This window comes from Monomorium pharaonis, chromosome 10, assembly GCF_013373865.1.
Source record: "Monomorium pharaonis isolate MP-MQ-018 chromosome 10, ASM1337386v2, whole genome shotgun sequence".
Classification (NCBI taxonomy): Eukaryota; Metazoa; Arthropoda; class Insecta; order Hymenoptera; family Formicidae; genus Monomorium; species Monomorium pharaonis.
The window spans coordinates 11,186,001-11,295,000 of record NC_050476.1 but is presented as its reverse complement, the minus strand read 5'-3'; the positions used below and the strand labels follow the sequence as shown (position 1 = coordinate 11,295,000).

The 109,000-nt window shown below is 34.8% G+C and overlaps 3 protein-coding genes and 2 long non-coding RNA genes across 8 annotated transcripts; 4 read left to right on the top strand and 1 right to left on the bottom strand.

The window, feature by feature from the left end:
* The first annotated feature begins 21,521 nt into the window (after nucleotides 1–21,521).
* On the top strand, nucleotides 21,522–28,633 carry LOC118647785. The gene is made up of 3 exons (XR_004964922.1): nucleotides 21,522–21,748; nucleotides 21,928–22,015; nucleotides 28,504–28,633. It is a non-coding gene; the product is annotated as an uncharacterized LOC118647785 (long non-coding RNA).
* Nucleotides 28,634–36,901: 8,268 nt separating this feature from the next.
* LOC105832125 (degenerin del-1) lies at nucleotides 36,902–97,419 on the top strand. 3 transcript variants are annotated; one of them, XM_036293018.1, is made up of 3 exons: nucleotides 37,110–37,341; nucleotides 72,186–72,289; nucleotides 96,508–97,419. In XM_036293018.1, the coding sequence occupies exons 1-3, from the start codon at nucleotides 37,310–37,312 to the stop codon at nucleotides 96,762–96,764; spliced, it is 393 nt and encodes a 130-aa protein (XP_036148911.1). In that variant the 5' UTR covers nucleotides 37,110–37,309; the 3' UTR covers nucleotides 96,765–97,419. The 3 variants fall into 3 exon arrangements, with proteins under 3 accessions (XP_036148912.1, XP_036148911.1, XP_036148910.1); XM_036293017.1 differs by having other exon boundaries at nucleotides 37,111–37,341; nucleotides 72,183–72,289; XM_036293019.1 differs by lacking the exon at nucleotides 72,186–72,289 and having other exon boundaries at nucleotides 36,902–37,341.
* Nucleotides 46,857–50,022, bottom strand: LOC114254198. Its single transcript, XM_036293016.1, has 3 exons — nucleotides 47,922–50,022; nucleotides 47,643–47,849; nucleotides 46,857–47,543 (listed from the first exon to the last, which is right to left on the bottom strand). Exons 1-3 carry the CDS (start codon nucleotides 47,984–47,986, stop codon nucleotides 47,402–47,404), a joined length of 414 nt encoding a protein of 137 aa, XP_036148909.1. The 5' UTR covers nucleotides 47,987–50,022; the 3' UTR covers nucleotides 46,857–47,401.
* LOC118647675 lies at nucleotides 62,028–63,441 on the top strand. Of its 2 annotated transcripts, none has more exons than XM_036293015.1 (2): nucleotides 62,028–62,487; nucleotides 63,371–63,441. In XM_036293015.1, exons 1-2 carry the CDS (start codon nucleotides 62,063–62,065, stop codon nucleotides 63,414–63,416), a joined length of 471 nt encoding a protein of 156 aa, XP_036148908.1. In that variant the 5' UTR covers nucleotides 62,028–62,062; the 3' UTR covers nucleotides 63,417–63,441. The 2 variants fall into 2 exon arrangements, with proteins under 2 accessions (XP_036148908.1, XP_036148907.1); XM_036293014.1 differs by having other exon boundaries at nucleotides 62,028–62,495; nucleotides 63,379–63,435.
* On the top strand, nucleotides 80,606–82,090 carry LOC118647676. Its single transcript, XR_004964838.1, has 2 exons — nucleotides 80,606–81,000; nucleotides 81,570–82,090. It is a non-coding gene; the product is annotated as an uncharacterized LOC118647676 (long non-coding RNA).
* Nucleotides 97,420–109,000: the final 11,581 nt, after the last annotated feature.

Genomic DNA, 109,000 nt, shown 5'->3' with positions numbered 1-109,000 from the left:
AGCTAACAATGAGATGGCAGCCGATGTAAACAAAGAATGGTTAAGTGGCCTTGAGTCACGCGTGCGATGCGTGACCACAATGAACACTGAGCCTCTTTGCACGTTCCACGATCCGGTTCGAAGGACCAAAAATGTTTGCGAATCTCGCGATGAGTTTGTTGGTGACCCTGAGGATGGAAAGCAGGATGAGAGGACGCCGTGGAACAGGTGTAAAGTAAGAAAATGCGTGCAGATATGTGTCACGTAGATTCAGCGTAATGTTCGAGTCGTGGTCTATATTTTATCACAAATACTTTTTGATAAGGATTACAAGATGCCTCTCCACTGAGCACAGTAATGAGTCTAACAATTTTGATAAAATCTTCAATCACTTATACAACTGAGATTATATTAATCTATTACTGGTTATGATAAGGATGTCCGTGAGCCGTTAGCACGTGACGCCAGCGTGCGCCGTTACGTGATGAGCTTGACCCTCTCAATAATGATATACCAGAGCAGTTGATGATGAGTCTCTCTTTACGACGGTGTGAGACTGTCCATTGAGTAGTTCTTGTTTTTGGATGCGAGGATCCCACAAATTAATTGAGCACAATTACTATGTGACTAAGATACGTGTAGAAGCATCCGTCGCCGTGAAGCACGAGTACCGAAGTGAAGTAAACAGCGCCGCGCACGCGATCTACGCGGACGGAGATCGATAGCTGTTGCCATCTAACGCGATGGAGCACACTCAATATCGACTGAATCCCAAACAATGGCAATAAACGTCAGTATTTTCAATAAGTTTTAGGTGGCTAAAATCAAATCTGATCACTCTTAGCCGGACCCGGAAACAATGAACAAGGGCGTGGTGATCGCTGTCTCCATTTTCCGTTTTTTTTAATACAGTTTTATTTTTTTATTTTTAATTAATTTTTATACATTTTTATTAATGTTTAAATTTTTTGTACTTTTTTTTAACTTTTAATTTGGTTTATCATAATGAAGTTCAAAATATTAATACCTCAAATGTAGTTAGACAGTATCGTTAAAAGTGCTACACTCAGATTGATAACTTATAATGAAAAAATAAATCATAAATATAAATACATTGTTTAATAAATTAAATACATTTAACAAAGATGTACCAGCTTACATGATGCATAGAAGAATTATTCAATTTAAGTTATATTTTTTACAAGGCAGTGATCTGTAGAACATCTCTTCACAAGAATCGAATCTGATACGTTTTATTGATTTTTAAATGAGGGTTAGAAAGGGCAATAAATGAAAAATTCATATATGATATCATAAAGATATTTTCCGCCATAGAAATCTCAGATTTTGATTTGTAAAGATCTCATTTGTCATTGTCATACAGGTTCTATGTTTTTTTTTTTATTATCTGTATTACTGGTTGTAAGATCGCGATCTCTATATTCGTATCTTCGTATCAATCATGTAATAATTTTTGGAAACGTGAAAAATGAAAAGTTTTACGTGAACTCAATGATTGTAACCAATAGAATTCTTGTGTTTTCGTGACACTTTTCATTTTTCACGAAAGTTTATTTTCCAAAAATTACATGGTCGAGGCCACGGTCTTTGTAATAATCACTAACTGACAATAGTATGAATTCTTTGAATGTGATGATCGAAATAAGTAAGTTAGCTAAAAGTGCTTTTGACAAACCTTTTAATAAACCAATTTATTATTCCTCCAAATATAAATTTAAAAAGATTTTAAGGTCTGTTCGGGATTTGATTTTCCCTTTCAAATTTACCGTCCCTTGAATTCGTTGCGCTTGCTGATGGCATGCTCACAGCATGTCAATAGATTTAGCAGCGGACGAGCGGGGACACAATAATATCACGCCGGCCGTCTCGAACCGCAGTTTCTGATCTTCATGTTCCTCGGTGGAGGACCGCGTGATCCTTTCGATGGAGGATCGCGTGGTCCTCCGCAGATCAGCTGCGTGGTGAGTGATCGCCACGCACTGTAAGCGTTTTGATCGGATGGTGTGGAGGCGCCCGACTTCCCGAAGCAATCCTCCGCAGCCAGTCTTGCGTCTGCTACCGCCCGCCAAGCTAAGTCTTCGCATTTCGCAGTTTTCAATTTACGTGCAGTAACGATCCCGCGCTTCTCTTTCTTTCGACCGGGATCGCGACTGACTGTGTTCTGCGCATCAAACTCATCGACGTTCGCGTCAACGCCAATCTCTCGCATTTGTTATGTTTTGCACTTTATCGCGGGCTGAGAAGAGGGTCGTGATACCTGCAATACGCCTCTCCCACTAACCGGCTGACGACTTCGCGCTCGCGATTGCACCTCTGCTGCGCGGCAAAATCTCCGTCGATCGTGAGTTCAAGATTTCCGTCGCGAAAGCGGGCATCTCACCGCTTAACAAGATTTCCGTTGCGCTTTATCCTTGGCAGACGATCCTGTATTTATATGTATGCGCGCGAAGAGCAATGATTCGTGTGTATCACTCTCGCTACGAAAGGAATCGCGAGGAAGATGTAACGGAGACTGAGAGAAAAGAGAAAGAGAGAAAGAGAGTGAGAGGGGCAGATACGCGAGGAAGGACGGAGAAAAAGGAGAAAAAAATGCAAGCCAGGAGAAAAAGATCCAAAGGGAGAAGGAGAGGACAACCGTTGGAGTATAACCGACGACGCGTAGCAACGATGTATCCGGGGCGGATATCCCCGGAATGTTGCTCCCGCAGCGACGTTAAGGGTGGTTGCGTGTGGGGGTGCCGGCGATATACGCTCGCTTCTGTCTATTCGTTTGTTTGTCCCTCTGTCCTTTCTATGCTCGATTTCCTTTTCTCTTTCTCGTATATGCGAACTACCGGCAAGCGATATCAAATGCACGAGGAGAGAGAGAGAAAGAGAGTATCACCGTGCAGCGGTGGTGGCGGCGACGACGACGGCGCTTCGCGACCGGTGCGTCGGCCCGCTGACCTTAACACTGACATTGAGGTGCATGGAGATTTCCGATCGGTCAAGTCTCATCGCCTCCGCGTAGAGCCCTATCAGGTTTTCTCTCTCTCTCAGTTCCGCGCGTGCGTATTGCATTGGTTTTGTGAAAGTGAGCAGCAATTTACTGAATAAAGGTTCCGTGAAATTGTGACATGAATGTGATTCTTTTCCTATTCATATAACCTAATCTTGTCGTTTCGTGAATCTTCGCATTCACTCTACACGCACTCCGCGCTCAGCGCTGGGCGGTTCCGGCACTCGCGCCGACACTCTCATAATCGGCGCAATTGCATTCAAAGTCAATTTTCTAAATTTTAAAATTATTAAAAAATCTGATCCATTAAAAAACATATAAAATGCGGTAATATTTTCGGAAATAATTAATCTCATTTTGCCCAATCCCGAGTGAAGTATTTAAATGTGTTAACTCAAAATGTTCAAATTCACTTGTAACGAACCACGTTACTAGCGGCTGACAGCAACTGCGCGGCCCGGCCGAACACCCGCCGGGCCGAATATCGGGCAAGCGTGCCCGCCATAGAGAACTCCACACCGCCGAGATGACGCGCGTCCCGGGGCATACATCCTCCCTTCTCTCGACTCAGCATCCCGATCTGCGTCGCCGAGAGGAGGCCGAGGACCGCCGAAGATGCCCGAGCAGCTGCCGGGGATCATATATAAGGCCGCCCGGCAGCTATAGTTGTCACTTCTCGTTATCCCGTCCGACTCGTTCCGACGAGAAGCTTAGACCCTACGAACCAGAAAACGGTGGAGTATTTTCCGTCATCGCAGAGAGTTCCCTGAAAAATCATCACGCTTCGCGGAATTGCCAAAATAATTCGGGAAAACATCGGAAACGCAAGTCATCCGCGCCCGCAATGCGCGCCCGCCGGTCACCGAACAACCGAGACCGAAGATAACATCTCCGCGCCGCGCGCCCGCCGATCACCAAACTCGGGGCACCGAGTTCGAGGCGCGTACCGCCCTCCGCCCCTCGCACATCGATCATCTCGTCGAGCCAAACAGCTGATCGGCTGGCTGTCACGCGCCCCGTCGCTGATCATTGTAAAATACCGTTGTACATAAACGCGCAACCAGATCTTTATATATATTTCACTCGCTGTAAATACTCGCGACCTAAATGTAATATAGGATAAGCAATAAATTGTACCGTTAACTGATAAACACGTTTTGCTGTCTCTGAGCCCTTTTTCGCCCTGGACCTTTTCCCGCCGAGCTAAACAGTTCGCGCGAAAAACGGTCGTTACAAACTCAGGAGCAGCTGTGTATAAGAAATAGTGCACCACAAAATTCATTAAAATTATTCTAATAAATTGTAAGTTGTGACGATAGGGTATCGTTACAACCGTAACGGTCTCGAGGCCGCTTCTAATTCGCGCCCTCGTCACCGCCGCCATCGCCATTCGCGCGACACCCTTATGGTTCTGTAGTCATCGCCTCCACCGCCGCCACTTGTCTCGGCACGCGGAGTGGGGATGTCCGAGCAGGTATTTAAGCCGGTCGTTCACCCGTGACTGTGCCTTTTGGCCGTCAGGCGTTCTCGACGAATGCTTCGGCCACCAGGAGACGGGGCGTGCCTCATCTCCGTCAGGAGTACCCGATCTAGGTCTGCCAGTACGGACAACCGCCGGGATGGACGTGCTCATCCCCTGCAGTGTCGCGTCGACCGCGTACGTTCCTGACCGCTTGACCGTGACCGTGGGGCATCCATCGGGATGCCTTCCGTACCCTCGCGACCCGTTCTTGACGCGTCATATCCGCTTTATTGCGTCCAGATCAGAATTAGTATTTTCTATACAGACCAGATCAGATCGCGATGCGTCTTTCTCGAATCGTTGCGACCAGACCGAGACGCGTAAATTACGTTTACCAGATATAAATTCCCGCCGTGGAATTCCGATCTGTGCCTGTCCGGAGCTCGACGCGATTTCCGCCTCCGACTCCTCGGATACCGCTAGATTAAGAAACTTTGATGGATTCGTAACCCGTATTACTGTTTCCGTTTTGTTCCATTCCATTTAGAATGAATAAAACCGTTCCGTTCCTGCCCGGATTCCGTCCAGATTCTGTTTCCTTTCGGATCCGTCGCGAGCGAGACATGGCGCTATTCACTCTTTCGAAATTATACTGAAGCGACTATTGTTTATTATTTTCGAGAATTATTTCTTGTACCCGCGTGCGAATAATTTTGTATCTATCTCTCGCGCCAGCAAGTAACTAATCTAATGTAAATTGTAAATCGTTTGTCTACCTAATTGTCTGTTACAATAAAGTTATATTATATTATCTATATATATAAGTCGCGATGTCTGTATGTCCGTAATTCCTCGGACTGCTTCATCATTTGTGATCCGATCTTAACGCCACTGGTGTCAAAATTTAGCAAATTTTCCGGAGACTGCTATCATGGGCTCGAATTTTTCAAAAACAGGTTGTTTCAAAAATGATGAGCAAAAATATACGTTTTTTTTTACTGAAGTTTGTATTGTCGCGAACTCCTCCGTCATTTATGGTCCGATCCTCTTGCAATTGGTCTCCAAATTTAGCATTGTTGTGAGCGTTTGCTCGTTTTGAGAATTCTTTCCCGTTAGTAGTTGGGATTTGTCCTGCCTGAAGGGTTAGGACCCAAAGGGGTGAAGGTTCGGCTCGGTGTATAAGAGAAAAGAAGACGCTTCTTACTTGCTCGTTCGTTGTCTTTATTTTTTTCTCTTGCGCTTACAGTCAGCTGTGATGGTGTCAGGTATCACTCGCGATAAGGTGTATAGTACGCGACGCGGCTCGGACGTTGTTATGTTTCTTTCCGCTCGGTCACAGCGTGGTCGCGTTTATATATTATGGTATCTGGCGCAATTTCGGGGGCCAGTGATCGGGCGTCGGTAGCTTCCGCGACGCTAAGCGTTTTGACATCGGAACGCGGTAGCCTTGCGGTTTGATTTTGCAGCGTAGAGCCTATTTCTAGGGCGATACGAACTGCTTCCGAGCGCGCTGTTGTAATCTCACGGAAGTTACTTGGGATTTCCGTGAGCGCGGCGGATTCTTGTGCGTCTTTCAAAAGAGGTGCTTCTTGCAATGTCTTTCGAAAGATGCGTGTCGCAATTATGATAGATATGGTTGTAATCGGCTTACAACAGCATTTTTCCGGGGATGGCGCCTATGGACTCGGATTTTTCAAAAACAGGATGTTTAAAAAATGATAGGCCTTAATATACGTATAAATGACTGAAGTCTGTTTGCCCGCGAACTACTCCGTTTTTTTTGGTTCGATCTTCTTGCAATTGGTCTCAAAATTTTGTATTTTTCCGGGGACGGCTACTATAGATTCGAATTTTTCAAATACAGGGTGTTTCAAAAATGATAGACCAAAATATATACGTATGAATGACTCAAGTCTGTTTGCCCGCGAACTACTCTGTTCTTTTTGGTCCGAACCTCTTGCAACTGGTCTCAAAATTTTGTATTTTTCCGGGGACGGCTACTATGGATTCGAATTTTTCAAATACAGGATGTTTCAAAAATGATAGACCAAAATATATACGTATAAATGACTCAAGTCTGTTTGCCCGCGAACTACTCCGACATTTGTGGATCGATCTTAATGCAAATGGTGTCAAAATTTAGCATTTTTTCCAGGGATGGCTACTATCTCGGATTTTTCAAAAACAAGGTGTTTAAAAAAATGATAGGCCAAAATATACGTATGAATGATTGAAGTCTGTATGCCCGCGAACTCCGTCATTTGTGGTCCGATTCTAATGCAAAAGATTTTATTTTATTCCAAATTTTACGAGGATTGCTGCTATGGGTTTGGTTCTTCGAAATACAGGGTTTTTCAAAAATTATCTATATATTAATTAGTAACGAATAAGTGTTTGTATGTATAACCTCGAACAACATCGTCATTTGTAGCCCGAATCTCTTGCAAATGGTCTCATTTTATTCCAAATTTAACGAGTAAAGCTGCCATGGGATTGGATTTTCCATATACAAAGTGTTTCATTTAAAGTCTTACATTTCTTAAAGTCTTACATTTCTTAAACGCCAAACATTTATAAAACAACCTGTATATGGAAATGAATAAATAAATAATCAATGTAAAAAAGTGTTATTTACATATACAAGGTTTTTCAAAAATTTATATATATAAGTTTAGTTATCTGTATGTCTGTATGTCCACAATAATTTTCGTCATTTGATGTCCGATCCTCATGCAATTGATCTCATTTTGTTTTAAATTTCTTCCGGACTAAAATTAGGGGTTTATTTTTAACATAAACAGGGTTGTCCAAAATTTTCTTTATATAGATTAGTAACGAATATGCGTTTATTTGTATGACCGCGAACTACACCGTCATTTGTGGCCCGAACCACTTGCAAATGGTCTCATTTATTCAACTATCAAACGGCACTACTAATGATTTTGTATTACATACACAAGCGCGATTTAATGGTGATTAGAGTTAAAAATTTAAATCTTCAGAGGGAGTCGTATTCTGTGACAATTACTTGAAAAATGAAATGAGTTATAAATACGTAAATAAATGAATAAATCAGTTTAAATATAAGTTGATAGTTTCATATATTGCATGTTATTTTAAAATAGATTAAAAATATCTTATTATAATAAATAAATTTAAGATTTAAAAGAAGGTTCAGAGGATTTAACTAGAATGGTAGAGAGTAATTGATGTAAAAAAAAAGGAAAAACATTTCGACGATGTATAAAGCGGTATTTCGAAATACAGGTTGTTTCAAAAAAGAAATTTTTTACAAAGTTACTGTCATTATTTCAGGAACACCCTGTATTTTCGAATTTTTGGGTCCGCGAACCCAACTACTCCGTCATTTGTGGTCCAATTCTTCTTCCGGGGATGGCTATCATGGGCTCGGAGTTTTCAAAAACAGGGTATTTCAAAAATGATAGGCCAAAATATACGTATAAATGACTAAAGTCTGTATGCCCGCGAACTTCTTCGTTATTTGTAGTCTAATCCTTTTGCAACTGTTGTCAAAATTTAGTATTTTTTCCAGGGATGGCTACTATGGGCTCCAATTTTTCAAATAAAGGGTGTTTAAAAAATGATAGGTCAAAATTTACGTATAAATGATTAAAGTTTGTATGCCCGCAAACTACTCCGTCATTTGTCGTCCGATTCTTTTGCAAATGGTTTCAAAATTTAACATTTTTACCGGGGATGGCTACTATGGGTTCGAATTTTTCAAAAACAGGGTGTTTCAAGAATGATAGCCCAAAATATACGTATGAATGTTTGAAGTGTGTATGCCCGCGAAATACTCCATCATTTGTGGTCCGATCCTCTTGCGACTGATGTCAAAATTTAACTTGTTTTTCAAGGAAAGCTACTATGGGCACGAATTTAAAAAAAAAAGGTGTTACAAATTAAGATTTAACTCATACACCAATATAGTTTTTAGGGAGTGTTGTTTTAGGAGGATGGATGCATACAAGAAAAAGCATACGCACACACAAACACAAATACACAAATAAACACACATAGACATAGTTTAATTGAATTTATCATTTTGGGAATAAAATGTGTGAGATAAAGGCTTAACTATTAAATATAGAGTAGTTATTTATATAACACCAACAAACAATCAAATACACATAGAAAAAATTTTATTGAATTTATGATTTTGGGAATTAGATGTGTGAGAAAAAGGCTCAATTATGGAATATAGTTATTAATAGACAAAAATAAAAGAAAAATAGAGTAAGTATATTAGTAGATAACAGAGTTTCATATGTTTAATGTCATTTGGGAAAGAATTGAATTTAATATTTAAGAAAATGAATTTTTAGAAATATTTAGAATGGAAGAGAGGAAATCAAGCACAGTTTTAGAAAGTGAGAAAGATTTAGGGAATCTTTTTAATAAACCTTTAAAAAAAAACATGAAGAAAAAAAGGTAAATTCGTACGCATATTTTTGCCTATCATTTTTGTAACACCCTGTTTTTAAAAAATTTAAGTAGCCATCCCCAGAAAAAATGCTTAATTTTGAGACCAATTGCAAAAGGATCGGACCACAAATGACGGAGTAGTTCGCGGACATACAGACTTCAGTCATTCATGAGAAATTTAAAAAAGGTAAAGTTATTTTTTATAAAATGTTTTTTTAAGGAAGATTTTTAAAAATATAAATAAATTGTGAAGATTTAAAAAAAAAGTAAATGTTAAAAAAATGAGATTATTTTTTAAATAACCAATTAAAAAAATTTTTTATTAAAAAAATGTTTAAAAATGAATAATATCTTAGTCCCACACAACCCAGTCGTACGGTAAACGAAACAGGTGTACGTAAATCTATTTCCCCCTACCCTTAAAAAAAGCCAGGAAAAGAAGTAAGAGCTTTTGAGCCCGCGCAAAGCGCGGGCGAAAAAGCTAGTTATACTTCATAATCGGTGTTTCACAAGCTTTCTCAAACCTGGCAATCCGGCGAGCAAATCCGGCATACGCGAGAAAGTCCGATCGTTACAAAGTCTTACAATATATAAAATTTTGTTTTCCTACCAAGCTACATATTATATTTCATTTTTAAGTGGATTAGGCCTACTGAGAAAATCACTTAAAAAAAAACACATTAACAATAGTACCTCACAGGTGATGTAGAAAACTATTGTCAAAATTCTAATTTATATATTACGTTTTTACATATTATTATACTACACAATATAAATTAGTAATAAAAATGTTGGTACTTTTTTGCTCGTAAAAACAAAAATTATTTACTTAGAGTAATTTTAATGAATTTTGTGGTGCAGGGCACTATTTCTTATACAAAGCTGCTCCTGAGACAAAGCGTCACGCGCGAGATAGGCGGCTTGGCCGTTAAAGCCGCGCACGGTAGTCAGGGCATAGAAGGCGTCGCTTCGGGAATCGGCTCGAAAATGGCAACTAGACTTAAGCACTATAAGTATAACCTTGTCGAGTTATAACATTCGAGTAATAAAAGAATTATTTTTCTAACAAATTATTATAAACAAATTATTAAAAGTCAACTGTAAAAGAAAAATAATTATTCTAATTTAATCTACAGAAAATGTTACAAAAGAAACATTTACAACTTTTTTATGTCGTTTTTTGTTTATGCAAAAAAATAAATATCTTATTTCCAATAGTTATTTTTTATTAACTTTACTGGTCTAGCATAGACCAAGTTTTAATGAGTTAAATTTACCGGGCTTTCTAATAAGAAATAGTTTCCTAAAATTGTATGTGTGCCCTTAAATTGAATTATTGCATAATTATATATTTAACAAAATATTCTTTATTCTAAATGTCCTTGGAAAAATTTTTATTTTATGAAAACAATATATCAATAAAAGTCGAGGAGACGAGCAAATTAAGATGTAGCGAGAGAATAAGTAATTTTATTCGAAATAACTTCATGTAAATTAGATTTAAATCGCGAAATGTTTCGACTTTACAAAGTCATCTTCAGTCGCTTATAAAACAATTTAAGTATAGTAAAAAACGAATCTTGAACAAAGTATATATGTATAAACCGCTGAATGATATAAAGTAAATAGTCAAGAATATTAAATAATGAGATTAACAAAGTAAATAATAAAGCAAAGTAAAAGTAATTAGGATTAACAATCGAAATTGAAGTCTAACAATAGCAATGTACATACATAGAGTCTTCTTTGTATCAGATGCTCATTTTACTTCTGACTTCTGCCTCATAGACATCTAGTACGTTTTAACTTTTTAAAATAAAAAATCTTTCCTCTTTTCAATTTTAAGTCCAAAGTATCAGCGGTTTATATATACTTTGTTCAAGATTCGTTTTTTACTATACTTAAATTGTTTTATAAGCAACTGAAGATGACTTTGTAAAGTCGAAACGTTTCGCGATTTAAATATAATTTACATGAAGTTATTTCGAATAAAATTACTTATTCTCTCGCTACATCTTAATTTGCTTGTCTCCTCGACCTTTATTGATATAGTGTTTTTATAAATTACCAGAGCGTTACATACTTATCTATTTTTATTTTACTTCTTTTTGATAACATTACATTTAGTTTTCTCTTTATTTTTTTATATTACAAAACATAAATAACATTTCTTACTTATTTATTTTAAGGTGAATTATATCTTATACTTTGTTACACATCCCTCCGTCCGGATGTATAATATATATATTTTTATGTATTTCAGATTCATGGCGTATTTGCAACAACCTGGATTTACATTGCCTGTCTACATACAAATGTAAATGTTGTTATTACAATGCTACTCTAAAGTTATTTTTTATAAATAATTAATTTTAATATTACTTTAATTTTTCTATTACTCTAATTTTTCCGGGATCTTTGTTTACACATACTACACATTGTAGATTGACATTAGATTATTTACTATGTTCTCTTCGACTTCTCGTCTTTCTATTGATTTATCAAAGACATATAAATAGTCTTTGAAACTAACGACTCAAGCTGTACTTTACTTGTCGATATACCAGAGTTGCTAAAATAATTGCCTACCCTTTGCCTACACATGGGGTTACGGTAACTCCAGTCGATTTTGAAATGTTCGCTACTTAAAAGTATTTAGCAAGGGGACGCTGGAACCACGGGGGGAAAAAAGTTTGAACTGTGCTCTACTCATTCCTCTTTGGGCGTTGTGAATTTTCTGAAAACAACAGAAGTAAGAGCATCAAAAGTGTGTGTTGGGGTTACAATTACCCCGTGTGTAGGGAACGTAACAAAAAGAAAATGGAAAAGTTCCAAATTTGAAGAGTAAGTAAAGTTATTTTTTTGTTCATTACGTATCATTTACGCATAAAGTACTTATATATATTACCAATGTCGCGATCACTTTGCAATAATATGCTGCAATTGTAGCATTACAAATAAAAAAATTTTTTTATAATAAATAAAATCTTTTGTAATAAATATTTTTTGTATTAATAATTATGTTTTTGGGTATTAATAATTGTGTTTTTTAAATAAATATTACTATTTTCTTTTACTATTGTGTTTAAACTGCATTCATTTTTTACTAAATTCACATTACAAAATAAATATATTTTTTTAACAGAATAAAAAAACTGACAATCGATTCTTAAAGTGCAACTCTTCTCCTTTCCATTGATCACCATTTTAATTACTTTATCTATTTTTTTCTAATAAATGCGGGCGTTTAAAAAAAAGGCAAATTTTTACAAAAATTTTTTGTTCCTTTCTCATTCTTTTCAAAAAATCTCTTTTCTTTTAATATCTTTGACTTTTCAGCCAAGACCATCATAATTCTGAGATTTTTTCCTTTCGATTAAAAAAAAAAGAAGTTAAAATTGATTAGATACATTTGGAAAAAAATAAGGTGTGTAGGCAGAAGGTTAAGGGTAATCAAGGTTGCTAATTACGAATCTGAATTGATAACGATTTAGAAGTGAGTATCCAATCATTCAAAATGGCTGTTCCAATATAATGTTGATGTGTTCTAGTAATCAATTTTAGGTTGACATTTTTTTTGATTAGTATATTTCTTAAGTAGCAAAAAAGTAAATTTTGCTGATTAAAAGGAAGTGCTAATCGAAAAAATTTCTATTAGTCGGTCACATTTTGAATGGTTAGATATTCATTTTTAAATTGTTACCAATGACTTTAAGGATACTTTAAGGTCGATTCGATCATTAGAATTAATTACGAGGGGTGATCAAGGAATTTATTCAATTTTTTACTAAGTATTTCAGATGCCATATTGAATCCGCCATTGTCAATTTCAATAATCTAACTTCAGATTTATTATCTCTGACACCAAAAGCTCCCAATGCGTCCCAGCACAGCCATACTTTCAGCCCGTTTTTTTTCCAATAAACAATTAGCGATAGATTCAAAACTTGCATATCCTATAAGCAACAAAATCGAGAAAAACTTTCACATCAAAATTAGTCGAGCAACAAATTTAAATCCTGCATATCCTTCGAGCAACAAAATCAAGAGAGACTTTAACATTGAAATTAGTCAAGTTGTTGAGTAACAAATTCTATAAGGGTACTTTATTCTTGTCTTGATAGTTATGTACTTGTACTTTTTATTAATTTTTTTGAAAGATTTAGGTATTGAATTGAATTAAAAATGGAGCAATTAATCAGCCACACTTTATAAAAATTACACAGTCACACCAAAAAAAAGTGGTTTGTCCGGTGGACCAGACTAGTCAATCCTTATGTATTTTGACCCGCTAAATCCAAATCCAAAGTCAGAATTGCAAAGTTAGCTCATATTTTCTAACCTCAAAAAAAAATTTTTTTTTAATGTTGGTCCGGCGGACCAGACAAGTCTATTGTTATGTTTATTTTGACCCGCTAAAACGAAATTTAAAGTCAGAATTGCTGAATTGACTCGATTTTTCCTAACCTCAAAAAAAGACCTTGTAAAAACAATTTGGGTCACAAGTGTATAATCAAGAGCGTGCAGGCTTGCGTAATCACATTACCCGGGAAAAATTCAATGCTGTTAAAAAGAAAAGCAATTTGTCCCCTTGTATAGTTCAGTTGATAGCAACTGCATGAATTATGTAAGGTTTTTCTTGTAGATAAGTTTTATAGTTTCGATTTTACTTGGCGTGCTTGCTGGCTTGCTTGCTGGCGCTAGCTATCTTGTCGTTGTCACTCTCTCATACCGTTCGCGCATCTCTTGCCTCTCGTATCACGTATCGCGATACAATAAAAAGTTGTGTTCTAAACTAAGGTGACACTCGTTCTTATTTTCAATTCACACTCCCAACAAATACGTATGACAAGTCTGAGCTTCTGTGAATGAATAGCGTAGAAAATTTACTCCCTTTTTTTATTATATTTAACTCTCTTATTCTCAAAGGTTCTGTGCAATGGCTTTCTCTTACGTTTCTTCCGTTTCGGAGACATCGCTTTGAGCGTCCCGCAGAAATCAGCCATCATGTTTACATCCCACTTGCCTTGATATCGATTACCATCTCCTTGATGTCCTGATGAAATCTTTCTCCTTGTTCTTCATTATAATCACCTAGATTGGGAAGTAGTCTATATGAGAATTCAAGAACTTAAGATTCATTAAACAACCTAGTTTTCTACCGTTCTCCGTCATTTCCGCCAGTTGTAATTTTGACTTTTCCTAGAAAATTTTCCGTGACACCTTTGAAACTTAGCCTCTTCGTTTTCATTAATTTTGGTGACAAAATTGTCGTCTCCCAACATTTTACGTATTTGAGGTCCACCGAAAATTTTTTTCCGCAATTTTGCATCAAAAATGTTGGAAAATTTTTCTTAATACTGGTAGCAGTCACTTTTTTTATTCAGAGCTTTCACCCATTGTTTCATGAGTCCTAATTTAATATGAAAAGGTGGAAGAAGAACTTTTGAAAGCTCAACTAATGGTTCATTTATGATGTTTTTAGATCCAGGTTGCAAAAACGTCCTTGTCAGCCATTCTTTTCTTATGTAATGGTTTATTCGATCTCTACTATCCCATTCACATAGAAAACACGAATTTTTTGTGTAATCTAATTGTTGATCCAATAATATGGTGAGAATTTCTAGATCCCTACAAATTTGCCATCTACATTCTGTGTATTTAATTTTTTCAAGAACTGTTTTCAGGTTTGTTTACTCTCCTTTTATTCGAGTGCGCTACAGTAATGGAAGCATATACATTAGTATTGTGCAGCAACACTGCTTTCAAGTTTTTTTTTAGAAGAATCGATGAATAGTCTCCACTCATCAGACTTGTAACATCTAGGTTTCAGTTTGTTCATTAATCTAAACCTTCAAAAATACAAGAGTTATATATAATAAAAAAAGGGAGTGAATTTTCTACGCTATTTATTCACAGAAGCTCAGACTTGTCATACCTGTTGAATTTTCCCCGGTTAATGTGATTATGCTTGAACGCTCGGGATTTTACATTTGTGACCCAAATTGCTTTTACAAGACGTTTATGTAAAATTAGGAAAGAATGAGTTAATTCAGCAATTCTGACTTTGGATTTAGATTCAACGGTTCAAAATACATGAGGATTGACTAGTCTAATTCGCCGGGCCAATCATTTTTTTGTGTGCCTGTTAATTGATCAATGTAGGTTCTAAAAAATTTGTATTATTTACAATATTTTATACATGCATACATATATGCGTGTGTGTGTGTGATATATGAGTGAGGCCCGATTGTGCACATAAGCGACACAGTAGTATTTCCCGATTGGACATAGTCCCGGTTGGACACGGACCCGATTGGACACAGACCCGATTGCACACAGCCCGATTGTACACTGGCTCGATTGCACACGGACTCGACTGGACACGGACTCGATTGGACACAGACTCGATTGGACACGGACTCCGATTGGACACAGTCTCGATTGCACACCATCTCGATCGGACACAGTCCCGATTGGACACAGACCCGATTGGACACGGACTCCGATTGGACACAGACCCGATTGCACACAGACCCGATTGCACACAGACCCGATTACACACTGGCTCGATTGCACACGGACCCGATTGCGCACCGAACCGTTTACACACGGAACCGATTGCGCACCGACCCGATTGCACACGACTCGTTTGCACACGGACCCGTTTGCACACGGACTCGTTTGCACACGGACCCGATTGCACACGGACCCGATTGCGCACCGACTCGTTTGCACACGGACTCGACTGGACACGGACTCGATTGGACACAGTCTCGATTGCACACCATCCAGATCGGACACAGTCCCGATTGGACACAGACTCGATTGGACACGGACTCCGATTGGACACAGTTTTGATTGCACACCATCCCGATCGGACACAGTCCCGATTGGACACGGACTCGATTGGACACAGACCTGATTGAACACGGACCTGATTGGACACGTATCCGATTGCACACGAACCCGATTGTACACCGATCCAATTGCATACGACCCGTTTGTACACGGACCCGATTGCACACGGACCCGATTACGCACCGACTCGATTGCACACGACCCGTTTGTACACGGACCCAATTGCACACAGACCCGATTGCGCATCAACACGTTTGCATACAGATCCGATTGCACACGATACGATCGCAGAATAATGCAAAAACAACCTAGATAACACAGAAAATTTAGTATAAATTTATATATATTTTTTACGAATTTATTTTTTAAAAACATTTTTTAAAAGTTATATAATCGTTTTTCATAAATTATTTAAAAATAATACAAAAATTATTATTAACAATATGTAAAATATATTTTTAAAATGTACTGAAAAATATTTATGGTATATAAACTCGAAATATTTTTTATATTTTTGGATTATAATAGCATAAATGTTTATTTCTAATATTTTCATAAATATTTATCATAATTTTTTTATACTTAGCAAACTCAGACATAAAAATGCGTACAAAATATTTATTATAATATTTTTCTTTCTTATACATATTTTATAGTCGCAAACCCATGTGGTGCAGAAAATGCTTTGTGCACGCACACACACACACACGCGCGCGCGCGCGCGCGTGCGCAGGGGGGTGCAAGGGGGGCTTCGCCCCTCTCCCGCACCCACCCCGTCCAAGTCGTTAACCTATGTACGATCTACAATGCGGAATCGTATCGTGTGCAATCGGGTCCGTGTGCAATCGGGTCCGTGCCCAATCGGATCTGTGTCCAATCGACTCCGTGTCCAATCGCGACTGTGCCCAATCGGGAAATACTACTGTGTCCAATCGCTTATGTGCGCAATCGGGACAGTCCCGTGATATATATTGTTACGACTTTTTTCTCCGCGCGGGGAAAACCGCGTTCAAAAAGACAACAACAAATAAATACCGAAGGCCGGAACGGCCCACGTGCCTAATATCTCACGCGCTAATTTTGGCTGCGCACGAATGACCGGGTTGGGCGTCAGACGTGCTCGACAGTACGTCAATTCGTAAGATTTGCAAGCCTTAATCCACGTACAAAACGGCCGGCTCATCTAACGGCAGAGGGGCGGGGTCTAGGATAGGAGTGCACACTATATGCGTAACGCGAAACGCAACAGAAGAAATTCAAATAATTACACGGTACATAAAATAACATATAATAACGTTTATTGCTTGGGAACAAATAAAAAGAAAATAAATAAGAAATCAAGAAGATTATGGGTCGTATTAAACGACTTTTGCACGCACGGATGCCGATTCGATAAGTACGATCGTCCCGCAGCGCGCGAACGCAACCCTTGCTATGCACCGTACAATTTGCTCCGGGTGAGTGCAACATGCCGACAATCCCGGCAACGATAGACCATAGACGCGAATTCACGAGAAGGGGAAGGGTGTTGGCCAGATTATGACCACGCGCTCCCCAATATTCGGCCCGCAACGTTCTTCCCGATACCGATATTAGCACGACGCGATACTCGCGAACGGTATTCGCGGGGACTACTTTTTCCACGCGGCGATACACGGCTCGCACAAACGAAGGTTTTGCGGCGCATGCGATTGCCAACTTTCCGGGGAAACCGCCAACGAGATCCACTGTCCTCCTGGGCCACGATACCCGACGCGATACAGCCCCTCTCGCTTGAATCCGACAATGCTCCAAAATCGCGAGGGTTCATGTTAGTGTTGCGTCAGCCGTAACGTCGGATGCAGGACGAGAACGGGGCTCGCCGGCCAGTGGCTTTACACTAAGAAACGCCGCGAATAATAGGCCACCTCACCGACAGGTCCTAAGACGTCGCTCCTTCGTCCACCAGGCACTCTCCAGGCTCTCTTTTCGTCCTCAAGAGGACTTGATCGCCGACATTGATAATGTTTCGCCCTGAGTATCGAGTACGTGACCGCAATTACGCACGCAAAAGCATGGGAAATCGCGGTCGATCGCGGTTAATTCGCGATCAACACCGTGAACCCCCACTAGGGGCTGCGCGTTGGCCCTCGCGCATCGCGTGGCTCTAATCACAGCAGGGCAAGCAGTCCTGCGTCTGCAGGATCGTAAGCGCTCTAATCTTTCCAGGGGCCCTATAGGTCCCCCACAAAGATAGAATTTTCCGCCGGCGTCTCTCGGCGGCCTTCGCCGTTCACCGCTTCTCATGAGAGGGTCCCGCATCCCGCGGGGGCGATTTCATGGCCTCGGACTCCATGCCGTCACCTCCAGTGTGCCCGCCGTTCTGTTATCAGTCGGGACGCTGATTTTCTATCCGCCTCGTCTTTCCCGGTTGCGTTGCGCTCGCTCGCGCTCCTCCCGCTCGCCTCGCCCCTCCGGCGGTCCTTAGTTCAAGCCGGCGAAATTCTTTCAGCTTGCCGCTCCTTCCGGACTCGTCTCTGGCTCGCCTCCGAACTCGTTGGTGATCACGCGGCGAGGAGTCCGTCGCGTTATCGGAAAGAAACAAAATACCTAATACTAATTAGTCTATGTTCGTCACGATTAACCCCGGGATATCTCTTTCTCGTCTCTCGCTTGTCCGCCCGGCGCGAATTCGCAGCCTGTGACGGAGAAGGGACGCTGCTCGTCGTGGCAGCGAAACTGCCACGTCACAATATATATATATATATATATATATATATATATATATATAATATGTACACTGGCTTAAAGAAAAAACGAAACAAAATTTTTGACTGATTTTTAGGCAATATTCAAAGTGATGCAACTTTGCGAAAAATCATCTAAATTACATGTACTTTTTTTTCAAATTAAAGGCCAAGGACTCTACTTTGAGAATCCCTATGCGAAAGATTGATTTTTTAAGTGCGAATCTTTTGTATCGCATGAAAACCAAACATGGTTTTTTAATTGAAAAAAGTAAAAGTTTGTTATCATTTTGCACAAGTTTCTCGTTAAAATCTGGCTAATATGAATCCAGATTCTTAAAGTTCATTCTTTTCTAAGCAATTAAAAAAAAATACATGTCGATACAATGTTTTTTGTTGATTGCACACGAGTTTGAAATTTGCATTGCATTTTAGGGTATTTTAGCGAATAAATACGGTATTCTTTGAATATCATAAATTTTAAGTATCAATATGATATTGAACATTGATTTTATTCGTGTTTAACTGAATTATACCGCCGTCATCAAAGTGACCCGATGTGCACCACGTAGAGAATGACGATCGGATTTTGAATATAATAATGAATAGAGGCGTGCTAGCAGGCATTTAGCCGTCGTGTACCGAGTGCTTTGTGAGTTTTGTGCGGCGCGGATTTCCGCGCCTGGCGCCCAACCGAGTAATTAGTGGGAATTAAGACACGACGAAGTTGTTAACGCGATCGAAAGACATGTCGCAAATTTCACGCGGCCAGTCGCGGCTTTTAATGGCGGTTCAGTAATGGTATGGGCAGGCGTATCCATGAATAGCAGAACTCCTTTGGTAATCATTCCTGGAACATTGACTGCCGAAACGTACGTCACTGAAATCCTGGAACCACACGTCCTGCCCATGCGTAGACGCATGGATAATCGTTTCATCCTTATGAAGAATAATGCTCGTCCTTATACCGCAAGGCGTACGAGAAATTTTCTTGACGCCAACAACGTGGTAACTCTCAACCACCCACCTATGAGTCCCGACTTGAACCCCATTGAGCATGTTTGGGACATGCTTGGGCGTCGATTGCGACGAGACTACCCGCGATTACAAAATTTCCGTCAATTGACCCAAGCGCTTTTGCAAACTTGGCGAGGAATTCCGCAACGAGGCATCCAGCGGTGCATAAATATGCGAGACCGCTTAGAATCGGTGATTAGCAACAGGTGGCAATACGCGATTTTAAATTGTGATCTGCAGCATACACACACACACACACACAATTTAAGGGTATTTAATGAGTTTGGATTCGTTTAAATACTGCGGAAGTGACGAGCCGTAGGGTCTCATTACCTTAAAACACACACACGTACACACGGGCACGTACACACACACACACACACACACACACACACAATTTAAGGGTATTTAATGAGTTTGGAGCCGTTTAAGTACTGCGGAAGTGACGAGCCGTAAGGTCTCATTACATTAAAACACACACACACACACACACACAATAGCGTAAATCCACCGTGCAACCTTCACGTGGTACGCTTTGGATAACGCTAATGCCGGTGGTATAAAAAACAGTGCCGGCAAAAAATCAAACGAATTTTTTTTTATTGTAGAGTGTGGATATGGTAAAAAAAAAATTGAGAAAAAAAATTTTTTTTAATAATTAACATTTTCTGATAAAGAAAATATGGATTATTGCTAAAAAAAACATTTTCAACATAAAAAAATGAATAAAAAGTGAAAAAGTCATCCTTAAATTGATTTGTAGCAAAAACGACAATTTCAATTATTCCGAGCACAATGAAAAAAAAATCGCAGCGCTTTGAAATTTTTAGGGTTTCTTTGGGATACTTTGAGGTTGAAAAGTTACAGTCAATATCTTTAGTCTATCCATTATTTGCAAAGTTATGCCAAATTAAGCGAATATCCCTAATTACGCAATTTTTACCTATTTTTCAATCAACTTTCTCGTACTAAAAAAAATTTTTTTAACACAAACCGGATACTACTTGGACTTGTAGAGAATACTTTGCAGTTTTTAAAACCCTCCTTTCTGTACGATCATTATTTCCCGAGTTATTGATTATCCAAGTCAAAAATGACTTTTTCGCTTTGAATGACGATAACTCAGCGAAAGATCATCGTACAGGGCTCAAAAAAAGGTCAAATTAAAGAGAATTAAATTATCTAGAAGAGCTTTATGATGGGATCACTGGAAAAAATTATGGAAATCCGTGGACCTTTTTAAAGCAAGAAAAAATTAAAATTTTTTCCAATGGTTTTCTTATTGATTACTCAAAAACTGTTGATGCTAAAAAGTTTCGAACTCAAGATCGAAAACTAGAAGCTTGAAGCTTTAATTTGCTTTTTTTATTTTTCTCTGCGACCATTTTTCTTCAAGTTACAGCCTTTTGAAAATCACCTAAAAATTTGGGATTTTTTAAATATCCCTTAATTTTTGTGACTAGTTTATATATATATATATATATATATATATATATATATATATATCTATGTACATCTATCTATGTATAAATATATCTATGTATATGTACATATATATATACAGGGTGATTCAAAATAACTATATGTCCTTGCATAGACGTATTCTTAGTAATATTCTGAGTCAATTTTTTCTTTCGCAAAAAATTATCCAGAGCTTAGATTTCTAGATATAATAAGAAATAGTTTACGTATCCTGAATCGGATACAAGAGGTAAACAGGGGTGGCACAACTCACCGCTGCTCGCGGGCATCACGAGCACTGCGAGGCGTCTGCTGCGCTCAATAATCGATAATCATCTCAATTATCTTTAACACAGATCTTTAATACAGATTTAAAATTAATTTTCTATCATCTAAATAATTACGTAGAATATTCAAATTGATTGCTAGAATGTCAAATTTTTTGCTCTCCGGGTCTCCGTGTATACATTTCCAACATATTCTTCAACAAATTATAATAGTAAATCATATTAATCAATATTTTTATTTTTAAGTTGCCGCGTTTCCAGTCACATATTCGACAGTGTTACCACACAATAACCAATAAAGTCAGTTGTCTGCTTGCTTAGCTGAGCTCGATGTCAGCTGACATCGAGTAACTAGTAAACACGCGTTGTGTGTTCGTCGAGTAAATACGCGTTTCTTTCTTCGAATAATTTTGACGCGCCGAGTGATTAGTAATGTTTAATAGTTAAATGTTTCGTACTATTTTTTTGATGTGTAAATAAATTCGGTCAAGTGAGTGAACAGAGTGTGTGTGTGTGAATGTGTGTGTGTGTGTGTGTGTAAATGAGTAAACCCAGCAAACACAGAACATTGCAGCAACATTGCGGCAATGTTGTAATATTGCTGTGATGTTGCTACAATGTTATAACATTGCCGCAATGTTGCTGCTATGTTCTGTGTTTGCTGGGAAGTGATAAAATGTAAGAAGAAAGAAAAAAAGACTTTTAATCCGATAAACTAAAAGATGGATCGTGAGAACAATCAATTGATTGCAGGATGGTACGTGCGTAAACAGGTTCAAACAGGTTCTCTCTCCTCTCTCTCTCTCTCTCTCTCTCTCTCTCTCTCTCTCTCTCTCTCTCTCTCTTTGTCACCTATTCATTTCTTCCTTTATTACATAATATTCGGGTGATTCAAAATACTAAATACCATCGTTAAAGATAATTGAGATGATTATCGATTATTGAGCGCAGCAGATGCCTCGCGGTGCTCGTGGTGCCTGCGAGCAGCGGTGAGTTGTGTCACCCCTGCTTACCTCTTGTATCCAATTCAGGATACGTAAACTATTTCTTATTATATCTAGAAATCTAAGCTTTGGATAATTTTTTGCGAAAGAAAAAGTTGACTCAGAATATTACTAAGAATACGTCTATGCAAGGACATATAGTTATTTTGAATCACCCTGTATATATATATGTAAATATATATATATATCTATGTACATCTAACTATGTATAAATATATCTATGTATATGTAAGTATGTATGGATATGTAATATTATATTAAGTAAGGTATGTGTACACCTTTTCGGTACACCTTTAGCACTAAAATTATTAAACAGTTATTTTTTGCCATTTTGTTTTCTTAATTTATAAGGCTATTTTTACTTAAAAAAGAGATAAGTATTAGATTTTTAATTACATTCCTTTCCTTTCTAAGAAAAGGTATGTTAAATCGATACTCGCATCTCTCGAAGTCTTCTCGAAAGTCTCGAATTATTGTTGACTTTTTTCCGCGATGATCTGATTGGTTCTCTCGCTTAGCTCACTTCGTGCTGCGAGAGCTGTCAGCGCGGGGATCATATGTTATGTACATGTGACGTGTGTGCCGCGCTAGGTTATTAACGAGATTTTCCAAAGGTAAGTAATCTTTTACTACTATAATAATAATCTGATTATTAAAGAAGTTGTGACGGAAGATTATTGATGGAGAATTGATGAGAACTTGGTCTGTCATGGAAAACGTGTCATCATCGAAAATAATTCCAAGATAGCCGTAGCTTTAGAAATTATTCTTTTTAATTACAGTTTATGTAGACTGCTATTTACGAAGGATGGTTCTGAAAAGTTTGCTATTTAAATTATACAAAAGAATAATTTTAGCACGGAGAATGGGAATGTTTTTAATAATCCAGCAAATGTCAAAAACAAAGTTGAAATATTAAGGAAGCTGAGTTCATGAGAAGCATGTAAGTTCAGGCGAGCATTGCGGTGTCTCTCTATTGTCGCTGTAGTTTGAACGTCAATGGAGTTTTGTATTTTTGTTTTAGCCCTGTATGATTTATTTGGTTGACATCTATGACATGACTAAAGCCATGAACATAATTTTCGAATTAATGGAAGGTGGTGAGCTCTTTGATGATAGAATAAAAAGCAGAGGTAAACTGTCTGAACCATGTGCAAAAATGATACTGACTCCCCAAAAAAGCGGTAATCTAAAAATGTGGGAAAAATTTTGCATATTTCAAATGATTATAACTTGCTCGTCTGAACGTACATGCCTCAGTTTCTTGAATATTTCAACTTTGTTCTTGACATTCGCTGGGTTATTGAAAACATTTCCCTTCTCTGTGCAAGTAAAATACATAAACTGTAATATAAAAGAATAATTTCTAAGGTTAAGGCTATCTTGGAATTATTTTCGATAATGACATGTTTTCCGTGACCGACCAAGTTCTCATCAACAAATCTTCCATCAATAATCTTCCATCATAACTTCTTCAATAATCAAATAATTATTATAGTAATAAAGGATTATTTACCTTTGGAAAATCTCGTTAAATCTCACTATCTTCTAATAAACTTTTTAAACACATTTTATAAGTTATTATGTCATTTTATGTATTATTTATAAGCATTATTTGAAAATTATTATCAACGTGCTGTATATCTCATACATAAATGGCCGTATATCCCACCCTTTTTTGATATATGGTAAAAATGCAAGGATTTTTTAAAGTTTTTTTTTCAAGTATTAGAAAATAAATATCTCGTATTTCTATTTTTTTGTAGTGGTAGATAGTATGAAGTTTGTATTGGTATAGTTAATTTCCCTTAAATAGTAAATAATACTTGATAAATTAAATTTTCGTTAGGTGCGGCGTATATACTGGAGTTATCCTAAAATAATATATAATAATAATAATAATAATATAATTATTATATATTATAATTATTAATAATATATATATAATATTAATAAAATATATTTTTTTATTATTTTTATTTAATGTAAAATATAAATATAAAGCAATTTTAATTTTAATGTAAATATTAAATTATTTAATTAACTTTTAATTAATAATTAATTAATATATACAGAAAATAGAAATAAAAAATGTACATAATATTAATGAGTCAGGTGTAGAAAATCAATATATCGTTTGGTATTGGTTGTAATTAACATTGACTTCAAACTGGTAGATATATTGATTTTCTTATAGCTGTTTCAAAATCAATTAATACAGCTGATAACCATACAGGACGTAAAACCATATACACTGCAAAAAAAGTAATGTATCCAATAAGATATTATGTAGTTGAGGACTACCTACTTAATACAATACTATATGTTATTGCAGTATCAACATTGTACTTGCGTTAACAGTAAATATTGTATTGAGTATTTTATGTAGTTGGCAGCCCACAATCACATATGTTATTGATTTTTTTTTTCTGTGTATTTTTTTATGTGTGCGGGCGCGCGTGTGTGTGTGTAAAATTATGTAAATTTATAAATAATTATTGCACATATTATATAAAAACATGTTTTTATATAATACATACATGTATGTATGTATGTATTTATTTACAAAAAGTTAAATAATTAAGTAAATAATAATTTTTAATAAAATATGTTTTTATATAATATTATGTAGTTATGTATAAAATTACACTTACACGTTTTTTATTCAAAATTGCAGAAGATAAAGGATAGATTAAAGAAAGAGAAAGAAATAAAGAAAAGAAAGAAGAATAGGAAAAGAGAGAGAAGATTCAAGAAAGCATAATTCTTTTAAATTAGTAAAGATTAAGACATTTTCTTATAAAAACGGAGGGAGAAAGAGAAAGAAAGACGAGAAAAAAAGAAAGAAATCACCCAATCTATATAATAATTATAGATTAGGTGATGGTTGTGCAGGAGAAGTTGCAATTTTTATAAGGATATAAAAGCCGATACATTACATATTACTAATGGAAAAACATTTTAAATAATCTGGATATTTTAGGTATTAAAATCAATTTAAAAAATAAAAATAAACTCCAATATAATGGGCATTTATAGAAGACATGGTAAAATAGAAGACAAAAGAACATAGAAACAAAAAATCATGGAGTACATTCCATCGGATTTTGAGACAGCTATAAGAAAATCAATATATCTATTCATTTGGAGTCAACGTTAATTACAACCGAACGATATATTAATTTTCTATACCTGACTCGATTTAATGATCATTAATATTATGTACCTTTTTATAATATTATATAAAAATAGATTTTATTAAAAAATATTATTTATTTAAATTTTTTTAAACTTTATTTTTTATAAATATCTCTATACAGGATGTTTGGTAAAGATTTATGCAATTTTTATAAACAGGTAGAGCGCATTGAACTGAACAGAAAACACTATAGTCAAAATTCTAATTTATATATTATGTTTTACATATTTTTATATACACTATGAAATAAATTAGTAATAAAAAAGTTAGTACTTTTTTGTTTATAAAAACAAAAATTTACTTAAGTAATTTAATGAATTTTTGTGGTGCAGGGCACCATTTTTTATACAGAGCTGCTCCTGAGACAAGCGAGATCGGCGGCTCGGCCGTCAAGGCCGCGCGCGGTAGTGGGGGTATAGAGGCGGCGCGTTCGGGAATCGGCTCGAAAAGGGCAACTAGACTCAAGCACTGCAATAAAAGAATTTGTATTGTATTAATATGTGCGAACAATTGCGTAAAATTATATAGAAAATTATTCTTTTTATATTCTGAGAGCCAGAATATAATTTACCTTTTAAATTTTTAATTACTTTAATATTACTAAATTAAAAATTTTAATATTGACAGTTCTGATTAAAAGTTTCAATAAGTTCTGATTAAAAGTTTCAATAAAAGTTTAAAATAATTGCAAAATCTGATTTATAAACAATTGCTTGTTTTCACATTGCACTAAATATTTATTTACTCAAATTGTTATTTCTGTATATACATTTTCAAGGAGTAGAATTATAATTTCTAAAACAATGTCCTTGGGTCACAATGAGTTATACCTAGCATATTTTTAGCCACACTTATTGTTAGTAGATTGATAATCCTACCACTTTCTTTACAATCAGTGGTTGTAGAATAGATAATTATTGCTTATCATTTTTTTAACTTTGACTGGAAATTTGCTCATTAGTGTTATTTTAAATTTCTTTTTTACATTTTTTTATATAAATAAATTGTAAGATATAATATGTCAAAACTTTTTTAGTTTAAATATAATGTTTTGTGGAAAGTGAGGTATTAAAATACACTTTTGTTTTCCACGTAATATCAAAAGTTTATTTGCCCTTTATTACAACCTTTAGTACAAGAATTATGTATAGCGTTTAATCTTAAAGCGGCGCGATTATTATCTATTTGTCCGACGGCAGCAAGAACACGTGGTGATCTGAAAAGACTCGGCTCTCAGTTACCTTCTTTGCTATGCGGTATCTTATTCGTTGTCGTGGTTTGGCGATAGCGAGAACATGTGGTGATCTAAGAAGACTCGGCTTCTAATTCACCTTCTTTCGCCCCGTATGATGTTTATCGTTAATATCGACGGTTAGTGAGAATACGCGGTAATCTGAGAGTGCTCGGCCTCTCATCCACCTTCTTTCACTGCACGGATACTTGTTCGTTGGAATGTACCCGAGCACATACGCGTCGTTCACGTTTTCGTCCCGACTTTTGTTACGTTATGACGTGACCGGCGCCTTGACAGAGAATGAGAGTAAGGACCGGGGGACCGGTCCTTATATACATTTGTGTTGTTTTTCCGGAATCTTCTCGTACTTTCGGAGATGTTACCTGAGTTTGATGACTCACAGGGGACCTTAAGGGTCATGGGTCATCGATTTTTTTCATATTTATAGGATTTGAAGATCAGAACCCGGACTTCAATTTCCTAAAGCAGTACGATGCGCTTCTCAAAAATACTTGAGAAAATCGATTTTGAAAATTCCGATATCTAAGTACAGAAAATTTTGACCTATCGTCAGAGCCGCTTGTAGCCGAGCGCACAGAGCTCTAGTTTCGTAAGCGCGGGAGTCATGGTTCGATTCTCGCTCTGGCCTCAATTTTTTTTAATAAGTCAATGGAGTTTTTTATTAATCCTAATCTTAACATTTATCAAATTGAAATGCTAATTAATATTAAATATTTATTCGTTATTTTTTAATGAAAATTAACATCTCTTTATTTTTATTTAACGGTTTAAAATATGAATAGCACAGCATCTGTCTCTCGGAACCCTTACTTCTTCCACTTTTTGCAAGGCTGTTCTTGTTCACGACTAGATGCGGAGAATGGTGATCGACCGGATCGACTTACAATAAACTTGACTTGTAAACTCCGACTAACGTGTTAAAGATATAGCGTAAAATGTAAGCGATAAAATAACTGAATATTATTTTTTCATATTATTTTTGCATTTAACAATAAGACCTTTTCCATTTTTGTACCAAAATTTTATTTATTAAATATTTGCATTTTCAAGCAAGTGGTAATTAAAAATAAAAAGATGTTATTTTTTAAAAATTAACGAATAATATTTAATAATTATTAGCATTTCAATTTGATAATGTTAGATATAGGATTTAAAAAAAACTCCATTGACTTATTAAAAAAAATTGGGGACAGAGCGAGAATCGAACCAGCGACTTCGCGATTACGAAATTAGAGCTCTGTGCGCTCGGCTATGAGCGGCTCTGACGATAGGTCAAAATTTTCAGTACTTAAAGATATCGGAAATCTTCAAAATCGATTTTCTCGAGTATTTTTGAGAAGCGCATCGTACTGCTTTAGGAAATGAAGTCCGGATACTGATCTTCAAATCCTATAAGTATGAAAAGAATCGATGACCCATGACCCGTAAGGTTCCCTTGTCGACTGGTCTTGCACGTGAACGAACGCGTCTATGCAGGCCAGGTCCAAATCCCGAACGTTTCTACCGTTCTCCCGTTAGATAGTTAGAGGCGTGCGATGTATGCGCAACATATAAAAAAGATCAATGTTTAATAAATACATTTGGCAAACAATTCAATTCACGTTTTTTTTAAAGAAAACAAGAATTATTGAATCTGTTAAACGGATTATTGTATATTATTTTATATTTTTTACATTCTGTGTGGTTTATATTATTTATATTATATTGTATAAATAACTTACTAATTATAATTTTTTTAGTTATTGATGTTTGCCATGTTAATTTTCTGTTTTCTGTTTATGGGATAGCTAAATGGTTGACGATTTTCCCTCACGAGGATAAAGATGATATTTTCTATAAAGATGAAAACGCCTTGCAATGTTATAAATTGTTATCCTGCTTGCAAGGATATTAGTTACGACGTGTACTTGGAGAAGTATAGTCTTCCGGTGGATACAATACCAACTTATTGTAAGTGTTTATATCGTTTCTTTAAAAATCCTTCTTGACTTAATTCTAAGACAATTTCTTCTTTACCAATTTTTGTTTAAAGAATATATTTTAATTAAAAGAAGAAAACAGGATTTAAATTAATGAGCAATCGTACAAATATCAGAATCACATTATATTATCATTAAAAAGAAGAGATGAAACGATTCATGAAACGATCCGTCTTTTTTCCTTGGGCCAGCGCGAATAAATCTCACAAGAAAAACCTTGTCAACCCGAAAATTTCAATTTTAATAAAACTTAACATAAATGTAAAAGGGGTAAAAATGAATTTAGAAATTTTCCGTTTGGGCTTAAAAGGTATAAGTTTAAGTGATGAAACCACCCTTCATAGTATTGAGACATTTTTGTCTTTTTTCGATATATCTCGTAAACTGAAGAAAATATAAAAAATGTTTTATATAAAGTTTTACAGCATAAATATTATTTAACCTATGTTATTATTAAAAAATTTTTTTTCAAAAAACAATTTTTCAAAAAATAAATGGCATATTCAAATAGATGCATTTATGTCATAAACTTTTATATAAAACATTTTTTTTTGTTTGGTTACGAGATATATCGAAAAAAAAACAAAACTGTCTCAACCTTAAAGAGTGGTTCACCCCTTCAAATTGTTTTTGAGCCCAAACGAAAAAATTTTTACATTCATCTATTCTCTTTTACATTTATGCCAAAGTTTTAATAAATTTAGAATTTTCGAGTTTGCGAAATTTTTTGTTAGTCGGAAACCAAGGAAGGAGACAAATCCGGAAACACAACGTTGGTTGTGATGAAATAAGAAAATGTATTTATCAGCGTGGGTTCTGTTACATTGATATGCAGTGCAGTATTTGATATTTCACCGTGATCGGAATTTGCGCGGGCAGTATTTACAATATCAGTTTTCGTTTGGTCTTCAGTCCATCAGTTTTTAATCCAAGACTGTGGGCTTTTCGAAAGCAGTCAGTGATTGGGCACGCGATTTGCGCGTAATGTGCGGAAGGGAAAAGCGTGGCCCTTCCTCGACACGGGGGCCGTTAGTGGTGAGAGAGGCCGGCGCGCGTGAATTTTGATATTCCCGTTTTTTTTGCCGATCGAGGAATTGGTGGTGTAGCCCGGCCGAGGCAGGAAATGTCCGGCTCCTATGGTCGCAAGAAGGAGGAAAGGGTGTGAGAATTTGTTCAAATTGTACGAGCCGTATAACCCAGGCCGAGGCGAGGAAAATCTCCTCATCAATACGTTGAGTGAGAAAGATAGATTGAATCGACCGAATGCGTGCGGCTAGCGGTAAGCCCAAGCGGGGGAATCTCGTTACCTCTTTAGTCGCGGCTGTGCAGGTGGATTTGGAGAGTTATTCAAGGACTGGCGGTCAAGAAGTGCCTGGCCGAGGTCGAGAACCCTACTGCCGGTCGTAGTCGAGTCAAGAGACAAGCTTTGTGTCGAAACTAACTCGGGGTACTGGCTTGCAGAAAACAAATGGCTTCTCCAACAACTGTCCTCCTTTATATCCATCACGAGCGGCGGCCTGAGTGATCCGTAGAGGGCGACGGAGCAGGAGAAAAGCTAATAATTTTAACAAATCAGGCATTGTTTTATGGCCGAAAAGTTCGACGTTTGCGTAGCTCGACGATTGGTTCGTGCATGATGCCTGGCATGCAATAATGCGCGTGCGCGGCCTATTAGCCGTTTGCGGGCTTGTCGTTCGCTTGCGCGAGCATTACATTCTTATCGTGTCACAGGGGCCAGGAGACATCCCAGCAAACACAAAGTTACACTGAACGTGCTTATAGTTGTAATTTCCCACTCAATAATAAATTGCAATATAAACACACGTTATATTACAATTACATTGTTGAGTGGGAAATTACAACTAACAGGTACGTTACATGTAACTTGGTGTTTGGTGGGATGGTTTGTAGCCAAAAGTCGACAAGCTCGTTAAAATGTACAAAAATAAATTGTAAATTATTCCTATATATCGTTTTTTGGGTTGTGATTCCAATTCCAAAGTCAAAAATTTCAAAAATCAAAATTGCAAATTTAATATCGCAGATGATTTTTAAAAATTATCAAGAGACACGGTAGAGTCTCGCGCCAAGTGAACGCGCAGCGCGGACCACCGTAGATTTACGCGAGTACGCGACTTGCGAGCCCCTGAGATTATCAGATCTCAAACGATTTAACCGATCGAGTTCTATAGGTTCAATCAAAAGCTTAGGTTGATTTTAAAAAAAAAAATGTTTTTATTTTTTTCTGCGTGCCTACGAGCGGAGATATAGCGACGCAAAGTCCAAAATGTATATTTTTTATTAAGATACGTCGTCGGTTTTGTCGAGTACACAAAATTAACACGAGGGGCTCTTCTAAGACTACCTGTGACGTCCTTATAAAATATATAACTGCCTATGGATGATGTAAATTGCTATCATTCGTGATATGATGTTTTGTGAGATAAAGGAATAAATATTAAGTGATATTATCCTATCCTATCCTCCTATCTAAAAAAAGAGAGATGTTAAATCGAATCGAATTTTATTGTGCCCCGCTTTTCCGAGATGCTGATGGCTGTCTCGCCTATCTGTTGTTAAGTGCGTTGTGACTTCTTCACTTCGTGTCATTTCCAGCTGTCAAACTGTCATTTGATAATTGATTGAATATTACAAAAATCAGGGAAAAAAGAAAAGAGCCACATAAAAAATTACGAGAGGAAGAGAAAGGAGAGAGAGAGAGAAGAGGGGGGAGGAGAAGTAAGAAAAAGTTTAATTTTTTATAACACATTAAGTATTTATTTCTGAAAACAATAATATTATAATATATGTATAATTTTTGAAAATAATTTTTTCTTTGAATGTTTTTTGCTTTTTTCCTTCCTTTTACAACATAAAGTTTGTTTGTCAAATTTCAGAATTTTTAATTGATTAGCTGCGTTTTTATTATTATATATTTAAATGTTTTTTATTTAAGGTTAAAGAAAATAAGCATTATATTAAAAAAAGAAGAAAGAATAGAAGGAGACGAGAGTAAGAAAGAAACATTAAAAAGGTTATCTAATATGATAAAGTGTGTGAGAGTAATATTACAGAAGAAGAATAAGTGCAATGTTCAATATAAAAATGCTAAGTGGCGCGCGCGAAGAACTTGTGTTCTAGTATAATTAAAAGACGCAACAGTGTTTTGTGTCTGATACAGAAAGACAAGATCCATTTAGACGAGTTAAGTTATTATTTTGTAAAACAAATAAATATATAATTTACAATTAATATACAATAAAGTGTAACATATAATTTAATAAATTACATAAATTTCTAATTGTCGGTCTTTAAAATGTGATCAAACTCTTACGCGATATCATTTTAACGTGATCGGAAATTGCAATATTTTAATATTTATTGCATTCATACAAACAAAAAATCTTTTCTAATATTTATATAAGCCATTAACAGAAGATTTTAAATAATTTTACAAATGCTTTGTTATTTTATTTTCATATTTAAACATGTCCAGATATACATTCTGTATTGAGAGTAATGTCCATTACTGGGACAAGGTGGCGCGCGGTGTCCTTGGTTCAGAACGCCATCGTAGCACGTTAAATGTATACCTGTACAGTTTAATCTGAGAAATAGAACGATGCAAAAATTATTCTTTTGGTAAAAATGATTAATTTATTTTGTTGAAAAATAAGTAGAACCTTTTGTGGATTTCAATTTCTCTCAATTATTTGATATTATTAGAATGTTATATTGAGTGATTAATTTGTAAAAAAGTTTGTTATTCTCTTTGCAACAGCAACTAGTTTCTAACCTCAACAGTAAGTCTCTGTAAGTAGATTTCATAATTATTTTTCTAAGCATTTTTAAATAAACTTTATTTTAAATATTTGTCAATCATTGAATACTTAGTAAGTACTTGAAATTTATTTCAGTTCCAACAAAATTATGAAAAAAAAGTAAAGGAAAATCTAACTTAAAATCCAAACAAAAAATAAAAACGGTCCAAGAACAGAAGAGAATTGAACAAAAGCACTCTGCTGGGACAATTCAAAAGGCTTTAAATTATATTGATAAAGAATATACTATAAAACAAACAGCAGCTAAATATGGCATTGCCAAGAGTACGTTGCATGCAAAATTGACAAATAGGTACCCCATCTATAGTAAAAAAGGTCCATTCATCGTACTTCCTCCAGATAAAGAGAACGATATAGTTGAATGGATAATATATATTGCTTCTCGAGGTTTTCCTATTATTAAACGTACTCTTGAAGACAACGTACAGAAATATTTTAACAGGCAAAAAAGAAAATCTGTATTCAAGAATAATCGTCCTGATCCAGGATGGTATTCAGCATTTTTGAAAAAGCACCAACAATTAACATGAATATACCGCGTATTAGAGCTATCTTTATTGTGCTGACAGATGAAGGTCAGTCACACACCTTTTGGCTCAGAAGTGGGGGGGTCGCCATTCCTCAGATAGGCTTTTCAAAGAAGACAAAACCTATCCTCCTGCACATAGGTTATCATATTGACGTCTCGTTCGCTCTTATTACCTTCTCACTTACTCTCATATAGCTGTCGTTTCGTGCATATAACATGGAACGCAACCTAAAAATTATGCACATGAGTTATCCTTCAGACTGAACGTGGACTCTGATTATGGTTCATGTGCACGTCGTTAATGTCCTGAGGGCGCTCGCATCGTCTAAAACTGACTCGCGACGTCCCTCTATCTTTTTGCTGATATGTGCTACCCCTTCCCCTGCCACATTTATGTGGCAAAACTCTGAAATGTATAACATTGGGATAGCTCGAGCAGTTCAGCATACTTCTCTCGGCATACTTTCATTCATACAATTTGAATCAATTAATATCTCGGTTATCGTTGGAGAAATCCAAAAATTATGGTGAACTTTTACGTTCATCTCGTTAATTTTTCTGTTAAGATTTGCACGATGCTTGCCTTTCTCCCTGTATACAATAAAACAGTGCTTGAACCTAGTTACCCTTTTCGAGCCGATTCCCGAACGCGCCGCCTCCTATGCCCCCACTACCGCGCGCGGCCTTGACGGCCGAGCCGCCGATCTCGCCCGTACGCTTTGTCTTAGGAGCAGCTCTGTATAAGAAATAGTGCCCTGCATCACAAAATTCATTAAAATTACTTTAAGTAAATAATTTTTGTTTTTATAAACAAAAAAGTACTAACTTTTTTATTACTAATTTATTTTATGTAGTATGACAATATGTAAAAACATAATATGTAAATTAGAATTTTGACAATAGTTTTCCACATCACCCGTGAGGTGGAAAACTATTATTGATGCGTTTTTTTTTAAGTGGTTTCCCCAGTGGGTGTAATCCACTAAAAGATGAAATATAATATACAGCTTAGCAGGAAAACAAAATTTTATATATTGTAAGATATATAAAAACGACAGGAAAATTAGAAGAATGCCAAGCTATATATTATATTTCATCTTTTAGTGGATTAGACCTACTGAGAAAACCACTTTAAAAAAAGCATTAATAATAATACCTCGGGTGATGTGGAAATTAAACTATAGTCAAAATTCTAATTTATATATTATGTTTTACATATTTTTATACTACATATGAAATAAATTAGTAATAAAAAAGTTAGTACTTTTTTGTTTATAAAAACAAAAATTATTTACTTAAAGTAATTTTAATGAATTTTGTGGTGCAGGGCACCATTTTTTATACAGAGCTGCTCCTGAGACAAAGCGAGATCGGCGGCTCGGCCGTCAAGGCCGCGCGCGGTAGTGGGGGTATAGGAGGCGGCGCGTTCGGGAATCGGCTCGAAAAGGGCAACTAGACTCAAGCACTGCAATAAAAGAATTTGTATTGTTATTAATATGTGCGAACAATTGCGTAAAATTATATAGAAAATTATTCTTTTTATATTCTGAGAGCCAGAATATAATTTACCTTTTAAATATTTTAATTAATTTTAATATTACTAAATCATTAATATTACTAAATTAAAAATTTTAATATTGACAGTTCTGATTAAAAGTTTCAATAAGTTCTGATTAAAAGTTTCAATAAAAGTTTAAATAAATTGCAAAATCTGATTTATAAACAAATTGCTTGTTTTCACATTGCACATTAAATATTTATTTACTCAAATTGTTATTTTCTGTATATACATTTTCAAGGAGTAGAATTATAATTTTCTAAAACAATGTCCTTGTGTCACAATGAGTTATACCTAGCATATTTTTTTAGCCACACTTATTGTTAGTAGATTGATAATTCCTACCACTTTTCTTTACAATCAGTGGTTGTAGAATAGAATACATTATTTGCTTATCATTTTTTATTAACTTTGACTGAACATTTGCTCATTAGTGTTTATTTTAAATTTCCTTTTTTTACATTTTTTTATAATAAATAAAATTGTAAGATATAATATGTCAACATTTTTTTAGTTTAAATATAATGTTTTGTGGAAAGTGAGGTATTAAACTACACTTCTTGTTTTCACGTAATATCAAAGTTTATTTGCACCTTTATTACAACCTTTAGTACAACGAATTATTGTATAGCGTTTAATCTTAAACGGCGCGATTATTATCTATTTGTCCGACGGCAGCAAGAACACGTGGTGATCTGAAAAGACTCGGCTTCTCAGTTACCTTCTTTCGCTATGCGGTTATCTTATTCGTTCGTGTTTGGCGATAGCGAGAACATGTGGTGATCTAAGAAGACTCGGCTTCTAATTCACCTTCTTTCGCCCCGTATGATGTTTTATCGTTAATATCGACGGTTAGTGAGAATACGCGGTAATCTGAGAGTGCTCGGCCTCTCATCCACCTTCTTTCACTGCACGGATACTTGTTCGTTGGAATGTACCCGAGCACATACGCGTCGTTCACGTTTTCGTCCCGACTTTTGTTACGTTATGACGTGACCGGCGCCTTGACAGAGAATGAGAGTAAGGACCGGGGGACCGGTCCTTATATACATTTGTGTTGTTTTTCCGGAATCTTCTCGTACTTTCGGAGATGTTACCTGAGTTTGATGACTCACAAGGGGACCTTACGGGTCATGGGTCATCGATTTTTTTCATATTTATAGGATTTGAAGATCAGAACCCGGACTTCAATTTCCTAAAGCAGTACGATGCGCTTCTCAAAAATACTTGAGAAAATCGATTTTGAAAATTTCCGATATCTTTAAGTACAGAAAATTTTGACCTATCGTCAGAGCCGCTTGTAGCCGAGCGCACAGAGCTCTAGTTTCGTAAGCGCGGAGTCACTGGTTCGATTCTCGCTCTGGCCTCAATTTTTTTTTAATAAGTCAATGGAGTTTTTTATTAATCCTATATCTTAACATTTATCAAATTGAAATGCTAATTAATTATTAAATATTTATTCGTTATTTTTTAAATGAAAATTAACATCTCTTTATTTTTATTTAACGGTAAAATATGAATAGCACAGCATCTGCTCTCTCGGAACCCTTACTTCTCCCACTTTTTGCAAGGCTGTTCTTTGTTCACGACTAGATGCGAGAGAATGGTGATCGACCAGGATCGACTTACAATAAACTTGACTTGTAAACTCCGACTAACGTGTTAAAGATATAGCGTAAAATGTAAGCGATAAAATAACTGAATATTATTTATTCATATTATTTTTGCATTTAACAATAAGACCTTTTCCATTTTTGTACCAAATTTTAATTTATTATAAATATTTGCATTTTCAAGCAAGTGGTAATTAAAAATAAAAAGATGTTAATTTTTATTTAAAAATTAACGAATAAATATTTAATAATTAATTAGCATTTCAATTTGATAAATGTTAAGATATAGGATTTAAAAAAAACTCCATTGACTTATTAAAAAAAAATTGGGGACAGAGCGAGAATCGAACCAGCGACTTCGCGATTACGAAATTAGAGCTCTGTGCGCTCGGCTATGAGCGGCTCTGACGATAGGTCAAAATTTTCAGTACTTAAAGATATCGGAAATCTTCAAAATCGATTTTCTCGAGTATTTTTGAGAAGCGCATCGTACTGCTTTAGGAAATTGAAGTCCGGATACTGATCTTCAAATCCTATAAGTATGAAAAGAATCGATGACCCATGACCCGTAAGGTCCCCTTGTCAGACTGCGTCTTGCACGTGAACGAACGCGTCTATGCAGGCCAGGTCCAAATCCCGAACGTTCTACCGTTCTACCGTTAGATATTGTTAGAGGCGTGCGATTGTATGCGCAACATATAAAAAAGATCAATGTTTAATAAATACATTTGGCAAACAATTCAATTCACGTTTTTTTTTAAAGAAAACAAGAATTATTGAATCTGTTAAACGGTATTATTGTATATTATTTTATATTTTTTACATTCTGTTGGTTTATATTATTTATAATTTATATTGTATAAATAACTTACTAATTATAATTTTTTTAGTTATTGATGTTTGCCATGTTAATTTTCTGTTTTCTGTTTATGGGATAGCTAAATGGTTGACGATTTTCCCTCACGAGGATAAAGATGATATTTTCTATAAAGATGAAAACGCCTTGCAATGTTATAATTGTTATCCTGCTTGCAAGGATATTAGTTACGACGTGCTTACTTGGAGAAGTTATATGTCTTCCGGTGGATACAATACCAACTTATTGTAAGTGTTTATATAGTCTTCTTTAAAATATCATTCTTGACTTAATTCTAAGACAATTTCTTCTTTACCAAATTTTTGTTTAAAGAATATATTTTTAATTAAAAGAAAACAGGATTTAAATTAATGAGCAATCGTACAAATATCAGAATCACATTATATTATCATTAAAAAAGAAGATGAAACGATTCATGAAACGATCCGTCTTTTTTCCTTGGGCCAGCGCGAATAAATCTCACAAGAAAACCTTGTCAACCCGAAAATTTCAATTTTAATAAAACTTAACATAAATGTAAAAGGGGTAAATAAATGAATTTAGAAATTTTCCGTTTGGGCTTAAAAACGGTTTAAAGTGATGAAACCACCCTTCAAAGATTGAGACATTTTTGTCTTTTTTCGATATATCTCGTAAACTGAAGAAAATATAAAAAAATGTTTTATATAAAAGTTTTACAGCATAAATACTTTTATTTAACTATGTTATTTATTAAAAAAATTTTTTTTTCAAAAAACAATTTTTTCAAAAAATAAATGGCATATTCAAATAGATGCATTTATGTCATAAAACTTTTATATAAAACATTTTTTTTTTGTTTGGTTTACGAGATATATCGAAAAAAAACAAAACTGTCTCAACCTTTAAAGAGTGGTTTCACCCCTTCAAATTGTTTTTGAGCCCAAACGAAAAATTTTTACATTCATCTATTTACTCTTTCTACATTTATGCCAAGTTTTAATAAATTTAGAATTTTCGAGTTTGCGAAATTTTTTTGTTAGTCGGAAACCAAGGAAGGAGACAAATCCGGAAACACAACGTTGGTTGTGATGAAATAAAGAAATGTATTTTATTCAGCGTGGTTTCTGTTACATTGATTACTGCAGTGCAGTATTTGATATTTCACCGTGATCGGAATTTGCGCGGGCAGTATTTACAATATCAGTTTTCGTTTGGTCTTCAGTCCATCAGTTTTTAAATCCAAGACTGTGCGGCTTTTCGAACGCAGCTCAGCTGATTGGGCACGCGATTTGCGCGTAATGTGCGGAAGGGAAAAGCGTGGCCCTTCCTCGACACGGGGCCGTTAGTGGTGAGAAGTCCGGCGCGCGTGAATTTGATATTCCCGTTTTTTTTTGCCGATCGAGGAATTGGTGGTGTAGCCCGGCCGAGGCAGGAAATGTCTGCGCTCCTATGGTCGCAAGAAGGAGGAAAGGGTAGAATTTGTTCAAATTGTACGAGCCGGTATAACCCAGGCCGAGGCGGAAAATCTCCTCTATCAATACGTTTGAGTGAGAAAGATAGATTGAATCCGAATGCGTGCGGCTAGCCGGTAAGCCCAAGCGGGGAATCTCGTTACCTCTTTAGTCGCGGTGTGCAGGTGGATTTGGAGAGTATTCAAGGACTGGCGGTCAAGAAGTGCCTGGCCGAGGTCGAGAACCCTACTGCCGGTCGTAGTCGAGCTCAAGAGACAAGCTTTGTGTCGAAACTAACTCGGTACTGGCTTGCAGAAAACAAATGGCTTTCCTCCACAACTGTCCTCCTTTTATATCCATCACGAGCGGCGGCCTGAGCTGATCCGAGTAGAGGGGCGACGGAGCAGGAGAAAGCTTAATAATTTTAACAAATCAGGCATTGTTTTATGGCCGAAAATGTTCGACGTTTGCGTAGCTCGACGATTGGTTCGTGCATGATGCCTGGCATGCAATAATGCGCGTGCGCGGCCTATTAGCCGTTGCGTGGCTTGTCGTTCGCTTGCGCGAGCATTTACATTCTTATCGTGTCACAGTGGGCCAGGAGACATCCCAGCAAACACAAAGTTACATGTAACGTGCTTATTAGTTGTAATTTCCCACTCAATAATATAATTGCAATATAACACACGTGTTATATTACAATTACATTGTTGAGTGGGAAATTACAACTAACAGGTACGTTACATGTAACTTGGTGTTTGGTGGGATGGTTCTGTAGCCAAAAGTCGACAAGCTCGTTAAAATGTACAAAAATAAATTGTAATTATTCCTATATATCGTTTTTTGGGTTGCTGATTCCAATTCCAAAGTAAAAATTTCAAAAATCAAAATTGCAAATTTAATATCGCAGATGATTTTTAAAAATTATCAAGAGACACGGTAGTGTCTCGCGCCAAGTGAACGCGCAGCGCGAGACCACCGTAGATTTACGCGAGTACGCGACTTGCGAGCACCTGAGATTATCAGATCTCAATAACGATTTAACCGATCGAGTTCTAACTAGGTTCAATCAAAAGCTTAGGTTTGATTTAAAAAAAAAAAATGTTTTTATTTTTTTTCTGCGTGCTCTACGAGCGGAGATATAGCGACGCAAAGTCCAAAATGTATATTTTTTATTTAAGATACGTCGTCGGTCTTTGTCGAGTACACAAATTCAACACGAGAGGGCTCTTCTAAGACTTACCTGTGACAGTTCCTTATAAAATATATACTGCATATGGATATGATGATAAATTGCTATCATTCGTGATATGATTGTTTTGTGAGAGTAAAGAATAAATATTAAGTGATATCCTATCCTATCCTATCCTCCTATCTAAAAAAGGAGATGTTAAATCGAATCGAATTTATTGTTGCCGCTTTTCCGAGATGCTGATTGGCTGTCTCGCTATCTCGTTGTTAAGTGCGTTGTGACTTTCTTCACTTCGTGTCATTTCCAGCTGTCAAACTGTCACTTTTGATAATTGATTGAAATAATTACAAAAAATCAGGGAAAAAGAAAAGAGCCACATAAAAAATATACGAGAGGAAGAGAAAGAGAGAGAGAGAGAAGAGGGGGGAGAAGTAAGAAAAAGTTTAATTTTTTATAACACATTAAGTATTTTATTTCTGAAAACAATAATATTTATATATATATGTATAATTTTTGAAAATAATTTTTTCCTTTGAATGTTTTTTGCTTTTCTTCCTTCCTTTTACAACATAAAGTTTGTTTTGTCAAAATTAGAATTTTTAATTTGATTTAGCTGCGTTTTTATTATTAATATATTTAAATGTTTTTTATTTAAGGTTAAAGAAAATAAGCATTATATTAAAAAAAGAAAGAAAGAAATAGAAGGAGCAGAGAGTAAGAAAAGAAACATTAAAAAGGTATAAACAGAGAACAGAAATAAAAAAGATACATAATATTAATGAGTCAGGTGTAGAAAATCAATATATTATTCGATTTGTAGTTAATATTGACGCCAAACTGGTAGATATATTAATTTTTTTATAGCTGTTTCAAAATCAATTAATATAGCTGATACGGATCTAAAATTATATGTATATACACTGCAAAAAACTGCCTACTCAATGCAATACCATATGTTATTGCAGTATTGTACTTGCGTTAACGGTAAATATTGTATTAAGTATTTTATGTAGTTGGCAGCCCGCAATTACAAATGTTATTGGTTATATTTTTTTTCTGTGTGTGTATTTTTTTATGTGTGCATGCGCACGCGCTTGTGTGTGTATGTGTGTAAAATTATGTAAATTTATAAATAATTATTGTACATAATATTATATTAAAACATGTTTTTATATAATACACACACATATATGTGTGTATGTATTTATTCATAAAAAGTTAAATAATTAAGTAAATAATAATTTTTAATAAAATATGTTTTTATATAATATTATGTAGTTATTTATAAAATTACACTTATACTTTTTTATTCAAAATTGCAGAAAATAAAGGATAGATTAAAGAAAGGGAAAGAGATAAAGAAAAGAAAGAAGAATAGGAAAAAAAAGAGAAGATTCAAGAAAGCATAATTCTTTTAAATTATCAAAGATTAAGACATTTTCTTATAAAAACGGAGGGAGAAAAAAAAGACAAGAAAGGTATATAATAATTATAGATTAGGTGATGGTTGTGCAGGAGGAGTTACAATTTTTTATGAGAAGGATACATTACATATTACTAATGAAAAAAACATTTTAAATAATCTGGATATTTTAGGTATTAAAATCAATTTAAAAAAGAAAAATAAAGTCCAATATATTATTATTTATAGAAGACATGGTAAAATAGAAGACAAAAGAACATAGAAACAAAAAATCATGGAGTACATTCCATCGGATTTTGAGACAGCTATAAAAAAATCGATATATCTATCCGTTTGGAGTCAACGTTAATTACAACCGAACGATATATTGATTTTTTATACCTGACTCAACTTAATGATTATTAATATTATGTACCTTTTTATAATATTATATAAGAATAGATTTTATTAGAAAATAAATATTATTTATTTAAATGTTTTTAAATTTTTATTTTTTATAAATATCTATATACAGGATGTTTGGTAAAGATTTATGCAATCTTTATAAACAGGTAGAGCGCATTAAACTGAACAGAAAAGTCCTTTACCGTTTTTCCATTTTCGCAACAGTTAACGAGTTATTGATTACACAGGTACACAAAAAAATGGCGTTTCCTATTGAAATTAAAAAAAAATAGGCAAATTCAGCAATTCTGATCTTGGATTTGAATTCAGCGAGTCAAAATACATAAGGATTAATTAATTTGGTCCGCCGAACCAACCACTTTTTTGTGTGCCTGTGTAATCAACAACTATTAACTATTGCGAAAAACGCAAAATGTTAAAGAACTTTTCTGTTCAATTTAATGCGCTCTACCTGTTTATAAAAATTGCATAAATTTTTACCAAATACCAAATATATATATATAAATGTACATATCCATATGCATGTATATATATTTATGTTTATCTTTAAAATATCGAATTTTTACAATACACAGAGCATTGTAAAAAATAATTTCTGCATTAAGCTGACAATTGCAGAAAATATCGAATTTTTACAATACACAGAGCATTGTAAAAATTAATTTCTGCATTAGGCTGACAATTGCAGAAAATATCGAATTTTTACAATACACAGAGCATTGTAAAAAGTAATTTCTGCATTAGGCTGACAATTGCAGAAAATATCGAGTTTTTACAATACACAGAGCATTGTAAAAAATAATTTCTGCATTAGGCTGACAATTGCAGAAAATATCGAGTTTTTACAATACACAGAGCATTGTAAAAAATAATTTCTGCATTAGGCTGACAATTGCAGAAAATATCGAGTTTTTACAATACACAGAGCATTGTAAAAAATAATTTCTGCATTAGGCTGACAATTGCAGAAAATATCGAGTTTTTACAATACACAGAGCATTGTAAAAACTAAGTTTCTGCAATAGGCTGACAATTGCAGAAACTATCGGGTTTTTACAATACACAGAGCATTGTAAAAACTAAGTTTCTGCAATAGGCTGACAATTGCAGAAAATATCGAGTTTTTTCAATACACAGAGCATTGTAAAAAATAATTTCTGCATTAGGCTGACAATTGCAGAAACTATCGAGTTTTTACAATACACAGAGCATTGTAAATACTAATTTCTACAATAGGCTGACAATTGCAGAAAATATCGAATTTTTACAATACACAGAGCATTGTAAAAACTAATTTCAGCAAAAGGCTGACAATTGCAGAAAATATCGAATTTTTACAATACACAGAGCATTGTATTCGCACTTAACAGATCAAACTTTCGCCTAGGGATTCTCAAAGTAGAGTCTTTGCCCTTTAATTTAAAAAAAAGTACATGTAATTTAGATGATTTTTCGCAAAGTTGCATCACTTTGAAGATTGCCTAAAATTCGGTCAAAATTTTTGGCTCGTTTTATTTTGCGCCAGTGCATATATACATAAATATCTATAAAAAATAAAAAGTTTAAAAAATTACAAGAATTAAGTGATAGGTAGAAGGAAATAGAGAGAGAGAGAGAGAGAGAGAGAGAGAAGGAAAGAGAGAGAGAGAGAGAGAGAGAGAGAGAGAGAGAGAGAGAGAGAGAGAGAGAGAGAGAGAGAGAGAGAGAGAGAAAGAGAGATTTCGGGAAGGTAACATTTGCGTTTTAAATATTTTGAAAAAAAGGAATCTTAAACTCTTAATTCTCATTTCTTATTAATTATCATTCTTAATAATTATTATTTTTTATTAATTATTATTTTCATTAAGTATCATTTGCGTTTTAATTATTTTGACATTTTGTGTATTTTAATAGAAGAAAAGGAATGAGATTAGAGAGAAAGAATTGAGATCCAGAGAGTTTAAAAGAAATCTAGAAAGTGAAAGTGTTGAAATTTGATTGAAAATTATCAGGTAACAATACATGTAATATTATAAATTTTAATTTATTAAAAAATTTAATTTTAATGATGTATTATTAAGGCATAAGATTAAAAAAATTTAATTTTAAAGTTGTTGAATGCTTATTATTAGAAGTTGTTGAAATGGTCAGAGAGAGACAGTGAGTTTTGTCGAAAGAGATTAGAAAAGGAAAGAGATTAGATAAAAGGAAATTGTTATTGAGAGAGATTAAACAAGAAAGCCAGAAAGTGAAAGTTTTGAAAATTGATTGAAAATTAACAGGTAACATTACATATAATATATTATAATTTTTAATTTATTTAAAGAGGATTAAGTATGGAGATAAAGTATGTAAGAGTGATATTAAGAAACATGAAAATATAATTACTAATTTGTGTTTAGAGAGAGACAGAGGGGGGGAGGTGGGAGAGTGGGAGAGCGTGAGAGATAAAGAAGAGGATTAAATAAGAAAGTAAAGTGTAAGAGTAATATTGAACAATATGAAAATAATATAATTAATATCATTAATAATATAATTAATAATTTAGAGAGGGGGAGAAGGAGCGTGAGATAGAGAAGGGCATTAAATATGATAAAGTGTGTGAGAGTAATATTACAGAAGAAAAAAAAGTGCAATGTTCAATATAAAAATGCTAAGTGGCGCGCGCGAAGCGCGCGCAATGTTGTGTTCTAGTATCTGTAAATCGTACGGTTAATAATTTCTTATAAGAAAAGTCTCGTAGATCCGATGAGAAGTGCGCGTTCGTAGTCGAATCATAGACGTAGGATATCTAGACCTCGCGTGTTCTAGATTTCCTTTGTTGTGCATGGTCAAACTTTAGAAAGAGTGAGCTTCTGTTTATGGTAGTCACCTCTCTGTCTAACAACACATGTTGGGGGAATAAAGCCTTCGTTGATTCGTAGAATAGAAAAGTAGTGGGAATGAAAGTGAATGAAGAAGATTAAGGAGTGATAGATACTACGATTAAGAAAAACGCAAAGAAGTAAACAATATTTTTTATATCCAAAACTTTGTAATGTTTTTAACATGTTTATAATTTGTTTACATCTATCTACTTATAAATTATTAATTATTTTTATACATTAATATAACTTTTATAAATTATAAATATTAATATAAATTATAAATTAAATAACTTTAATAAAAATAAAATTACTTATAAGTTATTGATTTTTAAATAGAATTAACTTTGTAAATTTTGTTCGTATTCGATTGATTTTATTATTTTTGGAAGCTGCATAGTGGCGAAGACGAAGAACAAAAAATTTTTTTAGCAGAATTCGAATTAATTGATTTCTGTGATCCATCAATGGAATTTGATTAAAAGTGTGTTCTACTTCAGTAAATAAATCATTTACAGGTAATTCTCTTATTGTAAACAAAATTAGTTTTTGTATAACGTTTTTAGAAGTTAATATATTTTCGTTAGTTCTAAAAATATGTTCTGCTAGTTTGCAAATTTTGATCACATCGTCTGATGCATTAAATAATTTACCAAATTGTTTTCTTTTTTGCAGCAGAGACGATGGTGCAGATTGTGTTAAACTTTCAATGCACAAGTTACATTTTATAATTTTTTGTGTTTGTTTGACAATAAAACCTGCAATATATGCTAAAATATCTTTCTGATATTCGCTCAATGTTATCATTGATTGCACACTATAATCATGTTTTATGTCCCAAATAAAATTGTCTATCTCACTGTCTTTCTGATTGTCTGTTTCATTATTTAATTTTAATATAAGTGTATCGTCTTTGGGTATGCAATTGGCATTAAATACTATATTTAAATTAACATGTGTATGCAGTTTCTTTAATGCTGATTTAAATTGTCGTGCCGTTGGATTATTGTTGCATCCACCAAATCGTCGAATAGAAGCAAAAAACGTTTCTACATGGTCCTGTGACATTTTGTATGTTAATAAGAATGTCATATACTTTTCGGCAAACAATTTTTCAGCTAATAGCATAGTACTTTTTAGACATATGATTAATCCTATAAAATCTGTTTTACTTTTTGTTTCTAGTATAGGTTGATTATTTATTTTTATTGGTTTAATATATTTAATAAATTTTTCTACATTTATCTTTACATTCTCAAAATTTTCCACACAAATTGCTCGTTGTGTAATTTTTTTTGTTAAAATGTTTCTTGAATTTAATAAATCAAAAATGTCATTTATTGTTTGACGAAATTCTGCCGTCGCTGTTGCACCTTGGAATTGTGGAAGCTTTAAATCTTCTTCACAATATTTTAGAGCGATAGCAACGCTAGAACTAAAGATCTGAACAGCGAGTTTTACTTTCATCTTCTCATTTTTAAAATCAATATGTCTACGTCTAATTTTGGTTGCCAGATGAAGTATTTCCTCTTCTTGTTTTTGTACAAGCAAAGTTAAATAATTCCAATTAATCATTTTTCCGTTAATATCTGTAAAGCATCCTTTTGCAGCTAACATATTCCTCACTAACTTAACCATGTGGCAAGCATCTAGCATTACAGTGATAGGTTCTTGGGTAACAGGATGTTCAAAGTAAGTTTTTAAATTATCTAGAGTTGAGATTTTGGCTCCCAGCTCTTGAACCATCGAAATATTTGTAGAAGCACCATCAAAAGTTATATTATAAATTAAAATTTTATGATTATGTGCAACATGTAATATATCACTTAATATATGACTTTTTTCTTTGCCTGTTAATGTGTGAATAAGATAATAAGCAATAACGATTTTGAAATACATATTGATGCCTACTAGCATAAAAACAAAAAACATTTGTTGCTTCAGTACTATTTTTACAGTCATTAGAATTGTTTCCAACATCAACAAATCCGTGCCACTGTTTTCCATCAAATTCTATATGTTTCTTAATTGCCATTTCATCACAAGTTAGCGAGAAATATAATTTTTTATCAGCAGCTTGAGCTTTTTGACATAGTTGTGACACATACTCCAACGCAGAAATTGAAATTCCTGGCTCATTATTAACAGAACTTAACCATTTTCTTATTGTGCTTTGATGAGGTAAAATATTCATAAATGTTTTCCTTACATATTCATATGCCGCAGGAGAATAAAAATGTAAAGTACAAGCAAACTTTTTCAATTCTATAGGAAATGACTTTTGCTTTTTGAGTAAAAGTTTATTAATAAATTCTTGGATTACTGGCGAACACATTTTCTGGGGAAATAAATAAAAAATACATTTACATTTTTATAATTTTTTATGTATATATATTGATATAGTATATATATATTGATTTCATAAAGTGTAAAAAAGTTACATAATTATTTTGTATATAATAATTGTATTATTGTATATAAAATCATTTTAAGTATTATTTTAAAATGTTATAAACCACATAAATATATGTTAGATGATTACGATGATTTAAGAATATTTTAAATGTATATACAATTATGGACACTACATTAAATACCGGCTAAATTATTTTATCAAAAGTGAACAGTACAATTCTACAGCATTTAAACTAGTCAGTTTTTAAACTTACATTCAATATATTTGTAACTGACTCCGTCAATAATTCTTTTTCCTTTAAGTCTTGAATTATATCTTGAAACGTTTGAATTTTTGTAAGCAAGCGTTTGTTCTTGCGTTGCAGTAATAGTTTATCTTTTTTCATTTTATTGAATGCTATTAAAAATCGATTCCATACGATTGTGTTCTTAAAATCTTCTACTCTAAAAGTACCGAAAACCTTTATATAACAGCTTTTTTTGCTTTTTTTACTTTTTTGGAAATCATTAGAATCATTTTTCCTGCAAAAGAATATTACAATAATATTATAATTAAATTAAAAGAGATATTATTAAAAAAGCTAATATATTACCTTTTCAAACATTCCATTTATCTGTTGTTCCTAAAAGACATTTGGTGGTTGCAGTTTCTACTATTGATACACTTGCGACATTTTGATTATCATTAATAATTTTTATTGTGTAACAATCTACTTCAGCTATAGGATCTTCAAAATTTCTAAACAAGAAATCAATAACATTAAAAAAGAAAATTGATATATATTAATTAATATATATTGATTTATATTTTATTATAATGTTTAAACTGAATACTTACATCAGATTATTTTCAGAGGATTGTATAGATGTGTTTAATATTTCAAGATGTAATTGCGGAATTGCACCTTTTTTTAAAATTGATCTGTCACATAATTTCCGATAATCTTCAGATTTGAAATGTTTATTACATACATAAAGATATTTAATATCATCTTTTTTCAATATTTTTAACCACTGTTGTCTTATATTTGGATCTTTTGGCAAACTAAAAACGTTAATATTGAATAAAAATCAAAGACATAAATTTAACCTAAACACTTTATTTATAATTTTGTACCAATGTAAAATAATATTTGACTCTGGCGAGTGTTCCGCTTTGCACACGCAACAAATGTTCACCATTTTGTTTTTTAATTAAAATTTTTTAATTGTAAAAAATAATATATAGATAAATTCTTTTTATCAGTTATAATTTCTGACAGATATAAGAATATATCTGTCAAATCAAGCGTGACTATGTGACAAGCGTGACCAAAAGCTGTTACCATAGTAAATTTTTGCCCCCTACCCTAAGTATCGATAGACAGAGAAAGATACACCATGAAAGCATGCTGTCTTCTTCTAAAGTTTGTACAGCTTTTTAGCCAAACGCGAGGTCTAGATATCCTACGTCTATGAGTCGAATATACTTTGACGTTAGCAGACGAATCCGCGGCGAGTTTCACGGCGATAATGTGACAGTTTAGGATTAATGATGTGACGTGCGCGAGGTTAATGGCTTTTTATTTAGTTTCTGTACGCATATTACATTGCGGAAGATTATAGTATAACGTACTATCCGTTATACAATCAGATAAGTATATTATATAAAATTTTTATTTTTTTTAATGGAAATGATTATTTTGAGATAAGTCAATATACTTTGTGCCATGTTTTATTTTTAGTTATATATTAAAAGAAAGAGAGGAAGAAACACTGTATTTGAAGGTAAAGGAGAATAGAAGAAGAACAGATAAAAAAAAGAAAGAGTCGGTAAGGAGAGAGAAAAAAAAAATTTTAATAGTTAGAAAAAATTAAGAAAAAAAAGTAAGAAGAATAAAATAAAGTAAGTCACATATATACACATATAAATAAATTATAATTAATGTATGTTGAAAAGAGTGTTATTCTCAAATTGAAAGAAAGGGAGAGAAAGAGAGAGAGAGAGAGAGAGAGAGAGAGAGAGAGAGAGAGAGAGAGAGAGAGAAAAGAATAGCATTGTGATAATATTTACATACATATGTATGTATGTATGTATGTATGTGTATAAATTTAAGTAATGGATATACACATTATGTACCGTAATGTATATTCGAATCATATATATGAGGTGTGTGTACATTTAACATTGTACGCTGTATATACATTTCAAGCATATAAATGGATATACATGTTACATATCATAATGTATATTCGAATCATGTATATGAGATGTATATACATTTAACATACAAGATATTTTTTCACATTATGGAAAAAAAATGTATATAAATAGAAGGTCTGATGTTATGTGGGTATGTATACGTTCAACAAAAGAAATTATAACTGAAACAATACAATACACATGATAAACATTGATATACAACACATATTTTGGGGACGTAATTATTATACATTTTGCTTTAGTATTGTTAATATAAAGTTCTTTAGTTTATAAACAATTTGTGTTATACCATTTCACATACAACATAAAATTGGAAATTTTGTTTATAAAACAATAAACAAATAGAAGTGGCAATTTTAAACTTGTAAAGTTTCGGACAAAGTTTTTTGTCCGAAGGCATTAATTGGAGATTGTCTTTAAGTTATATAGTACGATAGATATCTTATAATGTGATGAAAATGTTTTCAAATTAAATATTCTATCAAATCATTTTTAAGACATATCTCATGTCTCGTCTCATTCAGATACACTTTAAGCACGTTTTATATAGTTCAAGGAATTATGTAGTTATTTTTTTTTTAATACATTGTTAAATTCGTTGACACTTTTTTATATGATTATATCCCACACAGCATACATCTTTCAGAAAGCTTTCGGAAAGATATCTGGCAGAAGATGTTGTGCAGTATGGGATGTGAAGATGTATTCGACGCTCATGAGCAAGTTGAATGCATTAAACAAAAAAGTGTTTTAACATTTTGTAATTTTTGCAATATTTAACAAAATATTAATGTCGACATATAATCGAATGCTCAACCTACCGCCAAATAGAAACGCGCGGCAAGACAATATTGTCGCAAGGCGTGAGGTTGCTATCACTAAGCACGCAGCAAGTTGCTTATGAACGATAATGTTTACACCCATTTTTCCGCGACGTTTAGAAGACTTTTTGTTCAATTTAATAATCTGTACTGCATTACGAGAATCGTGTCCCTGTTTTCATCTGTCTTTATTTGACCATAATTAATGAAAAATTTCTTTTGAATGTCTACTCACTCTCAGTTTTGTGTTCACCCATTCTCTATCTCTCTCTCTCCCTCCCCCCATCTCCCCCCTCCCCCTCCCCCCCTCCCTCCCTACCTCCCTCCCACCCGTGTGTGTGTGTATTGTTTCATTCTACATAGATATTTTTCAAACTTCTTTTGTTAATAACTCTTTAACGAACAATGACCGATGCTTAAGTTATAAGGAAAAGTTACTCAGGATCATGTCCCTGATAACATATGTGAAGGACATTGAAATCGGGGGTGGCTCCGTATAGATGAATAATTACCTGTCTGCACCAAAACAGGACAGATCTATATTAACTATTAATGAATTATTAATCAGTCTAATTAATCGCAAAAGTAATGAAAAACTTATATATGTATATTTTAAATCGTTCCATGTACATAACTACTGTTTCAGCCTCTATGAAAATTTCTATGCATAAGTTTTTATTGTACAGAATGAGAAAAATCACATCTAAGCAATATTCTTTAGTTTATTTTTCAACAAAAAAAACAAAATTTAACTGAACATTAGTTGAACGTTAATAATATAACATACATACCAGATATAGGAATAAGCGAAAAGAGAACAAGAAGAGCAACAGCGAAATAGATAGAGAGAGAGAGAGGGGGGGGGGAGATAGAGAATGGGTGAACACAAAACTGAGAGTGAGTGGATATTCAAAATTTTTCATTAATTATGGATGAATGAAGACAGATAAAAACAGAGACAATTCTCGTAATACAGTACAAATTATTAAATTGAACAAGAAAGTCTTCTAAACGTCGCGGAAATTTGGGTGTAAACATTGCCATTCGTAAACAAGTCGCCGCGTGTTTACCGATAGCAGTCGCTCGCCTCGCTTGGCAATAATATTGTCTTGCCGCGCGTCTGTTTTTGGCAGTAGGCTGAGCAAATTCGGTTATTTCCCAAAATTAATATTTCGTTAAATATCGCACAAATTACGAAATGTTAAAATACTTTTTATTTAATGCACTAATTTAGTGCATTAAATAAATGTTTTAACATTTTATGCACCCACATAGAAATAAAACCTCCAGTAGACGTCTAATGGACGTCTGCCATGGAAGTTTAAACTTCCAGTGGACGTCCATTGACGTCCAATATAGAGCCATTAGAAATCCACAGTTCCGCATTGCGGACGTCTATTAGACCTCCATTAGAGGTCGTCAAAGAGGTCTATTAAACGTTGTATGGATCATTAATAGAGGCTTCACGGAGCCTTGACGGATGACTAACGGATGTTTCATGGATCATTAATAGAGGCTTTATGGAGCCTCGATAGATGATTGACAAAATAAAAATTTAAAATAAAAATTTTATTTCTTTTAAATTATTTTTATCAACAGTACATACTAAATTTAGGACAAATTTTTATTAATTAATTAAATTTAAATTATATTATTTTATTTTTTTCTTACTTGCCTCTGGTAGGTTTTGAACCCGGGACCTTAGGATTACAAACCTTGTACTCCATCTGCTATGGCAATTTGACTCATCGATATGGGTACTTGTTATTGTCTACATATACCTATATGTTATAAACTGACGCCATTATATTATTTTTTATAAAAGCAATTAAATTTTGCAAAACATATTAAAAACAAATAGCATTAATTTATTTACTTATTAATTTCATTATTAAATTAATTTTTTTCCATAACCTTAATAATTTGATGGAAATTGCGATCTATTTAGCATTAATACTTTGAAGCGTTTAAATGGTTAATTAGATGGTTTTAACTACATAGATCATATATTCTAAGAAAAATTGAATAGTACATTTATTATTCTGTTTTTGTTCAGTACATGATAAATTTAGATTTTGTGCATTTTTTTGTGCGCAGTAATTGTAGACAAACCGTTATTTTTGGAAACATTATCTTTATGATAATTTTTTTAAATATCTCTCATTCAGGATGTTATCAGTGTTGTCTGATTTCTGAGTCAACTACAACGCGCATGGACGGCTCAAAGATCGGACAGCATTGTGATATCTTTTATGAGACATTAAGCTGATATCATTTAGTTGTGATATCATAAGGATAACATTTTCAAGAAACTTAAGTGAAACTCTTCCATAAGATATCTCAAAGACCTCTTTTAGTAGACGTCTCTGATAAATGTTACCATTTGGACATTATTTCCACGATATTTAAATGTTTTCTTAAAAAAGTTCTCTTAAAGTTTTCATTCTGACAAGCGTGTTGTCTGGGTAACTTCTACCATGAAAATAAATGTTCCATACAGCTATGGAAGTTTAATGGATACCTAATAGACGTCTATCTAACTTCCATCATGGAAGTAAATGTTCCATAGAGCTATAGAAGTTTAATGGATCCTTAATGGACGTCTGTCTAACTTCCATCATGGAAATAATGTTCCATAGAGCTATGGAAGTTTAGTGGATCCTTAATAGACGTCCATCTAACTTCCACCATGGAAGAAAACGTCCAATGGAGCTATGGATGTTTAATAGATCCCTAATGGATGTCTATCTAACTTCCGCCATGGAGGTAAACTTTCAATGGAGCCATGGAAGTTTACTGGATCCCTAATGGACGTCTATCTAACTTCCGCCATAGAGATAAACCTCCAAGGAGCTAAGGAAGTTTACTAGACCTCTAATGGACGTCCATCTGACTTCCACCATGGACATAGACGTCCCATGGATCTATGGAGGTTTAATGGACGTCCATTGGACATCCACTGAATGCCAATTTATATGTGGGGCAATATTTAATAAAGTATTAATTTTGAGAAATAACCGAATTTGCTCAGCCTACTGCCAAAAACAGACGCGCGGCAAGACAATATTACCGCCAAGCGAGGCAAGCGACTGCTATCGGTAGACACGCGGCGACTTGTTTACGAATGGGAATGTTTACACCCAATTTTCCGCGACGTTTAGAAGACTTTTTTGTTCAATTTAATAATTGTACTGCGTTACGAGAATCGTATCTGTTTTTATTTGTTTTCAATTGTCCATAATTAATGAAAAATTTCTTTTGAATAATCACTCTAGTGATCACTTTTGTGTTCACCCATTCTCTCCCCCCCCCTCTCTCTCTCTCTCTCTCTCTCTCTCTCTACTCGCGCACTCTCTCTCCTCCCCTACCACTCCAGAGCGCTCTCTCACGCTCGCTCATCCGATTCCCGCTGCCCTCACGCCCCCCTCCCTCCCCTCTCCTCTCTCTCCCCCTCTCCCTGCCGCTCTGCCCGCTCCCTCTCCCTCTCCTCTCCCTCTCCCTCCTCTCCTCTCCCTCTCCCTCTCCCCTCCCTCTCCCTCTCCCTCTCCCTCTCCCTCTTCCCTCCCCTCTCCTCTCCCTCTCCCTCTTCCCTCTCCCTCTCACCTCTCCTGCTCCTCTCCCTCTCCCTCTCCCTCTCCCTCTCCCTCTCTCTCTCTCTCTCTCTCTCTCTCTCTATTTCGCTGTCGCTCTTCTTATTCTCTTTTCGCTTATTTCTACATCTGGTATGTATATTATATCATTCACGTTTAACTAATGTTTAGTTAAATTGTGATTTTTTTTGTTGAAAAATAAACTATATAAAGAGAATTGTTTACATGCAATTTTTCTCATTCTGTATAATAAAAACTCATGCATAGAAATTTTCATAGAGACTGAAACAGTAGTTATGTATATGGAAGGAGTTAAAATATATTATAGTTTTTCATTGCTTTTGTAATTAGTTAGACTGAGAGTGCGAGAGAGAGAGAGACAGGGAGAGAGAGAGAGAGAGAGAGAGAGGTGTCACTTTTTTAAAAATAAATCACATTTAATAAATCTATTACATAAGTAAAAAAATGCCAATGTATTGTTTGAAGATATGAGTTTTTGAATAGTTCTAGTACAAATCCATTATATTTGAAATGTACTCAACATATAGTTTTGGAACGTTTTCATTATATAAATGAGAGGTAATCAGTGTATAGTTTGGGGATACTTTCATTATATAAATAGAAGATAATCAACGTATAATTTGAGGACATACTCTAGGTGGCACCAGTACAGTCAGAATCATATAAACTTTTTGCCCCAAAATATATGAAGGATATAAGATCATATAAGTCCCCAAAGTATTCAATCTCAGAAAACTTTGAGACCAGTCCCCAAAGTATCGAAATGTCCTCAAAGTATGCGTGCGCCGTAAACAATGTCTTCAATAAATGCTCAGAACATAAATATAAATATGAATATAAATATAAATAAATAAATATATATATATATATATATATATATATATATATATATTGTCACGACTTTTCCTGACCGGAAAAACCGCGGGCAAAAGCCATAAGACCGACAGGGTAACCGATACCCCCGATGCCGTGTTTGTCGCGCTCGAATCTCGGCCACACGCTATCGCGAGGAATTGTTGGGCGCCAGACGCGCTCGACGACGCGTCAATTCGCGAAAGTCGCTACGCCAAGTTGTCCTTGATCCTCGCGCGACAATCTCGACCAGCTCTGCCTAACGGTAGAGGGGCGGGGCGAATTGTAAGGGAGCAGGCGACGGCTGAAACACGAAGGGGCGGACGACACACCAGAGAAATCGACTCCGTACTTAACAAGGAACAGACTTTATTAAGAATAAATGTAAGGCGTAGACAAAGATATCACGGGACGCGACACTCGCCGTTCCGACAAGACGGCATCACGGCGCGAATCAGGCAAAAATAAACGCGAACGATACGTAGGGAGCTCCCGCGGCATGCGCGTGGCCAACAAGGACGGACGATGGGATCTTCCACACACAATGAATTTCGGGCGTTCGAGCGTGCCGACACTCCCGGCAACGATAAAACACGACCGCGTGGTTCACGAGAGTCACAAAGCGATCGCCGGCCGCCGCTGCATCCTACCCCGTCGCGAAGCCGGAAGTCCCGTCCACCCGCTACTCGCAACGCGATACTCGCTCGCGCGAGGGCTTTGCGGCGCACACGATCGAGGGGAATCTCCGACGGAACCCGAGCGTCTTCACAACCGTCTTCCCCGTGGCTCGGCGCATTGGCGTCCCGCCTGCTTGCATCCGATAAATCCCCAACTAATCACGCGAACGTATGACCGCTCCGCGACCCACGCGAATCACGCACCAATACGAAAACGAATGCAGAACGGACCCTGGGACCCCCGCTAGCCGGCAACCGCTTACACGACATTATACTTGCGGGCCACCTCACCGATAAAGTCCAGGGCGACGTCACCTCCCTCGTCTCTAGGCTCGTCCCGGTCGCTCTCGCCGTGGCCTCGCACCAGCCACACCGATAATCAACCTTTCGAGGCATGATGTACAAAATCCGATCGTCATTCTCCACGTAGTGCAGATCGGGTCACTTTGATGACAGCGGTATGATTGAGTTCAACACGAATAAAATCAATGTGCAATATCATATTGATACTCAAAATTCATGATATTAAAAAAATACCGTATTTATTCGCTAAAATACCTTAAAATGCAATGCAAATTTTAAACTCGCGTGCAATTAACAAAAAACATCGTATCGACATGTATTTTTTTTTTTAAATTGCTTAGAAAAGAATGAACTTTAATAATCTGAATTAATATTAGCAAGATTTTAACGAAAAATTTGTGCAAAATGATAACAAACTTTTACTTTTTTTATTTAAAAAACACATGTTTGGTTTTCATGCGATACAAAAGGTTCCCACTTAACAAATCAAACTTTCGCGTAGGGATTCTCAAAGTAGAGTCTTTGTCCTTTAATTTAAAAAAAGTACATGTAAGTTGGATGATTTTTCGTAAAGTTGCATCACTTTGAAGATTGCCTAAAAATCGGTCAAAAATTTTGTTTCGTTTTTTTTGCGCCAGTGTATATTAGTTACCTTTTTCTGGAAGATTTTCTTTTTCGTTTTGTACATTGATGTTATTTTCTGTTTCATTTAAGTGCGATCCTGCTGTTGCTAAAGGTTTCCCCATGGTTTATCACCAAACAATTCTTGCATTATCTATATGTGACGATAATACCGAAATGTTAAAATTTCATTAAACATATTACATTAAATATATAACACAAACGAATCATTTTCTTCGACCTGACTGGCCAATGATCTTTTTAGATGTTGCATTAAATTCAGATATATATAAAAAATTTTTAATGTAACTTGTAAAAATTCCCTGCACTCTGGCTCTATATATACGATAGTCTCCCTCAATGTATTTTATTACTCTTGCTCTATTTCTCTGCACTCACAATTTCTACACATACTTACTTCTCTATTGATTATTTACCTGCATTTCACCACGTTGCGATACGTTAACTCAAGTATTATTTACTTATTATTTTTGTATATTATTACTGTTTATATATACAATATATATATATATATATATATATATATATATATATATATATATATATATTGTATTACTGTTAATGCTTATACTGTACTTTTCGCCCAAAGTTGCATTGCATATATTGGGCTCTAGCTTTACATACTATAGTCTATGTCTCTCGACTACTTTATACAATTCTTTCTTACTTTGTACGTTCTTAGAGGGCTTGTTCTAAAATGTTAATAAACGCTTCTCTCTCTCTCTCTCTCTCTCTCTCTCTCTCTCTCTCTCTCTCTCTCTCTCTCTCTCTCTCTCTCTCTCTCTCTCTCTCTCTCGGCTGCGAGATGGACGTGTCGAAGATCGCTCCGCAAATGCAGTTAATTTAAAGTAATCAAGAAGTAAAAGAAAATTATAAAAAGGTGTCGTGGCTGTAAGAATACGCGTAAGGACCAAATAGGACCAAAGTTTTCTAGCGAGAGTGCGTGGATCTATGCGGAAAATCACATTTTCCATGCGGGTCATACATGTCGCGACAAGTAGACATTTATAGTGACGTGTATATTAATTAAAGTTACATACGTGAGTGGGCGCCCGTATTGATAGGATCGGCATCAGCCGATACCTACTAATATGGTTGATGAATATGCAGAATATTGATGTACCGCATGTAAGAAGGAGATAAAAAAGTCAGGTCGTGACATGTAAGTCATGTGTTAAACTTTTTTTTCATCCAGGCCCACACAGCACACTTTATCCTAGGGATGTCCCTGGGATGTCATTTTGGGATATCGCAATATCGTTGGATATCCATGGACCGTCTGCGATATCCAAGGGATATCCAAGGGATGCACAAATGTCCACTGATTTGACATCCTGTAGATATCTCAAACGATATCCAAAGGATGTCCAAGGGATTTCCTGAGATATCGTAATATACCCTAGTGAAAAAATTTGTTTCAGGATTTCTAATAAATATTCCGATTTTTTATAAGAATTGAAACGTTTCTCGAAAAAACTTTAAAAATGAAGAATTTTGATTAATTTAGAAAATTTTTAAATATTTCTAAGTATTTTTGAGAATTTCTAAAAATTGAAAAAAACTTGAACAAAAAATAAAAAATTCTAATTATTTTTACGGTAATCTTGTAAGAGGAAGAAGACTATAACAACATGTTTCAGCCAAGCCACAGTCGTACCCGTTAAAGCATGTTTAATCTCTATATCTGAAAAAACGGTCACCCATCCAAGTATCAACTATCGCCGACGTTGCTTGACTTCGAAGACCGTACGCATCCTAACGCCACGTGATAATCCATGAACACTTCGTCTATGCATACATATTTGTTATAGATCATTACAATATATGTTATCAGAAGGATGAAATATGTATAGTTAACTTATATTTTTATGAATAAATATGAAGTTTTAGTTTTTTATTCATTTTATGTTCATATGCGTGCAAAATAGCATGTGGAATAACTTATTAAAAAGTTTGTTTTTGCTCTGTTTGTATAAAATCAAAAAAAATTTTTAATGTCATTTTTTATAATTTTTTTAGTATTATTAATATATACCACATTGTTTCAATAAGCGTACTTTCTTTATGTTCTGTTTTAATTCACGTTTCTTAGGGATTTAATTAACGCTTTTGTCACTCTTTTATTACATTATAATTCACTTTTCCTTTACACTTGATTTACGCTCTGTTAATTGTAGAGATAAAAGATATGATGGGATATTATCTGGATGTAATAGGATATCGTAAGATATAATAGAATATCTTACAATATCTTATAATATTTTAAGATATTTTTTGAGGATATCGAAATATATTAATGGGACATCATATGATATCTTAAGATATTTTACGATATTTTAAGATATTTTTGTAGGATATCCCGGGAGCTACTCATTGAGATATCCGTGGGATCGCCTTCGTCTGTCTGGGATAATTTGGGATATCCTCAGGATAAAGTGTGCTGTGTGGGGGATGTGCAAGTAAACATAAGGTGTATGACAGAAATCGAGAATATGTGTCTTGTCCTGGTCTATATGAGAAGTTCACAGTAGACAGTGAAAAAGATATAGATGTGAAAAAAACACCAATGCAGACGGGAAGCGGAAGAGAAAGACTAAGTTCTACAGGATCGACAGGAAGTGGCGGAAGCAGAGCGATAAAAGTCAACGTAGGCATGGATACAAAAATTGATTGGCTAGTAAGAACTATAAGAGAGAGAGATGAAAGATGAAATGGCATGCAAACGAGAAATAAGAATGCTGATTAAGAAAACAGTGCAAGAGGAAATAAAAGCTATTAAACAAGAAATGGAAGACCTACGAAAAATAATACGAGGAGGAATGCAGACATCAGCAGAAAATGTGCGCGGCAGTTACAGTGAGGCAACGAAGAAAAAGAAGGAAAACATCATAATCATCAAACCGAAGACTCAGCAAGAAAGTGAGACCACTAAAAAAATAATAAAAGAAAAGATTGATATTAAGAATATGCCAATGGGTATAACAAAGGTACGAAAAGGAAGAGAAGGAACAGTAATTCTAGGATGTGAGACCGGAGGAGAAATAGATAAATTAAAAGATGTAGTACAGTCTAAACTAGGTGACAATTATAATGTTACAGAATCATTACAAAAGAAGCCGAAAATAAAAATTGTTAATATTAGCGAGGAAGAAATAGAGTTGGATGATGATGAGCTAATAGATACAATAAAGAAACAGAATAGTATTGGTGAATCTCGTATAAGCATAGTTAAGAAAATCCCGAAAAGAAAAAATATAGATGATAGTCAGTCTAGAAGAAAAGGAAAAGAAGGTAGATCTTTAATAATTAAAGATGAAGTAACACATGAATTGATGTTAAAAAAACAAAAAGTTAAATATAGGCTGGAGAAAATGTCCTGTGTTCAATCACTTCAGCATAAAGAGATGTTTCAAGTGCTGGGAATTCTACCACATTGCAAAAAACTGTACGAGGGATGAAACGTGTCATAAATGTACAGGAAAGCATAAAGCAAGTAAATGTAGAGAGAAGCAGAACAAATGTGTAAATTGTATGTTTAAAATAAAAACATATAATTTAAAAATAAAAGACGATCATGATGCTCTGGATCCGGAATGTCCAACATATAAGAGGGCTATCGAAGAGGAGAAGAGGAGAGATAGATGGGAAACCAAAAAATAGCAATTACAGAAAGAAGAGGATCAGGTAATATATACAAACGCGCAAAGTTTAATGGCACATAAGGACGAGATACAGCATTAGATTATGAAGAAATTAAATCCGGCAGTTATTGCATTGTCGGAGTCGAGACTGATTGCGGAAATTGAAGACAGTGAAATAAGTGTACCGGGATACAGTGTGGTTAGATGCGACGCGGAAAATAAAAATACAGGGGGGGGGGTGCTCTGTATGTAAGAGACGATATCAAGTATGAAATAGTAGTATTGAAAAAATTAGAAAGAATTGTGTGGTGCGTTGCAATAGAAGTAAAAGAGAAATTGTTTAAAGGAGTGTTAATGGTAATATATCATTCACCGAGTGCGTCACATGGAGCGTTTATAGGATTCTTAGAGGAGATAGTAGAAGAATTAACGATAAAAGAAGAGTGTATAATATTAGGAGACTTTAATATAGATTGTATGACAGACTCTTATTATACAAATAAACTACTAACGACTATGCAAAGTCTAGGTATGAAGCAATATGTGGCTAAACCAACGAGAGTTACCGAAAATAGTAAAACAATTATAGATCTAGTTTTTGCGAATAAAGATATAAATGTAGAAGTCAAGTACAAACCTAAGATAACGGATCATGCGTGGATAAAAGTCGTCATAAATACGAACAAGATTGTAAATAAAAATAAAGAATTCAGTGGCAGGGATTATAGTAGATTTAATGCGGATGAGTTTATTAAGCTAGTAGAGAATAATTTAGAAAAAGGATATGATTTAGATATTAATGAGTTAGATATTAATGTAAGAGCAAAGAATTTAATTAATAGTATTGTAGATGCGCTAGACATCTCAGCACCTAAGAAAATTTTTAGAATACCGAAAATATGGAAAAGGAAAAAATGGTATTCAAAGGAAATAGAAGAGCTAGCGACTACAAGAGATGAGGCTTATAGAAAAGCATTGTACGATAGCACGGAACAAAACTGGCAACAATTTAATATAAAAAGAAATGCAGCAGTTAATTTAATTAGAACAAAGAAAAAAGAATATTATGAAAACATGATTGATCATAATAGTAACATTCCCACAACTATGTGGAAATCATTAAAAGAAATTATTAGAAGAGGACCAATAGGCGCAAAAGTTGTAGAAAAAATAGATTTTGAAATATTAGACCAGAGGTCGGCAAGAAATGCTTCTCGGCCGATTTCAGCAAGCGCCGCCTCCCACTATTCCTCTTGCCCCGCGTGCCGCTGACGCGGCATACGAACCGCGCGATTATATTATAGAGTGTGATATAGCTGATAAATTTAATTTATATTATATACAAAGTATTAAAGACATAATAAAATAGATAAGAATTATACAACGAGCACAAATAAAAAAACTATTTATTGTATTGAAAAGAAGGGAGAGCTAGAAAAATTTGAGTCAATTACGACAGAACAAGTAAGAATAATCATTAAGGAATTACCAAAAAAAGAAAGGTACAAAAGGAGGAATAACTAGCGATATAATAAAAACGGTGTTTTGTGTCATAGGAGAGGAATATTGTGATATAATAAATAAGTCATTGAGTGAGGGTTGTTTTTTGAAAGAGTGGAAAACATCCATGATAATTCCAATACCAAAAGTAGAGAAACCTAAGAGGGCAAGTGATTATAGGCCTATTAATATATTACCAATATATGAAAAAGTATTAGAGATAATAGTTAAAAAGCAAATTGAGGTCTACCTAGAAAGTAATAATATTATAACGGAACCTCAGTCGGGCTTCAGGAAAAATTATTCGTGTGAAACAGCAATTCAAACAGTTATAGATGAATGGAAATTGATTATTAGTGAGAGACAAATAGTAGCAGTTATTTTTGTAAATTTTAAACGGGCTTTCGGGACAATTGATAGAGGAAGATTATTAGAGAAATTATACCAGTATGGTATTACAGGAACAGTTCTAGAATGGTTTAGGTCGTACTTAAAAGATAGAATGCAACAAGTTCAATTTAATGATAGATGGTCTAAGATACTGACTACGGAATACGGAGTGCCACAGTGTTCGGTATTAGGCCCATTGTTGTTTATAATATATATGAATGATATTGTTAACGTTTGCTCGGATATGTGTAATATAAAAATGTTTGCGGACGATACCTTAATACATGTAACAGGTGAGAGTAGTGCGGAGGTAGAGAGGAAATTGAATTTTGCATTTAACGTAGTGGAGGAATGGATGAATATTAATAAACTGAAGATGAATGCGGGGAAAACAAAATATATGTTAGTTAGAGGTATAAGAAAAAAATTGAGAAGCAATACTATTGTGAGATGTTTGGATGGAAATGAGATTGAGCGCGTAGAAATAATAAAGTACTTGGGTATAATTATTGATGATAGACTTAGATTCAGCGGTCACTGTGATTACATGCTAAAGAAAATAGGGAAGAAAATAAGTTTTTTAAATAGAATAGGGAACTTTATCTCGGCTTACACTAGATGTACGATATACAAGACAATATAGCACCTCACTTTGAGTATTGTGCGACGCTATTAATAGATATGGGAGATACACAGTTAAGTAGGCTCCAAATAGCGCAAAATAGAGCTATGAGAGTCATATTGCAATGTGACAGACGTACCAAAGTTAAATGTATGCACCAAGCGTTGCAATTTCTGACCATAAGACAAAGGCTGTATTACAATATGTGCATATTTATTTTTAAGATCTTAAATAATATGATGCCGGAGCACTTTAGTAATAGACTTAGAATAGTAGAGGGAGAACGCAAAACTAGGCAGACAAGGGATATTGTTATTGAATTTCAAAAAACAAGAAGCGCGCAAAAAAGTTTATTTTATGAGGGTGTGTTAATGTATAACGCATTACCACCCGAAGTTAAACATTGTAATCGTTTAGAAATGTTTAAACCAGTGCTTGAGCTTAGTTGCCCTTTTCGAGCCGATTCCCGAACGCGCCGCCTCCTATGCCCCCACTACCGCGCGCGGCCTTGATGGCCGAGCCGCCGATCTCGCCCGTACGCTTTGTCTCAGGAGCAGCTCTGTATAAGAAATGGTGCCCTGCACCACAAAATTCATTAAAATTACTTTAAGTAAATAATTTTTGTTTTTATAAACAAAAAAGTACTAACTTTTTTATTACTAATTTATTTCATATGTAGTATAACAATATGTAAAAACATAATATATAAATTAGAATTTTGACAATAGTTTAATTTCCACATCACTCGTGAGGTATTATTATTGATGCTTTTTTTTAAGTGGTTTTCTCAGTAGGCCTAATCCACTAAAAGATGAAATATAATATATAGCTTGGCATTCTTCTAATCTTTTCCTGTCGTTTTTATATATCTTACAATATATAAAATTTTGTTTTCCTGCCAAGCTGTATATTATATTTTATCTTTTAGTGGATTAGGCCCACTGAGGAAACCACTTTAAAAAAAATGCATGAATAATAGTTTTCCACCTCACGGGTGATGTGGAAAACTATTGTCAAAATTCTAATTTACATATTACGTTTTTACATATTGTTATACTACATAAAATAAATTAGTAATAAAAAAGTTAGTACTTTTTTGTTTATAAAAACAAAAATTATTTACTTAGAGTAATTTTAATGAATTTTGTGGTGCAGGGCACCATTTCTTATACAGAGCTGCTCCTGAGACAAAGCGTACGGGCGAGATCGGCGGCTCGGCCGTCAAGGCCGCGCGCGGTAGTGGGGGCATAGGAGGCGGCGCGTTCGGGAATCGACTCGAAAAGGGCAACTAGGCTCAAGCACTGGTTTAAACGAATGCTAAAAGAGTTTGTTTTTAATGATGTAGCATAAAATTGTATATATATGTATTGAAAATAACTGAGAAAGCTAATAAAAGATCAATCAATCAATCTCTCTCTCTCTCTCTCTCTCTCTCTCTCTCTCTCTCTCTCTTCCATTTACGCACACACTAATAGCATACACACATTTCATATAGCAATTAGCTGGTTGCAGCGTCCGATGTACAAACACTCATACACTCTCTCATTTGCTCACTCACTTACCTGCTTACTCACCTTGTAGCAGCGTAGCCAATCTTCATACTATGTATTGTTCTGTTAACTACTGCACGGTTATGGTTAGACATGGTTGTTAGAGATACGCAGCACATCCAAACTTTTTCATTTTTGCAAATTACTCACACTCGATCGACACAATACAGATTACGCATTTACTGTTTATTCATTCACTTTTAATTCACCGATACCAAAAATTACTCTAAAAGAAATGCGAATGCAAATGAGATGACTCGATGCGAAGCGACGGACAGCAGAGACTACACTCTGATCACAACATCACAAGGATTGTTAACTAGCGCTGCGAGGATCGACCTGTAAATGTGCAAGTTATGACGTGCTACGACTGGGATAAAAAATGCAGACGAAGCAGCGAGCGCGCCGGCGGCGCGGTAGGGGTCGCTGCTGCAACTGTTGTCTGCGGCGGGGTATCTTCGACTGCGTGACGCGTGATTGACACGAAATAAGACGAACGATTGGCTAAAATCTTCGTATTGCAAATGCGGTAAAAAAAATAAAACGTATAATGACGTACTTAAAAAAATTACATACTTGTTATAATTAATAACTATGTCTAATTATTATTTTAAAAAGCATGTGTTATACGTTATTACATTTTCGAAACTATTCCATTCACGATACAAAGGTTTCAGTCAATCGCAAGAATAATGTAATTAATAAATTACATTTGAGAAAATTTATTTTTATTCTGCTCATAAAAGATGTTCTATCGTGAAAATATATTTATCACTCTGAAGAGAGCGGATCAACTAAAAAAAAAAATTTTAGAGCTGATGCTTGAAATGCCCGCTATATATCTTAACGCAAGCTCTCACGTGTTTTAATAAATTTCTTTCGACGTTTTTCATTATTTCTTTGTCGATATCCCAAATAGTAAATCGTAATCTTGTCTCTTAATCTTCAATATTTTCGAGAAGCGTTTTATAAATTACTTATTTACAATATCCCCATAAAAAGAAATTCAGAGGGTTGAGATCCGGAAATTTTGCGGCTTAAGGGGGCCGTCTACATTAGGAGGTCAAAATTAAGCACTTATTTATGATTTTTTTCTAATGAAAAAACTAAGCAATGGATCTTTTTGCGATTTTTTTGATTTATTGTGCATGTCTTTAGGTACTCAAAACAATTTTTATTATAAAATTTTATTTATTTAATTAAAAGTTGTAAGCAAAAATGCACAACTGCCTTAAAAAATTCCTTCCACACTGCGTACACGATAACATCCAGTAGAATCGACTGAAAGGAAAAAACCAAAGTTTTTTGAGTATAGCTTCTAAGTGAACCTAAGAAAGCCATACATTTATTACAAAAAATTTATAAAAATTGCATTTTGAAAAAAAAATTGATTTTTTGCGAAAAATTTTTGACTTATTTTTAAATGACTTTTTTTTTACATGACTTTCAATTTATATTTTAGGTTCACACAGAAGATAATTTAATAACCTTTAATTTAAAAAAAATAGAAGTGGATCCGTCGATTAGTTTTTTTTAAATAGTGTACGCAGTTTCGAAAAAAGTGATTTCGAGAAAAACGCGTTTAAAGTTTTCCAATCAAAGAAAAAGGTTGATAAAAGCTTGCTAATGATTATTTATCCGTACTTTTCGATTAACTTACTATCCCTGCTCCATATAAATGTCCTCAGTGTCCTCATACAATTCATTCTTCTCCAACAGCCATTGTTTGTCGTAAGTACGCGTTTCCTGCGCAACAGATCTGCTACGACGATTTTGGCTAATCGTGCGATTTTCGTTTATTCTATCCGCAACATCTCTGCATACTGGTCCAATAATTATTTCCATGCATGACATGATTCTTAGAACTGACAAATAGCCTTCATTAAAAATTCCAGCAGCTATGTAGGCAGCAATTTCAATGATTTTGCGGCTGCAATGGAAGTGTTTTGGGCCAGTTACCAAATCGTCGCATTAAAACTTTCATTGGCATTTTGTGTATACCCACCTAAACACCTCTCAAGTAATTCTATCCGAGCAGGCAATGTACCTTTTCAAAGACCGTTAGGGATTTTTATTTGCCGTCCCGTTCGGAGCGCTCGGGACGTGCGCACTACACGTGCTCATTTCGGCCTGATACAATTTGAATCTATACTTGGGACTTCAGGAGCATGTTCTACGGATGAAATACTATCGATTTAAGCAAGAAAAAAAATCGATTTTTTTTTACCCTCTAATGTAGACGGTCCCCTTAATGTATCGGACCGTATCGATCTATCCAGCGTCCGGAAAAATGCTCGTTTAAGTAATTCGTAACAATTCTGGCGTTGTGTGACCCAGCACCGTCTTGTAGAAAGATAATCTTGTTTTTTTTTTTTTTCAAATAATAATTTTTCCAAAAACATTTTCTAGAAAATCTGGTATATTTTTTGTACCATCGAAGTAGGTTCTTTTAGTTAAAATATCTGAGAGAATAACTGGACCAAATATTTCAGTGCCCATTATTCCAGCTCACACATTAATTTTCCAACGAGTTCGAAAATTTCGGAGTCGCGTGACTCTGGGATTTTTTCGCTTCAAAAGTGCATATTATGCACATTAAAAATTCCTTCTTGTGTGAATAGCGATTCATCACTGAATATCACACGAGAGGAATATCTGGAATCTCGATCAATGTTTCGCAGAAAATTTTCGTAAAACATTCGTTTTATAGGGTAATCTGCTGGTCGTAAATATTGCATGCGTGTATAATAAAGCGCGTGCAACTTTTCTTTTATACAGGGTGATTCAAAATAACTATATGTCCTTGCATAGACGTATTCTTAGTAATATTCTGAGTCAATTTTTTCTTTCGCAAAAAATTATCCAGAGCTTAGATTTCTAGATATAATAAGAAATAGTTTACGTTCCTGAATCGGATACAAGAGGTAAACAGGGGTGGCACAACTCACCGCTGCTCGCGGGCATCACGAGCACTGCGAGGCGTCTGCTGCGCTCAATAATCGATAATCATCTCAATTATCTTTAACACAGATCTTTAATACAGATTTAAAATTAATTTTCTATCATCTAAATAATTACGTAGAATATTCAAATTGATTGCTAGAATGTCAAATTTTTTGCTCTCCGGGTCTCCGTGTATGCATTTCCAACATATTCTTCAACAAATTATAATAGTAAATCATATTAATCAATATTTTTATTTTTAAGTTGCCGCGTTTCCAGACACATATTCGACAGTGTTACCACATAATAACCAATAAAGTCAGTTGTCTGCTTGCTTAGCTGAGCTCGATGTCAGCTGACATCGAGTAACTAGTAAACACGCGTTGTGTGTTCGTCGAGTAAATACGCGTTTCTTTCTTCGAATAATTTTGACGCGCCGAGTGATTAGTAATGTTTAATAGTTAAATGTTTCGTAATATTTTTTTGATGTGTAAATAAATTCGGTCAAGTGAGTGAACAGAGTGTGTGTGTGTGAATGTGTGTGTGTGTGTGTGTAAATGAGTAAACCCAGCAAACACAGAACATTGCAGCAACATTGCGGCAATGTTGTAATATTGCTGTGATGTTGCTACAATGTTATAACATTGCCGCAATGTTGCTGCTATGTTCTGTGTTTGCTGGGAAGTGATAAAATGTAAGAAGAAAGAAAAAAAGACTTTTAATCCGATAAACTAAAGGATAGATCGTGAGAACAATCAATTGATTGCAGGATGGTACGTGCGTAAACAGGTTCAAACAGGTTCTCTCTCCTCTCTCTCTCTCTCTCTCTCTCTCTCTCTCTCTCTCTCTCTCTCTCTCTCTCTCTCTCTCTCTCTCTCTCTCTCTCTCTCTCTTTGTTACCTATTCATTTCTTCCTTTATTACATAATATTCGGGTGATTCAAAATAATAAATACCATCGTTAAAGATAATTGAGATGATTATCGATTATTGAGCGCAGCAGATGCCTCGCGGTGCTCGTGGTGCCTGCGAGCAGCGGTGAGTTGTGCCACCCCTGCTTACCTCTTGTATCCGATTCAGGATACGTAAACTATTTCTTATTATATCTAGAAATCTAAGCTTTGGATAATTTTTTGCGAAAGAAAAAGTTGACTCAGAATATTACTAAGAATACATCTATGCAAGGACATATAGTTATTTTGAATCACCCTGTATATAAATCTTTATTTACTTCAGCAATGCAAATCGCCAAGAAGACTTGGTTCACAAAGAGATTTACACAGTCATCCTTACATCCGTCCACACCTCTTTCTCTGTTTTCTATTATGTCAACACTATACAAAATCAATTATCGCATACGCTCCTTAGCTCTTCTTATTAATATATCTGTATCCGACTAGTTTATGGTCTATAATCTCATTATACTATTTTGCTCTAATACTAAATGTCCCTAATACAGATAACATAAATAAAATGACCGAAGGTGAAACAAATATGTAGTTCTATAAAAATATATAAAATATGAGTAACAAATACAAATATAAAGACTAACGGGCGTCACTGCTTATAATAATCTTATTATAGCTTTTTCTTCTTTTTTACTTTCCTACATACATTATTACAGTCTTCTTTCGTATCATACAAAGTCTGAGATCTATACCTATTATACTATCTTTCTATCTTATCCAGGTCATTCTTTCTTAATTCCTTAGACACCGTATATAATAATTTTTCTATTTTCTAATTTTATTTCTATTACACTATACCTACTTCCTTACTCCATTTCTTTTGTAATCTTATCTTTTTTCTCCAAATTTTTTTTAAAACCTTATTTTTTGTGTTGTCTAACTCGTCGTTTTCAAGTCTTTCTAATCTGTCTATCCTATTTTTGCCTAATACCTTAAACCATGTTTTCACTATCTCGCAATTTTCTATAAAATGTACTAATTTATCTTTTCCTTTCCTACAAAATACACATAACCTTTCTTTTTTATTCAACCAATATTTATTATTCCCTTCCATATTTCTTCATCTTAATCTAACTAACGCTCTTACTCTTACACTATCACTTCTACTTGCTATGTTTTTCCTACTTAAATATCTAGGTTTTAGACTTATCCTGTCCATACTTTCCTTGTATTTCGTGTTATACCTTGGATTTTTTATTATTCTTTCCTCCTGTCTTTGTACGTCTTTATCCCTATACTCCAGTCTGTTTACAATTTTCTTAGCCACCTCACTTCCTAACATCTCTATTGCCCTCGAGCTCCAACCGTTTCTATTATAATAACTATCCCTTTCCTTTCCGTATTGGTCCTTCCAGCTTTCAATTGCTTCTTCGTTCTAACATAACTTTACCCACCTATTGTCGTCCATAACTTTAACTCTTTAACGCTCAAATACACAAGATTTTTTGTAAACTTTGACGACGTAGACTCTGTATAAAACGAACAAACTTTTTATTAAAAAGTACTTTTCCATGGAGTTTCAAATATGTTCTTTCGAATCCCGCCGAGAAAAATTGAAAAAAAATCAATAATATCAAGTTTTAGAGAATTTACACAAAAAAATCGGTAACTTTTTTCTTAAAAAAAGTTACGATTTTTTAGTGTAAAATTTTTAAATAATTTTCTTTATTATAACTAGTTTGTTTGGAATCGGAACTGCATAAAGCATGTACTTTTTAATTGTAATTGAAGACTATGTAGCGCAAAATTTTTTTAACATGGCGGATCTAATATGGCTGACTAAATGTCAGAAGTTTTGGAAATCCCCATTTTTTTATGACTTTTTCTATTCAAACAATCGTAATTTGATTTACTAATGCACATAAATTACTTAGTCCGGTATTCATAGCCGAATCTTATCTTAAGATTGTCTCAAGTAATGTCTTAAGATGATAATATGGCTTTGTGATTGGTTGAAGACATTTTAAGGCAGTGCTTAAGACGATCTTAAATATAAGACTTGACAATGAATACTAATCTTAGAAACGTTTAACCATATTAGTTTATACCTTAAAAAGTGGAATCCAATATGGGACTTTCAATATGGCGGCTAGGATTGGCGGAAATACCGAAAAAACTAGTGTAATTAGTAGTTTTTTCTATATTTTCGTGTACTAATGTGACTGAAGAGTATAAAAGCAGCTATGTACGCTGTGTGCGTACGTAGATATAATTTAGGAATTAATTATAAGTGAAAAGTGATGACATTACTGACTTTTAAATCGTCTTTCGACTTCTAATTCGTGACACAAGCGCCTATTTCAAATAAAGCTGAACTATTACAACAAGTTTTCAATTATGTGAGTCAAGTGAAATTAGAGATAGGCTTGCTAGAAACAGCAAACGTTTACAATTCAGATCAAGCAGAATTCAATTTGGAAACATATGCTTGTCGTACATTAACATCAAAGAATTCTTTAAAAGTAGAGTGTCTTGCTCAATCTCTGAATTCCTTGACATACAATACAGCCTTTAATTAATATCTGCTGACGATATCTCGAAATCCTCTTTATTAGTTTTACAAATGGCTATTTTGGACCAATAGTACAGAAGTCAATGTACAAAGCGGATAATGTCCTCGCTTTCGCCATAAAATCTGGAAAGTTGACTTTGCTATTAAATGGTTTGAATGAGTCTTTTTGCCTAATACTTGCGAGAAATCTGTTTTGTGTTTGGACTCTTGGTCCAAGTCTCCGGTAATGGTTAAGACAAACAAAAAACAAATTTGAAAATACAGATAAGGGTGATAAGGAAGTAAACATACTATAACAATTCCTATCAGAATAACTAGCTCCATTCAACCATTAGATGTCTACGTATTCAGACTGTAAAAACACTATATGAAACAATCTTCAGACTTAATTCACTTACACAATTATGATATTAACCTATATTTGAGGAATAGCATTCTCAAAATTCAATCATTAATCCACAATCAATTCTCATCACCCCGATTCAAAAACATGATTAAATACGCCTGGTGGAAAAATAGATATATCGAAGAAAAACCAGATAGATGTCAAACACCTGTTAATTTCTATTTAAAGAACTGCAGTACAGTCTGCAAAATCTACAATAACATCACAGTAATAAAATGTGCGTGTTGTAACTCCAACTAACTCTCAGTATATGGAACATTTTTTTGCGATAGAAGATGAAGCTTTTCCTCACTATTGTTATAAATATAAAGGATCAATTAAGGTTAATTATTGTGGAATTTATATCATAGATTACAAAAAGAAATTATGAAATCTTGTCTTTACTAGCTGGATCTTAATCAAATCTTGCCTTCACTGGTTAGATCTCAATCACATTTTGCTTTATTTGAACAGGTAATTAACTTCCAATTTCTTCACTGGTCAAATCATTGACTGATCTTACCTTAATTGATTAGATCAATGAACACTTTCAAATTCTAAAGGTTTATTTTATCTAAAAACGTCAAAAAACATTCATTTTGCATATTTTTACTTTGAAAATTGATCTTAAGGCCGAAGTCATTATCAAGTACCTCACTTTGAACTTTACAACTTTGGTTATACCATTTTCTTCAAAATATGCATCCTTTTAAATAAATACAAGATTCTACAAAAAACTGATCATCAAATGATCCTTTCGGATCAATCGGCCCATCCGTTCTGAACATAAAATTTTACGCTCTATCAATTCTTGAGGTTAAAAATAGGCTATTCCCTTTGAAAACATAAAGTAATCTTCAACTGACCTTGCAAATCAACTCAAGGTCAACTCAAGGTTATTATCAAGTGCATCATATTAAAATCTACAAGTGAGCAGAAAATGTATTATTTTGGAAATAATTAGCCGTAGCTGTTCCCACCCTTAGAGATTGGGGGACAAATTCTACCCTTAAAATGCGTATTTAGCAGAAACAAAAAAACACATGTACAATATTTTCGATATTGAATAAGCATGTTAAATTTCATTCAAATCCGTGAGTGTCAATTGGGTTGTGTTACTTGTGAGAACGCTATCCGCGCATATCCCCGCAGGGAAAAGACGGGTCATTTCAAACAAATGCTTACTATAGTTATATACTAGTCATGATTACTTAAACAGTCTAAGAAATGAATTTTATGAAAGGAGTTAACTTCACTTGGCTGTCTTTTTTTGTATTATTTTCACACAATTTTGACAATTATTTATTATTTATCCATCCAGCATAGACTACCAAACGTCACGGGACGACCATCACACAAATACTTATAGTTATTATTATTTATACAGTCTCGTAAGCTAAATTTTATTAAAACAGGGGTCAACTTTATTTTTTCATATCATTCATTAGAGTTTGGGGTACCAAACGTCAAGTTAAGGGACTACCAAATACCATCTAATGATCACCAATCGGCTGATTATCGTTATTGGATTTTTAATTGTGAGAGAGCTAATAGTTATGTTTGCACTATTTTTTTAGAAATGGAAGGAACAAACTTAAAATAAAATTTTAATTAAAAAATGTCTTAGAATTAAGTTTGGAATACAACGATAAGAACAAAAAATTTTTCTAAATTATTTTTTTTTATCTTTTTAAATATAATATAATCTTTTGAACATTAGTAAAAAAGGCGACAAGATACTTTTGTAGTGTAATTTCAGATGGGATTACAATATTACTGATCAAGGTGTGCTACATGTATACTTCTCAAAATACGACACAACTATGTTGAAACAAGACGTGTCCTTTTACTGGTATGAACTTATGAGTAAGTACAGATTATCAAGGAATTATATTTAAATAAAAATTTTACTTGTTATTTGTTTATAATGTTAATGCGAATGTTTCGATTTACTTGGTCTTCCTCAGCGGTTTAATTGACATTAAATAAAATAAATTAGAACGTACACTTTTCAAAATAATTATAAATAAATATAAATAAATAGTTAAAACAACAGATATTAAATTACATAAAAAGCTAAATAAAGTTAACATCAAAACTTGACATGTCGACATAATTAACTCTCTGCCTAAACACTATATTTTTCTCCCGATTTCTACATACATGAATTACGTTACCCACAAATTTGGTTGTCTCATATCTCCAAATGTATTTAATCAATTTTAACTTTTTTTTTTAATCAAAAGTAAAAAAATCTTAGAATTATGATGGTCTTAGTTAAAAAATCGAAGACATTAAAAAAAAATATTTTTTTAAAAAAATGAGAAAGGAACGAAAAATTTTTTTTAAAATTTGCCTTTTTTTCAAACACCCGTATTTATTTTAAAAAAGATAAAAATAGTTATTTTTTGATGGTCAATGAAAAAGGGAAGCGTTGATGATTTTATGAATATATGGTCAGTTTTTCGATTCTGTTAAAAAAATACATTTATTTTGTGATGTAAATTTGGTAAAAATGAATGTAGTCCAACACATGTAATAATAAAAGAAAATAGTAATATTTATTAGAAAAATACAATTATTATGAAATTGTTTAATATAAAATATATTTATTACAACAAATTCATTAGAAAATAATTTTTTAATCCATTAAAGCCCATGTCTAACACAATCGTGATAACACAAAACTAATTACGAGATTTATAGCATGGGTAAAAAGAAATTATCTGTGTTTTTTCTTATTGCAAAATTTAATTGTTCAAACAATAATTGTTTAAACAAATTGTTAAAAAACGTTATATTTGAAAAATTAAAATATAGAAACTTTTTAACAATTTGTTTATAACAATTTTACGCGTAAACATAGCATCGAATCAAAAAATTACAAATACAAATACAAAATTCTTATTTTTTAACGTAGAATAGAATAGCACTTTCAATTTTTCAAAAATTATATTTTTTAAACATTTGCTTAAATAATTAAATTTTGCAAAAAGAAAACCACGGGTAACTTTTTTCACCCATGCTATAAATCCCTAGTTAATTTATTGTTATTATGAATGTGTTAGGCATAAGTCTTAATGGGTTAATTTGTAATGCTGCGATGAAGCGTTGGTGAAGCGTCACGTCGCCTACGTGCTCTCCTGTGCATAGTTGATTTATATTTTTATATATAAATTGTAATACATATAAATATTGTATGCGTAAATGATACTTAAAAAACAAAAAAATAATTTTTACTTACACATCAAATTTAGAACTTTTTCACTTTTTGTTACGTTCCCTATACGCTGGATAACTCTAACCCACACATACACTTTTGAAGCTCCTACTTCTGATGTTTTATTTTAATTTGTATTATTAGTACGAACACTTAGCATGGCTTTTTAGTTTTCTGGTATAATTTTAAATCTTAGAGCCTAGTATATATTTAATTTTTTATTGCATTTTTTTATCAATTAAGAATTAACATTTTAAGAGGATGCTAAAGCTGAAGCCAAACTCTGATAGTCCGAGAGCTAACGACAAAAATTTTCGGCCAATTTCATCACCTTTTATTTTAAGTCATATTGTGTCCGTTTCACTCAGCCTGCTGTGTCCGTTTATTACTGTGTGCATCTGGGATTCACTTTTTTTAGTACCAGTTTGCTTTGCAGTCTCTACCTCCTCCTTTCCTGAATCTTATTATCTTCGATTTCTCTGCATTTAATTCTAATTAATCCTTTTTTTCTCTAAGTATCCCTTTAATCTACCTATCATATTTCTCATGCTCCCTTCATCCTCTGCTAACATTACTATGTCATCTGCATACATCAGTGCGTGTATCTTCTCTTCCCCCAGCCTTACTCCTCCCTACCTGACTTTTCCTAGTTTTTTCTCTAAACTAAATCTGCTATTAACATGTTAAACAACGTGGGGCTTAGTGGGCACCCTTGTCTCAGTCCTCTCGCCGTCCAGAAACTATCACTAAGTTCACTTCCTATTCTCACCCTAATTTTCGTTTCTCTTAGTACCTCCTCTGTCCTTTCCACTAGTCCTTCTCTTATCCCCCTTTCCCTCATTGCCTTATCACTTCCCACCTATCTACCGAATCGAATGCTGCTTTCAGATTTACAAAAAATGCTATTAGCTTTCCTCCTTTTCTACTAATTTCCCTGTTTACCAAATAAATTAGCACGTAAATGTTGTCTATTGTTTCTATTCCCTTCCTAAAACCTATCTGATTTAGCGGTATCATCCCTCTTCCTTCAATTTCCTTTCTTATCTTATCTGCTAATATCGTCGCGTATATTTTGTACAAAGAAGGCATTATCGTTATACCCCTATAATCTCCCACTCTATCTCTTTATCCCTTTTTAAATATTTGTACTACCACCTCCTTCAGAATGTAGCAGGATTAAAAAATAAAAATTATTTTTTAATCCTGCTACATTCCAAAACGCCACGTTTATATCATTCCTAGTTTCACATTCCTTCTTCTCTTTCCTTTCCCCACCTCTCCATCCCCTTCTGCTCTCCCTTCCTTCCCTCCACTATTCCCCCCTTTCCGCCCAACTTCCTCTACCTTCACTCCTCCTCTTATTCCCCTCGTCCTACTTCTACCTCCATTTCCCCGATTTCTATTCTCTTTTCTTTCTCTCCCTCCCTATTCCGTCTCCTCCCTTCTCCATCCTCCAATTCTCCACTTCTCTCGTCCCATACCCACCATATCCCATTCTATCCATAGCTTTCTCTGTCCTACTCTCACTTTTTTACCTGTAATTTCTAATTCTCTCGCTATTCTCCTTATCTTCCACCTAATTCTTCTCTCCTCCTACGTAAGATTATCTAACCATATTTCCCCTCCCTTCAATTTTCACTTATTCTCCATTACTTTCCTTTTCTCCTCTTCGCTACCTACTTTAATTACTACCATTCCTCCTTTACCTGCCCTTCCTGCCTCTACCTGTCTTACTTCTTCTACTTTAACTTCTACACCTATCTTCTTCATTACTCCCTCTATCTCTTCTTTTCTATTTTCTTCCCTCTCCCTTAATCCTTAATCACTAGGTTCCTCCTTTTTTCTCCTCTCTCCCTCATCTCATATCTTCTTTCTAAATTCCATACCCTTTCTTTCCATTCTCCCCTCTCTTCTACACCTCTGTCCATTATCTCTCTCTCCTCCTCCTACCCTCCTACCGTCTTCATTCCACTCCTCCTTAATCCCTCTATTTCTCGTTCCAGCCTTTTTTCCTAACTCCCATTTTCTCCCTTTCTTTCCTCCATTCTACTTCTTTTTTCCTAAACTCCTCTTCCATTTTTTCTAACTCTACTCTAACCATCTCTTTCTGCTCTCCTGCTACCTCTAATTTCTTTGCTTACATTTTTTAATCCCTCTCCTAATTCTCTCATTTCATTCATCATCATCTTCCTTCCCCTCCGGCGATCTAGCCATTTTCCTACTCCTTTTAAAAATTCGCAAGCTCCTCTATACTATCTCCTATGCTGTCGCACCTTACTCTACTCGGGTTCCCCTCACCGTCGCTCATCTCAATCTTGCCTACTTTATGCCTGTTTTCTACCCCTTCCCGCTTGCCGCCTTTATATCTCACTATACACTCCTTGCCCCTTCTCGATTCCCGCTCGCCTAAATGTCTCTCTCTCCCCTCCCGACAATCTAACCTCTATTTCTGCCTACACTATTCTCACTTCCCTTCTCCTTAATCCTAAATTCTTTTCACTCCCTTCAATCACAGCCCTTCACTAGCTATCCCTACTTATTCTCCCGTACTTACTTTCCCTTCTTTCACTCAAAATCTCGTTTACAGAGTATTTCTTATTTATCTCCTGTCCGACCGAAAACGGAAGTCCCATATTGATACTCAAAATTCATGATATTAAAAAGATACCGTATTTATTCGCTAAAATACCATAAAATGCAGTGCAAATTTCAAGCTCGTATGCAATTAACAAAAAACATTGTATCGACATGTATTTTTTTAATTGCTTAGAAAAGAATGAACTTTAAAAGTTTGGATTAATATTACCCAGATTTTAACAAGAAATTTGTGAAAAATGATAACAAACTTTTACTTTTTTCAATTAAAAAGAACATGTTTGGTTTTCATGCGATACAAAAGGTTTGCCCTTAACAAATCAAATTTTCGCCTAGGGATTCTCGAAGTTGAGTCTTTGCGCTTTAATTTAAAAAAAAAAGTACATGTAATTTGGTTAATTTTTCGCAAAGTTGCATCACTTTGAAAATTGCCTAAAAATTGGTCAAAATTTTTGTCTCGTTTTTTTTGCGCCAGTGTATATAATGTATATATATATATATATATATATATATATAGTGGTGTGTTGTGTGGTGTGTGTGGTGTGTGTGCGTGCGTGCGTGCGTGCGTGCGTGCGTTGCGTGCGTTCGTGCGTGCGTGCTATTGCGTGCGTGGCGTGCGTGCGTGCGTGCGTGCGTGCTTGCGTGCGTGCGTTGCGTGCGGGCGGGGGTGCGTTCTGTGCGTGCGTGCGTGCGTGCGTGCGTGTTGCGTGCGTGCGATGCGTGCGTGCGTGCGTGCGTGCGTGCGGTGCGTGCGTGCGTGCGTGCGTGCGTGCGTGCGTGCGTGCGTGCGTGCGTGCGTGCGTGCGTGCGTGCGTGCGTGCGTGCGTGCGTCGTGCGTGCGTGCGTGGTGCGTGCGTGCGTTGCGTGCGTGCAGTTGCGCGTGCGTGCGTGCGTGCGTGCGTGCGTGCGTGCGTGCGTGCGTGCGTCGCGTGCGGTGCGTGCGTGCGTGTGCGTGCGTGCGTGCGTGCGTGCGTGCGTGCGTGGCGTGCGTGCGTGCGTGGCGTGCGTGCGTGCGTGCGTGCGTGCGTGCGTGCGTGCGTGCGTGCGTGCGTGCGTGCGTGCGTGCGTGCGTGTGTGTGTGTGTGTGTGTGGAAAGCATTCACTGCACCACATGGGTTTGCGACTTAAATAGTGTGCAAATAAACGGTGTCCAAAAGCACCGTGTCCAAATGAACGGTGTGCATATGATCGGTGTGCATCTTTCCGTGTGCAAATGATCAGTGCGCATCTTTCCGTGTGCAAATAATCAGTGTACATCTTTCCGTGTGGAAATAATTGGTGTGCATCTTTCCATGTGCAAATGATCGGTGCACATTTCTTGGTGCGCAAATGAGTGGTGGGCAAGTAAACGGTGTGCAAGTGAATTGTGTGCAAGTGAGCGGTGTGCAAATGAATGGTGTGCAACTTTTACGTGTCCAAGTAAATGGTGGTTATTTTTTCGTGTGTAAATTTTACGTGTGCATATAACTGGTGTACATTTTTAATAAAATTTCTTTTGTGTGCAAATGCACCGTGGTCATTTGAACCGTGCGCAAGATATCGTGTCCAAAAGCACCGTGTCCAAATGCACTGTGTCCATTTTAACCATGTCAAGTGAGTGCCACCCAAAAATTTTTACTTCGGTAACAAATTTTTTTTGTGTGAGTAGTGATGATAATCACGTATTCGGTCACGAGATTCTGTCTGATTGTCTCCTTGGAAAAGAAACATGCTCAAATAATATTTCATCGTTTAATAATGTTATAAATCGAATCAAAGAAAATTAAATTTTTTCAAAAAATGTTTTATTTAAAAGAAACAATTAATTTGTTTCAAAATCCAAACAATTGTATTTGTTAGTTCAAACATCAGTTTTTTTAAGTCAAACAAATTTATTAAATTCAAAGAAACTTTTCTCTGTGTATATATAATGCATTCACACATACACACGCGTGCGCGCGCGCGCGTGAATGCATTATTTTATTAAATAAATTTTTTACGGATAAAGGAAAAAAACGAATTTTAAACGTTTCTTAAACGTATTTTTTCTATTCAAAAAAACATTTCCTTAAACGTTTTTGAAATGGACATTTTTACCAATCTGATCTACTTCAGAATTTACAACGTATGAAATATAATCGATATACAGGACAAATACACGCGATTGGATTAGATCCATTTTATGTGCACCAGAGCAAACTGCTATTTTCATAGAAAATTCAAAGTGTATTTGCATAGACAGGAACAGGATTTTTGGTTAAAAAATTTAAAAAGCCTTCAGGCGAATTATCATCCCACATTTATCTATATCAAATTGTTACAAAAACGAATGCATCTTATATGCCTGTGTTTCAATTGTCGAGCGAATCCCAAAATACAAACACTATACATTTTTGTTTGCTTGAAATCATACGAATTGGCATGAAACACAAAGCAGTTTTTCCATTACCGAAACAAGTTTGTGATTTTGACAAAGCTTTGATAGGAGCTATTGTCAGAGCATTTCAATGCAGAAATTTACAAGATTACTTGTTTCAGTGCTTCATATGCTTGAATAAAGAATCGAATAATGTGCCACCTACATTTTTACGTTTAGACATATCGCATTTTATTCATATGGTTTTAAGATGAAAAGAATTAAAACTTATTCGTCCTTAAGCACATTTATTTTACATAAAAATTATGGCATTCTTTACAAAAATTTCAGATTTTGTAGAATTTCAGGGTGTAGTAAAATGTGCCATTGTTCTTGCAAACAGTGAAATGTTTGGAAATACAAAAGATAGTAGTCTTATGCAAAACACTGTTTTAAAAAATTACACACAGTTGTTACACAAAATAATATTCTATATGAAATTATTGACGACAAAAATAATAAGGCAAAACATATAATTGACTTTGATACATCTTTGGATAATATGACAGAAATGAAAGAAACAAATCAAAACAAATCTGATATTACGACATGGTTAACAACATTCTCTGCTGAATGTTTAGCGATAGCTAAAAATGATGTTATAAAAAATCCATAATACAATGTGTATCCATACTATTCAATAGGAATAGGAAAACAGGTAATATCTTTGTTAAAATATTTTTCATTATATTCGAACGTGATGGTGCTCATTTTCACTTATGGATCTTAAACTGCTTCTGCAATGGAGGCTGAGTTTAATGACTGCAAACACAGACTTTTGAAAAATGTTTCGCGTCCAATGCGTGTTTCTAAATTTGTAAATTTATACCTGCAATCTTTTCCTGGCCATGCAAAACTCGCAGTAGTACAAATACCTGATATTAAAACCACATTCAAAAATATGGAGAATAAACCAGAGAACAAGACTGAAGAGAAAGAAGTCGATTCAGATATTATTCCATGTATTCTACATCCATAACAAAATCTAACTGTCCAACTCTCTCTCATAACATGTAAAAAAAAATCAATGATGAATAATAACGTAACGCAGTTTGAAACTCCAGTAGAAATTTTAAGCGTTCAGGAAAAAGAAAGTAACAAATTCGATAGCATATCGAGTGAAAAATCAGAAAATAAACTCCGATTTAAATAATAAGCATAATTGACGAAACAAAAATGAAAAAAGTCACTCAAAAGAACATATGTTCAAGCACGACCCGATTTCACAGAACTTTGTAAGAAAAAAAACATTGATATTACTATGTTACAAAAGGGAAATCTTTGCGAATCTTTGAAAAAATGAAAAGGATAGACTAATAGTTATAAACACATGTGGTTTCGACAGTATTGTCCAATTATTTGTAGCATACTTACATACAGGATTTAACGATTTTTTAGTAAACGCTACATCAGACATATTTCAATTTACTTAAAATTTTATAGATAAAGGTCCAATTAAATCCATTTATAAACAACAATATTACATAAAATCGAACATTTTGGCAGTAAAAATGCATATAATGTAATAACCATAAACGCATTTTCGAATGCGTTTATGGTTATTACATTATATGCATTTTTACTGCCAAAATGTTCGATTTTATGTAATATTGTTGTTTATAAATGGATTTAATTGGACCTTTATCTATAAAATTTTAAGTAAATTGAAATATGTCTGATGTAGCGTTTACTAAAAAATCGTTAAATCCTGTATGTAAGTATGCTACAAATAATTGGTTTGTAATTTATGCCTCTTAAATAAAGATCCAAGTTGTACTTTAGAAAGGAATGTGACAGTTGTAAAAAATCAACAACTAAAAATTATCTTGATTTTCAAACTGATATCTTTACGGATACAATAGCTATACAATAGCATTGTATCTATCTGAATCGGATAGATACAATGCTATTGCCAGTGGCGTATCCAGAGAGGGGGGGCTATAGGTTGTCCCCCCCCCCCTAAAGATTTCAAGTCTCATTGTCAGTGACTTTTCTTGAGAAAAAGTCCCAAGACAAAATACCTGCTAGAAGTCTCTAAATTTAAATTTTCTACCTAAGATGGCTTTTTGCCAGCGTCAACACTTACATACTGTAGCCGTAAAGATATCAGTTTTAAAATAACAAAGCTATCATAGTAGTAATGATATGTGGACAGAACAATGCAACAAGCGCGCATCGCGTACATGTGCCTACACGTATGCGATTCGCACTTGTTTCTTATCTTCGTGCCTCGTGCCACTCCATTACCACAGTAATCTCTCATTCGTTGTCTTACGTTGATCGCATAATTATAACGTACATGAACAACGTTTTAATATAATAGTTTAAAAACATTTCGCTATATTTATTTCACTTTATATATAAAAGGTATGTATTATGTAAAAAAATATATGAAACTTGTATTAATGAGTTATTTATTTATATTTATAGTAAAAAGTGATCTTTTTTATAAATAATGGTAATGGCATTATTCTCATATTTAGTTTTTATGTATTTTATTAAGGAAAATTAAAAAAGCAAGTAAAATTCCGATAGGTATATATGATTACAAATCCGCTGCGACAGATGAATAACAGTATAATAATTCGATTATCGCGGCTATTATTTTTGTTTAAGCAAAAATTTTTATTAAAAATAAAATTTTTCTGAAATTTTGAGGAATCAAAAAGTTTTCCCATTGTTAGAATTCTCTGAGACATGCTACATATAAATTAAGAAATTCGTCATTAATGTTTGCTAATTAATTAGTTTGACTGATTCATCTCTTTTCTGAATAGATTAAATAATAGTTATTGTCAGTTTATAGAAAAAATAAGTACTGAAGTAATAGCTATCGTTAGTTTATAGAAGAAATAAGTACTGAAAAATTTATATTAATTCTATATTAATTAATATGCAGAATATGTAGTTTGAAAATTAGGTATCTATTTTTACAGGATTTTGATAAAGAATTTGCGAAATGGACATCAAAAAATTTCTTAAACGGACTACATGTCCAAATGAAAATCAAATCTCAACTTTAGATGATGCCGATAATAATAAAATTCCTTCACATTCACAAAGCCTTCCTGATGTGAGCATGTCAAAGAGAAGTAAACTAGACAATGTGTTTTTAGATAATGATTTTGGTGTTGTATTATAGACCAATACATGTCAAATTTGACAAATGAAGAAAAATTTTACGGTTTTAAATAACAATTTTAAAGTTCCTCAAAATTATATCTTTCCTAAAAGGACAGAAGGAGATTTGCTACGATTTTCTCAATATAAATGACTTGAACAGTTTTCTCCATGGTTAATGTATTGTCCGAAATATAATGGAGCATTTTGTAAGTTTTTAATAGTAAATTTGGGTTTTTGGTAACAGAACCTTTAATTAAGTGGAAAAAAGCTCTCGAGTATATTCGAAGTCATGAAAAGACTTCCTATCATCAAGAATTGTTTGCAATCTGCTGAAGAATACATAAAAATTTATAAAAATGAAAAACTGGACGTTGTTACACAAATTAACACTGCAGAAAAGATTCAAGAAAATCCGGAAAAGCTAACATCTATTCTAAAAATTTTGATATTTTGTGGTCGGCAGAATCTCTGATTGCGAGGACACGAAGAAAAAAAGCAATCAGAAATTTTAATTTGCCGAACTGAGCCGATCAATCCTCTCAGCGGAGTGAGCTGGGACTACTGAGTGCCACATAACCTCAACCCGACTTCCTCTGACAGCGCGCACTGAGCGCTTCCTCACGTCGCGCACTGACAAGGGAACCTCGCGAACTCGAAAATTCTGATTTTAATGAAACTTGGCATAAATGTAGAGGGGGTAAATATATGAATTTAGAAATTTATTGTAGCTGCCCATAAACGGTTTAAAGGGGTGAAACCACTCTTCAAAGATTGAGACATTTTTCGTTTTCTTGATATATCTCGTAAACTAAACAAAATATTAAAAAATGTTTTATACAAAAGTTTTACAATAAAAGTACTTCTATCTAACTACAGTAATTAAATTTAAAAAAAATTTTTTTTTAAACAATTGTTTTTTAATTTTTGAAAAAAAAATTTTTTCAAAATTTTATTAATGTAGTTAGATAGAGATATTGTTACCATAAAACTTTTGTATAAAACATTTTTTGATATCTCCAATACTTTTCGAGATATATCGGAAAAAGCAAAAATCTGCTCTACACTATGCACTGAAAAAAGCATGAGAGAATGCGATAGCACCGCGACGGAGAGCGTTAAAAAATATTTTAAAGAAATTTTTTATTAAGGTTTATTTATGATATTGAATATAATATAAGATACTAAAAATATAATAAAATAAAGTAATATAAAATAATAATATTTTGTATAATATAATAATATGTAATAATATAATATAATAATGTCGCACGTGAATGCATGCTGATGTGAGTGAGAGAGAAAGAGTAAATAATATTAATATAATATAGTAATATAATAATATAATATAATATAAAATATTTATATCCAGTCTTCTTGGTCCGGATCCATTAGCGGTGACATGCCAAAGAGTCGACGCAGATCGACGACATCTGCCAATCCAAATCGGCTATATGATTTGTCAATTAAGTCATTATTTCGCTCTCTGTCGATCTTGCAAAAGTATCGCATCCAAAATCTTTTCTTATATTGATAAATCCATGTATGTGGATGTTATAGAGATATATCCATGTCTAGATACAAAATTAACATATTTTAGTGTGGCATTATACATTGAACAACAATATACTTTGAATCAGGGTAATGAAAATGCAAATTAAAAAATAATGCATTACTTATTAATTTTTTAATATTTTTTTATTACATTTTTAGTATCTTATATTATATTCAATATCATAAATAAACCTTAATAAAAAATTCGCGGTGGTATCGCATTCTCTCATGCTTTTTTCAGTGCATAGTGTAGAGCAGATTTTTGCTTTTTCCGATATATCTCGAAAATTATTGGAGATATCAAAAAATGTTTTATACAAAAGTTTTATGGTAACAATATCTCTATCTAACTACATTAATAAAATTTAAAAAAAAAATTTTTTTTTTAAATTAAAGAACAATTGTTTAAAAAAAAATTTTTTTTAAATTTAATTACTGTAGTTAGATAGAAGTACTTTTATTGTAAAACTTTTGTATAAAACATTTTTTAATATTTTGTTTAGTTTACGAGATATATCGAGAAAACGAAAAATGTCTCAATCTTTGAAGGGTGGTTTCACCCCTTTAAACCGTTTATGGGCAACTACGATAAATTTCTAAATTCATGTATTTACCCCCTCTACATTTATGCCAAGTTTCATTAAAATCAGAATTTTCGAGTTCGCGAGGTTTCCTTGTTAATTGACAAATCCCGATATAGCCGATTTGGATTGGCAGATGTCGTCGATCTGCGTCGACTCTTTGGCATGTCACCGCTAATGGATCCGGACCAAGAAGTCTGGATATAAATATTTTATATTATATTATATTATTATATTACTATATTATATTAATATTATTTACTCTTTCTCTCTCACTCACATCAGCATGCATTCACGTGCGACATTATTATATTATATTATTACATATTATTATATTATACAAAATATTATTATTTTATATTACTTTATTTTATTATATTTTTAGTATCTTATATTATATTCAATATCATAAATAAACTTTAATAAAAAATTTCTTTAAAATATTTTTTAACGCTCTCCGTCGCGGTGCTATCGCATTCTCTCATGCTTTTTTCAGTGCATAGTGTAGAGCAGATTTTTGCTTTTTCCGATATATCTCGAAAAGTATTGGAGATATCAAAAAATGTTTTATACAAAAGTTTTATGGTAACAATATCTCTATCTAACTACATTAATAAAATTTTAAAAAAATTTTTTTTCAAAAATTATAAAACAATTGTTTAAAAAAAATTTTTTTTTAAATTTAATTACTGTAGTTAGATAGAAGTACTTTTATTGTAAAACTTTTGTATAAAACATTTTTTAATATTTTGTTTAGTTTACAAGATATATCGAGAAAACGAAAAATGTCTCAATCTTTGAAGGGTGGTTTCACCCCTTTAAACCGTTTATGGGCAGCTACGATAAATTTCTAAATTCATATATTTACCCCCTCTACATTTATGCCAAGTTTCATTAAAATCAGAATTTTCGAGTTCGCGAGGTTCCCTTGTGAGTGGCAATTCACCGCCCCGCTCGTCACCCGGATCCCTGTTCGTGCACTGAGCGACCACTCCTGACACTGTTCTCGGGGACCCCGTATTCCCGAGGGGAAACCGACGCTGCGAAGGATCATTCACATACACAGTGGGCCAGGAGACCCCAAAAAGTGGACAAAATTCAAAAAGTGCTCTGATTACTGTCAATTTGAAACTCAGTAGTTTTTGGGGTCGCTAATTTTTACTTAAAATTCAAAATTTAAGAATTCAAAATGGCAGATTTAAAATGGCGGATAAAAATGTTAAAATTACTCCGATTGTGCTGAAATTTGGTTTTCGTAGCTTTTCGGAGCTGCTAATTTCGAATCAAAACTCAAAACTTAGAAATTAAAAATGGCGGATTCAAAATGGCGGATAAAAATGTTAAAATTTCTCTGATTGTGCTGAAATTTGGTTTTCGTAGCTTTTCAGAGCTGTTGATTTCGAATTAAAACTCAAAACTTAGAAATTCAAAATGGCGAATTCAAAATGGCGGATAAAAATGCTAAAATTTTTCTGATTGTGCTAAAATTTAGTTTTCGTAGCTTTTCAGAGCTGCTGATTTTGAATCAATACTCAAAATTTAGAAATTTCAAATGGCGGATTTAAAATGGTGAGCATAAATGTTAAAGTACTCTAATCTTAAAGTTCGATAATGGTAGATATTTAGAATTGCTGAATCCAATTGATTTGAATCTAAAGTTAAAATTTAAAAACAAAATTAAAATAGTAATTAAAATTAAAAACAAATTATAAATTTTTGAACTATAATGATAGCAATTAGTCCACAAAATAATAATCTAATAATAATAATCTACAAAAATTATAATTTCCTAAGGTGGAGGTCTAAGGTGGAAGTTGCAGTATGATTTGAAACCCTTTATAGAATATTTTGTATGAGTCTCCTTGCCTCTCACTATGCACAGTAAGCCAGGAGACCAGAAAAAGTGCCAAAAGTCAAGATTTTGTTGTATCCCTGGTCTCGGGATACAGTGCGGGACTGCTGCCGATGACTTCTCGGGATCAGGTTTCCAAAAGATAACGCCGAGAGTTGATAACAAGAGATATATATTTGTTTTTCTTTTACAGTTTCTTTAGCGAACCCGAAAGATGTGTTACAAGTATAGGTTAGACGAGCGACATATACTCGCCGCTATTATTATTAATTATGAGCCCGCTCGTTCTCTTTCTGCGGGCCTTTATATACTCAGCTTTTCGTCTTGTTACCAAGGGATGTCACTCGCGGTCACGGGCCTTTGTCCCGTGCGCTAGCTTAGCCAGCAATTGTTAGCTAGGCGCATTCCACTGGAAATCAGGAGATTTCGGGTGGCAAAATGAGTAGTAACCGGATATGTTGCCCGGTGCGATGTCCGGTGTGAAGGCCGGTGCGATGCCCGGTAGCAAGGCCGGACGGTGATATCACGCGAGGTGTCACTCGACACCCTTATCGTTATTGCAAGTAAAGTTTGTGTGAGTGTCGCGCACTCACAACAATTTTGTCGGATTTTAATAAAACTTTATATATAGAGATTTTTGAGGTCGCTAATAACAAATATAATGTCAAAATTTAAAAATTTAAAATGGCGGATCCAATAAGGCGGACACAACATCTTCATCAAGAAATGTAAAAACATGGCAATTTTAATGCAAATTTTTTATCAGAAATTTTTGAGGACGCTGATTACAAATACGCTTTTTAATTTTTTAAATAAAACAAATAAAAAACAAATGGAGTCCAATAATATCCTGCAACCTTCTCGCAGTAGATAGAAACTATAGTTATGTAGGCTAATCGCGGGAAAATTTGATAAAATATTTGATTCAAATTTTTAATATTCTATTTTCATAGACGTTCGACCACTTATATTTATTTACATTACAATAGACTTTTTTTGCCACTTTGATTTCGTCATTTTGAATTTATTTGAATAGCATAATTTGAATAGCAAATTTGTAATTAAAAACCTCAAAAACACTTGAAAAAAAATTTTTATCAAAAAACGACAAGTTTTGCATTTTTTTATCTGCCATTTTGAATTCGCCATTTTAAATTAAAAAAATTGAATAGCATGTTCGTAATCAGCGTCCTTGAAAATCTCCGATGAAAATTTGCATTAAAATTGCCATGTTTTTGCATTTCTTATCCGCCATATTGGATCCGCCATTTTAAATTTTTAGATTTTGACATTAATCTACAAAATATATTACATATTATTCAACAATTCTGAATTAAACTTAATTTTTAACATTAATATTCATATAGTATACAATGTGCAAAAATCAATTCTTTACATCTTACATGCGCGTACAGTCTCGAATTATTATAAAATTCTTCGAGTTATGCAAAAACGAGCAAAAGTAGGCGCCATATTCTTAAAATACATACTTAAAAGAATTCAATACTACTCGATTAATGTCAATAACTGGCGGAGTTTAGGGGAGCCATAATTTGAAAATATGCGGAACCTACCAAATTTCAATAATAAATGAGTATAAAGATATACTATTTTTTTAATTCTTGCACTATTTACTTTGAACTTCATTATAATGATTTGTCTTTATATAATAATGGATGAAAAATAATAAAAGATTTTTTGTTTACGGAAATACAGCAATGCTAATAAAATATTTGAAAAGTAAAATTTTCGATTGCATCCATGATTTTAAAAGTTTATATTGTTGTCAAATATAAAGCAACCAATCAAATCAAATAAAATTTTCAAAATAACTACTTTTGACTATCAAGATTAAGACAGGACATTTGTCTGATCTTATTTCTGAAATTGACTTTTGTCCACTTTTTGGGATCTCTTGGCCCATTGTGACGTGGGATGATTCCTACCAGTAACTAATCGCCGTGGCTACCGACAGCTCCGCGTCGTACCGCGCAGCCGCGCACCGCCGCGACCAATCCGAGCGCCGCGACCGACCGGATGCAATCACTGCGAACGCTGCGCCGCACCGCGCAGCCGCGACTGTAACGTCGCGACCAATCTGGACACTGCAGTCGCAACCGCATCATCACGAGCGCCGTATACATCGAGACCGACTGCTACCGCCAATCGGCGTGCCGACCGACCAGCGCACGAGCCGTGCACTCCGCCGCAACCAATCTGAACGCCGAGATATTACGCGCGCACGCGCGCCGCGACACACGTCGCCAGCACAGCGTTTCACGCACCTCGCACAGCGAAATAATACTGTCTGTACATATTAGGAACTGATGTAAATATTAGCTTGCTACATAATAAATCACCGTTAGTATTTAAGTATAATTTACTGCCGTCATTCACTCAACCAGTCCGCCGCCCGAATCCTGAATCCCAGGCTATCCGCCCTTATGGAAAAAACATTCTAATTTTAAGAGTTTACACTCAAAATTGAGTGCTAATACTCGATTTTAAGAGTTTACTCCCAAATTCAGGTATATACGCTCAAATTTTGAGTATTTACACTAAAGATTGAGTGTTTATACTCGAACATTGAGTGTGTATACCCAATGATTGAGTGTTCATACTAAAGTTTGGGTTTAAATACTGAATATTTAAAAATATACTTTCAACACTTGGGTATGACATTCAATAATGAGTGTATACTTATAATATAAAATGTGATAATTGAAACGTTGGGGATGTACACTCAATATCTATCGGTTGAAGGTATACATTTAATATTGAGTGCACTCTCAAACATTGGATTAGGAAACATTAAATAAAAACAAAAGCAAAAAAAAGCAAGTTTAACCGAGATTAAAGTTAATCTACATTGGTAAAAATGGGCATAAGACGAATATCTAAAATAAACATTCAATTAGAGTGTTCAGCTGACTTTGAGTATTATTATAATTTGAGTATTACTTTCAACTTGGATGATTGCCATCTAATTGAGTGTTAATTTTAGTGTTATTCTTAAATTTAGGATTAACACTGCAATTAAGACTTAATGGCGACCATCCAAGTTGAAAGTAACACTCTAATTAAAAGTAAATTAAAGAGCGAACACTCAAGATGAGCGTTTACACTGAATCGAGTGTTTACCCCTTGTCCCAAATTATACTTAACTTGAGTATCTTTTTAAATGTCATTTTTAGTGTTTTTTCCGTAAGGGCGTGGCCAATCAAATCAAAATTCACAGTTACAAATTAATGATAGTAACATTAATAAAGGTAATTTTCGGACGCTTTTAAACTTCAGGATAGATGCTGGTGATATCATTAAAAAATCATTTTGAAACTGCTGCAAAAAACGTAACTTACATAAGTTCTGGTATACAAAATGATTGGAATCATAAGCGAAGAAATTTCAAAGCAAATCGTTGAAGAAGTAAGCGAATCACCATACTACTCTATTTTAGTTGACGAAACAACTGATATTGCTGGAATATAACAGATGTCATTGTATGTGAGCTATCTAAAAAAGTTATGAGATAGTTTTCGAGAAATTTTTGAAATTTACTCCTGTTGATAACACATCTAGTGAAAATATAACGAATACAATCATTTCAGTTATGGAAGCCCTCAAATTAAATTTAACTAAATTAAGAGAACAAGGATACGACGGAGCTTCAAACATGACAGGAAAAATTAAAGATGTAAAAACAAGAATTTTACAAAAATTTTCTTTAGCTCAATATATTCATTGTTCAAGTCATGCTCTAAATTTAGTAATTATATCTAGTCGTAAAAACCTGCAAATTCAGAATATGATTGATACAGTAAAAATCGTAACTAGTTTTATAAGAAACAGCCATAAGACGAAATTTTAAATCAAACTTACCAGATAATACAAATATTAAAATGATGAAATCTTTATGTGAAGCAACAAGCAAGATGGGTTGAACGTCATAAAGGGTGCGTTCCGAAGCTTTCGCTAATTATTTTTTTAATTACAAAGTTGGTAACCCTTTAACTTTGTTTTGTTCCGTTATAAATTCGCTAATTCAGTTGAATTCATCGTATTTATTAATATTATTTATTAATAAGAAAAAATGAATATTGCTGTATTAAACGCCTTATCAAAGTAGTTACCTATATGAATCTGATGTGCCTATACATATAGGGCTATGTACAATTGCTTTTTTGCAGAAATGGGCATTCTGCCACAATTTTTTTCACTCTTTAAATCATCTCTTAATAACAATAATAGGTAATTAAAAGTCAAGTGTCTCATTTTAATAATAAAAATTACAAATTTTATTATTTATTAATTTTCAATTTTTTGTAAAAATATTTTATATTCTATTACATATAATTATATACCTAAAAGATTCTCAAAATTCTTCATTGTTGTACATATAATAAACAACAGTTTCAATAAAATTTGCAACTCTTGATTTTTTATGTGTGCAGCGGTTTTTATTTTCAACCATATTAATAAAATTCATTAATTCTTTATCACTTTCATCACTTGAACTTGAACTTGAAAAGGCTTTGTTTAATACAGCAATATTCATTTTTGCTTATTAATAAATACGATGAATTCAACTGAATCAGCTAATTTATAACGGAACAAAACAAAGTTAGTTAACCCTCTGCCTACACATGGGGTTACGGTAACCCCAGTCGATTTTGAAATGCCCGTTACTTAAAAGTATTTAGCAAAGGGACGCTGGGACTGGAAAGGGAAAAAAGTTTGAACTGTGCTCTACTTATTCCTCTTTGGGCGTTGTCAATGTTCTGAAAACAACAGAAGTAGGAGCATTGAAAGTGTGTGTTGGGGTTACAGTTACCCCGTGTGTAGGGAACGTAACAAAAAATGGAAAAGTTCCAAATTTGAAGGGTAAGTAAAAGTTATTTTTTTGTTCATTACGTATCATTTACGCATACAGTACTTATATATGTATATTACCAATGTCGCGATCACTTTGCAAAAATATGCCGCAATTGTAGCATTACAAATTAAAAATTTTTTCTATAACAAATAAAATCTTTTGTAATCAATATTTTTTGTATTAATAATTATGTTTTTGTGTATTAATAATTATGTTTTTTTAATAAATATTACTATTTTCTTTTACTATTATGTTTAAACTTCATTCATTTTTTACTAAATTCATATTACGAAATAAATATATTTTTTTAACAGAATCAAAAAACTGACTAGATTCTTAAAGTACAACTCTTCCCCTTTCCATTGATCACCATTTTAATTACTTATCTATTTTTTTCTAATAAATACGGGTGTTTAAAAAAAAGGCAAATTTTTACAAAAATTTTTTGTTTCTTTCTTATTCTTTTCAAAAAATCTCTTTTCTTTTAATATCTTCGACTTTTCAGCCAAGACCATCATAATACTGAGATTTTTTTCTTTCGATTAAAAAAAAAGAAGTTAAAATTAATTAAATACATTTGGAGATATAAGTCAACGAAATTTGGGGGTTAGCGTAACCCCTGTGTGTAGGAATCGGGGGAAAAATAAGGTGTGCAGGCAGAGGGTTAAGGGGTTACCAACTTTGTAACTAAAAAAATAGTTAGCGAAAGCTTATTCGGAACGTACCCAAAGTAATAAATGAATCTGTAGAGTTGTTTCCAACAATAATACATACTCTGCAATCTCTAAGAGTGAAGGACAACGATTCTATAGTTTATTTAAATTCGGTACTGAATTTTGAGTTTGTTGTGTCTGAAAATAATGGAAGTTTTCAGTTCCTTACTTATGCTGATTAGCTTTGCAACGTCCCGGTTGTGACCTTCTGGAAGCATTTAAAGAAATAAAGAATTTAGAAAAATTAGTACAAAATTATAGGTACGATGTCGACAGCCATTCCCATATAGCACAGAAACCTTTCAGAGATATTTCAGAAAAGTTTCAAGTGAAAAATGAAACATTTCAGAAACATTTCCAAATGTTACTGAGACAGCTCTGAGACAGCTCTAAGATAGTTAAATATCCGCGATGCTTGCACTTGAAACATTTCTGAAAGTGTATTGAAAGATTGCTGAAACATATCTGCAACCTTTCTGAAAACATTCAGAAATGTTTCAAGTGCAAGCACCGCGGACATTTTGCTATCTCAGAGCTGTCTCAGAAATATTTTGAAACGTTTCTGAAATGGTTCGGGACTGTCCCAATTGCGCATATAAGCGGTTAGACACAGTAGTATTTCCCGATTGGACACAGTCGCGATTAGACACGGACTCGATTGGACATAGACCCGATTGGACACGGACTCGATTGGACACAGACCCAATTGGACACGGACCTGATTGCACACGGACCCGATTGCGCACCGACCCGTTTACACACAGACCCGATTGCGCAACGACCCGTTTGTACGAGGGTTGCCTTTTAAGTTTTTACAATCGAACAATAAATGGCGTTAGTGAGTTGTGGCATCACTGTATTTGTGAACATTGACGTTTGTTATTGCGAAGCCAGTGGCAATTTAAAAATTGACCGAGTAGGTTGTTGATAGTGAACGTTTAAAAGAAGCAAGTTTGTGCAAAAATGGAAATCACCCGTGAAGGTTTGCGTTGGATGATTTTTTATGATTTCAAAAAAGGCCTTACTCAACAACAATGCATAAAATTACTTTGTGCAACTTTTGGTAATGAAGCACCATCAGAGAAGACTGTTTACAATTGGTTTGCAGAATTTCGTCGTGGTCGTGCGTCCGTCAGTGATGAATGTCGAGAAGGTCGGCCAAAATCGGTTGTTATTCCGAGAAACATCGATGCTGTGCGCAACATGATTAAAGAAGACGGGCATGTGACTTATAGACAGATAGAGACGTCTCTTAGTATATCGCAGACTGCGATACGATCGATTTTGCATGAACATTTAGGTGTGAGAAAGATTTGTTCCAGATGGATTCCGCATAATTTGACTAAAGCGCAAAAAAAGGCTCGTGTTGATTGGTGTCAGAAAATGTTCAAAAAATTCGACCGAGGACGTTCAAAATCCGTATACAACATTGTTACAGGAGACGAAACTTGGATATATTCGTATGAACCTGAAAGCAAACAGTTTACTGTTTGGGTGTTTGAAGACTTTCAAAACCATGTTTCTATCAGCTTCAGAGTGGAGAAAATGTTTCCAGAATTGGTTTGAGCGTATGCAAAAATGTATAGACCTTAAAGGCAAATATTTCGAAAAGCAATAAAACACTTTGTTTCGAACTTGTTCGTTTCTGTTTCACTTTTTGTAAAAACTTAAAAGGCAACCCTTGACCCGATTGCACACGACCCGTTTGCACACGGACTCGATTGGACACGGACTCGATTAGATATAGACCCCATTGGACACGAACTCGATTGGACACAGTCTCGATTGCACACCGTCCAGATAGGACACAGTCCCGATTGGACACGGACTCGATTTAACACAGACTTAATTGGACATGGACACGATTGAACACGGACCCGATTGCGCACCAACCCGTTTGCACACAGACTTGATTGCGCACCGACCCGATTGCACACGACCCGTTTGCACAAGAACCCGATTGCACACGGACCCGACTGCACACCGACCCGATTGCGCACCGACCCGTTCGCACACAGATTCGATTGCACAGTCCCATATGGGTGCACTACACGCAGAAAAAGGATTCGTTAGCAAAGCTAAAATTTTTAGCCATGACAAATGTGTCTTTAAGACACAATAATAAATACCACGTAAGCCCCGAGAGCTCACTACGATGGCATAGGTTAATTCGTTTTCTGTCAACGTGGTCTGCTTTATCTGCTTGTAGCTTTTAGAGTGTGAATTGCATTACAAGGTAGGTGCCGCGTGCATCTCCTAGTAACGGTCCGCGAACTATATATGTGTTGGATTATTTTATAAGAAAGTTTTCAAAGATAACTTAACTGAAAAATTTATTAAATTATTTTATGTAAAGGGTTTCAGAAATAACTTTCTTGAAAGTTTTCAAAATCTCTCATGTGAAAGGTTTTGGAAATAACTCAATTAAAAAGTCTGTAAAAATATGTCAAATGAAATGTTTTAGGGATAACTCAACTAATAGTTCCAAATTTATTGCATGTGAAAGATTTCAGAAAAAACTTTTTTGAAAGTTTGTTAAATTGTTTCATGTGATAGGTTTCAGAAATAATTAAACGGAAAGATCTGTAAAAATATTTCATACGAAAGGTTTCAGGGACAACTTGTACTGAAAGTTTTGACAAATTCTTTTCATAGGAAGGTTTCAGAAATATTTTTGTTGAAACATTTCAAATGACATATTACAGAATTTTTTCAGAATTGTTGCACATTAACTGTGAAAGGTTGAAACCTTTCTGAAACAATCTGTGCTATTGATGGGTTTTGATCTAATTTACAAACAAATTTTAAAAATCGCAGAAGAAAACGACATAGAGCAATCTATTCCAAGAATTTGCGGACGGCAGCAAAATAAATTTAATGTACAGACAAAAAACGCACAACAATATTATAAAACAACAGTATTTATATATTTTATAGATTATTTACTAACAAGGGAACCTCGCGAACCCGAAAATTCTGATTTTAATGAAACTTGGCATAAATGTAGAGGGGGTGAATACATGAATTTAGAAATTAAAAGTTGGTGCTTATAAACGGTTTAAAGGGTTGAAATCACTCTTCAAAAATTTTGAGTTTTTGTCTTTTCTTGATATATCTCGTAAACTAAACAAAATATTAAAAAATGTTTCATACAAAAGTTTTACAGTATAAATACTTCTATTTAACTATATTATTTATTTTTTTTTTAAATTTTTTTTCAAAAACAAATTTTTTTTCTTTGAAAAAAAAATTTTTTTTGAAAAAATAAATATGTTGAATAGAGGTATTCATGCCGTAAAACTTTTGTATGAAACATTTTTTTATATTTTGTTTAGTTTACGAAATATATCGAGAAAATGCAAAAATGTCTCAACTTTGAAGCGTGCTTTCACCCCTTCAAGCCGTTTTTGAACCAAAATAAAACATTTCTAAATTAATGTATTTACTCCCTCTACATTTATGCTAAGTTTCATTAAAATCAGAAAATTTTCTGTTTGGTCTTATAAACGGTTTGAAAGAGTGAAACCACACTTCAAAGTTGAGACATTTTTGCATTTTCTCGATATATCTCATAAACTAAACAAAATATTAAAAAATGTTTCATATAAAAGTTTTACGGCATAAATACCTCTATTTAACTATGCTATTTATTTTTTTCAAAAAAAATTTTTTTTTAAAGAAAAAAATTTGTTTTTGAAAAAAAATTTTTTTGAAAAAATAAATAGCATAGTTAAATAGAGGCATTTATACTGTAAAACTTTTGTATGAAACATTTTTTAATACTTTGTTTAGTTTACGAGATATATCGAGAAAAGACAAAAACTCAACATTTTTAAAGGGTGGTTTCAACCCTTTAAACCGTTTATAAGCACCAACTTTTAATTTCTAAATTCATGTATTTACCCCTTCTACATTTATGCCAAGTTTCATTAAAATCAGAATTTTCGGGTTCGCGAGGTTCTCTTGTAAGTTAAATTTCAGAAAGATTCGATCCACTTTTCTAAAAAATATCTTTTATGCAAATGTTATCACGGCATATGAAACAAATTTAATATTAGTGACGTATAAAGAAAATGGAGAAAATGCTGGCAGTGAGGGTTTTCGAAAAAGCGAGATGATGGACTTTTCGCCATCAAAAGAGAACGAAAAATATACTATATTGTTTATTTATTAAATTTTTTGTTATCAGTGCATCGAAAGTAATCCCTTTCATTTTTTTGTGCGCAGTCCCCAATTTCAACACTTTAATATTATAAAAAATTCTTTTTTACTTTGCTTTTTTATGATAGCTTGTTTTGAAATATTCCGTAAAAGACCCTGCACAAAATACGTGGAAAAGTGGCCCCGGACAGAATTGGTTGAAATTTTAGTATGCTGAAATCTTGACTGTCCTGTTCGAAAGTCTCAATAGCCGAAATTCAGAAAATGCCTAGTTTTCAAAATATTTGGTGTCAAAGTTGAAATCGATGATAATGACTCATGAATGATAAAACCCTATTTTCAAAGCTTTATAACACGTTTGAAGGTATTTTTATATGTATTTGACAGTTTTAAAATCGTCAGCATGTTTGAAGATGTACATGCCTAAAATTGTCCGATACATATAAAAAAAACCTTCAAAAGTGTTACAAGGCTCTGAAAATATTCTTTCGAACGCAGTCCTAACCCATGTTATAAAACAAACCGTATCTATCTCTGCTCCTTTATCATTACATCGAAGCAATACGCTCGGATCAAAATTCAAAATCGACATCTATCATTTTGCCCGTTCCTTTATTATCTCATAATTTTGTTAGGAATTTTAGCTTTTAAAATCCCTGCTTAATTTAAAATGCGGTTACAATAACAGCAAATCAGAGCCCTTAGCAGCCATGAAGGTAACCAATCAAAATTCTCCATTTAATTACTCTACTCCCACATCATCCGATTAGACTAGAGTACACTATTTCCTCTCAGTCATGACGTCATATCATTTGGCCACATCCACTTAGCATTAGAAAGACGAGAAGTAGAAGGTTTGTTACTACCCCCTGACTATCTATAAGTTATTTGTATGCAAATAATATTCTTTTAATCAACACTAAAAACATGCAATCTATTTACTAAAGAATGTTATTACTTTGCTATAATCATATATACTATGCTATAAAAACATCATATCATAAAGATATTGTTTTACAGGTGACGTTGGCGGTATATGTGGCGTCTTCATCGGCTTCAGTTTTATCAGTGTAGTAGAGTTTCTGTACTTTTTTGCATTTGTGCTTCGCGATTTGATATCTAAAAAATCAGCCTTACAGAAAGATGATATTTGTAAGGATAAAATCACATCAGTACAAAATAAAACTAAACAGACAATTTATTGGAACGAATTGGTACCACGATCCTGGCATTCAGCAAAATACGGCAAATTCTTTACTAACAAAGCCAGATATTAACCGACAAATTCTTACCGAACTATAAATATTCTCAATTGAATTGATTCCATTTTCACCAATTATGTTATTGTAAATATTCAGATAATATTTAAAATAATAAAAAAAACCTTGCGAGCATAGGAAGCTGATTCGAGGACAAACTCTTAGACATATACAAAGTGATTAAAGACATTATTATACTTTTTATTACATTACATAATAATGATAATAATGAATAATAATGAAAATTGATCTCTTCAAAAAGACTCATGATTGTCAAAAAACGGAATTACAATAAAAAGTTTATTAATCGGATATTCGTTTCTTTTATTGGAATTCCAAAATGACTTTAACTAGTCTTATATTTTATATACATAAGAGAAAAAGAGAAGGAAAGAGAAACATCTGAACGTTATATGCACGCATAAAAGATTAAGATATTAAAAATTCATATATACTAAGTTATATACTAAACACACACACACACACACACACACACACACACACACACACACACACACACACAGATTTACGCACAAAAGAAAAAGAAAAAGAGCTGGCAATTTATTCGATTTAGTGGCGCCAAGTTTTTGTAGTAAAATATTTATTTGTATTAAAATATTTATTTATAATATTTGTAATTTATTTGTATTAAAATACTTATTTACCAGTTCAATATTATGTCCTTTATTTCTTGCTAAGATGCTTCCTAACAATTCAATTCCAATTCAATCCCAATATTTCAATTCCATCCCAATATCAATCTCTAGTCTAATACAAGCTTAATAAAAAATCAAACTATAAATGCCAGCTAAAGAATAAACATTTTTGTAGATTGGCGCATATTTCTTCATATCATTATTTTTGTAAAAAAAAACTTAACATTCATTTTGTAGTGTTTATTCTTAATTGGCGCAAAATATTTACATATCATTATTTTTATAGAGAAATTAATTTGTGTGTGTGTTGCGACGTTGCTTTCCCCCGGGAACCGCCAGGTCCGAGGGGGTTACGCCCAATTAAACGAGAATCTTTATAGACGGTAATGCGTAACGCTTTCTTAGTTGGATGCGATAGTTTACGAGAACGGTATCCTCACTATTCCTCGAGAATGCTCTCGGTATCGGTAACTTACATACGGTATCCCCCAATATCGATCGAGATTGCTCTCAAAGCGATAACGGTAACTTGCATACGGTATCCTCCAATATATCGACCGAGATTGCTCTCGACACGATAGCGGTAACGTGCAGAAACGGTAACTCCCCAATGCTCTAAATGTTTGGGCGCCAGGCGCGACTTCTCGCGCCACACAATAATTAGCGATAATGCGGTAACCAACTAGAAAGCGTCACAAGTGCCGGTAGCTCTTTACTCTAGACGGTAGAGTGGCGTGGTTCTTTTAAAACGGAAAGTGTGGAGATGTCGGATCGAGGCAGGTCGTAGAAAGATTCGGTACTCAACTTGTTAAACAATTAAAGAATTATGTTGTATTTCTGTAGTGATAGCGGAAACGGTAACAATGCAACAATGAGCTTTACTAAAAGTGTCTTCACAATTCCCGAATATAACTTTGATAGAGACGGAAACGAATTATAGACACAAAAATGCGGAAACTATAGAATTGATAATACGAGGCGGAGGCCGACGAGGCTCTCCGCTCGAACAGAGACAAAATTACTAATTGCGGAAACAATTCGCGGTAACAATGATTCTAATATAACTATGACTGTCGGCACCGGCGTAGTCTGAGAGGGACGTACTCACGTTATCAAATATTCGGGGCCGGTCGGTCCGAGCCCTCGTGCGGCCACAAAACTCTACTCTTTGCTTCGAGTTATTTTACACTAAAAACAATAGCACCAACGGTATCGGACTTCGGATGACCGATATCACAATTAAAACGGTATCCGGGATCCGGTCCCGCACGAGGGTTGACCGCCTTATCCGAACCTTACGTATCGATGGCTGCCGAGTGATGGCCTTACAGAGTGAACGGTGTCCCGGTCTTCGAAGTCCGTAGCGGTAACTATGGCGGTATCTTGGGGCTCGTCCTAGTCGAAACACTCGCTGATACGGTTCGCCGAACAGTGAGGAGCCCCGGTCCCGCGCCGGCCGGCTCGAACCCCCGCGCATGCGCGTGCTTCGATTTTCGGTCGATCCGCACGCCTCGATCCTATGCTGCGCCGCATCGCCTCTCCAAATGCCTCGTGGTCCACGCGTGACGATTTCCGCCGATGAGAGCGCTCTGGCTCTGCCGTTTTCGGTTGGTCCGGCTGGCCATGCCGTGACCGAACCGATCTGGGTTGCAGGCGGTTGACAGTTTGACTGTCGCTTCTCCGGTCTGCAGCCCGGTGGCATGCCCTCGGCGTGATTCCTCCCAAGAATCTTTTATGTCGCCATGCGGTATCCTGGCTGCCACGGTTTACTTGCGGCTCAGGGCGGTAACAAGCAGCGGGGCTCGACGCACGGCTCGGCGGGGAAACTCTTGGCGGGGCACCTCGTCTATTGTCGCTTGCTCGCGATACTATTCCCCCGATGGCTGCTCCTCCTCCGTTCTTTGTACAATAAAAAATGAGCCCTCACTCGGCGCCTTAAATCCTAAATATCCTAACACGGTACCACGAAAACAAAAAAAAGAAAATAAGTAAAACAAAGTCGCGTCCCCCTCGGCTCGGCGAGGAGGAGCCCCAGACCGACCCCCTCGGTCGGACTCACGCCCTTGTGACGAGCGCGACCGGACGCGCCACGTCACAGTGTGTGTGTGTGTGTGTGTGTGTGTGTGTGTGTGTGTGTGTGTGTGTGTGTGTGTGTGTGTGTGTGTGTGTGAATACAATAATTTTTTATTTTTAAAAACATCTCGAATAATTTATGATTTCACTGGCCAGATTTATTTCAAAATTATAGCACTACGTTTTGACCATAGATTTTGGTTTTTTTCAAGTGCAGAATGGCTTACATTTCCTTTAACTTTCACAATCGATCTATGACATATGTTCAGATAAATCATCTACGAAAACGAGATCACCGCATTATATAAATGAGTGAGTCCCAGATGCGCACAGTAATAAACGAACACAGACCAAATGCGCACGGACCAAATGCGCACGGACCAAATGCGCACAGTCGCAAACCCATGTGGTGCAGAGAATGCTTTGCACACACACACACACACACACACGGGGGGGGTGCAAGGGGGGCCCCCCTCCCGCACCCGCCCCGTCCAAGTCGCTAACCTATGTGGACTTTACTCTGCTTGCAATGTACATGGATTGCATTTGGTCCGTGCGCATGTGCAGTGTGCGCATTTGGTCCGTGTCCGTTTGTTACTGTGTCCGTTTGTTACTGTGTCCGTTTATTACTGTGTCCGTTTATTACTGTGTCCGTTTGTTACTGTGTCCGTTTGTTACTGTGTCCGTTTTGCACTGTGTCCGTTTGTCACTGTGTCCGTTTGTTACTGTGTCCGTTTCACTCAGCCTGCTGTGTCCGTTTATTATTGTGCGCATCTAGGACGCTCCCTTTTTTTCTTTTTCTCTTTTGAGTTATCAATTCTTTTCTCTACAAATTAAAAATTAAGAAAAATGTTTTAACATTTCTTTATTAAATTTAATTAAAAAAGGATTAAAAAATGAAAACTAAATTAATATGAAGTAAAAAAAATATTATCTTTTATGTAGAAATGTTTTTTTTTTAATATTTTTTTGCACAGATAATTTGCACTTTTTAATTTAGAAAAACAGTAAGAGAGAAAGAGAAAAAAAGAGAGTACGCACGTACATGTGTACGAGCAAACGCGCGCGTGTGAAATTTTCAGACACATTTTCAGACACAAAAAACATATTAATTAGAACGCCTACGCTCAATCTGAAAACATAATATTGTTCCTAAATGTTCACTTAACAACGCTTTAGGCTTGATTTATGCGTGCAAGGTCTAAAATTTGTACATCAAGCACATTTTGTTAAGAAACACCAGAAATTTTTAGAATGTTTTTGCGCATTTATATATCGGGTCCGTAACACTGATCTGCAAGAAGGCTGCATGGCGACGGACAGCGGGCGTGTGCCTACCAATCTGTCGACCAGGGTTTGATTCCCGGTGTACTTTTTTTCTATTTTATTTTTTACTATAATTTGCGAAAAATTTAATTAACGTAAGACGAGATTTATTAATTGTTTAAAATTTTTTTTGTATAAAATAATTTTTTTTATACCAATAAACCATAATTCTTATTTATTTTAGAGTTATTTTTTTATACGTATCCGAAATGAAAAGGAAAAATTGAACACTATTTCAATGACAATTTTATTTTATAGTTTATATAATGTTATAAATCAAAATTATTAAAAAATAAAAAAATTAAAGTCAAAACATTAAATATCATTTATTCATCATTGTAAATTTTTTGTTCTGACCGTACGAACGGTTGGTCCTTTTCATATTTTTTACACAACATAAAAAAAATTGTGTTATTGAAGTTATATTTGTTCCTTTTATTTGGAATACAATACGTATAAAAAAATAATCGTAAAATTAATAATAATTGTGGTTTATTGGTATAGAAAAAAAATTATTTTATACATAAAAAATTTAAAACAATTAATAAATCTCGTCTTACGTTAATAAACATTTTTTGCAGATTGTATTAAAAATATAAAAAAGGAAAAAAATACGCCAGGAATTAAACCCTGGTCGACAGTTTGGTAGGCACTCGCCCGCTGCCCGTCGCCACGCAGCCTTCTTGTTGTAGATAAATGTTACGGACCCGATATATAATGCGCAAAAACTTTCTAAAAATTTCTGATGTCGATTCGTAACAAAATGTGCATGACGTACAAATTTTAGACCTTGCACGCATAATTCAAGCCTAGAACGTTGTTAAGTAAACGTTTAAGAACAATACTAGGCTTTCAGATTGAGCGTAGGCGTTCTAATAAAAAAGTTTTTCGTGTCTGAAAATTTCGCACGAGCGCGTTTGCACGGATGCATGCACGTACCCGTGAGTGCTCTCTCTCTCTCTCTCTCTCTCTTTCTCTCTCTTCCTCTTTCTCTTTCTTTCTCTCTCCCTTTCTTTCTCTCATTTTTCCTCTATATCTACATTATTCTTGCTGGTGCATATATGCCTGCTTTGTGTGTGTATGTGTATGTGTGAAAGAGAGAAGTTGCATGCATGCGTGCAACGTGCGCGTGCGAAATTTTCAGACACGACATTTTCGGACACAAAAAACTTTTTTATTAGAACGCCTACACTCAATCTGAAAGCGTAGTATTGTTCTTAAATGTTCACTCAATAACGCTGTAGGCTTGATCTATGCAAGGTCTAAAATTTGTACATCAAGCACATTTTGTTACAAAACGACATCAGAAATTTTTAGACCGTTCTTGCGCATTATATACCGGGTCTGTAACACTGAGCACGTTTACACCGTACATTTAGTCCGCGACCTATACACTATATTCGACCCAACCCGATAGTTCACAACGGTGTAAACGCTCGTAGACTTGTTTGGGTCAGGCCACTTTTTGACGATCCCTGACCCATCTTAGGCAACATAACATAACGCGTGTAAACAGTTTATTAGTAGCTTACTTTAGGTCGGGGTATAGGTTAAGGCATGGGTCAGGTCGCGCGGTGTAAACTATGCCATTGACCCGCAAGAAGGCTGCGTGGCAACGGGCAGCGGGCGAGTGCCTACCAATCGATCGAGCAGGGTTCGATTCCCGGCGTACTTTTTTTCTTTTTTATTTTTTAATACAATTTGCAAAAAATTTTTATTAACGTAAGACAAGATTTATTAATTGTTTTACATTTTTTCTGTACAAAATAATTTTTTTTTTTATACCAATAAACCACAATTATTATTAATTTTACAATATTTGTGTTTATACGTATTGTATCCCAAATAAAAGGAACAAATATAACGCTTCAATGACAATTTTTTTGTGTTGTACAAAAAGTATGAAAGGGATCAACCGTTCCTACGGTCAGAACAAAAAATTTGCAATGATGAATTAATGAAAATTAATGTTTTGACTTTAAATTTTTCATTTTTCAATAATTTTGACTTATAACATTATATAAACTATAAAATAAAATTGTCATTGAAATAGCGTTCTATTTTTCCTTTTCATTTCGTATAAAAAAATAACTGTAAAATAAAATAATAATTATGGTTTATTGGTATAAAAAAATTACTTTATACAGAAAAAATTTAAAACAATTAATAAATCTCGTCTTACGTTAATAAAAATTTTTCACAGATTGTATTAAGAAATAATAAAAAGTACGCCAGGAATCGAATCCTGGTCGACAGATTGGTAGGCACTTGCCTGTTGCCCGTCGCTACGCAGCCTTCTTGCAGATCAGTTATATGATTACGGATTCGGTATATAATGTGCAAGAACGTTCTAAAAATTTCTGGTGTCGTTTCGTAACAAAATGTGCTTGATGTACAAATTTTAGACCTTGCACGCATAAATCAAGCCTAGAGCGTTGTTGACTCGAATGAGTCGTCGCTAGTTCTGTCGATCCATGGTTTCATAAAATCAGCCGATGTTGACGTTCGCACAGGTCCTTCATGCTCACCGATCTTTTGAACCAAATAGCGTTGATTTCGCATGGCTCTGATAATTTCATACGGCCCTAAGTATCTGTCAGCCAGCTTCATTTCTGGGCCTTGCTGAGTGCGTCTGATGGCCACTAAGTCGCCCTCGCGATAATCTTTTTTTTTTCTTCCTTTTCTTATTAAAAGTGCGTCTGTTTTCTTCTTGCAATTTTGCTATATTTTTGCTGGCATCAGCTCTTAGTTCGTCTCGAGAATCTTGGAAGGACTGAATCCATTCTGCCTCTAAAATTTCCTTGATCTCCAGGACAGTCTTTTAATCGCGGATGCGTTCCGAAAAGAATGTAAAATGGAGATGTTCCGATACTTCGGCTCGTCGTGGTATTCAAGCATTGCTGCGCTATATCGATATATCTATGCCATTCTTTCGGTTTTGGTGCTGCCAGCTTAGTCAGCAGTGGTATAAGCACTCTATTAATTTGCTCGACTTGGCCATTTCCTCGTGGTACTCCAGTTGTAATCAGGATATGTTCTATATTTTCTTCATGACAATATTTGTCAAATTCTCCCGACGTGAAGGCCGTTCCTCTATCCGAGATGATTCGTCGTGGATTGCAGAAGATGATTGCTTGCTTTTTGAGACGCATTAATACCTGTTGCGTACTTGTAGATTTAGTAGCATATAGTCACGTAAATTTCGAAAAAGCGTCGACGATCACTAGTATGTGCTTATAGGACTTCTTCGTGGAAGGCAATGGTCCGAGATGATCCACATGCAATGTGTCCAAGGTCACATTTCCCTTGTCAATCGGATGCAAGAAACATTTCTGCTTCCCTTGTTTCCTCTCTGCTAGAATGCACGAGATGCAATTACACACAATTCTTTCAACTTTTTGCCGCAAATTCGGAATCCAATAATCGGTCTTTACCAGACTCTCGGTTTTGCCCACAGAAAAATGTCCTCGCTCGTGAGCGCGTCGAATTATCTGCGTTTGCATGCTCTTCGGCACCACAAGCTGTAGATCGCCATTAGACTCTCTGAATAATAAGTCGCCTCTCAACACGTAATCCTAAGCCTATCCTCGCGCGATCAAATCGCGAAGTCTCCTTACGTTATCATCCTCTGCTTGCGCCCTTTCAAGTCTAGTAGTTAATCCCTCGTCGGTCTCGGCGATCATCACGCCGGTAACGGGTTACGACTAAGCGCGTCGACGTGGGTCATCGCTCTACCAGGGCGGGTGTTCAATGCTGTACTGGAATTCCTCCAAGAACAAAACCCAGCGTGCAACTCGAACGCATAAGTCCTTCTTATTCATGGTAAGAGTGAAAGCACGACAATCAGTCACTATCTTAAACATAATGCCCAATAAATGAACACGGAATTTCTTCAGAGCTTTGACGATAGCCAAAACTTCTAACTCATAGCTAGTGTACTTGGCCTCAGTTGGTGTCGTCTTTCCACTGGAATAATAAACAGGATGAAAAAAACCGTCTTCGTTGTTTTTCTGGAGTAGAATCGCACCATATCCAAGTGCGGAAGCATCCGTGTGCAACTGCGTGTCCGCTCCAACTCGGTATAAACTTAACACGGGTCTCTCGCATAGTATTGTCTTCAACCTTATGAATGCATTTTTTTCCTCTGTGCCGAAACAAAACTTCGTGTTAGCTCTCAGGAGATTCGACAACGGGCGTGCTATTATTGAGTATTCAGGAACAAACTTCCGGAAATAATCGCTCAATCCCAAAAAACTCTGCACTTGCCTGACACTCGTGGGCACCGAAAAATGTTGCACCGCTTCCGTTTTACGCTCAGACGGTCGCACGCACCCGCCTTCGATGACATGGCCAAGGTACCCTAAGAAATAATAGCCATCTGGCACAATAAAAGCTGTGTATTTGCGACTTGCTTCGTCCATTTTCACGTGGAAAAATCCATTTTTTAAATCTAGTGTAGTAAACACCCGAGCTCCCTGCAACAGATCCAGCTGGTCCTCAATCAGCGGTAAGGGATATCGGTCCTTAATAACTTTTCTGTTTAGCCGATAATCTACGCATAATCGAATCGATGCATTTCTTTTCCGCACAAGCACCACAGGACTAGCGTAATCCGAGGTCGATGGCTACCCTCGGCAATCCACTCGTCGATCTGCACATTAACCGCTCGTTTTTCCGACTGAGATAATTGCCTCGCAGATTGGTAAACCGGCTCTTCATCTCTTAATACAAGTTTCATTTTTATATCGTTTTCGCACGTCTTACTTAATTTATAATTCTCGAAAAGATTTGGCAACGCTACTCGCTGTTCGGTATCACCGCAAAAATTATTCGTCTGATCCGCGTCGTGTTCCACATCGTCTGTTACATTCATATAAAAAATTTCCGACACTGGATTTTCGACATCGCTCTCATCAATTGACTTCGGTAACAGATTAATAGAAATATGACCTCCCCGTATATTAACTTCAAGAAAATCAGTTCCTATCAATACCTGGTGCTGTATTAATGTGTCGAAACTACCTGTATACGCGCAGGATAAGAACGTCCGTCGGTGACGATCTCCGCCTGAAATTCTCTTAACGTCATGTAATCTGATCCTATACCGCGAAAATGTATTCTACCCAATTGAAATTTCGGAAGACCCAGCTTCTTGTACTCATCTTTGCACATCAACGTAAGATCGCTTCCGGAGTCTATCAAAGCTTTTATTTGACATTCGTTAATTGCGATGTCTTTAATGTATTTCTGAGTCGCCGCGTTATAAGACAATTACTTTTCGGAGTTTCTGTTTTTTTTAGAACACTTCGACGCAATGTGTTCACGCTCGTTACAATTAAAACATTTGACGCCTTGGTCTTTTGTCGAACAACGCGCGCTCACGTGATCCTGCATACCGCAGTTATAACAATGTACAGTCGCAGATTTTTTTTTATCGCTATCAGTTTTGTCGTCTTTTCTTCCTTTGATTTGATTATTACCTTTTCCGTCCGCTTTCATACCTCAGTCCCGAAGAGTTACCCTGTCGAAAGTCTCCATGAGTGCGTTCACCGTCTTGAATCCCTGGATGCGTTTCCGAAGCGTTTCATCCGGGATACCGTTGATGACATATTCGAGTATTTCATCATCATCAATCGGAACTCGGTTTCCCATAATGATTTTTTTGTGAAGATATTCCCGAAATGTCTCGCCTCCCTTCCACGCGCGTCCCTCAAATGCCCTCCTCGCTGCTATCTTGCTCCGACGATGCTGGAACATGCTTTTTAGCTCGGCCAGGAGCGCATCGAAAGGCATCCCCACGTATTCTGGTTTAGAATAGAGCCACTCAAGTGCCCTTCCCTTTAGCCGCATGCCGATCACCAATTTCGCTGTATCAGCTTCCAATTGATAAGTCGTCTTCAGCAGTCGAATTCGCCTTTCCCATACTTCGAAATCTTCTGATTGTCCATCAAAATAGCCTAGCAGATCCGCAATAGCCGTCACACCTTTTCCCTGCGCAAGTTGACTTTGCGCATTGCCGGTGCACTGCCGACTCTCATCAACTTCCATAGACCGATCTCTTCCTTGTTCCCGCCGCATTATTTCAATTTCACGACGCGCCAACTCCAGCTCGCTTTGCATTAACTCTTTCTCCTTTCGATACACCTCAATCTTTTGTCGCATGCCACGCACCTGCTGTACGCCTGACGCACCCGCTGACGTGAAATATCCTCTGCATCGTCACATTGGTCATGGGACTCATCGTTCTCATTACACAGCCATGCTCCGCTTGGATCCGCCTCTATTAATCGGTTTATTAACTCAGTTTTGTTACCCGTCACGGGAAGATTCAGTCTCTCCAACATCTCTTTAAGCGCAACCATCGTAAATTGACTCGAATCTCTCATCTTCAAATTCTCGTCACTCGTTATTCGTTGTCTTCAGAACACCAAATTATACACGTCAGCTGCTCTTCAATTGTACTTCGTAGTTACTGTCTTCTTACTTTCACTTTTGTCTGGGCAAAAACACTATTTACACAACTTCTTTCTTGCGCATTTAACACATCTGGTATATCGACCTTTTCTTTTGCAAAGATTCTAGAATTTATTTTTCTGGCTCTCACATCCTGGCTGAGGAGGTGTCCAAAAAAGGTGTAGAATATGATGTGAGGAATAAAAAGGATAGAATCGCTTGATAAGCAAGAAAGTATATATTAATAAAATACAGGTGCGATATAAAAATTGGCTCGCGACTCGCGCTGTCGTGTGATTGCTCCGGTATCTCGTCGCGAACTGCCGAACGCTCTCACGCGAAACTACAATGTGAACGCCTTACAATACACGAAGTAGATACAAATTGTTTACGTGAAACATACAGTGAGACATACAGTCAGATCGTGTACAACATTTGCAAATAAATATGAAAATCGCAAAGATACATTTGTTCCTACAACATTATATACATATATTACAAGTATTTATAATTTTATCAATACTATGCAACATAAAAAGCTAAGAATAATACGGCTAGGAATGTCTTACAGAGTTGCTAAAATTGCTCTTGAAACACGTTTTTTCAACTGCAGTCCACAGAATATGTTATTATTATAAAAATTCCATCTTGGTAATTTTGGAAAAATCTTATACAATTGTAAAAAAAAAAAATTTTAACGCTTTTAAAATGTTAATATATAAATAACTACATTTCTATGTAGTCACTATTTAATATTTACATAAATAACATAATTTACATTATTTCCTCACTATATTACCAAAACATTGTGTAAATATTATTTTAATTAAAACAAATTTTTTACAAAAACTTTTAAGAACTAACTCTGAATACCAATACTATTTTATGAATTTTCAGTACATACAATGCCAGCGACTATATACCCAGCTAACCATTTGCTACCAAATTGTCAGCAGACTGCTAAAAATTTCTTGCGGAATCAGGCTGCCAAAACCATGGCCTACTGTGTCCTCGAGTGCGCCCCAATTGCAAGCAAAAATTGTTATCAAATCCTGATATCAAATTGGGTGCAACACCAGAGCAGACCTGTCACTAGCAATACAATGACAAATTCACGCAGCAAATTGAGAACAGATGTTGCAACGTAAACTCACAGCAGATTTGCGCCAAATATGCAACAAATCTGTATTCATAAATGATGACAGATTGGCGACAGATTTGTCGAATCTTTCCATTTCTTCTTTCATCACAGTTATAATTTTATTTGAGAATCGATGTAAGCAATCTCTTGGGAAGATTTATTAATTCAGGAGTAGGAACAGATTAAATAATTTACCCAACCCTCTCCTTAGCATCTAATATTTCCTATAGGGGGGCCTCAATTGACCTATCTATTTTCTCCATTTATATCGCAGGTATATCATCTATTCTAGGTGCAATTAATTTCATTAAATTTCTTTGTAGTTAAATCTCATTCCAAAAAAATGAAAATACTACTAGTTCTGTATCATAAAAGTATAATGTGGCGGTCCTCCGCCACATCGGATTCTTCCGCATGCGCAGCGAAGGAAGATAATTTTTGCTTACCTTCGCGCTGCGAGTCGTCTTTATGTAGCGAGTTGACTGCATTTTACTCCCGAGAAAGTAAGCCGCCTATCGACGGTGCCGCACTTTTTATTGCCAATTTGACATTTCGACAGATCTGCTGCATTTCTGGTATCAATCTGTCGCGTACTTTGACACACA

What these genes read in the sequence shown, in the direction of transcription:
- LOC114254198 (XM_036293016.1), bottom strand. Translation starts at nt 47,986, where the DNA reads ATGGTGAACATTTGTTGCGTGTGCAAAGCGGAACACTCGCCAGAGTCA. An exon ending in TCAAATATTATTTTACATTG is followed by an intron (nt 47,850 to 47,921) that starts GTACAAAATTAT and finishes TAACGTTTTTAG; the next exon opens with TTTGCCAAAAGATCCAAATA. An exon ending in TCCTCTGAAAATAATCTGAT is followed by an intron (nt 47,544 to 47,642) that starts GTAAGTATTCAG and finishes TTTCTTGTTTAG; the next exon opens with AAATTTTGAAGATCCTATAG.
- LOC105832125 (XM_036293017.1), top strand. Translation starts at nt 37,310, where the DNA reads ATGTCTTCCGGTGGATACAATACCAACTTATT. An exon ending in GGATACAATACCAACTTATT is followed by an intron (nt 37,342 to 72,182) that starts GTAAGTGTTTAT and finishes GTGTAATTTCAG; the next exon opens with ATGGGATTACAATATTACTG. An exon ending in TTACTGGTATGAACTTATGA is followed by an intron (nt 72,290 to 96,507) that starts GTAAGTACAGAT and finishes ATTGTTTTACAG; the next exon opens with GTGACGTTGGCGGTATATGT.
- LOC118647675 (XM_036293015.1), top strand. Translation starts at nt 62,063, where the DNA reads ATGTACGATATACAAGACAATATAGCACCTCACTTTGAGTATTGTGCG. An exon ending in CATTGTAATCGTTTAGAAAT is followed by an intron (nt 62,488 to 63,370) that starts GTTTAAACCAGT and finishes GCTCAAGCACTG; the next exon opens with GTTTAAACGAATGCTAAAAG.